This window comes from Lithobates pipiens, unplaced genomic scaffold (assembly GCF_037356315.1).
Source record: "Lithobates pipiens isolate NorthernLeopardFrog02 unplaced genomic scaffold, aLitPip1_a1.2 Scaffold_19, whole genome shotgun sequence".
Taxonomy (NCBI): domain Eukaryota; kingdom Metazoa; phylum Chordata; class Amphibia; order Anura; family Ranidae; genus Lithobates; species Lithobates pipiens.
This window is the reverse complement of record NW_027507764.1, coordinates 510,687,193-510,831,371: the sequence shown is the minus strand read 5'-3', so window position 1 is coordinate 510,831,371 and position 144,179 is coordinate 510,687,193. Positions and strand designations below refer to the sequence as shown.

At 44.8% G+C, this 144,179-nt stretch overlaps 1 protein-coding gene across 1 annotated transcript; it reads right to left on the bottom strand.

The window, feature by feature from the left end:
* Positions 1–37,448: 37,448 nt before the first annotated feature.
* On the bottom strand, positions 37,449–115,128 carry ATP6V1C1 (ATPase H+ transporting V1 subunit C1). Its single transcript, XM_077493139.1, has 13 exons — positions 114,971–115,128; positions 87,756–87,924; positions 84,742–84,809; positions 78,092–78,177; positions 69,927–70,021; positions 65,736–65,827; positions 62,634–62,732; positions 56,106–56,174; positions 50,513–50,605; positions 50,341–50,434; positions 40,739–40,836; positions 39,673–39,799; positions 37,449–38,273 (listed from the first exon to the last, which is right to left on the bottom strand). Exons 2-13 carry the CDS (start codon positions 87,885–87,887, stop codon positions 38,178–38,180), a joined length of 1,149 nt encoding a protein of 382 aa, XP_077349265.1. The 5' UTR covers positions 87,888–87,924; positions 114,971–115,128; the 3' UTR covers positions 37,449–38,177.
* Between the last annotated feature and the right edge of the window lie 29,051 nt (positions 115,129–144,179).

The following is a 144,179-nucleotide window of genomic DNA, read 5'->3' as shown; positions in this document are numbered from 1 at the left end:
GTAAGAATACCTGGGCAGTGCTAGCCTTAAGTATACTGTATGTACAAAAAAAAATATTTTTATAATTTTGGATTATCTGACATCGCTAGTGACACTAATACAATGATCAGTGATAATACTATACACTGACACTGCATAGCTCCCAACTGTCCCTGATTTGGAGCAATGTCCTTCTGTCCCTTTTTCCTCCTCATTTGTCCCTCATTTTGATTTCTAAATTGCTGCATTTGTAAATTCCAAAAGCCAATATAAAGGAATATTAGTGGTAAAAAAAAGCACGTGTGTGTTAAACCAATCTTGTTTTTTTGTACAATTCTCCTTTAGAAGGCTTTCACACCAAGCAACCCATAGCGTCGGCGGTAAAACACTGCTATTTTTAGCGGCGTTTTACTGTCAGGTTTGCAGTGCATTTCAGCCGCTAGCGGGGCGCTTTAACCCCCCGCTAGAGGCAGAGAAAGGGTTAAAACCGCCCGCAACGATGGCGTTTTGCCAGCGGTAATGCAGCGCTGCCCCATTGATTTCAATGGGAAGGAGCGGTGGAAGAACGTTAAACACACTGCTCCTTCACCGCTCCAAAGAAGCTGCTGGCAGGACTTTTCCTGACGTCCTGCCAGCGCACCGCTCCAGTGTGAAAGCCCGAGGGCTTTCACACTGTAGTGAATGGAGCAGCAGTTTGAGGGCGGATTACAGGCACTATTTCTAAATCTATAGCGCCTGCAAAACTCCCTCGGTGTGAAAGGGGTCTTAAGGGAGCGTGGCAAGGGGTGTGTCCTATGCCTTTATTCTTTTGCTGAGAAGATTCCATTCTAAAAAATTTGGGAAGTATGACACTGACTGTACTAATGACACTGGCTGGGGGACAGGGGTGATAAGGAGAGCATACTCAGCTCGAAACATTGAGCAAAATCAGGGAGGATAAAAACAGACAGATCTTTGTTGTGTTTACTAACACACACCGATCTGTGTTGTGATTGGCCACAGCAATCAGCAGGTTCACAGCCAAAACCATTGGCTGTGTGCCTGCTGACAAACTTGTGCTGTGTCCAACCACAACACGAGAGGCAGGGGGCGCGCATGCCAGTAAAACAGGAAGTTCGGCACAACATATGGGTATGTCGCGATGCCAAGGGGAGCCGCAAGCCAGTAGTAATATTACTACAGGCCAGTCAGCAATTGGTTAAACAAATAACATTTGTTTCATCAAGCAGTGTTTGCAAGACAACCTTGACGACAATTGGATAGTATTAGTATTATGTGTTTATGTACTGTAAACTGCTGGCACATACAGTATTAGCAATTGTTCCTATTATGTTAGAGAAATCAGAAGATCAAACTTTGCTAGAAGCTTGGCCTTGCTCTTCAATGGTTAGAGATGCCTCTTAAAATAATCGTTTGACCTTGTCATCTGTCTAAACCAAGAGACAAGATGGAGACGACATTTCACAAATATTATTTCGTAGTATAATTTCAAAATGATACTTCTTTTATGCTATGTAAAAGCTTGCAATGTGTTATCCCATTGGTAGAAGTACAAACATAATTGTGGTGGAAAATCACACAGCGTATAATCAGATACATCCTCTATATTGAAAAATTGAACAGGTTTTTATATAATTATTGTTATTTCTGTAAAGATTTTGTTCTTCACAAACTGGAATTTAAATCTGACATTTATCATTGGTAGAGGGAAGCAGGCAATGCATGTTACCTTGGAGATTGTGGTCATTACATCATGTGCAGTTGACCTTTAATAGTCTAATGCCGCATACACACGGTCGGATTTTCCGACAATAAAACCATGGATTTTTGTTCGAAGGATGTTGGCTCCAACTTGTCTTGCATACACACGGTCACACAAATGTTGGCCAAAAGTTCTGAAAGTGAGAACACGGTGACGTATAAGACGTACGACGAGCCGAGAAAAAGGAAGCTCAATAGCCAGTGCGGCTACTTCTGCTTGATTCAGAGCATGCGTGAACTTTTGTGTGACAGACTTGTGTACAGAGGAATTGGTCTTTCCAACAAGTTTTGTTGGTGGAAAATTTGAGAACCTGCTCTTAAACATTTGTTGGCGGAAATTCCGACAGCAAATGTTCGATGGAGCCTACACATGGTCAACAAGCTCACATCGAACATTTCCCATTGGAAAATCCGATCATGTGTACGCGGCATAAGAGTCCATAACATTTTAAAATGTGTGGGCACTTGTTTTTAAATGCTTGAATACAGTGCGTTGAAAAAGTTTTCCTGGTGCCTCCATGGCAGCATACCTGTGACAAGCTCCGCCTTGGCTCCTCCCTCAGGACTAGTGAATATTATAAAAGAAAAGGTTAGTACAGCCCCCGCATTCTCCTTTTTTTCCTCATACCTCATGGCAGTGAATTCTGGTCGGCGTCCTTACCTCCTGCAGTCGGCAGCTTCCGTCCGGGTTCAAGCCTCTCCCAGACGCAGTTCCTTCTCTTGGGCAGCTAAACGCGCTTATAAGGTTGGAAGTCCCTTCTGTAGGATCTTTTGGGACAAGCAGTTTGTCTCTTAAGTAAGAGCTTTATCTGCAAATTGATCAGGCACCAGCTCATTCATGGTAACGGAGGCAGCAGCTATTTCTACATTTCTTTTTTTTTTTCCCCCCCTTCTCTCTTTTCTTCCTTCCTTTCCTTTCCCTTTTAGGTTTTATATCTTTATCTTTTCCCTTTTCTCTTTCCTCTCTCTTTTGCTCTCTTCCCCTCCCCAACCTTCCATTTCTTTCTTTCTTTGTTTCTTTTCTTTTGACCTCCCATTTGTTTGTTTCTCTCAGAGAAAAAATCTCCCTCTTAGCCCCTGCCGCCATTCCCGGCTCCATAGGAGCCGCGCGCGCTCAGCGTCGGCGTTTTATTTAACTTTCGGCGTTCCCCGCCGTGCTCTGCGCATGCGCCGGCGGTGTGAGGCTTCTAGCTTACTGTTCCGCCGATCGGCGCATGTGTAGTGGATTCGGAGGCCGCGGCGGCCATCTTTGATAAGGGCACAGTGACGTCTGTGCCCTCAAAATGTCAAAGACAGGATAGAGGCGTGCCCTGCCTCTCCTGTTCTACTGTTTATCTCCCTGATGGCCTCAGTGGGACGCCTGTGGCTGCAGGGAGAACTGCTACTTTGAGCTTTAATATAATAAAAAAAAAAAAAAAAAAGAGAAGATGGATTAATTAATTAATTAAATAGTATAAAATTAAATAAACATATTAAAATATTTAAATAAAATTAATAAAAAATAATTAAATAAATTATTTTATTTACAAAAAAAAAATAATAATAATTAAATAAGTTATTTTATTTACAAAAAAAAAAAAAAAATATATATATATATAATTTAACCCCCCCCCCCCCCCAAAAAAAAAAAAAAAAAAAAAGGGACAAGAAGACAAAATGTAGATTTAGACGTATTTTAGATGTATTTATTGAAGTCCCTTTTTCCAGTCAAGGACACGGTTGGTTGATTTTTCTCCCCTAAAACTCTTTTCTTAGCTGCTGCTTCTGCTAATCCGTCTAGTATGAGCCATTCGCCACCCGCACAAGATCCTACTCTACACCTGAGGTAAGGACCTACGTCCAGGTAAGTTGATACACTTTAAAAAAAAAAAAAAAAAAGAGTGCACTCAGGCTGGTACTTTGTGTATTTCAGTCCTGTACGCCAGAAGATGTCTAAGAGGACCTCAAGGCGACATGAAGACGATGATGACTCTAGTCACAGCAGAGACAGGTCGTCCTGGCATGGGGATTATAGAAGTGGCAGAAAGCATCGGCCAAAAAGGCGCCATCACTCATGCTCCCCGAGACCTAGATCTCCAAGATGTCAGGCGTGTGGAGCTGCCCCACTTTCAGACAAACTGATCTGTTTGAGATTGCCTCAGGGACGATGCAGCTGAAGGTCTGCAAATGGCGGACCTACTTAAGAAAGCAGTAAAGGACTCCCTTGCGGAATTGGTAGCCACAATGACGACGCAACAACCAGCATCTCCTCCTCAGGAGCAAACGGCTGAGGCTGAGGCTTCCATCCCGGGGCTGTCCACAAGTGGAATTTTTCGTCTGACGCCGGCATCCTCCTCTAAACATCAGGAAGAGAATGCCATCTCAGAGGAATCATCTGATGACCTAGATGCCTCTGGCTTTGCTTTCGCCATGGTCCAGCCTTATGTACAGGCAGCTAAACAAGCGATCGGCTGGGAGAGACCAACACAAAGGTTTAAGAAGTCTAAATCGTACTTCCCCTTTCTCAAACGCCAGATCTCCGTTTTTCCTCTCATGGACGAGATCAGGGATGTGATTGAGGAAGAGTGGGAAAAGACAGAGAAAATGTTCTCTATTAATCGGTTGGGAAAGTTATTCCCTCTCTCATAGCCTGATTCCGCAATGCTGGAGGGTTCTCCAGTGGTCGATGCAGCAGTGGTAAGGTTGGCAAAGAATGTCACATTGCCCCTGGAAGACTCAACTTCTTTTAAGGCTCCAGATGGCAGACAACGCCTGTAAACCTGTCATAGCCCTGACATCAGTGTCCAATGCGCTACGCGTCTGGACAGATAATATAGAGTCAGCAATCCAACAGGACATCCCAGAGGAGGATATAATCAAGGCCTTGGATGAGCTGAAGTTCTCAGCAGACTTTATTGGTGAAGCCGCTATCGATTCAATTCGTTGCTCCGCAAGGGCAATGCTCCACACAGTTATGGCCAAATGGGCCTTGTGGCTGAAACCGTGGGCAGCAGATATCGCCTCCAAACAGAACTGGTGCAAGATACCATTTGATGGTGAAGCCTTGTTTGGGGGAAAAACTGGACAAGGACATCTCTCGAGTCATTGGTGGAAAATCAGGCCTGCTACCCCAAGACAGGTGATCTAGGCGCTCCAGGACAATCGCACCCATATTCCAATACTCCAAGAATAAGGATTACCGATAGTCCAGGCAGGGAAAAGGCTTCAGGCATAATTGGGAAAGCACACAGTCCACGTTCCTCAAAACCCGAAGACAGAGACCAATGCCTACCCCACAGGATTCTACTAAATCCTTTCGACGCCTGGCCAGCCCAAGCGAGTCCTGTGTGGGCCAAGCTAAAACACTTTTTACTCAACCCTGTTTCCAGTCCCCAAGAGAAATGGAGGGTGGAGACCCGTGATAGACCTAAAAAGTCTAAATCGTTATTTCTTCCTAGTAAGATTCAAAATGGAGTCACTACGAACGATTATTTGTGTAGACCAACCAGGGGGCTGGATGTTGTCAATAGACTTGCAGGACACTTACCTGCATATACCCATACTCCCTCCTTTCCAGAAGTATCTGAGATTGGCGGTGGGGCAGGTACATCTCTAATTCCAGAGTCTTCCATCGGGCCTCTGCACATCGCCAAGAGTCTTCACAAAGACCCCAATTGCCATCATAGCCCCTCTGAGAGAATTGGGGCTTCGGGTATGCCACTACTTGGACGACCTTCTACTGCTGGCAAAAGACTGTGGAACAGGTGGTATCTATCCCAACCCATACACTTGACGACCTTGATGCTCAGGAGTCTGCATTGGTGGATGAAGAAACAGACACTTCTGAAATCACGCCCGTTAGGGCATGTCGACTGGATCACAATTAATACCAATGCCAGTGCAGCAGGTTGGGGAGCACACTGCAACCGGATCTCAGTGCAGCGTAGATGGTCCTTCCATACAACAGGCCTGGTGTCGAATGTCCTGCAGGTCAGAGCGGCCTACCTTGCGTTACTAGCCCTAAGGTTCGAGATTACAGGGAAACCTATTCTCCTCCGAATGGACAACAGGACTGCGGTATCCTATGTACACCGGCAAGGGGGGACACGCAGCAGGTCCCTCCTGAAGGAGGTGGAACCCATAATACTCTGGGCAGAAAGGAATCTAAAGGACCTGAGGGCAGTTTATCTGCCCGGCCATCTCAACTTGAGGGCCGACCGCCTTTCCCGCAAGTTTGCGGATGCCAACGAATGGTCTCTACACCCGGAGATTTTCGACTGGATAGTGAACCAGTGGGGTCCCCTCGAGCTAGACCTATTTGTAACAGCATTCAATACCAAGCTTCCAAGGTGCATCTCAAGGCTTCCTCAACCCCAAGCAGAGGCATTAGATGCCCTCTCAGCCCCCTGGGCATGCAATCAGGCCTATGCCTTCCCTCCACGGCCTTTCATTCCAAGATTCCTGTCAAGGCTTATGATAGAAACCTCGACAGTGATAACGGTCCTACTGTACTGGCCAACACGTCCTTCGTTCCCCACAGCAATGTATCTAAGTACCCGACTTCCAGTCAAGGTTCCAATAATACCTCTTCGCCTCTCGCAAGGATGTCACACCCTTCCAGATCCCCGCAGGCTGGATCTTCACATCTGGCAGCTGAAAGGGAAAGGTTCCAATCTCTAGGGTGTTCCAACAAAGTGATCGCAACCCCGCTCAAGGCAAGAAAACCATCCACAAACAAAAGTTCAGGGCCTTCATGATTGGCAGAAGCTGTGATCCAGATTCCCCATCATCCTCTCAAATTCTTGAGTTTTTGTAGGCAGGCCTAGACCTAGGTCTTGCACTAGGTACACTAAAAGTACAGGTATCAGCAATTTCATTGGCAAACCAGTAGAAGATGGGCCGAGGACTCATTAATAATACAGTTCTTCAAAGCTGTCAAAAAGATCCGACCACCAACTAAACAATCTTTTCCCTCTTGGGACCTTGCTATTATCCTAGAGTCCTTAGCCAGTCCACCTTTTTGCCCCTTCGGAGTCAGCATCGCTTTGGAATCTAGCCTAGAAGCTAGCCTTCCTGATAGCTATAACCTCTGGCAGACGGGTTTCAGAGCTCCAAGCTTTAGGAGCAGATCATAATCATATCATATTCCATCCGGACAGAGTAGAACTCAGAACAGTGCGAGGATTTATTCTCAAAGTCGCATCATCCTTAAACATGTCAGAACCTTGGGCACTCCCAACATTTTCAGAACAGTACTCTGGTTCTCTTCATGAGCTAGACATTGCCTCCACTTTGAAATGCTATCTGCAGGCCACAGCATCATTCAGGGATTCCATCAGGCTGTTTATAATTCCCTGGGGCAAACACCAAGGCAAGGAGGCGTCAGCAAGAACGTTTGCCTCATGGTTCGTTAGACTCATTCACAAGGTGTACAGGACAAAGGGGCTGGAACCCCCTTTGGCGGTCAGGGCGCTCTCCACCAGAGCAGTTTCTGCCTTTTGGGCGGCAAGAGCGAATGTGTTAATTGAAACTATTTGTGGGGCAGCGACTTGGTCGTCCCGACATACGTTTCTGAAACATTGCAGGGTGGACCCAGGAGCTCTTGCATCGGTGGAGTTTGGCAGACAGGCAGTCACATCAGCCCTCGCTTCTTCTAAATAATAATTTCTTTAAAATAGACTTCTAAGCATCCCACCCATCTCAGCTAGTTATTTGTCACAGGTATGCTGCCATGGAGGCACCAGGAAAACAGAAAATTGTACCATACTTACCGTAATTTTCTTTTCCTGGTGCCTATCCATGGCAGCATACAATCCCACCCTCGGTATTCTATATTACGGAGAATGCGGGGGCTGTACTAACCTTTTCTTTTATAATATTCACTAGTCCTGAGGGAGGAGCCAAGGCGGAGCTTGTCACAGGTATGCTGCCATGGATAGGCACCAGGAAAAGAAAATTACGGTAAGTATGGTACAATTTTCTGTTTTCATACCCCATTGACATTTTCCACATTTTGTCATGTTACAATGAAAAACATAAATATATTTTATTGGGATATTATGTGAAAGACCAACACAAAGTGGCACATAATTGTGAAGTGGAAGGAAAATGATAAATGGTTTTCACAATTTTTTCCAAATAAATTTGTGAAAAGTGTGGTGTATATTTGTATTCAGCCCCCTTTACTCTGATACCCCTAGCTAAAATCTTGTGGAACCAATGGCCTTCAGAAGTCACCTAATTAGAAAATAGAGTCCGCCTGTGTGTAATTTAATCTCAGCATAAATACAGCTGTTCTGTAAAGGCCTCAAAGGTTAGAGAACCTTAGTGAACAAACAGCATCATGAAGGTCAAGGAACACACCAGAAAGGGGTCTGAATAATTTTTCAAGGCACTGTATTTGTGCTAATAAGGATACAATTGTTTTATGTTTCACTGGTAATCAGAACCTTACCAATATATTGGTACAGCTCACCAATATTAGTTGTGATGGTTGCATTAGTTTTCTTTTTCAGGCTTCTTTTCCACCTCTGTTTTCACTCAGTGATCTGGCCAGTAACATATAAATTAATAAGAATGCGGCGATACCTAAAAGTGCTAAACCTATAAGTGAATAATAATCCCAAAATAGATGTAAATCAAATAATATCCACTGAGTGTAACATAAGTACAATGAGAAATAGATCCATATAAAAAATCCAAATCAAATTACGCATGCAAACAATAAATGTGCAACAATTAGTGAATAAAAGTCTGTGAAAGAATTAATCAAATACTTAAATAATCTACATAGATAGTCCAAATATAAACAAGCGTATAAGTATCAAAATAAATATAGAAAATCTATAAGGTGAAAATACGTGGAAAAACAAATATAGTGATTATTTAAACAATCAATATACACACGTGATAGTCCATAAATAAAGTTCACTGATGACTGATGAAGTTGCAAAATATATAAATAAAGTTCATGCAAAAAAATGTGAAAAATCGATTCCCAAGAGTGGCAAATCACTGCAAACTTCAGTGCTTAATGGGTGCACCACCTGTTTCCCCCAGCCTCTCACCTCCAATATCTGGAAAATAGGCACTGTGTAAAGGGATAACTGCTGGCTTCTTATTCATTCACACTGCTCCACCGCTGTTTGTATTTCACTGTGAGGCTATATATTATATGCCCTCCCAATAGCTCCAGGATATCCAAGCCATATAGAGTGGAAAAACACAGAGGGCTTTCATGTGTAGTAACTTCGCTATTTTATTATAATAAAAGGTAAAATCCACACTTACATATAGCAAATACAGCAGAGTGTGCAGCAGACGCGGACTTCCGGTTTCGGCCGTAAACCGGTAGTGATAGGTCCGACACCAAATTCCTTCCCTGACGCGTTGCGTTACAGGACGTAACTTTTTCAAAGGGTCGGACCTATCACTTCCGGTTTACGGCCGAAACCGGAAGTCCGCGTCTGCTGCACACTCTGCTGTATTTGCTATATGTAAGTGTGGATTTTACCTTTTATTATAATAAAATAGCGAAGTTACTACACATGAAAGCCCTCTGTGTTTTTCCACTCTATATGGCTTGGATATCCTGGAGCTATTGGGAGGGCATATAATATATAGCCTCACAGTGAAATACAAACAGCGGTGGAGCAGTGTGAATGAATAAGAAGCCAGCAGTTATCCCTTTACACAGTGCCTATTTTCCAGATATTGGAGGTGAGAGGCTGGGGGAAACAGGTGGTGCACCCATTAAGCACTGAAGTTTGCAGTGATTTGCCACTCTTGGGAATCGATTTTTCACATTTTTTTGCATGAACTTTATTTATATATTTTGCAACTTCATCAGTCATCAGTGCACTTTATTTATGGACTATCACGTGTGTATATTGATTGTTTAAATAATCACTATATTTGTTTTTCCACGTATTTTCACCTTATAGATTTTCTATATTTATTTTGATACTTATACGCTTGTTTATATTTGGACTATCTATGTAGATTATTTAAGTATTTGATTAATTCTTTCACGGACTTTTATTCACTAATTGTTGCACATTTATTGTTTGCACACGTAATTTGATTTGGATTTTTTATATGGATCTATTTCTCATTGTACTTATGTTACACTCAGTGGATATTATTTGATTTACATCTATTTTGGGATTATTATTCACTTATAGGTTTAGCACTTTTAGGTAGCGCCGCATTCTTATTAATTTATATACTCAATTTTTGGTGCAGAGATCACTTTTTTTATGCTGGCTGCTTCCTATATACATTCATTTTATACATTTTCCTATGACATATTAGGTGGAGCGCACTAGTTTTCCCTTTACACATCTGGCCAGTAACATACCTGCTGTATTAAAGTGCCTCCACTCTGGATGAAGGAGAACAGGAGGTTTAGACAGCAGCATTCTCAGTCTGGGGGGAAGGGGAGTGTTATGAAGAAAAAATGAAGAAAGATTTGTAACAGGATGTTCACTTAGGGTTGCCACCTGTCCGGTTTTGACCCGGACAGTCCGGGTTTGGATACATGTGCCCGGTTTTCAAGCCACCTGAAACCCGGGCACATATAGCTGCAGTTCAAACTTGAGCAGCGCATCCCGATTCCCGCCATCAGTGTTACACATTTATTACTGCCTGTGCGCTCCGCTAACGAGCCAAGCTCAGCGATGGGCAGCAGGCGACATGTGTACCTATTCAGCCTGTGATTGGCTGAATAGGTCAGGTGCGGGCGGCGGACATGAGGATCTCCAATTGGCCCGGTGAACCTGGTCACATGTGGAGGCTGGACTGTGGATGATCGCGGCCGCCCGGAGTCCCGCCTCCTTGCCTGGCATGTGCTCTGCTGTGTCTCCTCAAGACCTCACTCAGGTATCTTTCTCATCTTCCCTCTCACCCCCCCTCTGTAAACCACTCCCCATCTGTCAGATCCCCTCCCCTCCTGTCAGCTACTCCCCCCTTGTCAGTTACCCCCCTCTGTCGGTTACCCCTTCTGTCAGTTACCCCCTGTCAGCTCCCCCCCTCTGTTAGCTCCCCTCCCCTGTCAGCTACCCCCCACTGTAAGCCACTCCCCATCTGTCAGCTCCCCCCCTCTGTCAGTTACCCACCTCTGTCAACTCCCCTCCCCTGTCAGCTCTCCTCCCGTCAGCTCCCTCCTCTGTCAGTTACCCCCGTCAGCTACTCCCCCCTTGTCAGCTACCTCCCCTGTCAGCTACCTCCCCTGTCAGCTACCCCCTGTCAGCTCCCCTCCCCTGTCAGTTACCCCCCCCCTGTCAGTTACCCCCCCACCTGTCTGCTCCCCCCTCATTCAGCTATTCTCACCTCTCTGTCAGCTACTCCTCCCCCTCTGTCAGCTACTCCTCCCCCTCTGTCAGCTACTCCTCCCCTCTGTCAGCTACCCCTCCCCCCTCTGTCAGCTACTTCCTCCCCCCTCTGTCAGCTACCCCCCCTGTCAACTACTCCCCACCCCCTCTGTCAGTTACCCCCCCTGTCAGCTCCCCTCCCCAGTCAATTACCCCCCCCCCCCGTCAGCTACCCCTCCTCATTCAGCTATTCTCTCCCCTCTGTTAGATACTCTCCCCCTCTGTCAGCTACCCCCCCATCAGCTATTCCCCCCTCTGTCCCTCTGTCAGCTACTCAGCTCCCCCATCAGCTACTCCCCCCTCTGTCAGCTACCCCCCCTCTGTCAGCTACTCCCCCCATTCAGCTATTCTCACCCCTCTGTCAGCTACCCTCCCCCTCTGTCAACTACTCCCCTCTCTGTCAGCTACCCTCCCCCTCTGTCAACTACTCCCCTCTCTGTCAGCTACTCCCCCCTCTGTCAGCTCCCCTCCTCAGTCAACTACCCCCCCTCATTCAGCTTTTCTCCCCCCTCTGTCAGCTCCTCTCCCCCCATCAGCTACTCCCCCCTCTGTCAGCTACTCCCCCCCTCTGTCAGTTACTCCCCCCCCCATTCAGCTACCCTCCCCCTCTGTCAGCTACCCTCCCTAATGGGGAGTCCTCTATGGGGGACCCCTACATTTTGGAGGGGGTAACACTGACCCATATTTTATGAAGGGGGTGACAATGACCCCTGGTTTATACGAGGTAACACTGTCCAATAAAGCGTGCCACATTATTGCTCTCCTTAGTGCACCCAAAGGTGTCCCAGGTCTTTACAATGTACATTTACAATATATACTACAAAAAAATTTGCCATGCACCGCTAAAGTGTTCGGGTTTGGCTTGATGAAAAGGTGGCAACCCTATGTGCACTTTTGAAATAATATATAAAGGGGAAGACAGCAGCTATACATGTAAAACGTATGTAGGGAGATTTGTTTCATCTCTGTGCATCATCTGAGGCTGTTCACTTCACTGGGTTTAGGACAGGGTTTACATCCACTTTAAATGACAGCTCTGAGTTTGCTGGGGTTGCTGACATCAAATCCATGATGGCAGCACCCCACATTAGTTTCAGGATTTTAGATGTCTACACAAAGAATGCTTCTACTGGTAAATAACACATGTAGCGCTCTCCCTGACCTCCAGAGGCCTGGTGGTGACCCCCCCGAGTAAGGGAGGGTTGACATTCCTCCTCAGGGTGCAGGTTATTAGGCATGGTGGGTGTAGTGCAAGATGGAAAGATGGGCACCAGTCACTTTTAAAAATGAACGAAGAGAGCAGGGGCGGACTGACAACTCATGGGGCCCCGTGCAATAGGAGATTATGGGGCCCCTAGGCAATCAGAGATTATGGGGCCACACAGTTTACACAAACATACAGTATACAATCACACAGTATACACAGACATGTTTCTATTGGCTGAGAAGGTACTGGAGAGGTGGGGCAACTATAATCTCTGGAATTTTAGACCAAAAGGATGTCGGTAAGGGAGATTTCAGAGACAGATGTAAAAAAAAAAAAACACAAATTTTTACATACTGTCCCTGGTTTTACTTAGGCTGACAACCCTGATGGGGCCCCCTAGTGGCATGGGGCCCTCGGGCAGTGCCCGAGTGGCCCAATGGTCAGTCCGCCCCTGGAAGAGAGTTTTATTTCTCTTAACAGGAATGCTGGGAGAGGGGGGTGGGGCATAGGACACCCTTAGGCAAATGCAATAGCAACTTGGCAGACTCCTTGGACAAAAATAGAACTAGGCAGACAGCGATACAGAAAAAGGGCCTTTAAGCTGGATGCAGTGATCTGTATTTCATAGCAACTGCTGTATTCTATAGCAACAACTTTACTTGCAGCATCACATTGTAGATCCTCAAGCTTCAATCACAGCTACCCACTGTATTCTTCAAGCATCACCCACAGCTACCTGCTGGATCCCTCAAACTTTACTCACAGATAACCGTTGTACTTCACTTCAAGCTTTACTTACTGTACTCCTTCAATCTTTAACTCCTTCAAATATAACCACAGCTACCCGCTGTACTTATTGGATGAGTTCCCTCCTGAAGCGTTCCAACTTACTTCACAGCCCCTGCCTGATGAAGCATCTTCTCTGGTACTCCTTCAGAACTCCATCCCTTTGCACTTGCCTCTGGCAACAAGAGTGGTTGTGCCTCTGGCAACATTCCCTCCATTGCTTCCTGGGAACAATCAGGCTCCCCTCTGGCCGAGCCTCTTTACACGTGGTTAGGACTCAGGCCTACACCTCTGCTGCTGCTCCACACACACACCCACCCAGGCCGCAGTCCCAGTGGAAAGAACCCAGATCACCTGAATCTCTCCAAATAAATAGATTACCCCAGCAGCCTCACCGGCCAAAGAAACTCCTGCTGATTGGCTGAGAAATCCATATTCACTCATAACCTGAATTCACTGTAATCTATCATTCTAATGCCAAAGGCAACAGTGCAACCTATTGAGGGAAGAGAGAAATCACAGTTAAACTCAAGCTTAGTTGAAAACCATTTGAACAAAGACTAGAGAAAATTGAGTACTGTCCATGATACTTTTTTATTTGCACTAACATACAATTTTTCAGGACAAGTTTTCGGGGGTATGTCCCCTTCTTCAAGGTCCAAGCAGTACTAATTTACACATTTTTAAGCAGAATGTAAAAAAAAAAAAAAAAACATCTCTGAGGGAAAGGAGAGAAAAAAATAAAAAACAAAAAACACATACAAATCAATGACAATAAAGATAACAGCAGAGTTAAGGAAACCTATATCTAAATTCAGGCCATTATTTTTTGTGCTAATTATCATTCTTAGTTCAAAGGTTTTCCTTTCCTGGATAGTTCTGAAATCCCCTTTAAGAACTAAAACATTGAGGTCTTCTATAGTGTGGTCCGGTTGTGAGAAGTCATGTCCCACAGGCATAAACTGTCTTCTTTATGTTCCTTGATGGTATGTCTGTGTAAATTCATCCTCGTTTGCAACTTCTGTCCTGTTTCACCAACATAAGATCCTTTGCTGCACCTTTTGCATTGGATGAGGTACACAAATTAGCCAGGCTTAGTTACCACCTAGCACAACTAAATTTACTAGCAGCCCTGTTTAGGACAAGTGCTACACACAAACAAATATGGCAAAGGCACATAAGATTTTTGTAAAGGAAAGAAGGTATAGGTGCAACACTCAATGCAAGGAACTTTCCATACTTGGTATAAGATCTACAAACAGGTACAGTGCCTTGAAAAAGTATTCATACCCCTTGGAATTTTTCAGATTTTGTCATGTTACAACCAAAAACTTAAATGTATTTTGTTAGGATTTTATGTGATAAACCAACACAAAGTGGCACATAATTGTGAAGTGGAAGGAAAATGATACATGGTTTTCAAAATATTTTACAAATAAATATGTGAAAAGTGTGGCATGCACTAGTATTCAATCCCCTTTACTCTGATACCCCTAACTAAAATCTAGTGGAACCAACTGCCTTCAGAAATCACCTAATTAGTAAAAAGACTAAACTTGTGTGTAATCTAATCTCAGTATAAATACAGCTGTTCTGTGAAGCCCTCTGAGGTTTGTTGGAGAACCTTAGTGAACAAACAGCATCATGAACACCAAGGAACACGCCAGACAGGTCAGGGATAAAGTTGTGGAGATGTTTAAAGCAGGCTTAGGTTAAGAACAAAATATCCCAAGCTTTGAACATCTCACGAAAGCACTGTTCAATCCATCATCCGAAAATGTATGGCACAACTGCAAACCTACCAAGACATGGCCAACCACCTAAACTGACAGGCCAGGGAAGGAGAGAAGCCGCCAAGAGGCCCATGGTAAATCTGGAGGAGCTGCAGAGATCCACAGCTCAGGTGAGAGAAACTGTCTACAGGACAACTATTAGTCGTGCACGCTGGCCTTTATGGAAGAGTGGCAAGACGAAATCCTCTGTTGAAAGAAAGCCATAAGAAGTCCTGTTTGCAATTTGTGAGAAGCCATGTGAAGAACAGAGGAAACATGTGGATGAAGGTGCTCTGGCCAGATGAGACCAAAATTGAACTTTTTGGCCTAAAAGCAAAATGCTATGCGTGGCGGAAAACTAACACTGCACATCACCCTGAACACACCATCCCCACTGTGAAACATGGTGGTTGAAGCAACATGTTGTGGGGATGCTTTTCTTCACCAGGGACAGTGAAGCTGGTCAGAGTTGATGGGAAGATGAATGGAGCCAAATACAGAGCAATCTTAGAAGAAAACCTGTTACAGTCTGCAAAAGACTTGAGACTGGGGCAGAGGTTCACCTTCCAGCAGGACCCTAAACATACAGCCAGAGCTACAATTGAATGGTTTAGATCAAAGCATATTCATGTGTTAGAATGGCCCATTCAAAGTCCAGACCTAAATCCAATTGAGAATCAGTGGCAAGACTTGAAAATTGCTGTTCACAGATGCTCTCCATCCAATCTGACAGAGCTTGAGCTATTTTGCAAAGAAGAATGGGTAAAAAGTCCACTCTCTAAATGTGCAAAGCTGGTAGAGACATCCCAAAAAGACTTGCAGCTGTAATTGCAGCGAAAGGTGGTTCTACAAAGTATTGACTCGGGGGCTGAATACAAATGCACACCACACTTTTCAGATATTTATTTGTAAAACATTTTGTAAACCTTTTATCATTTTCCTTCCACTCCACAATTATGTGCCATTTTGTGTTGGTCTATCACATAAAATACATTTACATTTTTGGTTGTAACATGACAAAATGTGGAAAATATGAATACTTTTTCAAGCCACTATTCCTAGGCTCAGTGTGTCCTCCCATACCGCAAACAAGGCAAACGAAGAAAGAGAAACGTAAATTCTATAATTCGTGCTGCAAGTTTATTGATTACAAAAGATTGGCAGTAAAAAGAGAAACGAACTGCGAGAGCCTTAGTCATAACATATTACAAACTGGAATGGTAAAACATTTTGTAATGGCCCAATTAACCAATTATACAATAAAATCAAGGAGGACATAGAGGTGGTAATCAGTGGCACTGGGTCCTAAAAATAGTGATCTATAGCAAAACATTGTATCAATAACGGAAAAAACATAAGGGCAAAATATATGCAAACAATGTTTACAAATATGGATTCAAGAAAGACTATAACAGTACTTAGTTCAGATGCTGAGAAATATAGGTGTAATTTAAGGCTGCATAACTCCAAAGCTGACATAATACAGGATGAAATATGGTCTAACATATTTTAAGGAAAAGGTCCACATCCCATTTATAATTCAAACCTGTGTGGATCCTTGTCCCCAAGGTGAAGATCCACCACACTTCCTGTTCAAGGAACCTGCGATTTACATCACCTCCATGTATAGCATCTGAACCAACTACTTTTATAATCTTTTTCTTGAATCCTTATTTATATACGTTGTTTGCATACATTTTGTCCTTATGTTTTTTCCATTATTAATACAACAATGTTGTGCTATATATCACTAGTTTCTAGGACCCAGGTAGTGCCACCGATTCCCACCTCTATTCCTCCTTGATTTTATTGTATAATTGGTTAATTGGGCCATTGCAATATGTTCATTTACTTCTAGGTGGAGTTTGTACATGTATAAATGTTTTACCATTCTAGTATGTAATATGCTATGACAAAGGCTCTTGCCAAATTGTGTTAGCTTCTCTTTTTAATGCAATCCTTTTGTAGTCAATAAACTTGTAACACAGGTTACAGAGTTGCCAGCTCTCTTTCTTCGTTTACCATGTAAGATTTTTGTTGAAATAAATGGTCTAGCAACAGGATTTTTTAAATTTAAAGTGGAATTCCAGTTAAATTCTAACTAACCCTAAACCTGCCCATTCTAAGACCCCCATACACACTATTAGATTTTCTGCAGATGTTTGTCTTCAGATTTACCAAAACCATATACTATGAGGTCAAACCTTAAGAGTTTCAATTTGTATGCAATCAGGCAGGCCCTTGCACTATATAGTTTTGGTAAATCTGAAGACAAAAATCTGCAGAAAATCTGGGGTCTTAAGCCTCATACACACGGTACGATTGTTGGCCAACCGAGCGTCTGATTTTTGTCAAAAGGGCGTGTGCCAGAATCTTGTCTTGCATACTAACGGTACACAATTGTCGTCCCACAAACATGAACATAGTGACGCAATACAAGGAATTTCAGCTCTTATGTGCCACCCTTTGGGCCCATTTCTGTTAATTTCCTGTTTGGTGAGCATTGATTCCAAGCATGCGTGTTTACACTTTCGACTTTTGTGTGACGGATTTGTGTACTGACTATACGGAAATCTGACATCAAGCCATTGTCAGCCAAAAATTTACTAGTCTGCCATCCATTTGTTGGGCAAAAATTGGACAATTGTCAAAAGGAGCGTACTAACAGTAAGATTTTAAGACAACAGTCTGTCAACAGTAAATCCCCTGCCAACAATCGTACCATGTTTACGAGGCTTAAGACAATTCTATCTACTCTGTAAAAGAAAAGTTCCATTTACATACCTATGCTTAACCACTTTCAGACCGGACCATTTTGCTGGTAAATGACCAGAGGTCTTTTTACACTTTGGCACTGCGCTGCTTTAACTGGTAATTGCGCGGTCATGCAATGTTGTACCCAAACGAAATTTGCGTCCTTTTCTTCCCACAAATAGAGCTTTTTTGTTTTAAAGGTATTTGACTGACTCTGCGATTTTTATTTTTTGCGATATAAATGTAAAAAGACCGCAAATTTTGAAAAAAAAATGATATTTTCTACTTTTTGTTATTAGAAAAATCCAATAAACTAAATTTTAGTCATACATTTAGGCCAAAATGTATTCAGCCACATGTCTTTGGTAAAAAAAAAAGTCAATAACTGTATATTTATTGGTTTGCGCAAAAGTTGTCACATCTACAAACTAAGGTACGTTTTCTGGAATTTACGCAGCTTTTAGTTTACGACTGCCTATCTCATTTCTTGAGGTGCTAAAATGGCAGGGCAGTACAAAACCCCCCCAAATGACCCCATTTTGGAAAGTAGACCCCCTAAGGAAATTGATAAGTGGCATGTTGAGCCCATTGAATATTTTTTTTTTTTGCCTCAAGCGATTGAATAATGACAAAAAAAAATTTTATTTTTTTTTTTTACACAAAGTTGTCACTAAATGATATATTGCTCGAGTTATTTTTTTAGGTATCTACAACTCTCCCATGCCTTCAGATGCCAGTTCTCCAGTTCTCCCCCCCTGGTTGTCCAATCCGCACTGGAAGGCCTCCTCAGGTCCAGCTGTGACAATAAGCCCACCTCAAAACTTTACTCCCATTTGGTAATGACCTCCCTCCCTACTTTGGGAAAACTTAGAGATAAGTGGGTGTGAGACATTCCCACCTTTGATAATGATGATTGGGATGACATGTGGGACTTCCCCTTCAGATCCCTGGTCTCCCTGAGAGATCGGCTGATACAGTTTAAGATGGCCCACCAAGCATATTTCACCCCATACAGATTGCACAAAATGAACCCCGCCTCCCCCCCGGGATGTTGGCGTTGTGGGACAATACCGGGGGACTTCATTCATATTTTTTGGACCTGCCCAGCCATTGTCGACTATTGGAAGGAGATACTAGGGGTCATTACACAGGTCACCTCCATATCGCTCCAACTCTCTATAGAAACTTGGATACTGGGCCTGCTAGACCATCTAATTCCCACTGTGGCGCGGCGCACCCTAGCTGGGCTTCTTCTCTTCTATGCCCGCAAGGCCATTGCACTCAGCTGGCGTAAGCCCACTCCTCCTCCTCTCTCCCTGTGGAAAAAATTGGTGAACGATAGCCTGCCTCTCTACAAAGACTGCTATGTTAATAGGGGTTGCCCGCAAAAATATAACAAGGTCTGGTCCAGCTGGCTGGCGGATGCCTCCACGGCCTCAGACCCACAGCCTACTTAACGCATTATCGTTTGTTGATAAATAGGAATATGCACTAGTGGAAATGTTGTATATCTGAGTAGCATGGTTTAGTTCCGAGTCGTCCTACTGCACATGGAGATGGCTCTTTGTGGCCGGTGTGATGCCTTGAATTCTCCGACATGTTTTGTATGTAACGCACTGTCTTATATTGCAACTCTATACACGTCACGCCTGTAACACTAATCGTGACCAATGTATGTGTTTTTGTTTGTTTTGTTTTGCTTTTGGTTGCTTGTTCACTGTTTAAACTCCAATAAACAGATTTGCAAAAAAAAAATGATATATTGCTCACACATGCTATGGGCATATGTGAAATGACACCCCAAAATAAATTCTGCTGCTTCTCCTGAGTACGGGGATACCACATATGTGGGACTTTTTGGGAGCCTAGCCGCGTACGGGGCCCCGAAAACCAAGCACCGCCTTCAGGCTTTCTAAGGGCGTAAATTTTTGATTTTACTTCTCACTACCTATTACAGTTTTGAAGGCCATAAAATGCCAAGATGGCACAAAATCCCCACAAATGACCCCATTTTATAAAGTAGACACCCCAAGCTACCGTATTTGCTGAGAGGCATGTTGAGTCCATGGAATATTTTATATTTTGCCACAAGTTGCGGGAAAATTACAAACTTTAATTTTTTTAAATTTTTTTTTCACAAAGTTGTCACTAAATGATATATTGCTCACGCATGCCATGGGGATATGTGAAATGACACCCCAAAATAAATTCTGCTGCTTCTCCTGAGTACGGGGATACCACATGTGTGGGATTTTTTGGGAGCCTAGCCGCGTACGGGGCCCCGAAAGCCAAGAACCGCCTTCAGGTTTTCTAAGGGCGTAAATATTTGACTTCACTCCTCACTACCTATTACAGTTTTGAAGGCCATAAAATGCCAAGATGGCACAAAACCCCCACAAATGACCCCATTTTAGAAAGTAGACACCCCAAGCTATTTGTTGAGAGGCATGTTGAGTCCATGGAATATTTTATATTTTGCCACAAGTTGCGGGAAAATTACAAACTTTAATTTTATTTATTTTTTTCCACAAAGTTGTCACTAAATGATATATCGCTCACGCATGCCATGGGCATATGTGAAATGACACCCCAAAATAAATTCTGCTGCTTCTCCTGAGTACGGGGATACCACATATGTGGGACTTTTTGGGAGCCTAGCCGCGTACGGGGCCCCGAAAACCAAGCACCGCCTTCAGGCTTTCTCAGGGCGTAAATTTTTGATTTCACTTCTCACTACCTATTACAGTTTTGAAGGCCATAAAATGCCAAGATGGCACAAAACCCCCACAAATGACCCCATTTTAGAAAGTAGACACCCCAAGCTATTTGCTGAGAGGCATTTTGAGTCCATGGAATATTTTATATTTTGCCACAAGTTGCGGGAAAATTACAAACTTTAATTTTTTTTAATTTTTTTTTCACAAAGTTGTCACTAAATGATATATTGCTCACACATGCTATGGGCATATTTGAAATGACACCCCAAAATAAATTCTGCTGCTTCTCCTGAGTACGGGGATAACACATATGTGGGACTTTTTGGGAGCCTAGCCGCGTACGGGGCCCCGAAAACCAAGCACCGCCTTCAGGCTTTCTAAGGGCGTTACAGTTTTGAAGGCCATAAAATGCCAAGATGGCACAAACCCCCCCCAAATGACCCCATTTTGGAAAGTAGACACCCCTAAATTTAGGGGTACACTAGTGAGACTAGGTAATAAATGGCGGGTGCCCTGAAACTATAAAAAAATAACTAACCAACCAGCGTCACCTGTAACAGTTATATGGTGATCACTGGTGAAAGGGTTAACTAGGGGGCAATCAGGGGGCTTTATGCGGTAGTATATGGGGGTCCCTGTCGCTATAAAAAGCTGCGGCGAACCTAAATACCTACCTGCCTAACTAGCGTCACCTGTGACACTAATACAGCGATCAGAAAAACGATCGCTTATTAGGCTAGGTTCACACTGGAGCGATGCGGGAACGCCACGAATCCGCGGCGGGTTCCCGCATCGCATGCCTCCCGGCGGCAGTTCACACTGCCCTATGCGAACTGCTGGGAGTGTCAGTGAAATGTTAATGACACCCCCAGATCAGTTCGCATATCGCAGTGCGATCTGCAAACTCGGATCGCATGGTGTGAACACCCATGCGATCCGATTCTGCTGCGGACCAAAAAAAGGGTCCCGTGCGAGTTTGCGGTGGGTGCGGCGGGTGCAACGCGAATTCAGCCATACTACCTGTATGGCTGAACTCGAATCGCACAGAGATCGGATGTGATTTGCACTGCAGTGCGGTGCGAATCACATCCGTTCTCATAAACCGCTGCAATGTGAACCCAGCCTTAGTGACACTGGCGACGGGGGGTGATCACGGGGTTAAACCTTTATTGGGGGGGTTAGGGGGGTACCTTAGAACTAAAGGGGGCTAACCCTAACTGCCCTAACAGTTATTACAGTCACAAATGACACCCGCCGGGTGATCAGGGGGTTAAACCTTTATTAGGTAATAAATGGCGGGTGCCCTGAAACTATAAAAAAATAACTAACCAACCAGCGTCACCTGTAACAGTTATATGGTGATCACTGGTGAAAGGGTTAACTAGGGGGCAATCAGGGGGCTTTATGCGGTAGTATATGGGGGTCCCTGTCGCTATAAAAAGCTGCGGCGAACCTAAATACCTACCTGCCTAACTAGCGTCACCTGTGACACTAATACAGCGATCAGAAAAACGATCGCTTATTAGGCTGGGTTCACACTGGAGCGATGCGGGAACGCCACAAATCCGCGGCGGGTTCCCGCATCGCATGCCTCCCGGCGGCAGTTCACACTGCGCTATGCGAACTGCTGGGAGTGTCAGTGAAATGTTAATGACACCCCCAGATCAGTTCGCATATCGCAGTGCGATCTGCAAACTCGGATCGCATGGTGTGAACACCCATGCGATCCGATTCTGCTGCGGACCAAAAAAAGGGTCCCGTGCGAATTTGCGGCGGGTGCGGCGAATGGCTGAACTCGAATCGCAGAGATCGGATGTGATTTGCACTGCAGTGCGGTGCGAATCACATCCGTTCTCATAAACCGCTGCAATGTGAACCCAGCCTTAGTGACACTGGCGACGGGGGGGTGATCACGGGGTTAAACCTTTATTGGGGGGGTTAGGGGGGTACATTAGAACTAAAGGGGGCTAACCCTAACTGCCCTAACAGTTATTACAGTCACAAATGACACCAATGCAAAAAAAAAAAAAAATGCATTGGTGTCACTGTGACTGGGGGGGCAGGGGTAATTGGGGGGTGATCGGGGGGTAAAGGGGGGGTGTGAGTGTGCCTGGCATGTTCTACTGTGAAGTGTCGTGTTGGTGCAACTCACCGATCCTCTCTCCTCAGTGTCGGAACGAAAAATACCGACACGGAGGAGAGATTACATCACTTCCTCTCCTGTGTTTACATTACAGGAGAGGAAGTGATGTCACGAAGGATTTCCATTCGTCGGGAGCGATCGCGAGGGGGTGGCCATGAATGAATGGCCGCCCCCTCATCCCGGTCCCGAACGAATACCGACCGCCGCAGGCACCGGGGGGGGCCCGATCGGGCCCCCCACCCGCGGGAAGGCAGGGACGTACAGGTATGCCCATATGCCTACCCGTGCCATTCTGTCGACGTACATCGTCGTGCGGCGGTCGGCAAGTGGTTAAGTTGCTCCGGTCCAGTCACATGATTGGGTCCCAGCGGTGGCTTCAGTGTAGAGGAAGGACATCTGAGAACAGATGCCCCATATTAAGTCTATGGGGAAGTCCTCACCCAGGCTCTACAGCTGTTGAGGCTGCCCCTCCTCTACACTGAAGCCGGAGCTGGGACCTGATCATGTGACCAGGCCGGAGTGGCTTTAGAATAGGTAAGTGTAGACATTGTTTATTTAACAGAGTAGAAAGAATAGGCTTAGAATGGGAGTAGGTTTAGGCTTAGTTAGAAATTGAATGACATTCAACTAGCCAAGCCATAATAGTCTGAAAAATTTCACATCCCACAACGGTCCTTTTCAAAATGACCAAAGAAATGTTTTTTCTCTTTCAACTCCCATCTGGTGCCCACACACTCTGTACCTTCCTAAAGAGAATTACGCTCACCCTCTGGAGGAAAATAAGGGATTAGCATATTTTTTTGGTTTAGTGTTAATTTTGCTGCTGGATGGAACATTTTGTCCTTGAATCCAGCACAAAAGAGCTTTGAAAAACAACACAGACTGTGCTGTGATATGCATCAGGTTTGCTAAAGAAAGGTCTGATAAATGAGCATTTCAAAAACAGTTTAAGGGCTATTTCCGCAGGATCACAAATTTTCAGCACATCTAATGTTAGGTAGAAAATAGATAACGTGCTGCTTTACAGCTTTGTCCTATGTCAGAAACCAGAGCCAGGAGAAAGAAATCTCTGCGTGCCAACACATCTGTATTCTAAGGCTGGGTTCACACTTTTCTGCTGCGTGGCATTGCAGTAAGGTCTTGTTTAGACATGTAGTTGGGGGGCCTTAAAAACACGCAGTTGAGATGATTTTTTTTAGCACCCCCCTCCCCTTATGTCGCGTACACACGGTCGGAATTCTTGTCGGAAAAAGCTCTGATGGTTTTCCCGACGGAATTCGGCTCAAGCTGTCTTGCCTACACACGGTACCATCAAATTCCGATCGTTTATAACTCGGTGACATACAACATGTACGACGGGACTAGAAAAAGGAAGTTTAATAGCCAGTAGCCAATAGCTTCTGCTTCGTAGTTGAATCTGAGCATGCATGATTTTTGGCGTGTCGGAATTGCATACACACGATCGGAATTACCGATAGAAAGTTTTTCCGTCTGGAAAATTGAGAACACGCTATCAATTTTTGGCTGGCGGAAATTCGGACAGCTAAATTCCGATGGAGCGTACACATGGTCGCATTTTCCGATGAAAAGCTCTCATCATTCTTTTTCTGGCCAGAATTCCGATCGTGTGTATTAGAGTTAGTCAGTTCGCCTTTTCAGAAAAAAAGATAAAAATGTGAACACTGTGCACCCTCCCCACTCCCTATTGGGGCCCGCTGTACTTACCTCCGGGGATACTGAGATGTCAGTGCCCACGTAGCCCATCCAGCAGGTCCCCACTCTGCTCTGTGCATCGCTTTCAGGATAGACCACAGTGACTCGCTCTGAGCCATCCCAGAAGCATTGCACAGAGAAGAGGAGGGTGAAGAGTGGTGATCTTAAATCTCCAGACTGGATAGCCAGAGACAGCTCATCACCCACGGTAAGTACAGCAGAGACCAGGGGGGGTGGGGAGCTTGTAGGGTGTTAGTTCACCTTTTCATTTTTTCTGAAGAAGTGAACACTTAAGATGCAAAGGCAGTGGGTGAGGGTGTTCACATGCCACAGTTATGATGCTTTGCTTCTCACCTGCAGCAAAAAATGTTGCTCCTATTGTATTCAGTGGGCAGTACCACTGCCAAAGGCAACGCATTTAGGTGTGCAATGCACACAGTTGAAGCACGTTGTTGCAGCATTTACGAGGTTAAAGCAGATACTAGCCATTCAATTACCTCTTCGCCTCTGAAAAGTTATCTGAAAGTGGATTGGTTTTCAGAGGCATGGCAATTTATCAGCACATCTAACCTACCACGTGCTACTGCAATGCAATTTATGTGCATTGTGGTGCCATTCATTTTGATTTGCACTCCAATGTACTGAGGTTTATTTACTAAAACTGGAGTGCAAAATCTGATGCAGCTGTGCATAAAACAATCAGCTTCCAGTTTGTTTGTTTTTTGTCAAAGCTTAATTGAACAAGCTGACGTTAGAAGCTGATTGGCTACCATGCACAACTGCACCATATTTTAAACTCTTCAGTTTTAGTAAATCAACCTCACTGAGTGTTGTGATGCATGCTGTCTTGCCTAAAAAAGGTACATGTCTGATTTATCGCACCTTGTGGTGAATTACCAGTACATTCATTTAAAAGGACTGCCTTAACACACCAAATAGGCCCCTAAAACTGTCTGGGAATATTTAGAAATCACTAAAATGCTGCGTATAATGAGCATAATGTGGATACGGGAGACCACAATAAACTATGGTGGTGCACCGTTGTGCCGGTTCTACAGGATTGCATCACTGGTGGTTTAGAAAACTCATTTATAAACCCCAAGAAAAAGGGCTGTGCACAACTGACCGCTTTCAAAGACTTTTCTTCCTTTTTTCCCCCCTCAATTAAATGGAATAGTGGTCAATAATGTATTTCCTTCAAGACACAGGTAGTCTTTAATCTTATATTGTCATCTACACAGGATTGGACACTGACAAAGATAAAAAAAAAAAAAAAAAACAACAACCTGTAGGCCAGCACACGATAATCCCTCTATTACCAGATTTGTGGCAAAGCAGTACAGAGATAAAGCTGCCAGTTCAGACACTTGCCCTGCAGAGACGATGGATTCAAGAAAAACTACCTTGTGCTCTAATGGGTTCAAACATCAGTTTCTGAAATGCAGACAAAAACAGATTTAGATCCCATAAAGCCACGGGAGGAGGGCTACGTGGGATATACCCTGTACAAAGGTCTTAGGCTGGGTTCACACTGGTGCGACACGACACTCATCCTACTTTGGATCCGACCTTGCCCTGCGACTTCAGAGACGCGTCCGACTTAGATCCTTGCCAAATACCAAGCACTGTGTTTGGTATGAATCTTGAGGGGGAACTCCACGCCAAATTTTAAATAAAAACCCGGCATGGGTTCCCCCTTCAAGAGCATACCAAGTCCTTCAGTCTGGTATGGATTTTAAGGGGAACCCCCTACGGTGCCCTGCGCCCCCCCCCACCCCAAAGCACCTTGTCCCCATGTTGATGAGGACAAGGGCTTCTTCACAACAACCTTGGCTGTTGGTTGTCAGGGGGCTGTGGGCGGGTGACTTATCGGAATCTGGAAGCCCCGTTAATAAGATCCCGGTCCCTACCCTATGTGAATGAATATGGGCTACATCGTACCTCTACCCATTCACATGGGGGGAAAAAAAAGTGTCAATTAAAAAAAACCCACTAGACAGGTTTTTAAAGTAATTTATTAGGCAGCTCCGGGGGTCTCTTCTGACTTCTCTGCTCTCTCCGGCCTCTTCTCCCGCTCTTGCGGTATCTTCTGCCAGGCTCCTCCGCTATGTTCTGCTCTTTTGCCGCTCTTTTGCTAGCATTGGCCCAATCTTCTACACTCTCTTCTCTTCTTCCGATGTTGACACAATGCTCTCTCCCACTGTAATGCCATGTGCGTGGTGTGCAATGACTTATATAGACATGGGGTGTGGTCACCGGGTGATGATGGGGCGGTGACATAAGGGGCGGGGTCACTGGATGACATAACCTGGTGACCATGCCCCATGCCTATATAAGTTGTTGCGCGTCCTGTTAACATCAGAAGAGAAGGCATGCGGCCTGGAACGGTTTGGGGGTGGGGCATTTGCTCGGATAAGGGTCTGGTATGGATTTTGGGGGGGACCCCCATGCCGTTTTTTTTTTTCGGCCTAGGGGGTTCCCCTTAAAATCCATATCAGAGCGTAGGGCCTGGTATGCTCTTGGAGGGGGAACTCATGCCGTTTTTTTATTTAAAATTTGGCGTGGAGTTCCCCCTCAAGATCATCAGAGCACAAGTCACATGCCAAAGTCAGATCAGGCAAGACGGTGATCAACCTTTGATCCGACTGCAATGAGATTTTAATGGGCTGAAGTAGGATCAAAGTCGGACCAAAGTAGTGCAGGGAGCATTTTCAAAATTTGCAAAAAAAATCCCCACCAAATGGATGCAATGGATATGGCCTCTGCAATCAAAGTAAGCAAATAACTGGGTGATTTGGGTAAAAGTCTTAAAGCGGGAGTCCACCGGGACTCCGCGTTTTTTTTTTTTTTTTAAAAGCCAGCAGCTACAAATACTGCAGCTGCTGACTTTTAAATAGTGACACTTACCTGTCCAGCGCACCCGCGATGTCGGCACCCGAAGCCGATCGCTCGCTCGTCTGTCGGGTCCTGCCGCCGCCATCTTGGGTATGGGAATCAGGAAATGGAGCCTTTCGGCTTCATTTCCCGGTTCCCTACTGCGCATGTGCGAGCCGCGCGGCGCAATCCGGACGGTCCCCGCTGCCTCTGGGAGCTGTGTGTTTCCCAACAGGCAGCGGGGCACTTGCTGAAGGGGGCGGGCGCTTGCGGAAAGGGGCGTAACGTACGCCCCTTTCCGCAGAGAGCTAGCCCGGAAGTGGGTGCAGTTACCTGGATTATCCAGGTAACTGCACCCCCCTCCCCCCTGAAAGGTGCCGATTGTGGCGCCGGAGGGGGGGGGGATTCCGATGAGCGGAGGTCCATTTTAGGGTGGACCTCCGCTTTAAGCCTGGTACACACTACTAGTTTTTTATTTTTTATTTATTAAACAAAAGAAGATAAAACTGACAGCTTAGGTCGGAGACGCTGTACTAACAATCTGATGTTAATATAGCAATCTCCCCTGCTGTGCTATTGTGTTCTTACTGCGGGACAGCCTCCTGCCAAAACACCCCAGTCAGCGCTCTAGAGCACTTCATGTTTCCCTCTGCTGACCAGCTTTATGGAGATGCCGATTTAATTTTCCAGCAGGACTCGTCACCTGCCCACACTGCCCAAAAGTACCAATACCTGGTTTAATGATCATGGTATCACTGTGCTTGATTGGCCAGCAAACTCGCCTGGCCTAAACCCCATAGAGAATCTGTGGGGTATTGTCAAGAGGAAGATGAGAGACACCAGACTCAACAATGCAGATGAGCTGAAGGCCGCTTTCATAGCAACCCGGGCTTCCATAACGCCTCAGCAGTGCTACAGGCTGATCGCCACCATGCCACGCAGTGTTGATGCAGTAATTCTTGCAAAAAGAGCCCTGACCAAGTATTGAGCACATACTATATACTGTGCATACTTTTTAGTGAGCCAACATTTTTGTATTAAAAATCCTTTTTTTTTATTTTTTTATTGGTCTTATGTAATATTCTAGATTTCTGAGATACTGAATTTTGGGTTTTCACTAGCTGTAAGCCATAATCATAACAAAATTTAAAGAAAGAATTGCTTGAAATACATCACTCTGTGTGTAACACATCTATATAAAATATACGTGTTTCACTTTTTAAATAGAATTACTAAAATAAACTTTTTGATGATATTCTAATTTTATGAGATGCACCTGTATATCATGACACTGTATTTTGTCTTTGTTTTAAATCCTCCAAGTACCGTACCTTATTCCTTCAGCTCTGTTGTGTGGTCACGTGATCTCTTCTTCTTCTTTGGCATCTGCAGGGAAAGGTATTTGGAAGGAGCTTCTATTACTCTGCTGATGTATGTTCTCTACAGTGTGTCTCTCTGTCTGGCCAGCCTTGATTGGTGCTGTGCCTGTCACATGACAAACTGTTTTTGAAGAAATTAAAATTAAATTATAAAAATATCAAATATCTGTTTTACAGCTCCCTTTAATTTTTCATTGAACATCAAAGGAATATTTTTTGCGCATTAATAAGTCAGCGTTGACTCACACTAGCTTTCATTTTATTTAGACGGCATCTGCATTCTTAATGAATGCAATAAATTATTATACTATATCCTGCTCCCATAGTGCTTAGCAATAGGAGGATATGGAGGAGGAGGGAGTGAGAGAAGTGTCACTTACCACTGCGTATACGCCAAACATGTATAACTCTATACTCCTGTGGGCTGCACAGATAAGAAAAAGGAGGACATGAACAGCTTAGAAAGGAATTGAAGGGGGCGCATGCGCGAAGCCTAATATGGAGGACGCTTCCAGCTAGAGCTCCGCTCTCCCTGTCGCATTTTCAGGAGCTTAATACTCGACCAAACTGCTCACTCTCTACTTCGGGGATCCATCCACAAACCTTCTTTGCTTCTCCCGGGATGGTGCTGCAAGCTGAAGCCCATTAACCTTCCTAGCGGTAACCCCGAGCCAGACTCGGGATCGCATCGCTGGATGCAGGGAGGACACAGGCAGAGTTACTTACCTTGTCCCCTGGATCCAGCGATGTCCTCCGCGCTGTGTGATCGAGCTGTCCTCCGCTCAATTCACACAGTGCCGAATGCCGCTGAGTTCCGTTCCCTGCGACGTTACGGCGCACGGGAGCGGAGATCGCCGCCAAATTAAAAAAAGTAAAAAGACACAAAACACATACAGTACTGCAATCTTACAGATTACAGTACTGTATTAAAAAATTACACACTCCTTTGTCCCTAGTGGTCTGTGCAGTGCCCTGCATGCACTTTTATATTATAAATATTGTTTTTTCTGCCTGAAATTTGGAGATTGTCCATAGCAACCAAAAAGTGTCCCTTTTTCAGTGTTTTAGGATTTGATTACATTATTGAATAATTTTTATTATTCTTTATTATATTATAAACTTTATCATACCCGGGATGTCTGCTAGACTCTGGTTTGAACAGATTTAAGAGAGTTATTCCTAAGAATTACAGGACTACAATATAAAACGCCAGATTTCCATGCAAAATAATTGTACCACTTTCAGCACCTAAAACCAGAATGAATCCTACCGCCAGGGAGGTTAAGGAAGCTCTCGCTCGTGCTTCATCTAAGATGGCAGCAAAGGCCCTCTCCAAGCAGCCGGGGACCTCCCCACTCAGACCGGAGCTCACTGATAGCGGTGCGGAGGAGGAAGACTCAGAGTACCACATCGGAGGATCGCCCTGACTCCCACCCTCAGGTATGTCAAAAAAATACTTTTTAAGTCACATGGAGGCAATGCTGCAGAGGGCTTTGAAAGCCACTTCAGAGCAAATCACTAACAGACTGTCCCGCAAAATAAGAGAGATAGGCCAGCGCACCGCGGACCTTGAGACTAGGGAGGATGATATAGAGCTTACCCTGCAGGAATATGCCCAAGAGCAAGCCACCCTCCATGAGGAGAATGCCACCCTGCTTTCTCACCTCGAGGATATGGAAAACTGGTCACGTAGGGTCGAACCTGTGGTTTAGAGGGATGCCTGAGGCCATAGATGATATTCAGTCTTTCTCTCCGGCACTTTCAAGAGCTCTCGCCCTCCATCCCTATAAAGCGGCTAGAATTCATAGAGCCCTCACACGCAGGCAAAATGACGGCCCACCACGGGACATTATCATTCAACTGCACTTTTCTCGTACAAAGGAGCAACTATTAGCAGCGGACCGCAACAAAGACCTGTTGTCATTCCAAGGACATCCTTACCAGCTTTTCTCAGACCTGGCACCCCTAACTATTCCCAAACGCAGGGCGATGAAACCTCAGCTCCAAGTCTTGCTGCAACACCAGATTAAATATACCTGGCGGTTCCCTTTTGCTCTGCAATCCTCTTACCATGGTCAGCAGCATTCTTGTACTACCCCGGAATCACTTCAACATTTTCTTGAGACTCTCCATCTGACACCGCCGGCACAGCAGCCTGAGACTACCTTGCCACATACTGCGGCCCAGTCTGCCGCACACCCATATATGCTGCTACCCCCAAGCGTAACCAGCTGGGCCCGTTGTCGGTCCGCAAGGGAACCCCCATCGCGGATCTCTGAGGACGCCTTCTCCAGCCCTAAATCTCGTCCACCACGCTGACAACTTACCGTACCCCCTTTTGTTTCTATCTTCGCTCCTTGCAAAGTGAACCTGATTGCAACCTACAAGCACGCTGTTTGAATGCTGGTTACTGTGTTAGGTTCTGTCCCTCTCCGAGTACTTACAATCCTGATCCCTGCAGACTTAGAACCTCCATTAGGGGTTCAAATCGTTTGGTTGAACTATATAACTTGATGTATACTTGCCTTTAACACGCTAACGTACTCCAACCTGAGTACAAATATTCCCTGACTTAAAGATGAACATTTATTGCTCTCACCCAATGCTCTCTTAATGCCTTAATGTCATTATATTTCCACCCCCCTCCTCTCTTCCTTTTCTTCCTCTTCCTGGGCTCCTTTAATTCTCCTCTCATCCTTTTCCCTTTCCCTCCTTTTATGTTAATTTTTTCTGCCCCCAATTCCCCCCCCCCCCCACACACACCTTCCCTTACTCCTTCTCTGCCCTTTTCCCCACCCCCCTCCAACCTATCCTCCCCCAGACCCCTCTTTACGATATTTGGATAATTTTTGATGTTGTGAGTTGTTTGTAATGTTTACTAATTATCCTATCTTTTTGGTAATGAGTTCTTATTGCTCTTAAAGGCACTGATAGATTTATCTAGAGTTTTTTTGATTTTTGCATCCTCCTGTTCAGCAGCGTGGAGCTATCACTGCTCCCCCACTCTACAGTCCACCCACCTCTCGCCTAGCTTGCTGGTCAGGAAGCTGGTGCACTACCTAGTTGGGCATTCATGAATAGCCCCGGTGGGCTTTCAGCTTAGAATGGTTTGCCCTACACGCTACATCCTGGACCCTCTCTCTCTTCTTCTTACCTTTAATATTTTCTGCTACTCTTTTTCTCTTTCTTGGTCGGTTCAAAAGGTTCCTGTCTTTGACCATAATTATCCCTTTTATCCCTACCCATGGTCCCTTTGAACATATTAACACTCAATGTTAAAGGACTCAATTCCCCAAATAAAAGAGTCAATGCCTTCCAAACATGTGCCTCCCTGAAAGCCGGTATTGTGGACCTTCAGGAAACCCATTTCTCCAACAAGAGCACCCCAAAGTTCTTCAGTTCCCGGTACCCACAGGTATTTACTGCATCTGCCCCTACAAAACAAAGAGGTGTCTTGTTAGCTTTCCATCACACCATACCATTTACATAAGTCAAGAACCCAGAGATACAAAATCTTGATAGGTATGCTGCAAGAAGTAGAAGTCACCATTGTGTCGTACTACGTTCCAAATAATAATCCCAACCCATTTTACTCACACTTCTTACAAGTTACCAAATCACATTGCAAAGGCACACTAATAATGTGCGGTGACTCCAAGTTAACACTCTATCCCCACCTAGACAAGTCGCCCTACTCATCAGAATATACCCCTTCAATTCAATTTCGCAAACAACTTCAAAAAGCGGCCCTCCTGGATTCCTGGAGAGAATGTAACCCTTTGAAAAAGAACTACACATTTTACTCTTTCCCCCACAAATCGTTCTCTAGAATATACCATATATTGATCCCAGTTGCTTCTGCCCCCATCCTTCTCCATTCAAATATAAATCCTATCACCTGGTCGGATCACTGTGCAGTGATCACAACTGTAGCTTCCTTAATCCCCCAGGCTAGAGATAAAACTTGGTGCATGAATGAATCACATTTAACAAATTAGTCCTATTGCTTTGATATACAACAAGCCCTAAATTACTATTTGAAACATAATACCTCCCCCGATATATCCCCAATCCTCCTCTGGGAAGCCCACAAACCTGTAATCAGGGGTACTTGCATTTCTGTAGCCACTCACCTCAAGAAAGATAAAAAACAGCAACTCCAACAGCTGGAAGCAGATTACCATCACAGCTTTATCCAATTCCAAGCCTCTCCCACCGAATCCCATAGATTAACCTTAGAAAAGACTAGAAGTGAACTAGGTCTCCATTTGGCCGATGAGGCAGATAAATCTATTCCTAGATCCAACTACATGGTTTATACCAAAGCGAACAAACCAGATACATTCCTAGCATTACGACTTTGGCGACCCATGGGAACCTATAAGCCTATCAGACTTAAACAGGCCAATGGCACCCAAACAAGTAATCCGATTAAAATTTTTTCCGTATTCCGTAAAGGTTTTGCATCTCTATACGAAGCTAAATCTTCTTTCCCAAGGTCCCAAGCAGAGGCACTTTTCCAAAACCTAGCAATCCCAAAATTGACTAAAGGCTAACCGAGAAATTATAGACAGTCCAATTACAGTGGAAGAGGTTCTGCAAGCAATAAAGTCCCTTAAACCCTGCAAGCGCCCTGGCCCGGAAGGCCTCCCTAGTAACTAATACAGGAAGTTTGCAAACACACTTAACCCTCTCTTAGTTAAATCATTTAATGCTCTGTTAAATCAACACTCTTTTGGCCCAGGTATAAGGTATAAGGTATTCTGGATTTAGATCAGAACGTTTCCTGATACAGAGGGGGACCAGGCAGCGCTGCCCCCTGTCCCTGTTAGTTTTTGCCCTTGCTATTGAGCCCCTCACTGCACTGATTCGTACCAACCCTAACATCCGAGGTCTGGAGATAGCCTCCACATCCCATAAGTTATGTCTCTTTGCAGATGACGCACTCTTATTTATCACTTCCCCTCCCACCACACTCCCAAATCGAATGCAACTCTTGCACGAGTTGCAGGTCTAGAAGTATGTAACTCCAAAAAGTACAGCGCTATTCTTCAATAAAATATTGATAAATAAAAATATGTGAAAAAAAGAGAAAAAGAGAAATTTATACAATGGGTGTAGCAGCAACTTATTATGTGAGATACCCACAAACCAAATCTTAGTTAATTTTCAAAAAAGCTGCGCTAAGAATGATCCAAAAGTTATTTGTGAAAAATAAAGTGCTAAAAAACAATATTATACCAACTCTAATTAAAAGAATGTGTATATTTAAAAAAAAAAGTGTTCAAAAAAATTAATTAATTATATTAATTTTCCATATCACCATCTGCACACAAAAAAGAGTTCATTTCATATAGAAAAATAGATTCTCTTTGATTGTAGTTCCCACCGTGAAACACACCACACCGGTAAAGGAAAAAGGTGTCCTCAAAGATGCAGAAAACAGAACTCCACCACCAATATCACTGCCGCTTACCAGCTAGACTGGTCCCATCACAGAGACCAGATATGGCCACAAATAAGAAAGCACTCCTTCTGCACATGGACCACCAGGAGGATACAGCTCTGTTCAGACGTTTGGACTGGTCCTACGGCCACACCACTCATTGCCCGGTACATACAGAAACAAGAAGGGTCGCCATAGTGTAGTAAATTCTTACGTTTAATAAATAAATAAAAGGTTGCACTTACATCCAATTAGGAAAAAAGTTCGCTGTGTTACAAATAACAATATTGCCGGCCGGCTTCGTGAACGCTGCCCGTTGCTTCCGGGTTCAGCGTGGAACGCGATGACGTCAATACGCCACTCCTCCCTACGCCGTTTCGTCACAACTGACGTCTTCCAGTGCCCCTGGAAGACGTCAGTTGTGACGAAACGGTGTAGGGAGGAGTGGCGTATTGACGTCATCGCGTTCCACGCTGAACCCGGAAGCAACGGGCAGCGTTCACGAAGCCGGCCGGCAATATTGTTATTTGTAACACAGCGAACTTTTTTCCTAATTGGATGTAAGTGCAACCTTTTATTTATTTATTAAACGTAAGAATTTACTACACTATGGCGACCCTTCTTGTTTCTGTATGTACCGGGCAATGAGTGGTGTGGCCGTAGGACCAGTCCAAACGTCTGAACAGAGCTGTATCCTCCTGGTGGTCCATGTGCAGAAGGAGTGCTTTCTTATTTGTGGCCATATCTGGTCTCTGTGATGGGACCAGTCTAGCTGGTAAGCGGCAGTGATATTGGTGGTGGAGTTCTGTTTTCTGCATCTTTGAGGACACCTTTTTCCTTTACCGGTGTGGTGTGTTTCACGGTGGGAACTACAATCAAAGAGAATCTATTTTTCTATATGAAATGAACTCTTTTTTGTGTGCAGATGGTGATATGGAAAATTAATATAATTAATTTTTTTGAACACTTTTTTTTTAAATATACACATTCTTTTAATTAGAGTTGGTATAATATTGTTTTTTAGCACTTTATTTTTCACAAATAACTTTTGGATCATTCTTAGCGCAGCTTTTTTGAAAATTAACTAAGGTCTAGAAGTATAACTAAATCTAGGGCCCTCAATGTGTCTATCCCACAGGGGGATCTCAAACTCTTGCAAGAGAATTTTCCGTTTGTATGGTCCAATTCAACGATCCCTTACTTAGGTATTAAACTGTCCAGTAACCCATCAGATTTATTCCATAACAATTTTCTCCCGACGCTGAATCACCTCTCCTCACTTCTTAACATCTGGCAACCCCTAAACATTTCATGGCTTGGCCCACGTAACAGCAGTAAAAATGACTCTCCTGTCCAAACTTTTATACTTATACAGAGTCCTCCCAATTGTGATTCCCTCTTACTTCCACCACGCAGTCCAGAGTCGAGTCTTTAAATTTATCTGGGGCTCCACAAGGCCCAGGGCACCTAGGTCTGTACTTTTACGAAGTAAATCTGTGGGAGGCCTAGGTGTGCCCAATTTCAAGCACTACTACCACGCAGCCCAGCTTGTATTATACCATGCAAAATCTGAAATACCCATCTGGGTCAGTCTAGAGGCAATTGATCAGCATCCCATCACTGTTTGTGATGCTGTGGTTACCTCTCGCAGCGCGTGGCCACATCACAAACCCAATAACACAGCACGCGTTGAAACTCTGGGATAAATTGAAAATAATATTCAAACTTCAATCCCTTTACTCTCCGCTATTGTCCTTTATTGGCCACCCGCACTTCTATCCAGCTTTTGCACAACCCGCGTTGTTTGGGACCTGGGTACGGTTGGGTCTGGGTTGCATATGGGATTTAGTTGCTGGTGATGCAGTTAAAACATTTCCAGCTCTTCAGTCCCAAGCTCAACTTCCCCATCAGGAATTTTTTGATACCTTCAAATTTCTCACTTTGTACGAGCCGTAATAGGCTCAAATACAGAGCTCGACACCCTCACACCATTTGAGGGCATTTGTGACTCAGACCTGCACGCCCCAGGCATCATCTGTTTTTATTCATATCTCACCTCAATTTCTACCACCCTCCCACCGTATGCCCAGCAATGGTCCAAAGACCTGGGGGTAGATTTGGATGCAGAAGATTGGACAGACATATGGGCAAATACCAAAATAGCATCCCAGAATATTGTCGCTTTGGAAGCCAGCTATAAAGTCTTAATGAGGTGGTACTTAGTCCCAGACAGAATTGCTAAATTCTTGCCCACATACTCTCCAAACTGCTTTCGCAACTGTGGCGGGAAGGGTACCCATCTGCATATTTGGTGGGCATGCCCGATAGCTCAAAGCTACTGGGTGACAGTATTTCGAATGGCCTCTACCCTTTTTAAAGAACCTCTCGACCCAGAATCTGCTCTAGCGTTACTGAACCTTCTAACCAACGACTTCACTAGAGCGCAGAAACAGTTGCTCCTCCAACTCATGACTGCGGCAAAGCAAACAATAGCCAAAGCTTGGAAGACACCCATATTAAATATTGCCAAAGTGAAGAATAGAGTCACTCAAGCATTGATACATAGTAAAATCAAAGCCATTATCCTTAATAGAATCCGGTGACACCTGAAAATCTGGCGGCCATGGGTAGACCCGCTTCTTGCCACAACATTTTGATAAGCATTATCTGGAACCATTATCCATTAGGAGGTCCAAATGAAATGCATGGGGCCAGGGACGGAGCCGCCTGACTACATCTCTTTTTTTTTTCTCTTCTCCCTTCTCTATTCTTCCCTCTGCTCTTGGTTCTTTTTCTAGTTTTCTGCCCTTCCCCCCTCCCTGGACTTGAACTGTATGGAATGCAGCAAAATGATGTGAACTAAATGCTTAGAACAATGCTTCTCATAACGTAGAGTACCACCTTATTACAGCACCAAACGAGTTAAGGGCCCAGGCCCACTTGGTTGTAGTTAACATAGATGTCCTTTTTCTACACGGTGTTCATTGTATCCACACTTGCCCTTAGTTCAGTGATGAATATTCCTTTGATATTACAAGGAGCAATTTTGTGGTATAGTACTCTGTAGTTGGTGATCATAATACGTACAAAATGTAAAATGTTCACTACTGTACCTTGATTTTTGTTTAATAAAAAAGAAAAAAAAAAAAAAAAAAGAAAGGAATTGAAATATGACCATGCTCAGAAGAGGACAGCAGATGGTCTCCACAATCTCAGCCTGCAGCGACGACATACAGAAGATGGGAGGGACAGCTGAAGACAGGATCAACCAGGTATATTTCACTCTACACAAAACGAATGCTTTGAGTATGAACACTCTGTTATATAGCATGCAATGAGAGTTTCTCATAGTCTGGGTTTAATGACACTTTAAGCTTTAAACACAGGGATAGGAATCTTTATTTTAGCCATGTGTCCGTAAATTGCAAATCCCATTGGACTCAACAGAAAGGAATGGTTTCTTTATCCCAGTAGGTTTGTAATTTGAGCCTCATGTGTATTCACCATTTCATCTGGAGTTTCATTGAAAATGCCTAAACTGTTCAATGAAAGAATAAAACTCAAGCCTCGTTTTTACAGGTCTGTTTATTATTCCTGTTTGTGATGACAGTGCTCTAGAGATCTTTAACAAATATACAGAAAGCACATACATTAAATATTACATACACTTTACATCACGACTCCACATTTAAACACCATGATATGAACTAAATGCAGTGAATGGAATGGTATAAACAATTACACCAAAGTCCCTTGTAAACAGGATCTACGTACGAGCAGTGAGAGGGATGAAGGCTGACCACCATACGAATGAGGAATGATATTTTATAGAACCCTTTTATGTTTTGTGGCATCTCAGCAACTTCAGGTTTAAATAAATCTCTTTATAAATAGACTCTTATTTGCTCAGTGGACATTTAAATATCTCATTGATTAAAAGCAACAATATCTACCGAACATTTGATTTTAAAAAGAAAAAAAGGGATCAGGTTGACTAAGGGAGAGAGGAGGGGGTCACCTTGGTTAGAGACATGAGAATAGGGTTGCCACCTCATCCCTTTAAAACCGAACACATATAAATTACACAGGTTCTGTGGCTGATTAAGGTGGTATTTAAACTCACGTGGTGCCTTACTGCATTAAATTAGCCTATGAACCTGTGTAACTCATATGTGCTCAGGTTTAAAGGGATGAGGTGGCAACCCTACATGAGAAGCAAGCACAGGGTTAAGGAGGAAGTGTATCACTGTACTTCAAACTCAATTCTGCTCCAAGAACACAATCACACGGTTTGTTCTACTTAAATTCCAGCAAATTGCAGTCAATCTTGTAGTAAACATAGGGGTAGTATTCTTGCTGGCTCAGGTTTAATCCAGGGATGTCCATGGGAGCCTACAAAGGAAGAAGACCTGTTATTAGAATCGGCTATAGCAAGCTGGCAGATGACGCTGGCCATCAATCAACCTGAAAAAAGAGCGAAGGCTGAAACTGGAAGCAATGGGTTTCACAGGACAGTACTGGAAAGGAGGCATGTTTAGCAGAGAAATGGATTTCAGCCTTAAGATTGCTTTAATTTACAATTGCTTTTACCTAAAATTTAATAGCTCCATTATTGTAGAACTGATTCGGTATTGCGTGGCCTGCCTGCAATGATGGGGCAGTTGTTTTAGAAGGCTTTAAGCAAGGGAATGTACATAATTCCCCACCATTAGTTGCGATTTCAAATCTATAATATGAAATGTCATGTATATAATAGCTCATTGCACACTGAGCTCCAAAAACAAATTTCGCACAAATCAAGAAAATCTCAACTGAACGGAAAAAAACTATTCACTATCTGCATTTCTGTGAAAAAAAAAAGAAGGAAAAAACAATAAGGGGGCAGTATTTGGCAAAAGAACAGGTCCAGGATAGTTAAAAACAGGTCCTGTAAGACCCCTTTCACTCTGGAGCATTTTGCAGTGCTAAACTATTAAAAATAGCACCTGCAAAATGCCCTAAAACATCTGCTCCATTCACTCCAGTGTGAAAGCCCTTGGGCTTTCACACTGAAGCGGTGCGCTGGCAGGGGATCAGAAAAAGTCCTGCCAGCAGCTTCTTTGGAGCGGTGAACTCACTGGTGAACTCACTCACAAATCAATGGGGCATCGCTGTGATACTGGCGGAGTTCTGGGGGCGGATTTAACCCCTTTTCAGGGTTAAAACCACCTCGCTAGTGGCCGAATAGCGCAGCTAAAACGACGGTAAAGCAGCGCTTTTCCACTGATGGCTCAGTGTGAAAGGGTTCTAACCCTCAGGAATTGACGCCTTAACGACTGCCAAAAACATGCAGTATGTGCGGCAGCAAAAGGGCGGGCTTTAATGCCCGCACATGCATCCCCCGGACGGCCAGTGTTTACATACTGAGGGCATGCTCATTGCACGCTCTCAGCACAAAGACTAAGCTGTAACAGGGAGCTCTTGGTCAGGGTTACAGATCAGTAGAAAACTGGACTGGCTTACGATCATGTGACCACTGTGACAGTGGTCACATGGTCATCAATTGTTCTAGACCCTAGGAGTTCCAAACTATCTTAAGGGATGCCGGGGTGGGTAGGAAGGTGTTAAGGGCCCATGCGCTGTTAAAAAACACCTTGGTTCCACCTTTCCCCAGTGCATTTTTCAAAAATGGTAACTTTGCTGATTGATCACTCTCAATCACTCATTCCTACCAGTAACTCAGGGGTCCTGTATGTGACATTCAGAATGGCAGTTGGGAAAGCCCCAAGTAGCAAAAAATGTTTTTACTCACGTCAATGATGGATGCTGCACTGCTGTCAAGGTGCTTGTACAAGTCATACAAGACTTCCCTCAGCTTCTTCATAGTCTTCTTATTGGGCTGGAGGAGCATGGCTTGGAAGTTTACAGGTAATCCATATCTGGAAGCAGAAGAATCGTTAAGGGCATATAATTGTTCACATCAACATAAACCATGTTATACCCAAAATATGGGTGTGACATTTAATATGGTATAAAAGGTGAAGGTGTCTTTAAAACAAGCTTTTCTCTTAGTAGGAATGCTGCTTCCTGCAGTGTCTGTTTTGGTGTCATGCTCCACCCACCTGCTGAGGTCAGCTGTCAGTTAAGGCTATAGGGAATTAAACAAGAGAAAAGGAAATTCTGTGACAGGGAGGATACAACATATTCTGGCTAGGGAGGGATTCATTAAAAAAAGCCTTCCAGCATTTACTCATCTGAAAATATCAAATTTTTATGAACGTCGGTGAATGATTTCCAAGAAGTCATTTGGCTCCTTATGAATCTCCAACTTAAAGTGTTACTAAACCAACAACAGTAAGATCAGTCTGTATATGCTGTAAAGTATGCTTGTTATACTCACTGTTGAATATAAGGGGTTAACCCTCTGCATTGTGTAAAAAGGCTGTTTGACCCGCCTTTTCTGATCCTCCCCTTCTTCCACTGTCCCCTAACCATCTCCTGATAAGACAGAGCCTTTGGAGTCACTCTGTACATGCTCAGTTTGGTGTGTATTGGTAGAGTTTTTTTTTCTTAGGAGGGTGCCACAGGGCCAATCTGTCCAAACAGAGGGTCAGGGGTCACGCAGCCTCATAAAACAGTCAGTAGAATGAAAACTCCTCCTCCAAGTTTTAACCAGACACTGATAGAAGTCATAAGACTGCTACATACTGCTGATAAGAGGTATTTAGCAGTTTATATTTACTAAAATATTTCCATGTTCTGTGATATAGTGAATGCAGGTTCTGGGTTTAGTAACTCTTTAAGGAAAGCTTTCTGCACTGAGGAAACCTTACCCACTACAGCTGCTGTAAGAAATACCAGTGACATGGTCTTATTACCTTAACACAGACTCCACAAAGACCCGGAGAGCCTTCACATGAATCCATGCAATGAAAGCTTCACTAAAATTCACTTTGAGCCATCGTACCAGAGGACCCTGGGAAGAAAAAAACAGATAAAAACGTAATTTATAAGCACAGTGACTTATAGCTGGCATTAAAGTGCAAGAACTGGGGCAACAGAAAACAGCAATATAAAAACTCACAGAGGGGTTTATTTACTAAAACTGGAGAGTGCAAAATATGGTGCAGCTCTGCATAGAAACCAATCAGCTTCTAGGTTGTTTTTTTTTGTCAAAGAACTGAACAAGCTGAAGTTAGAAGCTGATTGGCCACCATACACAGCTGCACCACATTTTGCATTCTTAAAGCGGGATTCCGCTGCCGAATATTTTTTTATTTTTTATTTTTCTGTGTCTTTGTTATGCATTTACTAATGTGTTTTTGTACTCACTACTTGTGGCTTTTTACTCCCCAGGCTTGCCGATTTCTTGCGGAAGAAACAGTTTTAAAAATTCATGCCGGCTGTTTCCATATTGCTTGTGGGCATTTGAAGCCTACAAGCATTTCCTTCCGGGATGCGGTGATGCTGTGCTCCCAGCATTCACCGATCGATCCCACGCATGCTCATTGATAGCAGCGAGCAGCGCCGTAAAACTTCGGGTTGCCATCACAACGGGCGGCGTCCTCGGAAGTTCCTGCCCTGTTGTGATGGCAACGAAATAAACAATGGTGCCTTCTGACACGCCCTCGTCACATGACCGGCGCCATGTGACACCCAAATCTCACGAGATTTCGGCAGGACAGCGTCCCCACTGATTCATGGGAACAATGTGAGAAACCTCCCAGGGGACTTTGCGGAGCCGGGGAAAGGCGATAACCAGGCCTACTCCCACGGTAGGAGAGCCTGGAAGTCACCTTTGAAATGTAAATTAAAAGTTAATTACGGTGATTGGATTTTTATAAAGGTTCGTTTTGGCATCTATGGGAGAAACACCATGGCTTGTGAGCTTTTTAAATGCGAGTACAACACCGCTTTAAGTTTTAGGAGCTCTGCCCCAGTGGGTGTTATAGTTTTAATGTATGACACACCACTACCAACCCGAAAAATTATCAAATTTTCTTTACCTTTTACAAGGGCTGAAACAACGAATTGATTAATCGACAACTAATCGATTATGAAAATAGTTATCAATTATTTTCATAATCAATTAATCGGCCAGCAGATTAGCTGGCCTGCATACAGAATGCATTTACAGTGCAACACGTACAGCTCAGATCATCCATACATGTCAGTAAGTGCCTGAGAACTTGTGAATGTGTGAGGAGCAATGTCTCATAGGACATGTAGTCCTAGGCAGGAAGTGAGTGGTTCTAAAGGCAGACGATGCAGGGATGCACCGCAATTTCGGCCGCCGAAACATATCACCCGAAAATGGCCTTTTTGGTAATTTGCTGAAAGAGACAAAAGGCGATAATGTAGCCGAAAATGGGTCAGGAACTTGATGGGGTCGGGGCTCCATCCCCCACCCCTGGTGCCGCCCATCATGGGGGGTGCCTATAGCGCAGAAGAGAGGAGAGCCACCGCCTGGTTGATTAGAGCACCGGGAACATCACAGCTTTCACTTCAATAGCTGTGTATTTCCCGCTGCGCGCCGTCACATACAGCACACCCCCCCGTCCAGGGAACTTTGATAGACAGATCACCCATCCCAGGATTGGATGGGTGATCTGCCTATCAAAGTTCCCCTGGCTGCAATGGGGACACTGGCAGGTTGCATCTGATGGGCACTGATGAGACTGCTTTGTTCTCCTGTACCATGTGCCCAGTCTCTGACCATCTCCTGTACCATTTCCCCAGTCTCTGGCCATCTCCTGTATAAAAATATTTTTTTTTAAATAAGTTTTGGTATCAGTCATTTTCGGTATCGGTTTTCAGCCTAGTGTATTTTTTCATTTTCGGTATCTGTATCGGCACCAAAAAAATAATTCGGTGCACCCCTAGATTTTTTACCTTGCTATAGGGACACTCTATATACTCTACTTTGCAGCTTGCTATTGGGGCACTCTGAAGGCAAGAGGAGACAGAAGCATCGGTGGGGGACCCCAGAAGAGGAGAATCAGGGCTGCTCTGTGCAAAACCATAACACAGAGCAGGAAAGTATAACATATTTGTTGTTTAAAAAAAAAAAAAAATCACTTTAAAAACTGTGCAGGGAAGATCAGCATCTGAACCCAGAGAAGGTGGGGGCTGATAGACTAGAGGTGATAGAAGGCATTACAGTTACAAGTAAACTTTTACCATTATTGTGTCTTATATTTAACAAAGCATGCTGCTGCTACTAAATGTCCTAGGCCTGGCTCACATCTATGCATTATTTGGTGCTTTTTGCAGAAATGCACTACAGCTTTTTTTCAGCTGCTGTGTGTATTTGGAAAGGGTCAAGGACTTTTTCCAATGCAAAACTGTGCTTTTTTGATTCAATAGACTTCAATGCAGAAGCTGCAGAAAAGCATGTAGTGCGTTTTTGCAGCGATTTGTGTTCTTTAATCTGCCCAACAACAAATTGGCCAAAAAAAAACATAAAAAATGCATTTAATTAATTGAAACCATATAATTGGCCAACTATTCGATTATGGAAATAATAGGCAGTTGCAGCCCTACCTTTTACAAATTTGGAGCAATATGAGCTCAACAAAGAAACATTTCCAGTAAAAAAAATACAAAATTACATTCTCTAGGGCACATGTATAGTTGAAGACAGATGCAGATTTAGTGAAAAAAAATAATCAATACTTCCTAGAAGTGTCGCAACCTTATTCTTCCCTATGTAGTTGTGTGTTAAGGATTCTAAGAATTAGAATAAGGCTACAAACAAGGTGTACCAGTTAACTAAGCAAGCAAAGGAAAAAAAAAAAAAGAAAAGTAGAAACTAAAAATTACTCCTCATCTTAATTAGTAGTACTCGTCTCACCATTTGTTTTGTTAAAGATCTTTTTACACACCTGCTCCCCATTCACACCTGATACCTTGTAACACTAACAAGTGACATGAAACCGGACATTCTCACTTAAGAGTGTACTCACTTTTGTTGCGAGCGGTTTGGACATTAATGGCTACGTGTTGAGTTATTTTGAGGGGACAACAAATTTACACTGTTATACAAGCTGTACACTCACTACTTTACATTGCAGCAAAGTGTCATTTCATCAGTGTTGTCACATGAAACGACAAAAATATAAAAATATGAGGGGTGTATTCACTTTTGTGAGATAATATCTCTCTCTCTCTCTATATATCTATATCTATATATCTTGATATATCTATATATATCTCTCTATCAAGGCCCTTAAATTTAAGCAAGGTCATCCATAAGTCTAAGCCCCCGTACACATGGTTGGACATACCGACCACAAAATCCGTCGGATTTTTTCAGACGGATTTTGTCCTAAACTGGTGTTGCATACACACGGTCGGACAAAGTTGTCGGAAAATCTGATCGTTCGGACCATGACGACGTTCATTCGCTGCGCAAGGACTATGTTGAGGCTACTAGCCAATAGCTTTGGTCTCGTAATTTGATCTGAGCATGCGTGGCACTTTGTCCGATAGGAATTCTCTACAAACGATCGGAAAAAGTCTGATCGGATTTTTTTGTCTGAAAATTTGAGACCCTGCCCTCAAATTTTTTCTGTCATAATTTCCGACGGAAAAAGTCCAATAGAGCCCACACACGAGTGGATTTTCCGACAATATAATCCGCTCTGACTTTTTCAGTCTGAATTTCCAACCGTGTGTACAAGGCATTAGAGGTAGCTAAGAGGTAACTTTTTGCTACAGGTAAGCCTATAATAAACCTGCAGTTTAGGAGATTACCCGTCCCCTGCATGTGTGGATGTCATTGGCACATGCGCACTGGGGCAAACTGAAGCAATGGGATGTATGTGCTGTTGCTTCAGTCTGTGTGCAACGTTACCGGTGGCACAAACGCGCATGTGCGGGAGTGATGTCATTGCGGCTCTGGCCAATCACAGCGCCAGGGCCGAGATACCTGGAAGTATCCCCCGGGAGAGAGGTGGTCGGCCGGAGGGGGAGACGAGGACGGCTGCGGGGGCTTTGATCTCAGATAAGCAATTCATAATGAGCTAGTATGCTATGCATACAAAGCTCAATATGCCTTTGTCTTCAGGGTTTGTTTGTTTTTTTAACCAAGGTTTACAACCACTTTAATACCTTGAATGCCAACGGCATGGCACTATGGTGGTGTGTCACACAGCCAATCGCACTCAATCATGTGCTCGCATGTTCTAACTTGCAGTCGTCTGGATCACAGGCTAGTTGACTCGTTCTTTACAGAATAGTAGAGAAAATAACACGTGTGTGCATTGGGCTGTAAGCAATAAATGAATGAAAAGAATCTGGAGCAGCGGATTAACATCAAATTTTGTGTGAAAATTGGCAAGTGGCAAATTGGCAAATGAGAGAGTGAAACTTTAGCTCTTTTACAAAAGGCTTATGGTGAATATTCCATGAAGAAATAAAAAAAAAAAACCCAGAAAAGTTAGCCCAATTTTTTTATAATGTGATGACTGATGTTACGCAGAGTAAATAAATACCCAATATGTAACGCTTTGAAATTGCGTGCACTCGTGGAATGGTACCAAACATCGGTACTTAAAAATCTCCATAGTCTATGCTTTAATTCTTTTTTACAGGTTACCAGTTTAGTGTTGCCTTATGAATTTATGTGAAATCTCGATTAATAGCTGTAAAATATTTTAATTTGGAATATATATCATTTAGCTTTTTATCTATGCAGGCCAGAAGATAGCATTTCACACTTGAATCTGTGAGAAGGCAAGACAAGATGAGGCCCAGGCTTTTGTGTACAAACAATGGGACTCAAACCTTATTGTTTTACACAAACTAACTTCAAAGGATCCGGTGCGGGATATGCAATGAAGGGAGGCCAATACTTAATTTCCCAGGAAAATTCAAGTCAATCTCTGCCTAAGTCAGCCCCCTTTAATGCAAATCCTTGTGAGCCAAAGTATAGGGAAGCTAACCAATCAGAAGTCACGCTATGACAACCAATGAGGCATCAGCCTGTATTGATATACACAGACTAGATGGGAGGAAACTTGCACTTTATGGTAGAGCAGCCATCAGAATGGGACCTTGGTGAGAAATGGGTAATTATGGGAAAGGTCTGCCCTTTTACTTGTAACTAAATATGTTTGTAGATTCATGTTTTAAGGAATATATTCTGTATTCATTCATGTAATTCTCTTATTTTAACCTAATATTTTCTTCCTTGGTGTAGACCAGGGGTGTCCAAACTTTTTTCAAAGAGGGCCAGATTTGATGAAGTGAACATGCGCGAGGGCCGACCATTTTGCCTGACATTCTTTGAACCATTAAAATTCGTGTGTCGTTCGAACACTAATACACGGCCCAACAAGAATTCTCTTGCCTTTGTGGCTGTGTGTGTTGAAGAGATGAGCTCGGGCGTGTGATTTGGATATACCGTATTTATTGGCGCATAGCACGCACCTTCACTTTAAGAGGGAAGTTTCAGGAAAAAAAAATATCAATTTTAAATAAAAGACTGTGAAGCAAAATAAGGGTCAGTGCCCATCTGCACGTCCACCATTGCCGGGAATGCAGCCCCCACCATTGCCAGGAATGCACCAACCATTGCCAGGATTTCAATCACCATTAGCCAGGAATGCACCCACCATTAGCCAGGATTTCAGCCACCATTAGCCAGGATTTTACTCACTATTAGCCAGGAAAGCACCGACGATTGCCAGGAATTCAGCCACCATTGCCAGGAATGCAGCGACCATTAGCCAGGATTTCACTCACTATTAGCCAGGAATGCAGCCACCATTAGCAGGGATTTCACTCACTATTAGCCAGGAATGTACTCACCATTGCTATCAGTGCAGCATTGGAGGGGACATGGAGGGGGCAGGACGAACGCCAAAGAACAGGAGAATCTCCTGTTTAGACAGTGGCCTCTTTAAGAGAAAGTCCCGCCACCTTTGATGGACAGAACAGTCGTCCAATGGCGGAGACGGGACTTCCTATTACAGAGGCTGCCGTGTAAACAGGAAATACTCCTGTGTGCATGGCGCTCGTACCTCGCGGGCCGGACTTTGGACATGCCTGGTGTAGACTATAGATAGATTTGTGTATTAGATAGACTTTCAACTACTTATATATTGTTATTGTGTTAAAGCGTTCACTCTTGGTCAAAGAACTCTCAATTAACCCACAACATATGTTCGAGATATTAAATCTTAAATATAATAAAATGGGTAGCATTCACGGTAATACCTCACATGTGTGGTTTGAACATCATTTACATATGCATTCGCTTCTGCATGCAAGCACAAGAACATGGGCGCGTTTATTATTTTTTTTGTTTATTTTATTTTTACACTTTCCTTTTACATTTTTTTTTTTTTATTATCGCTTTTACTCCTATTACACAGAATATAAACATCCCTTGTCATAGGAATAGGGCATGACAGGTCCCCTTGATGGAGAGATGTGGGGTCTGTCCCCACAGCTCTTCTCTAGGCTGGTAAGCCCGAGATTAAAGAAAATAAAAAATGATCTCAGGCTTTTCAGCTGAACACACTGCAGTGTTTACAACTGCAGGGGCCAGACGTGATGTCATAACGTTGCACCTGGCCTCCGAGAGTTAGATGAGAGGGGACCATCTGGTCCTCGGTCAGCTCTATGGTAAACTTCAGTAAGCTAGAGAAGGAAGATGACAGCGGCAGATCGCACGGGCGAGCTGGTAGAAGCACCGGAGGGCAGCGGGAGTGGGGTTCCCCTCCCGCCACCTGTAAAAACAATCAAGCAGCTGAACTGTGGCTATGATTGTTTTTACTGTGCAGGGAATCGCCGGCAGACAAAAAAAGATATCTGAATGATGTCTGTAGCTGCACCTATCATTCAGATATCTCCATTGAAAGCCTAGGACTTCATATGACGTTCAGTGTTATATGGAGCATACGGATGCATATGGATGAGGTCACCAAGATGAGCCTGACATTTTGGACATATGGAAGTTTCTCGTCTACCCCATTTATGTAGCTGTACAGGTGTACGGTATACTTGGTTCAATATAAACAGGTGTGACAGCCTCTGTGCTGCAGACACCGACACCAATGGTCCCACTCCAAGAATCTGATCCCCATGCTCACCGCCAATTGGGCCAACATATAGCTCTCACCCCTCCCTGCAGGGTAAAAGGTCAGGGGCTTATACATGTGATAGTAGATGGGTATAAATTCTAGAGAGGATACCTTTTTTTTTTTCTCAGGGTCAGTATATATGGATTCCAAGAAACGCGGAGTCCTCAAATTCAAGTTAGATTGTCTACACGGGCAACGCATGGCATGCTGTAGCTGTATATATTGGTAATGATGACCTTTCAGCCCTGGGAATTCCCGCAGAAGTTGAAGATACGGTTTTAGGACAGAGTCTTAGCATTTGATTGAGGAATTTGAATTCGATGTTAGGGGAGCTCCAACGTCACAGTTCAACTCCGATTCAAAGGGACTTGCGAATCCAAGTCATTAGTGAAATGTAGAACAAATTACTTATGTCTTCCTCTCTGCCTGAAAGGAAGGATTGAGAAAAAAAAAAAAAGGGCAATGTGCTCAAATCTACTCCTATGGTATCCACATTCAGCAGTAGCAGGTAGTAAAAGGTAAAACACAATTAAGCCATGGGTGCTGGTGCTCTGTTCCACACGATCCAGCCAGTTGGACGCATTAGCAGGGGTATCAAAAAAGTACGTCTCGCCGTTTGCTGCGATTCTAAGCTTGGCAGGATACAACATAGCATATGCGACATCATATTTCTGGAGAAGCTTCTTAACTTCAGTAAACTTGGCCCTGCAGCATTGTAATTCAGCAGAGAGATCAGGTTAGAATGATATGCAAACGTTATCCATCTTCATAAGGGCTCCTCTGGTTCTGAACTGATACAATATGGCATCCCGGTCATCCTTGAAATTAAGATATTTAAATAGGAACGGTCTAGGAGGCTCTCCAGGTTCAGGCGGCCTGGGTGGCACTCTGTGAGCCCTTTCCACGGCAAACATGGGGGAGAAGGGCGACTTTGCCAAATGTGTTAAGCAGCCAGTTTTCCATAAATGCCACAGGGTTTTTCCCCCCTTGCTTTCTCCGGTATGCCCACCGCACAGACATTATTGTGTCTCTGCCTGTCATCCATGTCTTCTAAGTGGGCTGAGTGGCCTGTGATAATCAACTGCATATGACTTCTCTCTGCAATGACACATCATCTTCCACATTGCTATCCCCGTCCTCCAGGGCTGCGGTGCGGTCACACAGTTTCTGCATATCCTGCCTAACTAGATTCATAGATTCTAGTTTCACACCTTTAATCTCAGTTGTCAGGGTAGTAATAGACATGTTAAAGGAGGTGACTGCTGCAAAAATGTCTCTAAGGGTCGGTTCAGGGGCATGCAGCTCCTGGCTGAACATCCCCTCATGGCCGCCTCCTTAGCTGAGTGCTGGGACTGGGCGCCCTCTTGCCTGCCATGCTCTGCTGCAGACAGAGTCCTTGCCTCCTTTGCGGGACATGTCCGACGCCAGATTGTAGATAATACAGCACAACTGGAGTGGGGGTGATGAAGGGATCCCTTCAGATCAGAGTAGGAGTAAATCGGGTGTATCAGGATAGCAGTATCAGGAAAAAAGCTTGGATTCTTGGCAGAACTAACACACCACGCTACCTACTCCATCAGCCGCAAGCAATGCCCCCCACCTCCGTCCTTTGTGGACCATCTAGAAAGGGTGATCTCTTGGGAGACAGATAACATTTTTGAGTACACCTTGACCTGGTCAGTCTGGAATAATTTTCAACATTCCTCTAAATTTGCCTCCTATCTGATCTCCATGGCACAATATTTGTTATCCTCCTTAGATGCCTGGTTTTGTTTCCCTTCATAGTGTCCTCCCTTTTTTTTCCCCTTCTCCTTCTCTTTTCTCCCCTCTTTCGTGCTCCTCTACCCACGGTTATTGTGTTTTTATTATGTTACCTGGTCTTATATATGCTCGTCTAGTTAGAACCAAAAAGTTCTTATGTAAATACCCTTATACCCTTGTGAAGGATTCACTGTTGTCCATGATGTTGACAACCCTCACCCTGCTGATATAATAATTCTGCTAAAACTTCACGCCATGCAACTGTTGGATGATCACTTACGTCCCCTTATTAGGGTGGATATGCTCCCTAGTTTACTACCTATCAGGAAATCACCAAATTGTATATTTGCCTTATGTACTAGAATACATGATTTACTGTTATATATACTGTACTGAATACAGATCCTATCTTGAACCTCTTGACCCTTCTGTTTTTTCATATGTATTTGTGAGCAAACAAAAATCAATAAACAAAGATTAAGCATAAATTAAATTTCAACAACATGCCCATCAGGTGGTATCGCCATACAGTTAACAGAATACAGTAGTTTTCACTATACTGAACCCTTTACATGTTTTGCGCCCAATACAACCCTTCGTCCCTAAAATACAGAATATATTATTCTTACAAACTGCTTCTTCTTATCAGTGGATAGTCTATTCATTTCTTCCTTATCGGCCTTCATCTCCTCTTCATTGTACTGGAAATCACGGACAACAAACCTGAGACAAAAAGTAATGTTAGATTCTAGCCATTTAACACTGGACTCCCTTGGCTTTAATCACTCCGAAGGATCTTACTTATTCTCCCTGGCTTTGTGTCGGAAGTCGTCTACTGCTTTCCTGAACAGAGTGACATTACACAGGTAGCTGTCCTGATCTTCTGATAACACGCTGTGACAATAAAGGTACAGGTACTGAGAACAAGGTTTACAGAGGAGAATTACTTACAGATCAGAGATATGGTAACAAACTGGTAATACTTATCCAGAAAACTCAGTAACTGCGCTAAAATCAGAAACTTCTTTTTGCCATAAAGCTGAACTCCAAGCAGATATAAAGGGCACAAATGATTGTAGTTCAGTAATAATACATCAATAAACATATATTTGTTAAATGCAAGCAGTATAAGTACTTACAGTCAAGCATGGTGGTGGGAGTGTCATGGTCTGGGGATTTATGAGTGCTGCCGGCACTGGGGAGCTACAATTCATTGAGGGAACCATGAATGCCAACATGTACTGTGACATACTGAAGCAGAGCATGATCCCCTGCCTTCAGAGATTGGGCCACAGGGCAGTATTCCAACATAACAACCCCAAACACACCTCCAAGGCAACCACTGCCTTGATAAAGAAGCTGTGGCTAAAGGTGATGGACTGGCCAAGCATGTCTCTAGACCTAAATCCTATTGAGCATCTGTGGGGCATCCTCAAGCAGAAGGTGGAGGAGTGCAAGGTCTCTAACATCCACCAGCTCCGTGATGCCATCATGGAGGAGTGGAAGTGGACTCCAGTGGCCACCTGCACAAGAGGGTTAAGGCAGTGCTGGAAAATAATGGTGGCCACGCAAGATATTGACACTTTGGGCCCAATTTGGACATTTTCACTTAGGGTTGTACTCACTTTTGTTGCCAGCGGTTTAGACAATAAAAGGAAAAGAAAGGCGCCTCTAAGTGAGTTATGCAAAATTTCATAAAGTGCACAAAGGGTTAAAAGCACTTACAAGATTGTTGAGTGTTAAAAGACATGATAAAATCAAGAGTCCTCATCTGTGGCATGTGTCCATCCTCAGCATGGTGGTAGAGAGCAGTGTAGAGCCGTCCAGCAGCTGTAAAGCGTTCTCATATGCATTGGAGAGAGGAGGCAGCAGGGAAGCCTGTATTCACAGCGGGACACACAAGGCTGATGGTGTCAGTGGAGAGAAGGGGGGCGGCAACGCGCTTTGGAGCATGTGCGACTCCTTTGTCAAACCATTTTATCATGTCTTTACACTCAGCAATATTGTAAGTGCTTTTAACCCTTTGTGCACTTTATAAAATTTTGCATACTGCACTTGGAGGCGCCTTTCTTTTCCATTTTTATATCTTCAGAGTTGCTTCTCCTCTAACCAAAGTGCTGCCAGACGTGCCGCCTCATGTCACTGTGCTGAGTTATTTTGAGGGGACAGCAAATTTACACTGTTATACAAGCTGTACACTCACTACTTTACATTGTAGCAAAGTGTCATTTCTTCATTGTTGTCACATGAAAAGATAAAATAAAATATTTACAAAAATGTGAGGGGTGTACCCACTTGTTTGAGATACTGTGTGTGCGTGTGTATGTATGTATGTATATTATAAAGGTGCAGCGTGCAAAACAGAAAGGATCTGATAGGCTCAGAATGCCATCTCTCTCTTTACCAGTGTAGGTGGTGTTGTGCAAAGGATTACATGAGGCCAATTCTAAATGTTTAAAAAAAAATAATGTATATTTTAAAGAATATGTGCATTAAATAGTGTTTTCTGTATCTGCCTGAAGTTGCGCTTTAAGCTCCATGCATACTATAGTTTTTCTTTTTAAGCTCCTAGAAGCTATCGACATCTTTTTCTTCTCCCAGAAGCTAAAAAGTGTTATCCTGTCTCCATGTACACTACGTTAGGCTATTAGACAGGTATTTACACCCACTTAAGGACATAGACTCCCGTGGGAGTCTACGCCTCTTCCTGTCCCACCTCGCAGCCTGCTGGGACACACACGGGTCCCAGAGACAGCAGGGACCATTCAGATTGTGCTGCGTGACTGGCGCATGCGCAGTAGGGAACAGGGAAGAGAATCCGCAAGGCTTCATTTCCTGATTCCCTTACCGAAGATGACGGCGGCAGCACCCGAGGACCGAGGGATGGTTCAGCCTCGGGTTCCGACACTGCTTACTTAAAAAAAAAAAAAAAATTTTGCGGGACTCCCGCTTTAAGATTTTTTTTTTTTTTTTTGAGCTTCAGCGTCCAAGAGCAAAAAAAAAAAAAAAATAGTTTCTGTAGAGTTTTTCCAGCCGAAAAAACGCTTGTAAGAGCTTTTTTTTTATTATTATTTCTTTATGTAGTGTAAAAATGCTAATAAAAATGGTAATGATCCTAAAAAGCTACTACAAGTTGGCACAAAAAAGGTATTATGAGCATTTTTCATCCAGCATTTTTTTGCCAACATTTCTTTGAGCTTATAAAAACAGTAATGTGCATGTAGCCTTAACCAGTTGCAGACCGTCTGCTGTACATTTACTGCGGCAGGGTGGCTGCTCTGTGCCAGGTCACATACCTAGTAAATGATCCAACACTTCTGGGTCTGAAGCGCGTGCCCCACCAGTGACCCACTCCTGCTGTGATCACATACACAGCAGGAGCCCAGCAGCGAGCAACACAGACTAGATGTTCGCCGCCACCCACTGATTACACAGGACACAAGCAGAACCACAATATGTAAACAAGGCAGATTGTCGCTCCGTGAGAAGGGAAGGCACTGATCCTGTTTTTAAGCCAAGCAGTAGCACAGATCTTTGCCTTCCCTTAGTCAAAGCACCTCCTCCACAGTGAGTAAGCACAACCTTGGCACACATTTAACCCTTTAATCGATTCTGATGTTAACCCCTTCCCTGCCAGTGTCATTAGTACAGTGATAGTGCATATTTTTAATACTGATCACTGTATTAGGGTCACTGGTCCCAACAAAAATGTCAGTTAGGTGTTCCGTTTGCCTGCTGCAATATCGTAGTCCCGCTATAAATCGCCCATCGCCACCATTACTAGTAAAAAAAAAAAAAAAGTATAAATAAAAATATATCCCATAGTTTGGAGACGCTATAACTTTTGAGGCAAACCAATCAATATACACTTATTAGGATTTTTTTTTAACATAAAAATGTAGCCGAATACAAATTGGCCTAAAGTTATGAAGAAAATTGATTTTTTAAAACATTTTTTATGTACCTGCTTTTGGTGCGCTTTCAGCGGGACATGATAGAACTCGATGGGAAAGAGCAGCTAACCCGCATTAAGTCAAACCAAACTACAGTGGGGAAAATTATTTGATCCCCTACAGATTCTGTAAGTTTGCCAACTTACAAAGAAATTAAGGGTCTATCATATGTGTATTTTAAATGACACAGACAGAATAGTACCCAAAAATAACACAATACAAATGTTATAAGTGGAGTTGCAGTTCAGTGAGTAATATAAGCATTTGAAATTGATCCAAGCAAAACATGACTTAGTACTTGGTGGAGAAACCCTTGTTGGCAAGCACAGAGGTAAGGTGTAGTTGGTGACCAGGTTTGCACACATCTCAGGAGGGATTTTGGTCCACTCTCTTTTACAGATCTTCTCTAAATCCTTAAGGTTTCTTGGCTGTCGCTTGGCAACTCGAAGTTTCAGCTCTGTAAATTAATTTTCTATAGGATTAATGTCTGCACACTGGCTAGGCTACTCCATGACCTTAAAGAGGGAGTCCACCTAAAACAAAATTATTAAAAGCCAGCAGCTACAAATACTGCAGCTGCTGACTTTTAATAAATGGACACTTACCTTTCCTGGAGTCCAGCGATGACAGCAGCCGAAGCCGAGAATTGCTCGTCTCTCGGCTGTTGCCGGCGCCATTCTTGGTGAGGGAATTAGGAAGTGAAACATTGCGGCTTCACTTCCCAGTTCCCTACTGTGCATACGCAAGTCAATGAGAATGGTCCGCGCTGTCTCTGGGACCAGTGTGTGTCCCGGCAGACAGCGTGGCAGGACAGGAAGAGGCATAGACTCCCGTGGGAAGTGGGTGCAAATAACTTTCTTAGGGAGGGTTCCGAAAAGCAGGAGGTTCAATTTTTGTGTGAACCTCCGCTTTAATGTGCTTTTTCTTGAGCCACTCCTTTGTTACCTTGGTGGTATGTTTTGGGTCATTGTCATGCTGAAAGACGCATCCATGACCCATCTTCAGTGTTCTGGCTGAAAGAAGAAGGTTCTCATCCCAGATTTTACAATACATGGCCCGGTCCATTGGCCCCTCAATGTGGCAAAGACGACCTGTACCTTGAGCAGAGGTAAAGGAAAACATAAGGTTTCCACTTCCGTGCTTGACTGTAGGGATGATATTGTTAGGGTCATAGTCAGAATTTTTCTTCCTCCAAACACAGCAGATCCCCCTCCTCAAGAAGGCACATGTACAGTCATGCCAATGAACATCTAAATGATTCAGAGGAGGATTGGGAGGAAGCGCTGTGGTCAGATGAGACCAAAATGCAGCTCTTTGGCATTAATTCGACTCGCCGTGTTTGGAGGAAGAAAAATGCTGACTTTGACCCTATGCACAGAGGTGGAAACATGATGCTTTTGGGACCGTTTCTCTGCTAAAGGTACAGGCCGATTTTGCCGTATTGAGGGTCCAATGGAATGGTCCACAAATTGTAAAATCTTGAGAACCTTCTTCCTTCAGCCAGAACACTGAAGATGGGTCATGGATGGGTCTTTCAGCATGACAATGACCCAAAAACATATCACCAAGGCAACAAAGGAGTGGCACAAGAAGAAGCACATTAACCACTTCAATACCAGGCACTTAGACACCTTCCTGCCCAAGCCAATTTTCAGCGGTGTCGCAATTTGAACGACAATTGCATGGTCATACAACACCGTACCCAAACAAATTTTTTATCATTTTGTTCCCACAAATAGAGGTTTCTTTTAGTGGTATTTGATCGCCTCTGCAGAATGAATAATCAGCGCAGACCGCAACGACTTTCAGGAGAGCCGCCGATCGGCATCTGTCACACGAGTGAGGAAAAGCTGATCAACGGCTTTACCTGTTGATATCGTGATCAGCCATGATTGGACACGGCTGATCACATGGTAAAGGGCCTCCGTCGGAGGCTCTTTACCAAGATCGGTGACAGACTGACACACCGCTCCACCGATCGCCACGATGCGTGCCCCCACGGGCACGCAGCGGCTGTTATCCTGAAGGACGTAATATGACGCCCAGTCAGGATAACTGGGCGGGAAGTGATTAAGGTCATGGAGTGGCCTAGTTCATCTGCAGACCTGGTAGGTAGCTGAAACTTCAAGTTGCCAAGTGACAGCCAAGAAACATTAAGGAATTAAAGAAGATCTGTAAAGAAGAGTGGACCAAAATCCCTCCTGAGATGTGTGAAAACCAACTACAAGAAAAGTCTTATCTGTGTGATTGCCAACAAGGGTTTCTCCACCAAGTACTAAGTCATGTTTTGCTTGGGGATCAAATAATTATTTTTCTCACTGAACCCTTAATTTATGTGCAAGTGGGTAAACTTACAAAATCTGCAGGGGATCAAATAATTATTTTCCCCACTGTACATTAGCGTGAAAGGGGCTTTATTAATAAATATGTATTTCACTCACCTGCTGGAACGAGGGACGACCATCTCAGCTAAAGTTTCATACTGCTTAACCCAGTCAGTGTAACTAAGTCTGGAAAAGATAATTCATACACATTACAAGACCATCACACAACATATCTTCGGCTTGTATAGGGGTAGTGATGTGGGCTGTGAGCCAAGTTCTAATGTATCAATTTACAGCTGCCCTTTGATCATGATAATCAGTTGAGCTCTGGTACCTGTATACCCCTAATGGACCCCAATGGAGCAATGTTTACCTTTTTGCTATGAGTCTATTGATTCAGTGATAACTGATATTACCTGACATAAGAGAAAAATGATAAATATATTAGTATGTACATTAATCCCTCCCTGGCATCTCTTTACCATGGTCTGTACACCCGAGGAGCAGGAAGGATCAGGAAGGCTGGTCACATGACTGCTGTGATTGGCTGTTGCCATGGTCAAATTATAAAGGAACCTCTCTGGCCAGCTCCTGATCATTAATCCAGGCCAAGAGCTATCTTCGACAGGTCAGTCACTGTGCTGGGAGCGTACAAAGCTCTGCCGCCCATGGACATATTGTGTGCATTAAAGCTCACCTTTTCCACCACACATATGCATTGTGAGTGGAGAATGAGTGGCAAGAGATTAAGAAACAACTAGCCAAGGATAGAAGAGTGGGAGTTAAAGGCTAAGTTCACCAATCATTGCGCAACCTAAGGTTACAAAACATAGTATAACTTCCAAAATTGTAGCTTTGTTTTAATGTCATTCCACAATGTCTGAAAAACACCTATTGCTGCATTGCCTAATATTGGCTATGTTGCTGCAGTGAGAGCACACGCACTTATTTCAAATAAGGATGAACACTTATTCCCTGGTGTGCTGGCTCAATGTATGATATGGAGTCAAAGATTAGCTTAAAGCGATTGTAAAGTGGTATTTTTTCAAAAATATCAAACGCGTTATACTTACCTGCTCTGTGTACTGGTTTTGCACAGAGCAACCCAGATCCTCCTCTTCTCGGGTTCCCCACCAGCACACCTGTCTCCTCCCTCCTGCCAAATGCCCCCACACAGCAAGTAGTTTGTTATAGGGGCACCCAAGCAGACTCACTCCTGAGCCACTGCTCTGTGTGTCCATTCACACACAGCCACAGCTCGGCACCGCCCCCCACTCTCTCCACACTGGCTGTGATTGACAGTAGCGGGAGACGATGGCGCTCACTGCTGTTTCAGCCAATGAGGAGGGAGATAACTGGGATATCTGAGGCTCTCGTGTAAATCGATGGATCGAGATGGAGCTCAGGTAGGTATTGGGGGGGCTGCTGCTGCACACAGAAGGTTTTTTACCTTCATGCATAGAATGCATAAAGGTAAAAAGTCTCGAGTCTTTACAACCACTAGAATGTATTATACCCTTGCTTGCAAGACACCGAATCGCAGGCAGTGATAATTTTTCTGATATGCTGTGAAATGGTGCAAAAGGCCTACAAGAAGGGTTGCACCAATATATCGGCCTCTGAAAATTGTTGGGCAAAAATAGGGTCACCGGCAGCAAAAGGTGCTGATAATGGCATACTTTGTCCTGTTGACCTCAATGCAAATATGTCCCCTACTGACCTCAAAGCAAAACACCTCTCCTTAGTAACCTTAAATCAAAAACGACCCCTACTGACCTCAAAGCAAAAACGCACCCTTCTAACCTCAATTCAAAAATACCCCCTACTGACGTCAATGCAAAAGCGCATCCCATTGACTTCAATGCAGAATTGTGTGCCATTGACTGCAATGCAAAAACTGAAATTTTCATTTCAGTGCACCACTACCTACAGGTACAAAGCTACAGTTTTAGAAGGTGAACAGTATTTTGTAATGTACTGGGCACTCTGGACTGCATAGCGATTGGTTTTCAAACGGTGAACTTGGAGCCAAACAGTTGAGTATGCAGCCCACAGTTAAAGCAAGCCTTTCCTTTATCAGTGTTGACAGAGGCTGCTAAATATAAACTATTCAGCTAATAAAGTAATTGGTGCAAAATCAGTGAACATAAACCCTGTTACCCAAGACCCAGTAACTCTGCATTAGGCATGGCCATCCTGCCTCTTGTACATAGAAGGTGAAGTTAAGCTGTCAATTGTTGCCCACATACCAGACATCTCAGCACTTCCTATGACAGCCCTGTGCCACTGCTGCCAGCATACATCAGTGGCTGGGGAAGTGTTTAGAGATGGCGATAAGGGCACAGCAGTTGACTCTTGCATATTAGTGTTCAGTGTGCTTAGGCTGCACCTTTTGAGGAAAGGAGGTGTACTGTATGAAAAAAAAAAAAAAGTTGACAGAAAGGAATAGGAGAATGCCACCATGTTTTTATACTCAGGGGATGGAAAGGTTCACATTAAAGAAGCAGAGAAATCCTGCTCCGAGGTACTGAACTATTGACAGTTCAGCAGTGCAGTCCCTCTGCCGGATAATAACATGGCTTTATTTCTTTTGTTTGACTGGTGGACTTTATTTAAAATTATTATGTAATTATATAACCAGACAGTTTATGGTGAGGTGGGCTAAAAAGACCCAAAACGTTGTCTACTAAATGATACCAGGTCCTCTTCAAAGTGCTCAACTTTTGTTGCTGCATGGGTTACCTGCCTCGGGTCTAATTCTGAAAGAGCCCCAATGGCTCTTCCTGTTCTCTCTTCTATTCGCAACACTCTTTGTACTGTTTCCAAATAATGCAAATTATTTTCTGATTGGAGGAGAGAGGGATGGACAACAGGATCCTCTCCCCTATTCAAAGAAGGAATTGGATTCTGTGAAAACACAAAGGAATGTTGTGAATGAAGGAGAGGACAGCTGTTGGGACTCCTTCAATGTTGGACCCAAGGCAGTTAACCCATGCAGCACTAGAAGTTGAGCGCTGACGTGGAACATTGAAGTTTTAAGGACAGTGGGTTGTAAATATGCAAATCATGCTTTTGTGCCCACTGTACATTTAGAACTGCTGGTATGTGGTACAGATACTGCCTAGAAATACAGTTGTGCTCATAAGATTACATACATATCCTGGCAGAAGTTATGATTTCTTGATCACATCAAAAACTTTTCTTTCACTCATCATGGTTAGCGTTTGGCTGAAGCCATTTATTATCAATCAACTGTGTTTACTCTTTTTAAATCATAATGACAACAGAAACTACCCAAATTATCTTGATCAAAAGTTTACGTACCCCAGTTCTTAATACTGTGTATTGCCCCCTTTAACATCAATGACAGCTTGAAGTCTTTTGTGGTATTTCTGGATGAGGCTCTTTATCTTCTCAGATGGTAACGCTGTCCATTCCTCTTGGCAAAAAGCCTCCAGTTCCTGTAAATTATTGGGCTGTCTTCCATGAACTACATGTTTGAGATCTCCCCAGAGTGGCTCAAAGATATTGAGGTCAGGAGACTCAGATAGCCACTCAGGAATCTTCAATTTATTCTGCTGTATCCAATGGCAGGTCGACTTGGCCTTGTGTTTTGGATCATTGTCATGTTGGAATGTCCAAGTACGTCCCATGCGTAGCTTCCTGGCTGATGAATGCAAATGTTCCTCCAGTATTTTTTGATAACATACTGCATTCATCTTGCATCAATTTTGACCAAATTTCCTGTGCCTTTGTAGCTCACACATCCCCAAAACATCAGCGAATGGTGTACCTTTCATCATAGGCCTTGTTGACTCCTCGCCAAATGTAGCGTTTATGGTAGTGACCAAAAAGCTCAATTTTGGTTTCATCACTCCAAATGACTTTGAGCCAGAAGGTTTAAGGCTTGTCTCTGTGCTGTTTGGCTTATTGTAAGCGGGATACTTTGTGACATGCATAGTAATGGCTTTCTTCTGGCTACTCGACCATGCAGCCCATCTTTCTTCAAGTGCCTCCATATTGTGCATCTTGAAGCCACACCACATGTTTTCAGACGGTCCTGTATGTCCCCTGAAGTTATTTGTGGGTTTTTGTTTGCATCCCAAAAAAATTTCCTGGCAGTTTTGGTTGAAATTTTAGTTGGTCAACATGACCGTGATTTAGCTTAAACAGAACCCGTAATTTTTCACCTCTTGATTAGAGTTTGAACACTGCTGATTGGCATTCTCAATTTCTTGGATATCTTTTTATATCACTTTCCTGTTTTATACAGGTCAACTACCTTTTCCCGCAGATCCTTTGACAATTCTTTTGTTTTTCCCATGACTCAGAATCCAGAAATGTCAGTGCAGCACTGGATGAAAGATGCAAGGATCTGTCAGGAGTCCAGAAACTCATTGACCTTTTATACATACACTAATTACAAGCAAACAGATCACAGGTGAGGATGGTTACCTTTAATAGCCATTCAAACCCCTTTGTGTCCATGTTATCAGCCAAAATCACCAGGGTATGTAAACTTTTGATCAGGGTCATTTGGGTAGCTTCTGTCGTCATTATGATTTTAAAAAAGTAAACACAGTTGATTGATAATAAATGGCTTCAGCCAAACACTAACCACGAGTGAAAGAAAGGGTTTTGTGTTATCATTCACATTCTCTGAAAAATGTCCAAGAAATCAAATTCTGCCAGGGTATGTAAAGTTATGAGCACAACTGTATATACTGTATACAGGTGGATCTCAGACAATTAAAAAATATATTTGAGTAATTCAATTCAAAAAGTTAAACTCATTTTATATAGATGCATTACACACAGAGATATATTTCAAGCACTTATTTTAGTTTTGATGATTATGTCTTACAGCTAGTGAAAACCCAACATTCAGTATCTCAGAAAATTAAAAAATATATATATATATTTTTTTTAAATACAGAAATGTTGGCTTACTGAAAAGTATTTCCATGTACAGCATAGTATGCACTCAATACTTGGTCAGGGCTCCTTTTGCATGAATTACTGCATCAATGCGGTGTGGCATGGAGGCGATCAGCCTGTGCAACTGCTGAGGTGTAATGGAAGCCCAGGTTGCTTTGATAGAGGCCTTTAGCTCATCTGCATTGTTGGGTCTGGGGTCTCTTAAAGCGGGATTCCACCCTAAAGTGGAACCTCCGCTGATCGGATCCCTCCCCCCCTCCGGTGTCACAATTGACACCTTTCAGGGGGGAGGGGGGTGGAGATACCTGTCAAAGACAGGTATTTTCACCCACTTCCGGGCATAGACTCCTGTGGGAGTCTACGCCATTTCCTGCCCTGCCGCGCTGTCTGCTGGGACACACACGGGTCCCAGTGACAGCGCGGAGATTTCCTATTGCGCGGCGCGGCTCGCGCATGCGCAGTAGGGAACCGGGAAGTGAAGCCAATTCGCTTCACTTCCTGATTCCCTCACCTAGAATGGTGGCGACAGCAGCCGAGAGCCGAGCGAACGATCGGCCTCGGCATCGCTGGACCCTGGGACAGGTGAGTGTCCATTTATTAAAAGTCAGCAGCTGTAGTATTTATAGCTGCTGGCTTTTAATATTTTTTTTTTTTTTTGGTGGAATCCCTCTTTAACTTACTTTTGACAATACCCCACAGATTCTCTATGAGGTTTAGGTCAGGCAAGTTTGCTGGCTAATAAAGCACAGTGATACTATGATCATTAAACCTGGTTTGGTACTTTTGGGCATTGTGGGCAGGTGCCAAGTCCTGCTGGAAAATGAAATCAGCCCGGTCAGCAGAGGCAAGCATGAAGTGCTCTAGAATTTTTTGCTAGAGGGCTGCGCTGTCTTTGTACTTGATAAAGCACAGTGAACCAACACCAGCAGATGACATGGCTCCCTAAATCATCATGGACTATAAATATAAGAGTTTCACTTTTTTTTTTAAACTGAATTAAACTGAATTACTGAAATAAATGAACTTTTTGAGATGCACACAAACACACACATATATATATTATACACACCCACATACACACATTTATTCCAAACTACATACAGTACAACTGTTTCAGGCTTGTTAGTCATCATTGGCACAGAACATACCAATAATGGCTACTACAAAGTAGGCCATGGGGAGCAAGAACAAATATAACCAGACACATTATGATGCAGTGAGTTAATGATCCAACAAATCCTCCACGTAGAAAGTGTAAGCGTATTACATGTCTTGTATCAAATCCTGACCACGACACCATCTGCCTGGAGTTTACATGTTCTCCCTGTGCCTGCGTGGGTTTCCTCCGGGTCCTCTGGTTTCCTCCCACACTCCAAAGACATGCCGGTAGGTTAATTAGATCCTGTCTAAAAAGAATTGGCCCGTGTACATGCTTGTAAGCGTGTCGGGACCCTACGGGGGTAAAGGACCCCTCTATACCGCAGATGACACCAGCGGCAAAAAAGCGCCCTGAGGCGATTGAGTTCGCATATGTAGCGCTATACAAGTCACTTATTCATTCATTCTCCATCCAGGCCCTTGTGTATCAACATACGAGCAGCCTAAGGACAATTTCTTCCCTTTCAGCGCTTCTACCTCGCTATGGAAATAAATGTGCCCATCCTGGCCCCCCACCTACATGTCAGCTATAAAATCTCTTGCACTTACTTGGGTACGACCACCAGAAGTGTGATCAGGTATTCGGAATCCAGCACAAAGTCATCTTTCTTCACAATCTCTGCCAGGCTTCTGGTGATTAAACTTCCACTAAATGAGGAGAAATGAAGTACAGAAAATGTATTTTATTGGAACTGTAATCGCCAACAAGACCTTTTCATATATGTAGCAATTTTGGCTCAGGTACATGTGCATAAATATAAGGACAACTCCAGAATGCTTCAAACCATTGTCGGATATAGGAAAATCAGGGTAAAATGCATTCTGCCTGAGAAAGAAACCAAGACAGTTACATTGCAAAGGTCAACTTCACACAAAACCGATGCCTTGGTTTTGTGTGGACAGCAGTTTGGATAGTCAGTTATGAGGATTGGCATATTTTGAGACGCAGCAGTCTGTAGATTGTGGCTCAGTCCTTTCCAAAAATGTCACAATTAAGGTGGCAGCTGGAGAGAGAGACTTTTTTTGGGTTGACTTGCCCTTAATATCTGCCAAGTTTACTGATAAAATGGAATCACAAATTTACTTTTATAAATAAAATGAAGAATTTTTTGGGGGTCTTTTTAGTTATAATGCATTGACCGAAATACTGTAGGTAAAGGTTTCAGGCTGCCATCAAACTTTAGAAGGTGGTTGGGGAACGAATCAGGATGTGACTGATTAAGTCTATTGAACGCTGCCAAGCATTTCCTAAATCTGAATCTTGAATTTCAGATACTGCCAGTGCTACTTATGTCAGGGAAAAACAATGGAGGTTGCAAAAGGTTTTCTAAGCTGAGGGACCAATGTTCCACCTAAGAGCAATAATCTAATATAAATGGGCTACTATTAAAAGAAAAAGTTACTCTTTTCCATTATCCAGTTGGCGAGCTAAGCCCCTACAAGCTACAGACTGTGCATCCCCTAGATACCCTATTTTCCTTTACCTTCACTCCCCAAATTTTTCCCAGATCTCTTTTTTTCTGTTTCCAGATTGAAAAAATATATAATATACCTATAGGTAATGTACATGCAGCCAGTGTGACATCACTGGCGCATGCACTCTGAAGGAACGCCCACCCAGGCTGCTCCTTCAAAGTCCTGCCAAGTGGTTAAATGATGGCAGGTGTGTACTGACTCCTACTTAACATGGGTTTGAATGTGATTGCTTAGTAGTGGTGTATCAGACTGACACAACGCACCACCGATCGCCGCGAAGCGCGCCCCCACAGTGACTGTTATCCTGCAGGACATCATATGACGCCCAGTCAGGATAACCAACCACCGCCTGGCCATCATTTTGCTATAGGCCGGGTGGGAAGTGATTAACCGCTTTACAACCATCCGCCGTCGTCATACTACGGCAGATCGGCACCATCCCGTGAACTGGCGTAGCTATACATCGGTCCCTTTAAGCGGAATAGTAGACACATACACGCACCCGCTGCGCGGGGGGGGCTGATGCTCATGACTACTGACCACGAGCGGTCGTAAACATACACACATCCCAGTTCAGTGAGGAGAGAGGGAGATTGTGAGTTCCTACGAGCCGGGAACCACAATCTCTCATCTCTTATAGTGAGTCCCATCCCCCACAGTTAGAACAAACACATAGGGAACACAGTTAACCCCTTGATCGCCGCCTGTTAACCCATTCCCTGCCAGTGGCATTTATACAGTAATCAGTGCATTTTTATAGCAATGATCTCTGTATAATTGTCAATCAACCCAAAAATGTGTCACGTGTCCAATGTGTCCGCCATAATGTTGCAGTGTCGATACAAATCTCAGATCGCCGCCATTACTAGTAAAAAGATAATAATAAAAAAAAAAAATCTATCCCCTATTTTGTAGACACTATAACTTTTGCGAAAACCAATCAATATACGCTTTTTGCCATTTTTATTACTAAAAATATGTAGAAGAATACATATCGGCCTAAACTGAGGAAAAAATTTGCTTTTTAAAAAAACATTAAAAATTGGGGCTATTTATTACAGCAAAAAGTACAAAACTTTGGGGGTTTTTTTGCAAAATGTACGCTTTTTTTTTTGTTTATAGCGCAAAAAATAAAAAAAAATAGCAGAGATGATCAAATACCACCAAAAGAAAGCTCTAATTGTGGGAAGGGCGTCAATTTTGTTCACAGAAACCTGACATTTTAACAGGGGTGTGTAGACTTTTTATATCCACTATATATCAAGCTTCAAGGATGTGACTTTGATCATGTAGTCTGATTCTCTAACCATTCTACAGATCTTTAGGTGTAACTCTGACACAGCTGAGCTCAGTATATTCTCCAGTAGAGAATCTATCATGGAAGAATGATACCCCGTCAGTTGGCTCTATAATGGCTGCAGCAGCTGGATAATAATGGGGTGGGATATCTTTCAGCTGGCCTCCCCAAAACACATAGCAAGACTGCTTGCCAGCAAGCACACAACACTGAAAAAAAAATCATTTTCAGTTGAAGGTGACCTTTAAAGACATTTACCCTTCAAACTGCATAGGACATTGTCCACCACTGGAATAAATGCAGTCATTACACATCCTGAAAACCATCAATATAAATAGAATAGAGGAAGTCAGGATTTCACATCAGAAAAGATCTTTGGGTCTTGGTGATTCACCTGCTCCAATGTCCTAGTTTCTGGAAAATGACGTCATGACGGATGGTCTCATTGTACAGAACATACACATCGCTTTGTTTTAACTCGATATCTAATTGGGGTTGTCCACTGCATTTTACAAGGGCAGAGATGTACTGGGACAATCTCAGGACACGCCTGATGAATACGGTGAATAAGAGAATGCATCACTCCACCTGCAATAGTCACAAAGTTGGAGTAAAACTGCACTTTTCTTTACATTCAGGGAACATTCCTTTGGACTGAACACTGCTTTTACAAAATTGCTCCACACACATTCACCAAGTCATCTGTAAGCATTTCCTGGGGCTGTCCTGTTCCAGATCCAGCTGTTGGTCAGATACATTCCTTGTCTGTGAATTATAAGCAGCTACTTCCAAAGTACTGATATCCATTTATTTGTAGATGAACAGTAACCCACAGCAACCACCCAGATGCAGATGGTAAAAGAAAGGATAGATCTTACGCGTTTTTTCGTTCCAGATTTTGGAGATTGCCTTTCAGATTGTTATAAGCAGAAGCCCGTGATTTCAGATCATTGTCAATCTGTGTAACACCCTGTGTGTAAAAAAAAAAAAAAAAAAAAAAAAAGAAGGAAAAAACATTATGTTTTATAACTATAAGCTCTCTGTGTGTATACTTCTGCATAGAAACCAATGAGCTTCTAACCCCAGCTTGTTCAATTAAAGCGGAGGTCCACCCTAAAATGGACCTCCGCTCATCGGAATCCCCCCCCCCCTCCGGCGCCACAATCGGCACCTTTCAGGGGGGAGGGGGGTGCAGTTACCTGGATAATCCAGGTAACTGCACCCACTTCCGGGCTAGCTCTCTGCGGAAAGGGGCGTACGTTACGCCCCTTTCCGCAAGCGCCCGCCCCCTTCAGCAAGTGCCCCGCTGCCTGCTGGGAAACACACAGCTCCCAGAGGCAGCGGGGACCGTCCGGATTGCGCCGCGCGGCTCGCGCATGCGCAGTAGGGAACCGGGAAATGAAGCCGAAAGGCTCCATTTCCTGATTCCCATACCCAAGATGGCGGCGGCACGAGCGAGCGATCGGCTTCGGGTGCCGACATCGCGGGCGCGCTGGACAGGTAAGTGTCACTATTTAAAAGTCAGCAGCTGCAGTATTTGTAGCTGCTGGCTTTAAAAAAAAAAAAAAAAAAAACGCGGAGTCCCGGTGGACTCCCGCTTTAAGCTTTGGTAATAAAACCTGGAAGCTGATTGGTTTCTATACAGAAGTGGGTCTGATTTTGCACTTTCCAGCTTTAGTAAATAAACCCCATTGTGTACTTAAAAGTGGGGTATGTATATATATATATATATATATATATATATATATATATATATATATATATACATACATATATATATATATATACATACACACACACACACACACTATAATCAAGGATTTGTAGACACTCGAGGACAAAAGACAAGAATATATAAAAACAAGGCATCAAGAAAAGCATTGAACCTTACACATTGCAATCCCCTAAGAGAAGCACATACTGGAACAGAATTCTCCATGTAAACTCCCCTTACCCTTTCCCAATGGCACCATTCCACATTTGTAAGTTTGATAATAGAGTAGGAAGGGTAAAACTGGAGCACTAAGAATTTGCTAGCATCTACCAGGAAACCATTAGGCCCCTTTCACACAGGTTCGCTTCAAAACTGCAAGGCGTTTGCAGTGTGGGTCTTAAAGGACATGCGACTGACGCTGTAGGGCGATGGTTTTTGAAGCTTTCTTTTAGGTACTTCCCATTCATTTCAATGAAGAGGGGCATTTTTGGGGCGCTTTTTTAGCTCTTCAAAACATACTCCAAAAAACACTGAATGCAGGATTTTATTTCACCGCACTGCCAGCGCACCGCCCAACTGTAAAAGCATTTATATATTTGAATGGGAATAATTTTTCTTGAACTTTTCATGCGCTTTTTTTTTTTTTTCCTTTTTAAACACAAAGCGCTTGAAAAACTCCTGTGTGAAGGGGCTCTTAGAAGGAACTCTGCAAAGGATAAATGCACTGTTAAAAAAATTTAAAAAATAAAAAAATGTTGCAAAAATGTGCAAATCATTTTTTGTATTGGAGCTTGCAAAGCACTACTACCATGATCAGTCAGTTGTGGGTGCAATGCTCCGAATCCTGCAGACTCTTCCTCCAGCTCAGTCCATATGACTGTATGAGGCTGGAAGCCGTATCAAAGGACTAAAAGTGTGGCAACGTCACCACACTTGTGCGCCATTGAGAACCAAGTCTCTGTGCCGCAGTGCTCAATGTTCACAGGGCATAGTGAATATGTGTAACAGAATTCAAGGAAGTGTGAGATTCTTCACAAACCTCAAGATTAAATTAGAGAAGGCTAGAAATAATTGAAACACAATGTGGAAATTAATGAATCATTTAAAATTTTGAACTTAGAGATACACTTCGATAAATACCTCCCCACCCTTCAAAAAGCTGCACTGCGAGAAAGCAGTAAGGCAAGAAGCAAAGAGAATGTGTAATGAGAAAATATGGCTGCGCATGCATATTTGTATATATATATATATATATACACACACACACACACACACACACACACACACACACACACACACATACATATATATATATATATATATATATATATATAGAAACACACACACTTCAAATCGATCCTTTCGATATATTGTGCAGTACCGCTTAGGAGGATAGTGGGCAATTTGTTTAGGTTACCTAGATTTCTCCCCTGCACATGGCGAGTGTGCCCCATGGTTTATATTACAGTCCAGGATTGGTGCCCAGAAGGGCTCTAGGTTTAGGTTTATGTGTATTGAGTGCTTTTGTGACAACCTTTGGCACCCCCTACTTCCTTTGATGGGTGGGCTTGAAGGCTTATTGCATTTAGTGCACCACCATATATAGATTGTGAACAAGGGGTACTGATCAGCACTGAGGAAGAGGGTGCTGCCCTTGAAAGGTGCTAGCTGTGCCCCTGTGGATGGACATGTTTCCTGTGCTGCGAATGAATCATTCACTATGTTCTGTAACTTTGTAAGTTCATTGGCACGTGATTTAATTTATTTAACTGTTTTTGTGATATTGCAAAAGGCCGGCGAGTCTTCTTCCTTTGCTTTTATCTCAGTATTGGTTTACCCGAACTAAGGTGGGCAGCAAGGCTGATTTAGTGTGTGGTGTGGATGATTCCATCGGTGTTAAGAGGTGCTTATTTAAGCCTGCCTATGGATTTGCTCTCCTGAGGGCCTTTCCCATCTGTAGTGCTGACCAGAGAGTGTGTGATCAGCCCAATGGTTTATGTCTGTCTTAAAGAGAAAATAAACTTTTTTTGTTTTCTCTGAAATTGTCATACGTTCTGTACTGGGTCCTATAACCAAAGAAGTTGAGTGCACGTGCTCAGCGTCATATCCAGAGGCTACCTTGGGAAATAGATGAAGGAGTGCTGCCAGCATTGCTGCAGAGGTTAAAGGGGTGATGGGTTAGCCTGTCAGTGCTCAGACCATGCGCCGCACACTGCATCAAACTGGTCTGCATGGCTATCGTCCCAGAAGGAAGCCTCTTCTAAAGATGATGCGCAAGAAAGCCCGCAGTTAGTTTGCTGAAGACAAGCAGACTAAGGACATGGATTAGTGGAACCGTGTCCTGTGGTAGACAAAGATAAACTTATTTAGTTCAGATGATGTCAAGCGTGTGTGGTGGTAACCAGGTGAGTACAAAGACAAGTGTGTCTTGCCTACAGTCAAGCATGGTGGTGGGAGTGTCATGGTCTGGGGCTGCACGAGTGCTGCCAGCACTGGGGAGCTACAGTTCATTGAGGGAACCATGAATGCCAACATGTACTGTGGCATACTGAAGCAGAGCACGAACCCCTCCCTTCAGAGACTGGGACCCAGGGCAGTAGTCCAACATGATAATGACCTCAAACACACCTCCAAGAAGACCACTGCCTTGCTAAAGAAGCTGAGGGTAAATGTGATGGACTGGCCAAGCATGTCTCCAGACTTAAACCCCATTGAGCATCTGTGGAGCATCCTCAAAGGGAAGGTGGAGGAGCATAAGGTCTCTAACATCCACCAGCTCCATGATGCCATCATGGAGGAGTGGAAGAGGACTCCAGTGGCAACCGGTGAAGCTCTGGTGATCTCCATGCCCAAGGGGGTTAAGGTAGTTCTGGAAAATAATGGTGGCCAAACAAAATATTGAAACTTTGGGCCAAATTTGGACATTTTCACTTAGAGGTGTACTCACTTTTGTTGCCAGCGGTTTAGACATTAATGGCTGTGTGTTGAGTTATTTTGAGGGGACAGCAAATTTACACTGTTATACAAGCTGTACACTCACTACTTTACATTGTAGCAAAGTGTAATTTCTTCAGTGTTGTCACATGAAAAGATAGAATAAAATATTTACAAAAATGTGAGCGGTGTACTTACTTTTGTGAGATACTGTATATAAAAAGTCCCCACACACATATCACGTGCAGATCCATACAATAGGCTTAATTATGTAACTGAAAAGAGCAGCATTTAACCAGTCACCCTATGTGACCCTCATAGGACTGAAATACATACAGCTCCCCAACAAGCTCCTTTTCTATAGTAGCATGTATTCTCACCCTGGGCTACAGACAATTATATTTAAGTCATTGAATCTTACTTTAGCGATTATTTCAGAAATGTTCTTCAGCGACTGCTTAATTGGGTACTTTGCCATGTCCCACTGGAACCTTGTGACGTATGTGACTAGGTCCACTGAAAGACAGAGAGGAGACAGCAGTGAGGGATAGTGTGACATAGACATGTGCTGCTACAAATGGGTCACAAGGGTTACATTTCTTCCTAGTTTATACACTTAAAGGGTAGCGATTCTATCAAGGAACATCTGATAACTTCTGTTCCCTCTACAAGTAGAGCTACTATGCCGAGAGAGGTCTTTACTGTACAAATCACAGTTATTTGACTGCTCTTTCCAGAACTAGGTAGCATAACCTATCATTTCAGACATTTCTTCGGGTCCATTGTAATCAACCATTGTACCGTGCATGCATATTAACCATTCTTTCTTCAACATCTGAAGGATCATGAAACACAAGCTGGCTTCAAATAATAAATATACATTAAAACCTTTCAGAAATGAATAAAACAGAGGTTTTGTGGGAAGGTAATGACTGAAGGTTTGGTTGGCCGGGTATGGCTTTTTGCTAAAAACACAGAGGTGTTGATATTTATGAAGGTGTCTGTAACATTGAACATGATCTGCCGTTGCTGGAAGATTGATCAAATCAGTGGGGGTTGCACTTCAAATGCACCTAGGGCAAATCCTCTGATAGAGTACAATATTGGGGGCACAATGTTGGCCAGAACTAAAAGGAAAAATTATCGGAAGAGCTTATTTTAGATGATTGAAAAATGAGAAAACAGTGTGGAAAACAAAATTCTGGGGTGTATCACTGGAGATATCACCAGCAGGAGGGAAAAGGGTTCTGGTACCCCTATATAGATCTTTAGTTAACACTAGCGATATCACCAGGAGGAAGGGGGTTCTGGTTCCCCTTAGAGTCCATTCACACAGGGGCAACACGACTTTGAGCGAGACTTTGGGAGGCAACTTGGACACGACTTAAGTATGAATCACAGCGCGACTTGAGGCAACTTACAAGGCAACTTGAAGTTGCCTCCAGGAAAGGGGACTTTGCCAGTGGCCAATCACATAATAATCAGCTCTGTGGGAGGGAGGGGTTTGCCTAGAAAACTATTTTTACTTCCTGGAAAGTTGCTTCAGTTAAGACAGGGGATCCGACTTGGAGGCATCTTCTATTTTTTTTTTTTTCATTAAAGAGTTTGAGGCAAATAATAATACAATAGGAGCAAGAAACACAATGAGATACATGGTTATGCAATCAGATAAGCTAAAGATTATCTTCAGAACCATAATACAACATACCAGGAGCTGGCACCAAAGTAGCAAAATATGATAACTATCAACTTAGCCAAATAGTTCCACTTCAGGCGAGAATCCAAAATACTATAACAATGCTACTGAATAGAGTTAGCAAGCAGAATTTGAATACCTCGGGCAGATTTAACCAGAAAACAAGTTTCCATTGTGTTTGACAGAGATTAGGAGAGTCAGAGAGCCTCAGAAGAGAATTACAGAAAGAATAGTTGGCAGAGAAAAGCTTGGGAAGGGGGGAGGGTAGGGGCCTTGGGGGAGGGGGGGGGGGGAGGGGGAGATAGAGAAAAACATTAAAAAAAAAAAAAAAATAAGACAGGGCGAATGGGTCGAGGAGGGGTGAAAAGAATAGAAGGGGAAAGGGGAAAATCAGAAATGAGAAATTAAGGGTCAACCCCTAGAACCAGAGGGTTCGCCGCCATGTAACTTCGAGAGGTGTGGATTGATCCTTTAGGGCAGAGTACTGCCCCGATTCAGCCTGAGACAATCTCTGTGAATGTCGCAGAGTGCCTGAAGACAATCCATGGTTGCCAAGTTCCCAGGAAACTCTCCACTTTTTCATCTGCTTGCGCCCTTGTGTTTTCCATTTCGTAAATGTCTACAACTTTGTGGAGCCAATCCTTTACGGAAGGGACCAAGGAGGACTTCCAGTGCACTGGAATTAGGGACTTTGCTGCATTCAGTAGATGTATGGTGAGGGAGTGCTTGTACTTCTTCAGAGACCAGCTGGAAATGTGCAACAAGCAGCCAGTGGCATCCAGGGTCAAAGTGGTTTCTGTCATTGCTCTGATGTGCTTCCTCACTACATCCCAAAAGGGAATAATCAGCGGACAGTGCCACCAGATGTGCAGTAGAGAACCAACTTCTCTCTGACACCTCCAGCAAATTTCGGGAACCTGCGGATTCCATTTATGCAACTTTTGGGGTGTCAGGTACCATTGTGTCAGTAGTTTAAAGGCCGATTCCTGAATCTTAGTGCTGATTGAGCACTTATGAGCTAAAATACAAGCACTCCTCCACTGCTTCACACTGATTGTTACCTGTAGATCCTTAGACCATCGCCTCCTGGGCCCGTCGCCTGCTGGCTGTTTAGCCTCCTGCAACCACTCATAGGCTATCGAAGTAGCCTTGTTAATTTGTGTACCAGAGAGACACACCGACTCAAAGCCTGTCAAGCGCCAAGTGAACGTGCCTAGCTTCCCGTGTTTCTGGAGATAGCTCCGTACTTGGAGATAAGTCCAGAAAGTTAGCCCGGGCCGTCCTAATTTCCTTTTCATTTCGGGGAGATCTTTCAACTCGTTGTGTGTGTAACAGTCCTTGGCTAGTAAGGGTCTATCTCCGTTGGTGGTCTGGAGCTGTGGATTACCTAACCCCGGTAAGAAGTCCGGGTTGTCGTGAAGTGGTGTCAAGGGTCCTCTGCCTGAAGTAATCTCGGTCTTTTGGGGGAGGTCCTGTATCAGTTTAAGTGTCGTCCCGGTTAGCGGGTGTCGTTTCAAGTCATCCGGATATGCCGCCCAGGGGATCCAGAGTGTGAAAGTCACTGCCATGCCGCCCATGGCAGTGCCAATCTATGATTCTTGCTACATGTGTGGCCACATAGCAGTTGTGAAAGTCAGGTATTCCCAATCCTCCAAGTTCCTTTGACCTAATTAAAGATTCGTACTTAATTCTTGTTTTTTTATGCGCCCAGATGAACTTCATGATCATTGAGCGGAGAGCATGAGGAGGCAAATTCTATTGAAATCAATGGGTACAAGTTGCCTAGAAGTCGGATTGAAGTAGTACAGGAACCTTTTCTGAAGTCGGAGCGACTTCAGTAGTGTACATTAAGACGGCTCTTATTCACTTACATTGATTTTATCATGTTGAGGCAACTTGGGACAACTTCAAGTCGGATCCAAAGTTGCTCTTGTGTGAATGGACTCTTACAGTGAGGGAAAAAAGTATTTGATCCCCTGCTGATTTTGTACGTTTGCCCACTGATAAAAAAAATTATCAGTCAAGAATTTTAATGGTAGGTTTATTTTAACAGTGAGACAGAAAAACAAAAATTTCCTGAAAAACACATTTCAAAAAAGTTATAAATGGATTTGCAGTTTAATGAGTGAATTACCCCCTTTGCAAAACATAACTTAGTACTTGGTGGCAAAACCCTTGTTGGCAATGACAGAAGTCAGATGTTTCTTGTAATTGGCCACCAGGTTTGCACACATCTCAGGGGAGATTTTGTCCCACTCCTCTTTGCAGATCCTCTCTAAAGCCTCATACACAAATTTTCCCGTGGAATTCTGTACAAAGGGCATTGGCAGTGAACCTGTTAAGCATACACACGATCGAACTCTTTCAGCCAACTTTCACCAAAAAACTTGTTTTTTCTGCTCTTTACTGACACCATTTGGTCAACTTCTGTATTGTTGTCTGACCTTTTGCATTTGTTCTGAGCATGCGTGTTTGTAAAGATCGATGGTTTTCTGTACACACGATCAGACTTTGCTCCATCGGACTTATGTTGTCAAAAAGTTTCTGTTCGCACAGCCAACATTTGTCCGATGAAAATTGAAAAAGTTTGTCTGATGGAGCGTACACACGGATGTTGCCTTAAAACAGCTAATTTGCATGTTTGTTGTCAAAAAGTCTGATTGTGTGTACAGGCCTTAAGTCATTAAGATTTTGAGGCGCATGTATGGTAACTCGAACATTCAGCTCCCTACACATATTTGCTATGGGATTAAGGTCTAGAGAGACTGGCTAGGCCACTGCAGGACCTTAATGTGCTTCTTCTTAAGCCACTCCTTTGTTGCTTTGGCCGTGTGTTTTGGGTCATTGTCATGCTGGAATACCCATCCACGACCTATTTTCAATGCCCTGGCAGAAGGGAAGGAGGTTCTCACCCTTTGAAGGTAAATGGCCACATCCATCATCCGTTTAAAACTGTGAAGTTGTCCTGTCCCCTTAGCAAAAACACTCCCAAAGCATAATGTTTGCACCTCCATGTTTGACGGTGGGGATGGTGTTCTTGGGGTCATAGGCAGCATTCCTTCTCCAAACACGGTGAGTTGAGTTGATGCCAAAAGAGCAAGATTTTGGTCTCCTCTGACCACAATACTTTCACCAAGTTCTCCTCTGAATCATTCAGAAGTTCATTAGCAAACTTCAGACGGGTCTGTGCATGTGTTTTCTTGAGCAGGGGGACCATGCAGGCACTGCAGGATTTCAATCCTTCACGACGTAGTGTTGTTACCAATTGTTTTCTTGGAGAATATGGCCCCAGCTGCCTTAAGATCATTGACAAGATTCTCTTGTGTAGTTCTGGGCCAATTCCTCACTGTTGTCATGATCATTAAAACTCTACAAGGTGAGATCTCGCATGGAGCCCCAGACCGAGGAAGATTGACAGTTATTCTGCGTTTCTTCCATTTGTGAATAATCGCACCAACTGTTGTCACCCTGTCACCAAGCTGCTTGGCGATGGTCTTGTAGCCCAATTCTAGCCTTGTTTAGATCTATAATCTTGTCCCTGACATCCTTGGACAGCTCTTTGGTCTTTGCCATGGTGGAGAAATTAGAATCTGATTGATTGCTTCTGTGGACAGGTGTCTTTTACACAGGTAACAAGCTGAGATCAGGAGCACTCCCTTTAAGAGAGTACTCCTAATCTCAGTTCATTACCTGTATAGAAGACACCTTGGAGCCAGAAATCTTGCTGAATGACAGCAAATACTTATTTCACTCATTAAAATGCATATCAATATATAACTTTTTGGAAATGCGTTTTTCTGGACATTTTTGTTATTCTGTCTCTGTTAAAAGAAACCTACAATTGAAATGATGATCTTTTGTCAGTGGGGAAATGTTATAAAAGCAGCAGGGGATCAAATACTTTTTTCCCCTACTGTGTAGATCTTTAGTTATCACTAGTGATATCACCAGCAGGTGGAAGGGGGTTCTGGTTCCCCTGTAAAGATCTTGAGTTATCACTAGAGGGGTCCCCAGCATGAGGAATGAGGTCCCCGATTCCTCTATATAGATCTTTAGTTGTCACTAAAGGGGTCACCAGCATGGAGGTCCTCACTCCCTTATAGTAGATCTAGAGTTATCACAAGAAGAATCATTAGCAGGGGGAAAGGAGTTCCCGATTCCCCTATGAATATTTAGTTATCACTAGAGATATCACCAGTGGGGGGGGGGGGGGGTTTGGAAGGAGACCTGATTCTTCTAAATAGATCTTTAGTGGTCACTAGAAGGGTCACCAGCAGGAGGAAGAAGATCCCGATTCCCCTAACTAGATCTTTAGTTGTCAATAGAGCGGTCACCAGCAGGAGGTCCACATTATCCTATATAACTTAGATCTTGAGTTATCAATAGAGGAATCATTAGCAGGAGGAGAGAAGTCCTTATTCCTGTATATAGATTTTTAGACCTCATTTTGAATACAGTGTTCAGTTCTGGAGACCTCGCTTACTACACAATAGCGTTAAGATAGGAGTCCAGATATGGGCAACAAAAATGGTTAAAGGTCTGAGGGGGAAAAAAATATATATATATCAAGATAGACTACAGGAACTTATTATGTACAGTTTGGAAGAAAGAAGGAGAGGGGGAGGGAGAGAACGTTAATATATTAAGAGCGTGAATAAGGTTCAGGAGGGCAGTATGTGACGGTAAGATGAAAAAGACGAGGACAAGACCTTAAACAAGGAGAAAAATTCAAAAGCAACTAAAAATTAAACATTGCGGTATATAGATAAAATAATAATTTCAACCTTCCAATCATATTTTTCAACTGGACAGCAAATCGATTGGCAATTCAATTCTATATAAAAATCGTATGGTCATCATTAGAACTACTTTCTTTTGAAGTTGTTGACTGGATGCATCTGGCTGCCATAGACTTGTGGATTGGCCAGACTGAGCATTAGTTACCACTCGCAACCAGAGAATTTCATGTACACTACTGCTGGTAAACGGACGTCTAGGCCCCATGTACACAGGATGTTTTTACAACCTCTCCTGATCGATTTAACTTGCCAGATAGTAACTCACATTTAAAACGTTGGTTTTGCCGCGTTTACATGCCGCATTTAGTAGAGTTTGTGTTTAGAAGCTTTCAAAAAACAAAAACATTTTATTTTATTTTTTTTAAATGAAAAAACCGCCTATAAGCGAAACATGGGTTACCGAGTTTAGACACATTTGGCGCCTGATCCCTTTTTTTTTAGCTTTTGAAGAAACGCTAATAAACACAACTGCCTAAAAACAGCAATAAACGAGACTGTGTACATGGTCACATAGGATAACACTGAAGGAGTTCAGGGGCAGGTGAAAAAAGTGTCCAACAACCTCTGAACGTCCATTTAGCAGCGTCCCGTGTACATGGGGCCTTAGGCCTCATGTACACTGCTGCTGGTAAACGGACATTCAGAGGCAGTTGGATGCTTTTTTCAGCTGCCCCTGTCCAATGTTATCTTATGTGTACATGTACACAGGTTTGTTTAATGTGGTTAATAGGCAGTTGCGTTTAGAGGCTTTTCTTTGGAGGCAAAATAATTAGTTCAGACGCCAAAGTTTCCGACGTTTCAGACGCCAATCGGGTTTAGCCACATTTTAGTTTAGAAGCGTTTTTAAAAGTGCCCTATTTTTTTTTACATTACAAACATTTTAAAATGACAGCAAATGATGAAAAAACACTAAAAAGTTTTTTTGAAAAACTTGAAATTGCTTGCAATGCTTCATAGACCATTTATATTCCCCTAATGAGCCCATGATCCAATCCAATACACTACTAGCATTGCTGTTAGCCAAAGTAGAATTGGAATTTGACCTATATGCTGTTAGATTTGAACCAGATGAACTCTGGTCCTTGCACGCAATTTCCGACATCTTTCCAGCCTCATCAACAGCAACGTCAGGAGCATTTCCTCACATATGTTCATTATGAGATCTATAGTGAAATCACAGAGGTAGATACAAGTCCACTACTGCTCTCTCAGCTACTCACTCTGGTCTCACAGAATGGCTGAAATAGTTAAGTACCAGTACAGGTATCTGCACCCACTTCCGGCGTAGATTCTGCAGAAAGTACGCCCCTTTCCACAGAATCTACGCCCCTTTCCGAAAGTCCCCCGCTGCCTGCTGGGAAACACATGGATCCCAGAGACAGCGGGGACCATCCTTATTGCGCAGCGCGACTCGCGCATGCGCAGTAGGGAACCGGGAAATGAAGCCGAAGGGCTCCACTTCCTGATTCCCATACCCAAGATGGCGGCGGCAGCACCCGAGAGACGATCGAGAGATCGGCTTCGGGTGCCGATATCGCGGGCGCGCTGGGTGGGTAAGTGTCATTATTTTAAATGTCAGCAGCTGCAGTATTTGTAGCTGCTGGCTTTTAAAAAAAAAAAAAAAAAAAAAAAAACACAGCGGAACTCCCGCTTTAAAAAATATTTTTTTGTGCTTTGCGAAGGTCTTACGATGTTATCCTAAATAAACGCTCCTAGACGCGAAAGCGGCATGCAAACCCGGCTAAAGGGATGTTTTTGAATGCCAGTTTCAAGCTGTCAAAAAAATTGTTCTGAAGAGGTTGCCTCAGCGTCCCGTGTACATTAGGCCTTAGTCATTATTATTCTCCGGAGATGCTCATGTAAGTAGGTTCCTATCTATGCTTATGAAGTACAGTATCAAATGTTTTAGCATAAATCGGGATAAACTACATCCACCTACCATCCAATTTCTCCAACTCCCTCATAGAACAATGAATAAGGCCAGTGTGAGTAGAGCAATGTAATATGTAACTGTTCGAGGCACAACTAGCCTTTTCTAATGTGTAAATATGATATTTTGTAAGGAAGAGTTAGATTAGAACGATACAATACCTCCACTGGCCAGCAGGTTTTCTTGCACCTTGTCTCTGCTGTCCTCTAACACATCAGCCATGTACTGTGCCACCTTCTTCACCGTTCTAAGTGACAAAAACAAAGCATGCGATTGGTTAGAGCACCTGGAGCTGGATGTGAATTTGTATTTTCAGAATCCTGTGTTCAGTGAAATATGTAGGCTGCCACTGATCGCCTTCTGAAAATGCTAGCTGTCTGGTTATCAGGACTTTCTGAGCCCCTAACCTATAAACGAATATTCATTTCAGGAGTAAAGCCCCTGTAACACTGGGGCGGTTTTCAGGCGCTACAGAGCTAAAAATAGAGCCTGTGTAGCGCCTGAAAAAAAAAACCGGAGGGCTTTTACACTGGAGCGGTGCGCTGGCAGGACGGTGAAAAAAGTCCTGCTAGCTGCATCTTTGGAGCAGTGTATTCACCGCTCCTACCCATTGAAATCAATGAGGCAGCATGGCTATACCGCTGGCGGTTTTAACCCTTTTTCGGCTGCTAGCAGGGGTTAAAAGCGTCCCACTAGTGGCCGCATACTGCCGATAAAACGACAGTAAAGCGCCGCTAAAAATAGCACCGATTTACCGCCGTCGCCCGCACCGCCCCGGTGTGAAAGGGGCCTTAAGAATTATGAGCTCACTGGCTGCCTAGGTATTCCAGATCTGGGACTCAAATTATGCAAGAAAGACAGTATGTCAGAAAAAAATTTTAAAAATTTGCAGCGCTCCAAAAGTCAATTATTTAGACTTTTAGAATTGACTTTTGGAGCGCTACAAATTTTGTATTTTAATTTTGGGGGGGGAGGGGGTGGTTGTAAATTCCTCTTTTTTTTTGCTAGCAGCTTTATATGTATGTTTTGTATCTTGATTTGAAAGTAGCGCTGATATTTTTATACAAGACAGTAAGGCAATTGCCGCCCCATATTTTGCTTAGTACAGATTTCCTTTGAAAGGTTTCTCTGCAGGTGATCCACATACAGAGAATGGGGTGTTGCTCCCTATAACTAATAGGATGAAATTTCCTTTTCTAATCAGAAATACAGCAGCTGAAAGGTGACTGGTAGTCAAGTTTATTTATGGGCAGCAATGAACATTGCCCATTCTGTGACTCTGGGGATCCTGGCAAACAGTCCCTAGCTAAGGGCTAAAGCTGGTTCGGTGGGTTATAACAAAGTCATGCATGTAACAGAGGGTTGGCTCTAAATTAGTAGGTTGAAGTGATTGATATGAAATCCCTATTCCAATACTCATTTGCAGCACAGCCATACAGAACTTTGATTCCAAAAGTAACAGCAGAATGTAACAGAAGGGCACTTCAAAATGAACCTGTGCATTACCGAGGCAGGGCAAATTACTAGGTTTGGTTAAAGGTTGAGCCCAACCTCCTCTACATACAGGTGAATCTCAAAAAAATTGAATATCATCAAAAAGTTAATTTTAGTAAATACATTTAAAAAGTGAAACCCGTATTATATAGATTCATTACACACAGAGTGATATATTTCAAGCTTTTCTCTTTTATTTTTGACATTTATGACTCAAGATTCAGTATCTCAGAAAATTAGAATATTGTGAAAAAGTTTAATATTGAAAACTCATGGTGTCACACTCTAATCAGCTAATTTACAGGTGTTTGCAGTTAATTAGCTAATTAGAGTGTGACACCATGAGTCTTCAATATTCAACTGTTTCACAATATTCAAATTTTCTGAGATAAAGAATTTGGGGTTTTTCATTAGCTGAAAGTCATAATCATCAAAATTAAAAGAAAGAAAAGCATGAAATATATCACTCTATGTTTAATATATGGGTTTCACTTTTTAAATTGAATTGCTAAAATAAATTAACTTTCATGATATTCAAATTTTCTGACATGCACTGTACTGTATATATGTACCTACCTTTCATTCTCCCTCTCCACCATACACAAGGATAAGTTGTCTCATATAAGCTCCAAGCTGAACTCTTAGGACCCTTTCATACGGGCCGGTCTATGTACGAACTCCGCTTTGCTCAGCAGTCAAAGCCCCGCTGTCCTCTATGGAGATTGGATGAAAACAGACCGCCTGTCCGATTCAGCTGGATTTCACAGTCAGGAACGGATATCGTTGGATGTCAACCGATATGTCACCACCGACATCCGCCGGTCCATAGGGCTGAATGAAGTGCCTGATCAGGTCCGCCTGAAAAACTGACAGGCGGACCTGATCAGCAAGCCCGTGTGATAGGGCCCCTAGGGTCAGAGCTTATACAGAGTTGGTGCCTCAACGGTTAAGATGTACTTCTTTATTACAGGTATATATTAGGGATGCACCGAAATTTCGGCCGCCGAAACATATCGGCCGAAAATGGCCCTTTCGGCATTGCCGAAAGGAAAAAACGACCAGAAAATGGGGCGGGGCCCCGCCCCCGGTGCCGCCCATCATGGGAGGTGTATAGCGCAGGAGAGCCGCCTCCGCCGTCTGGTTCAATAGAGCGCCGGGAACATCACAGCTCCAATCTGGACGGGTGATCTGTCTATCAAAGTTCCCCGGACAAGGGGGAGGGGCTGTATGCGACAGCGCGCGACGGGGGAAACACACAGCTATTGAAATTAAAGCTGTGATGTTCCCCGTGCTCTAATGAACCAGACGGCGGAGGCGGCTCTCCTGTCTCTTTGCTGCATCACTGGCTGCACGGGGGCATCACTGACTACACTGGGGACAACACCACACTGGCTGCACTGGGGACAACACCACACTGGGGACGCCGCTGCACTGGGGACAACACACTGGCTGCACTGGGGACAACACACTTTTGTCATGTCGCCAGTCTCTGACCACCTCCTGAACCATGTCGCCAGTCTCTGACCACCTCCTGAACCATGTCGCCAGTCTCTGACCACCTCCTGAACCATGTCGCCAGTCTCTGACCACCTCCTGAACCATGTCGCCAGTCTCTGACCACCTCCTGAACCATGTCGCCAGTCTCTGACCACCTCCTGAACCATGTCGCCAGTCTCTGACCACCTCCTGAACCATGTCGCCAGTCTCTGACCACCTCCTGAACCATGTCGCCAGTCTCTGACCACCTCCTGAACCATGTCGCCAGTCTCTGACCACCTCCTGAACCATGTCGCCAGTCTCTGACCACCTCCTGAACCATGTCGCCAGTCTCTGACCACCTCCTGAACCATGTCGCCAGTCTCTGACCACCTCCTGAACCATGTCGCCAGTCTCTGACCACCTCCTGAACCATGTCGCCAGTCTCTGACCACCTCCTGAACCATGTCGCCAGTCTCTGACCACCTCCTGAACCATGTCGCCAGTCTCTGACCACCTCCTGAACCATGTCGCCAGTCTCTGACCACCTCCTGAACCATGTCGCCAGTCTCTGACCACCTCCTGAACCATGTCGCCAGTCTCTGACCACCTCCTGAACCATGTCGCCAGTCTCTGACCACCTCCTGAACCATGTCGCCAGTCTCTGACCACCTCCTGAACCATGTCGCCAGTCTCTGACCACCTCCTGAACCATGTCGCCAGTCTCTGACCACCTCCTGAACCATGTCGCCAGTCTCTGACCACCTCCTGAACCATGTCGCCAGTCTCTGACCACCTCCTGAACCATGTCGCCAGTCTCTGACCACCTCCTGTACCATGTCCCCAGTCTCTGACCACCTCCTGTACCATGTCCCCAGTCTCTGACCACCTCCTGTACCATGTCCCCAGTCTCTGACCACCTCCTGTACCATGTCCCCAGTCTCTGACCACCTCCTGTACCATGTCCCCAGTCTCTGACCACCTCCTGTACCATGTCCCCAGTCTCTAACCACCTCCTGTACCATGTCCCCAGTCTCTGACCACCTCCTGAACCATGTCCCCAGTCTCTGACCACCTCCTGTATAAAAATATTTTTTTTAAAAACAGTCATTTTCGGTATCGGTGCTGTTTCGGTATCGGTTTCGGTTTTCGGCCTAGTGTATTTTTCATTTTCGGTATCGGTTTCGGCACCAAAAAAACCCACTCGGTGCATCCCTAGTATATATAGCGCCATCAATTTACACAGCGCTTTACATATACTGTAAATTGTACATTTACATCAGTCTCCGCGCTCAAGGAGCTTACAATCTAAGGTATAACTCATTCATACATACCAGGGCCAATTTAAACGGGAGTCAATTAACCTACCAGCATGTCTTTGGTGTGTGGGAGGAAACCGGAGTACCCAAAGAGAAGGAAACCCACGCAGGCACAGGGAGAACATGCAAACTCCATATAGGTAGTGTCATAGTTGGGATTCAAACAGACGAATGCTAGGTGGAAGTGCTAACATTTGGAACTGCTAACCTCCCAGCCTCTTCTCCTGTAAGAATTTTGTAAGCCTGGTGATGTTGTGACAGGGAGTAATAAAAGCTTTTGCTCACTAAAGGAACCAGGTAAAGGGTAACAATGCTGAGAAATGCAGTAGATGGGAAGAGGAAAGTTTGGGGATACATTTGGGTCATGCCTTTACAAATCCTTTAACAAAATGACTGAAAGCACCACAGTGAATATAGCGCCCGCTTGTAATAGCGGAGGTAGCTGGACCCAAGGAGTGACACACTACTCGTGCCAAAAAAAGGCTGACAGGGATTCCTTTTGCCCCCATCTATCACAATAATAATTTTTCAGCATCTTGTGCTCTCCATATCCCATCTGTGCCCCAGTTATTCTTACCTCTAGTCTCACACAAACACCACATTCCCATCTTGTATGTTAAATAGTCTTCTGCAAAGGCATGTCAGTATAATGACAAACTGCCAGAACACTCAGGCTAACTGCTGGCACTATGACAACTCTGACAGAATCAGCCAAAAAATTGTGGCTTTGTGCTGATGTGCCATCCTAATCTTTGGGATCATATCAAACCGCAAGTCAACATTCGTTGTAACGTGACGTTGTTAGGCTCATTGATAGGCAATGTAAAGTGCATCGTGACGCAAGTCCATTCATTTCAATTGGAAAAAAGTAAGCAGAAAAGGATGAGAGTGGTTCTGGTCCAAGACTCCCAAATAGACGACTTCTGCACATGCACACAATTTCAAAGGAACTGAAAAATGTCAACTCCAGCAAAAACTGGCTTAAATAGGAGTCAGACAGAACAGGAAGGGAGGAAACATTCTCCAAATTAGAACAAACAGAAATTAAACATTTTCCAGTAGAGTGATGAGGGTTTAGAACCAGTGTCAGGTTTTCATTTCTGTGTCCCTGTGATGAAATTTTGGAAAAAGTGAGTACAAGGCCGGGTTCACACTAGTGTGCCTTCTGATGAGATGAGACTTCAGTCGCACAGAACCGCATGTTCACATTTTTCTGTCTATTCTATTCTTTCTACGCGCTCCATCATGGCCCATACAGTGAGCTCTCGCCCCCGACTCAAATTCTGAGAATACAACTTAAATGGTCTCAATATTGCCTCCAAACGGGGACAAAATTCTCTATCAGATGCATAAACATCAGGTAAATGCGCTTTTATTGCAAGAGACTCACTTTAAATCTGATTCCACCCCTTCCTGCTCCAACAGATATTTCAACAGGTGGATTCATAATATGCATCCCTCACAGAAGGCCACAGGGGTCTCTATTGCCTTCCACAAAACACTCCCTATAGAAATACTAGATCATATGTCCGATCAACAGGGAAGGTATATTTATGTGAAATTCTCATTGTGGGGGACTAAATTTACGGTAGCTAACATTTACCTACCATATGTTAACCATAGCCCATCAGCTTTGCGGTACCTTAACAGCTTAGCCGGTTTCATGGAGGGTAAGCTCATTCTGGGTGGGGACTTCAATACCTCACTTGACCCACGCTTGAACTCTTCAACGTCACAATCTTCATAATCTTTCCCTTAATTATGGGCACTGAAGCATGCCATCTATAATTTACATCTCATTGATGTGCGGAGGGTATTATATCCTACATCTCGCGACTATACTAATTTCTCTCACGCATATCAGTCCTATAGTTGTACAGACTACTTTCTAGTGGATCATAGTTGCTTACACTGGTCCCCTAGATGTGAGACTCTGGTCTGACCACTCCCCCATTTATCTGACCTTTCTGGACCCCTCCAACCCGGTGTCCTATCATATAAGGTCCTCCAACCGATAAAGATTACCGCTGACTTTGGGTGCAGGATCTGCCTAGCAGTTTCCAGACACCGTAAACCCAAACGACCTCTACCCTATTTGGCGTTCGTAAAAAAAAAAAAAAAAAAAAAAATCACTGTCTCTGGTCTTCTTCTAAAAGACTTACAGAGTACACAGAGCTACTTTGAGTAGTACAGAGAGAAATATGTAGGCCAACATTGCTGCTTGCTCTTGAAAATGCATTTTACACGGCTGTATCCGCCTTCAATTTTTCCAAGTCTCTGAGCTGGAAAAAAACTGCATCGAGTAAGGTCAGAGTAAGGCCAGAATTTCCAAACTGCATTCTTGTTTTTGGTGTGTAAATTGTTTCATCGGATCAGCATGACAGCCAGGAAACTAGCATTTTCTGAAAGTATTGGCTTTCTTTCCATGTGTAGACTACCACACACACCAAGATTGTCCACCATCCAATCTGTGTGTAGAAGTCATGTCATTCCAGCTGAAGAAAAATAATACCAACACTCACCCTTCCACAAATGTGTCAAGCTTAGCCAGCTCATCGGATAATCCTACTAGAACATCAAGGGTGCCAACCTGGAGTTAAAAGAAAGTAGACATTCATGTCAGGATGTAACCTGTCACTAAAAATAAACGCCAAACATCCAAGCTCACAACAGAAACATATACAGTGCCTTGAAAACATTTTTTATACCCCTTGAAATTGTCCACATTTTGTCATGTTACAACCAAAAACAAATTTATTTTATTGGGAATTTATGTGATAGACCAACGCAAAGTGGCACATAATTGGAAGGACAATGAAAAATGGTTTTCAAAACGTTTTACAAATAAATATGTGAAAAGTGTGCCGTGCATTTGTATTCAGCCCCCCTGAGTCAATAGTTTGTAGAACCGCCTTTCGCTGCATTTACAGCTGCAAGTCTTTTTGGGGATGTCTCTACCAGGTTTACACATCTAGAGAGGGACATTTTTGCCCATTCTTCTTTGTAAAATAGCTCAAGCTCTGTCAGATTGGTTGGAGAGCATCTGCGAACAACAATTTTCAAGTCTTTCCACAGATTCTTCTCAATTGGCTTTAGGTCTGTACTCTGACTTGGCCATTCTAACACATGAATATGCTTTGATCTAAACCATTCCATTGTAGCTCTGGCTGTATGTTTAGGGTAGCGGTCCTGCTGAAAGGTGAACCTCCACCCCAATCTCAAGTCTTCTGCAGACTCCAACAGGTTTTCTTCTAAAATTGCCCTGTATTTGGCTCCATCCATCTTCCTATCAACTCTGACCAGCTTCCCTGTCCCTGCTGAAGAAAAACATCCCCACAACATGATGCTGCCACCACCATGTTTTACTGTGGGGATTATGTGTTCAGGGTGATATGCAGTGTTAGTCTTCTGCCACACACAGCATTTTGCTTTTAGGCGAAAAAGTTAAATTTTGGTCTCAACTGACCAGAGCACCTTCTTCCACATGTTTCTCGCAAACTGCAAACAGGACTTCTTATGGTTTTCTTTCCACAATGGCTTTCTTCTTGCCACTCTTCCATAAAGACCACATTTGTGGAGTGCACGACTAATAGTTGTCCTGTGGACAGATCCTCCCACCTGAGCTGTGGATTTCTGCTTCTCCGATTAATGCTCTCCTTACCCGGCCTGTCAGTTTAGGTGGACGGCCATGTCTTGGTAGGTTTGCAGTTGTGCCATACTCTTTCTATTTTTGGATGATGGATTGAACAGTGCTAATCGTTCAAAAGCTTATTTTTTTATTTATAACCCAACTCTGCTTTAAACGTCTCCACAACTTTATCCCTGACCTGTCTGGTGTGTACCTTGGCCTTACTGATGCTGTTAATTCACCAAGGTTCTCTAACAAACTTCTGAGGGTTTCACAGAACAGCTTGAAATGAGAATAAATAAGATGGACTATTTACTAATTAAGTGACTTCTGAAGGCAATTGATTCCACTGGATTTTAGTTAGGGGTATCAGAGTAAAGGGGGATGAATACAGATGCACGCCACACTTAAGATATTTGTAAAAAAAACTGAAACCATGTTATTTTCCTTCGACTTCACAATTATGTGCCATTTTGTGTTGGTCATCACATAAAATACATTTACATTTTGGTTGTAACATGACAAAATGTGGAAAATTTCAAGGGGTATGAATACTTTTTCAAGGCACAGTATTTGGAAATCTGTCCAGCCACACATGTGATTCATAGACCACTGCTATACGTTACATCTAGAGTGCCATCAACACTATTCAGTACTGCAACTTCACGGAAGATAAGAGAATTACACTGCTGAACTCTTCTCCAAGTTTTGCTCCTGTCCGTTCTCTCCAGCTCACAGAGCCTGAAAACATGGCAGCACTGGGTAATGCAATGGAACACAACTGGCTCATAGCATGCAATCTTCCACTATCAGTCTGATGGTGTGACATTCTGTAGGTGATAGTGGAAAGATAACTGGCCTAATGGATACCATTTTATATTTGCCTAGAAATAAAGTACAAGGATTTCGTGTTCGGTTGTAACACTTGTTTTAAGTAAGGGGACACTCTAGAAAATAAGCGCAAGCTTTTCTGACCTCTTCTCAAAGACAAGAACCCGACACATACCACCCAGGTCAGAATGTAACATTTTGGTGCCGATGAGCAGAGGAAAAAAATAATGAATTTTACTGTAAGCATCAACTGCCCAACACTTAACACCATCACTCACCCCAACCTTAAAGAGGGAGTCAACCCGAAAAAAAAAAATATTAAAAGCCAGCAGCTACAAATACTACAGCTGCTGACTTTTAAATAAATGGACACTTGCCTTTCCTGGAGTCCAGCGATGTCGGCAGCCGAGGCCGATCAATCGCTCGACTTTTGGCTGCTGCCGCCGCCATTCTCGGTGAGGGAATCAGGAAGCATTGCGGCTTCACTTCCCTGTTCCCTACTACGCATGCACGAGTCGCGCAGCGCAATGAGAATGCTCCGCGCTGTCTCTGGGATCCGTGTGTGTCCCAGCAGACAGCGCGGCGGGACAGGAAGAGGCATAGACTCCCGTGGGAGTCTATGCCCGGAAGTGGGTGCAGATACCTGTCTTAGACAGGTATCTGCACCCCCCTCCCCCCTGAAAGGTGCCAACTGTGGCACCGGAGGGGGGGGAGGGTTCCGATGAGTGGAAGTTCCACTTTAGGGTGGAACTCCGCTTTAAAAAGTGTTACTAAACCCTGGACCCTGCATTAAGTATATCTGGTCTCCCACAGTAAACAGAACATGGGAATGTAATAATTTTTGTAAATATAAACTGCTAAATACCTTTTCTCAGTCGCACCCAGAAAATTGTGCCTGACGATAGGGATTTCAGTGCGACAGAGGCATTGTATTTGTGGCTTTAATAGTAGAAATGACACTCCAAACTTGACTCTTTCCCTGTACCTCCAGCTCCCATCAGACGCACAAACAAGCGTGAGTCCCTGCTCAGCTGTGCCGAAATGAATAGGCTTTTGGACTGTCAGACAATTACTTACCTTGAGGTCGGGTATGTTAAATTTGGAGTTGGTCGACAAGTTATTGTTCTTGGTTGTAGCTGCCATCAGTTTCTCCCAGGTCTGCTGGCAGGTTTTTTCCCCCGGGGCGGAGATCAACCAGAACTCGGTCATGATTGCTGGTTAAATGCTGATCTCACTCAGATCTTCACTGTAAAAAAAATAATAATATGATTTAACATTTTAAAGGAGATGCAAGGTGGTATTTTTACTTTGTATAGATGATACTAACAATTCTATTCCTTAATATAAATAAAACATATTAAAGGTAAATATGAAATGTTATATATTCTAATTTTTATCCAGCCAATAACGATTTGAGCTCCTTTACATCTGTTCACCAGGTTGTTCTTAACTGCTCTGCTGAAAAAGCCTGTGTACAGAGCTCAGTGGCTCAAGCTGAACACACACACATGCAAGAGAATGAGTCTGAACAGGGACTCAGGGACTCCTTCCTCTGCTTTGCTGTTCACATGGCTCTAAAAGAGATTCATTCAATTGGCTACCTAAAGCACAAATCACAGACTTAAAACTTCACCATTTGATTTTTGTTTTTCCATAGCAGCGCATTTTAACAAACAGAATTCCCCTACAATAGTGGCGTAACATGAAAAGGTTTTAAGTAGTACAGCAGCACAACTACACAAGTAACATGCAATACGGCTTTTTACCACAGCAGAGTGGTGTGAATGTGCTGCAAAAAGTATTAGACCCCTTTCACACGGGCGCCTCCATCTTGCAGATTCCGCTTACTCAGCGGAGGATTGCTGCGCTGATCCCCGCTGAGCAGGCTGATGACAGAGTCCGGCTCTCCTCTATGGGGGAAGACAGATGGAAACAGACCGCCTGTCCATTTTCATCTGATCGGATAGACAAATGGAAAACCACCATCCGTCTGGATTTTGCTGACAGGATCGGGTGGTGGCGGGTGTCAGCGGACATGTCACCCCTAAAATGCACCGCTCCATAGGAGAGACTGAAGGGTCCAATTCTGACAGGTAGACCTGATCGGAAAGCCCATGTGAAAGGACCCTTAGAGAGAATCTAAAAAGAAATGGGTCATGCTGTAGTTTCTCTTTAAAAATAGCAGCCTCATTCTGTGTATAATCCAAGTCACCTATGTACCCAGTATTATGTGTTTATTAGCAAAACATCAGTTTAATCCAATAGTCTTCAAATTGTAGCACACGAGCTGGATGCTGCCCCATGTTTGCCTTTATCAAACCCTTGGGGCACCATTCCTTCCACTGACACCAACGATGGGGCTCAATTCCTTCCAATGACACCAGAGATGGGGGCAATATTCCTCCCACTGATATAAATGATGGAACACTATTCCTTCCATGGACACCAAAAATGGGGCACCATTCCACCCACCAATACCAATGAAGGGCACAGTTTCCTCTCCTATTGACCACGGATGCTTTGCATTTTTTATTTTATTTTTTGGTTCCACTGACCACCAAGCCTGAGGCATTGTTTACTTCCAATGACACTGGGTCATCTTCTACTCTCACTAGTCACAATCTGGCCCCATGAAGTACAGTAAACTTGTCCTTTGTTTAGCAAGTTTGGAGACCCTTTGTTTAATCTGAAGAGGACCTGGGATAGCCATAGACAGACATCTTCCCAAGAATCGGCATCTCTGATACAACTCACCAAATGGACTGAAATGGCAATGGACAAAAGGGACGAATTTGTGGGATCCCAGAATTTTAAACAATTTCCTAAATATTCTTTAGCAATAGGGTGCTTCCAACGCCAGAAATATGTTGTGGCGCCTACTAGGAGTGCCACTAAATGGCCCAATCTTTGTCTAGATCAGATTATCAGGCTGTTTATAAATACTAAAAAAGCGCCCGTGCTTTCTCCTGCTAGACCCAGCTTTACTGCGTCCCACTGACAGTGTGCCGGATGTGAAGACTCTTCGTGTGGCTTTGATTGGCGACAGAGCAATGTTTATACAAGTGGCCATTGGGATAGGTAAAGCCGGGTATACACTGAGTTTTTTTTTCTGCGAAAAAAAATGGCAGTGACGGTCGATGCCACTGTACTAACAATCCGACGTTAGTATAGCAATCTCCCCCTGCTGAGCTGTTATGTTCTCACAGGGAGATGGACTCCCACCAGGACACTCCAGTTAGCGCTCTCAGTCATTGGCTGAGAGCGCTCATCGGGAGACGGTCAGCTGCTGGTTTTCCAGCATGCTCGTCTGACAGATAGCCAAATGGCCAGCTTTCATCAGACCCGCTGCCCTGCACACAGGCCGAATGTCGGGCAGCTAATATTGAGTCGGCCAATGTCAACCAACATTCTGCCCATGTGTACGGGGCTTAAGTGTAAAAGGGGGCAATTCAATAAAGCATTTGCAACACTTTTCTGGTGTTTTGGCCATATTATTATATAGTACTGCACCAAATTCATAAAAGCCATGTTTTTGTGCTACTTCCAATCCGGGTGACAAATTCAGGGAAGTTCTTATGTGCAACACTTTTACACTCCGCTATTGGCTTTGTGTACACTGGATTGTTACCCCTGCCTATATTTTATTACATGGACTTTTATGCTGTGAAGATACCAAGCTGCCAATGACGTTGTGTTAAATTGTGGTAACCACTTCAGCCCCGGAGCATTTGGCTGGCCTAAGAGCAAAGCACTTTTTGCGATTTGGCACTGCGTCGCTTTAACAATTGCGCAGTCGTGCGATGTGGCTCCCAAACAAAATTGATGTCCCTTTTCCCCTACAAATGGAGCTTTCTTTTGGTGGTATTTGATCACCTCTGCGGCTTTTATATTTTGCGCAATAAAAGAAAAAAAAAAAAAAAAAAAAAAAAGAGCGTCAATTTTGAAAAAAAAGGCATTTTTTTTTACTTTTTGCTATAATAAATATCCCCAAAAAATATCTAAAAAACATGTTTTCCCTCAATTTAGGCCGATACGTATTCTTCTACATATTTTTGGTTAAAAAAAAAAATTGTCTACAAAATAGGGGATAGTTTTATGGCCTTTTTAAATTATTATTATTATTTTTTTTTTTACTAGTAATGGCGGCGATCAGTGATTTTTTATCGTGACTGCGACATTATGGTGGACACATCTGACACTTTTGGTGCTATTTTGGGACCATTCACATTTATAAAGCGATCAGTGAGATTAAAAATGCATTGATTACTGTGTAAATGTGACTGGCAGTGAAGGGGTTAACACTAGGTGGCGCTGTAGGTGTTAAGTGTGTCCTAGGGAGTGATTCTAACTGTGGGGGGGAGGGGCTGTGCGTGACACTACGCTGATCACCGATCCCGATTACAGGGAGCTACAATTAGTGACAGTGTCACTAGGCAGAATGGGGGGGGGGATGCTTGTTTACACCAGCATCTCCCCGTTCTTCCTCTCTGTGAGGCGATCGCGGTTATCCCGTGGTCGGAATCACGTAGCTCGCGGCCAAGCCTCGTGAGATCACGTACAATAACGTGATTTCGAGCAGCAGAGCCAACCTGCTGCCGTAAAACTGCGCGGCTGGTCTGCAAGCGGTAAAAAGATCCCATATTGGTGATAAAAAGGGACCTTGTCTATGTAAATTGCGTTATAGAAATCTGTCAAAAGTTGCGCTATTTGTTACACAGACAGGTTAAGAACGAGCGTCTACATCACTCTATAAATTCAAGGGAAACTTCTTATTTACACGTACAATTTATTTCACAGAGCTGTATTAGGACACAGGTCCTCCTGCAATTGATTTAATCTCAGCAGCCATTCAACTACAACATGGACACACAGAAACCACTACAAGGGGATCCTACCCACCTATACAGGCAATAACACCTTGGCAGAGCAATGTTGCATCAGAAATTACTTTCAGACCAAACGTAAAAACTGAAATATTGTAAGCAATGGACTAACACTATAGAGCAGGGATATGCAATTAGCGGACCTCCACCTGTTGCAAAACTACAAGTCCCACCATGCCTCTGCCTCTGGGTGTCATGCTTGTGGCTGTCAGTCTTGCTATGCTTCATGGGACTTGTAGTTCTGCAATAGCTGGAGGTCCACTAATTGCATATACCTGCTGTAGCATTTCCATTTGAGCTCCACTCATCTACATTAACACTCCCTGTAAAGTCAGCACATATTGTATGGTTTACAATATGGTCCTCCTTCCACTAATGTGCCCTGCAAGGACTGGCCGAGATTCAATTTATCTATAGGCAGGCTGATTGTAGCCAAAGTTGATCCATCAATTGACTTGGGTACAACCAGCCTATCACATTTTTTACATGAGCATACTGCTGGCGCTAAAGCTTCTACCAGTAATCACACAATGCTGCCAGCCAAGAAGGCTCCCTGCAACCCCCTCCCCCGCAGAATGCAAAAGCATCGCCCATCGACTCAGCTGGCCAATTGAACGATTTTCTTTCCTTCCACCCATGGTGGGCTGCTTAACTGACAGAATAATCCAGGGGTCTCCAAACTTTCTAAACTTCAGTTTTTAGGTGGGGCAGACTGTGGTCAAAGTGGGCAAACAATGCCTTAGGCTTGGTGGTCAGTAGGATTAAAAAGATGACATAGTACATGTAGTCAGTAGGGAGAATAATAGAGCCCCATCACTGGTATTAATGGGAGGAATAACGTCACATTGTTATCAGTGGCAGGAATTATGTCCCATCATTGGTGTCAGTGGGAGGAATAGTGACCAGTCATTTATATCGGTGAGAGAAATTATACCCCATCATTGATATCAATGGAAGGAATGCTGCCCCAATGTTGGTGTCAGTGGGAGGAACAGTGGCCCAAGGGCCAGAAAAAGGCAAGCTGTTTTAAAACCTCATCACTCTAATGGTCAGAAATGTAGTTTGGGGACAGTCTAAAGATCAGCTGACCAGGGCACATGGAGCCCCATATACCCCCCCCCCCCCAAAAGAAACAAGCAATATTCCAATCGCACTCATTTCTGCGTTGGGCTATGAATTAGCTCAGCCCTTCTCAACCTTCTCGACACAAAGGAACCCTTGAAATAATTCTCTGGTCTCAGGGATGACCTGTTAATTTTTTTATTTTTAAAAAAGGTACCCCTGCTAATAATTACTACTGTATATCTGCAACTCACAATACATTAGTGTGATGGTCAGTGGGAAGAATGATCCTTACACTTGTGGTCATTGGAAAGAGTTACCCCTTTACAGATAACTAAAAAGATCAATGGTGTAAATGGAAACTTATCTGAGAAACAAAGATTGCTCATTGCTTAGGAACCCCTAGCAACCTCTGAGGAACCCTAAGGTTCCATGGAACCCTAGTTGAGAAACCATGAGTTAGATGGTTGCTGAACCAACTGCCAACTGGAAACTGGTGACATCACAGAGGAACGTAGACATTGCCAGCACACCAAGGATCTTCAATTAACATCCAAATCATTGTATTCAAGATGATCGCATTACAGCAAAATAATGCAATGTTTCAGGGACACGCAGGACCCCTTTGACACGTGAATGGTCCTGCGTGGGCCCAAAACGTTGCACTCTTCCGCTGTGATTACTTTGAATAAAATCCTATGGACTTTATTTTTCAGACCCTTGCTGTGCTGGCAATATAAATGTTAACCCCCAAAAAAATAAAAACCCCTTGTTCACACTAATGCGTGTGTCACACAACTGATTGCACAACACATATTTATGCATAACATACATAACTATTATGCAACAGCCAAATACCACACTTTTTTTTTGCTTTAAAACATTTCACCGAGTAAAAAATGTAACAAAATATATTGTACGCTTTAAAGAGAGAAACAACCTGGTTTTATATAAAATGTGAAATATCCATGAAGCGTTTGTGGAACTAGAGAATTACCAGAGATTAGGAAGCAGTTGTTATCGGTTTGGTATTTACTTAAAAAAAAATAAAAATAAAAAAAATAAAAAAAAGGAACTACGGTATGTTATACCAATAAAAGCCTCTATGTTTAGAAACGTAAAAAAAAAAAGAAAAGAAAAAAAGTTTACCAAGAACACTATCGGCTTTGCATACGGCCATTTCACGTCTTCCCTACTCTGACACCATATTTATAAGGAAGACATAACTACGTTTTTTTGTCAGTTTTCTGGCCGGTTAACATGCGTGTTGCATTTCAGGTGCGTTTCCATTGGACTATATATAATGTGAATTTTCATGAAATTCAATCATTCATTCTTAATAGCATTAAATTAAAAAAAAAATCATGTACACAAATTAATTGTGCTACGTTAATAATGAAATTAAGGTCACCATTAAGGGGTAGAAAGGAAATAAACTAAGAGGTGCACCAAATGGAAATTTAGGTCCCAAAACTGAAAATGCAATGATGCACTTGGCCAAAATCCGAAAACAGTTTGTAACCGGTTCCCGACCAGCCATCGCAGTTATTCTGCAGCAGAATGGCTGCCCTGTGCGAGCCGTCATAGCTGTGCATAGGTCCTTTAAGAAGTTGTAGGAGGCGCAAGCTCCCTCAGCGATGACCGACGGGCACACCCAATCGCTTGCGACAGTGCAAGAAGCGGGATCTTGCTTACTGCATTTTTAGTTCATTTTAAAAAATGCACAAAACCGCATCTCCCCATCTGACCTATGAAAAACGCACCACAATAAAATGGTGATAAAAATCAGCAAAATCTCATAGGTTTTCAGCTCCATTTTTGGCCAATATGTTTCTGTTGACGAAATTTCGGGGCATCTCTCAAATAAACACTTAAAACCAGCCATACATGGATCAAAATTTGTCCAGTTCAGCAGGGACTTTTGTACAACGGCCCTGTCAGGTTTTTCCCCAATCATGCAGTGCCGCCGGCAGCACTAATCAGTGTATTCTGACAGTGGAGAAATCTTCCGCTGTCAGAATACAATCGAGTGTGTGGATGGGGGAATCGTTTTTTTTTCATTCAACTCGTAGACTGAACGAATAAAAAAGGACTAAATATGTGGGCTACCTAACTGGGTCTTAAAGGGATTGTAAAGTTATTGGTTTTGTTTTTTACCTCCTCTGTTGCAGTGGTTTTGCACAGAGCAGCACGGTTCCTTCTCTTCTCAGGCCCCTCTTCTGTGCTTCTGTCCTCTCCCTTCTGTTGAGTGCCCCCACAGCAAGTAGATTGCTATGGGGCACCCCAGCCAAGCCACAGCTCCCTGTGTCCATTCAGACATGGAGCCCCAACCTGGCCCCTCTCTCCGATAACTGGCTAACTGACTATGACAGCAGTGGGAGCCAATGGTGCAGCTGCTGCATCTCTGCCTATCAGGAAGGAGAATCTCTAGGCTGAGACACTCATGGACATCGCAGGACAGAGATAGATCTCTGGTAAGTGTTAAAGGGGCTGCTGCACACAGAGGGCTTCTTATCTTAATGCATTAGGATAAAAAAAAATCTTCTGCCTTTACAACCCCTTTAACCACTTGACCACTGGGCACATAAACCCCCTTCCTAACCAGACCAATTTTCAGCTTTCAGTGCTCTCACATTTAGTCAGGCAACATGCTACCTACATTCATTTTTTGTCCTTTTTTCACACAAATAGTTTTCTCTTTTAATGGTATTTGATCACCACTGGATTTTTTTTATTTAGTAAGAGGCATGGTAAGTTTTTTGTAGTTGTCATTTTTTCCCATAATTCTTTGCAAAATATTTTTTTTTTCATAGAATTGTCATATTAACAGGTTAGTTCTAGAGGTCGACCGATATGGGTTTTTCTCTGGCCGATGCCGATATTTAGAAATCATGGCGGCCGATAGCCGATATATGATGCCGATTTTTTTGGGCCGATATGTTAGGCCGATTTTATTTTATTTATTTATTTATTTTTAATCCCCCTTGATCTAACACACCTTTCCCATTGGGGCGTTTTAAGGCGCTTTTGGGCTAAAAATAGCGCCTGTAAAGTGCCTGTAAAATGGCTCCCCTGCAGTCTGTGTCAAAGACAGAGTGCTTTCACACTGAGGCGATGCGCTGGCAGGATCTTAAAAAAAAGTCCTGCAAGCAGCACGTTTGGAGTGGTGTATACCGCTCCTCCACCACTCCTGCCCATTGATATGAATAGGCACCACTGCCGAAGCGCATGCAATGCGATTTGGCAGCGGTGCTTCATGGGCGCATTTAACCTCTTCCTTGGCCGCTAGCTGGGTTATATGTGCCCCACTAGCAGCCAAATAGCACCGCTAAAATGATGGTAAAGAGCCGCTAAAACTTGCGTTTTACCATCAACGCCTGTCCGCTCCAGTGTGAAAGCGGCCTTCATACGTGATACAGAAAATTTCTTACACTTAAACATAACAAACCTCCAATCAGTTTACTTGTATGTATGATTTAGATAAAAAAAAAATATATATAAATATATATATATATATATATATATATATATATATATATATATATATATATATATATATTTATTAAATAAAAACAGGTAGTCAAAACTTTTGGACAAAAAAAAAAAAATGGGCTAACTTTACTGTTTTTATTTTATTTTTATTTTTTAAATGGTGTATTTTTTTCCCAAAAAAATGCATTTGAAAGACCTCTGTGCAAATGCCGTGTGACATAAAATATTGCAACAACCGCTATTTTATTCCCTAGGATCTCTGCTAAAAAAATATATATCCTTTTTGGGGGGGTCTAAGTGATTTTCTGGCAGAAAATACAGGATTTTTTACTTGTAAGCAACAAGTGTCAGAAAAGATTTAGTCTTTAAATGGTTAAACTGAGAACTTCTACACACAGAGATGACTTAATTCATTCAAGTGTAAACATTGTATCTTTCTGTTCTTTTCTTGGCAGCCTGCCCAGAGTGGAGGAAAGGGTTGCTATGACGACTCAGTCAACTCTTAGACCATTCTATACAGAAGTCATTTCAAAGTCCCACTGTAGTTCTAAATCGGCTTTTTATCAGCACAAATCGGCCGATGCCGATTATTTAAAAAACGGCAAATATCGGCCGATATATCGGTCGACCTCTAGTTAGTTCTCTCACACGGCATATGCATACCACAAATTACACCCCAAAACATATTCTACTACTCCTCCTGAGTATGGCGATACCACACATGAGACTTTTAGACAGCCTGGCCACATACAGAGGCCCAACATGCAGGGAGCACCATCAAGCATTTTAGGGACATAAATTACACATTTAATTTTTTGACTACCTCTTACACTTTTGAAGGCCCTGGAGCACCAGGAAAATGGAAACATCCACAAAATGACCACATTTTGGAAATTAAACACCCCAACGTATATTCTAGAAGGCATAATGAGTCTTTTCAACTTTTTTTTCACAAGTTTTTGGAAAACGTGGAAAGAAAATGAAAAACGCATTTTTTTTTCCAGAAAGTTGTCCATTAATAAGATATTTCTAATAGATAGGCGAGCCAGCCATGGGGGTGGAGCACAGGCGAGCCAGCCATGGGGGTGGAGCACAGGCGAGCCAGCCATGGGGGTGGAGCACAGGCGAGCCAGCCATGGGGGTGGAGCACAGGCGAGCCAGCCATGGGGGTGGAGCACAGGCGAGCCAGCCATGGGGGTGGAGCACAGGCGAGCCAGCCATGGGGGTGGAGCACAGGCGAGTCAGAAGCGATCACGTGGTAAAGAGCCGCTGTCATTGGCACTTTACTCTATTCCATGCCAGGACCAGAGGACCCGACAGTCACAGACATTCCCAGGTGCACGCCCACGCGATTCTGTGAGGACGTCCATGGATGCCCTCCCGAAAAAAAGCTAACTGCGCTGTAGCAATCTTTCGGCTATGGCCCAGTCGGCATGTGGTTAAAGTGGAGTTCCACCCTAAAAAAAAAAAAAAAAAAAAAAAAAAAAAACACGTTGAGAAAAATTTTTTTTACTCACCTCTAAACGCCTGTTGCTAGGGGGTCCCTCGTAGTCTGCCTCCTTCAGTGCCTGGGCTCTTGACGTCACTTCCCTTGGCGCAGGAAGGGAGATCAGCGCTGCCCCCTCCCTCTTGTCAATCATCCGGGGCACGTCACAGGTCCCAGATGATTGCGCGGCCAATGACACAATCGCATGCGCAGTGGGTGCCGGGCTGTGAAATTACACATCGAGCGGGGCTTCGATCCCCCGAATCGCTGGACTCTGGGACAGGTAAGTGTCCGATTATTAAAAGTCAGCAGCTGCAGTATTTGTAGCTGCTGACTTAAGTGGAACACCGCTTTAAACCTAAAATCAAATTCTGGAAAAAAAAATTAAAAATGGAAAAAAAATGTCAAGTGCCCCTGCAAGTTTCTGCCATATTGTGCTAGTATGCACCGCATAATAAAAGATAGGACATGGGGATATATGCAGTCCATGCAGGGAATCCAGGAAGATGTGGAAAGTGACGGCCAGCAGACACGCAGCACTCACAGCATGAAAGGAGATTTTTCAAGTAACGTTACATTGAATTGTCAATAATAACTACTGTTTGTATTGTTATTACAATGCTGGTGTTATAAAATGAATGTGTATGCTGTGACCAAAGGACTCCATAAAATATCATGCCTGCCTTGAGTTTATGTACGCCATGGTAAAACATAAAAAAAATACAGTTAAACCCTTTACAATTAAAGAATGTAATACAGAGAATGCTTTAGGGTTTAAATCACTGTAAGATGGGAATGATCGGAGCATTGCACAAAGGAGAAAGAACAGGGACAGATGAAAAAAAAAAGCAAAATGAGACATTTACTTGCAAAGTAATGCTTTCATTAATGGTAAATGTATTCCAATAGACGGAGATTTTCTTAAATGAAGAATTTAATACTACTTTAATGAATGATCATTTCCACTTGGAATCCTTAGTATGACTACACCATATATAACCACTTCCGTCTGATTAGCTGCTATGTCGAGGGTTTTCCTATATGTTAAGCAAGCCAGAAGTGGCTGCAGAAGCTCTTCATAAAAGGCTTTATTAGGAGCCTCGTAATTGCTTAATGCTATGCCTTGAAGAACAAGCATCAATAAAATGAAGAAAGCCTTTGCTGATCGCTTGTTTTCTTCCATAGTCGAGTCAATTCCCGAATGTTAATTTACCAATTCATTTAAAAATCATAGCTGGAATTCAAGAGATAAAGGAGTATATATTGCCAGACAGAACATGAGTCCGGATTACATTACAGAATGAACTTGCTTCTCTAAACAACCATTTTAAACAGGCAAGTCCAGGGTAATGGCCCGTACACACGATCCAAAAATCGGACGAAAAATACCGCTTTCAGATCGATCGTATGATAATCAGATCTTTAGTACAGAGCTTTCGAGAGCCATCACTGCAGTTCGTCCGATATTATCCAATCAGACAAACACAAAAAATCTTCTCATATGATACTAGATCGTATGATTTTCGTTTAATCAGTACAGTTGTCGTCTGAAAATACAATAGAAATACAACACATGACGTCACTTCCAGTTTTTTATTCTGTCGTAGGAGAATTTTCGTAACTTTAGTAAACTCTCCATTTTTGATATGCGACTAGCATGCAAAAAAAATAAAAAAAATAAAGACAATCTGTCCGATTTACGGATCGTGTGTGTACGGGCCATTAGGCTGGCTGTAGACTGCCCAATACAAGCACACAATATCCAGATATTGATCGATTGAGATTATTAGGCCATATTCCAAGCGCTAGAGCAGGGGTCTCAAACTGGCGGCCCTCCAGCTGCTGCAAAACTACAAGCCCCATCATGCCTTTGCCTGTGGGAGTCATGCTTGTAACTGTCACCCTTGCAATGCCTCATGGGACTTGTAGTTTCACAACAGCTAGAGGGCCGTCAGTTTGAGACCCCTGCGCTAGAGCCTTCACATGGTAAAACGCGCTAATTTTCACACATGGAGATATTCCAACGAATGTAGATGAGAAAATAATAAAAAGTACTGCGTGTGTGCCATTGTTTGGGTCTCACTGTGCCGGTTGTGCAAGAATAAGCAGGCAAGTTGTCACTTAGGAGATTAACCACTTCAGCCCCGGAAGGTTTCACCCCCTTCCTGACCAGAGAATTTTTTGCGATACGGCACTGCGCTACTCTAACTGACAATGGCGCGGTCATGCAACATTGTACCCAAATAAAATTTATGCCTTTCTTTTGGTGGTATTTGAGTACCTGTGGTTTTTATTTTTTGTGCTATAAATAAAAAAAGGCCAACAATTTTGAAAAAAAAGAAAAAACATTTTTTTTTTTTTACTTTCTGCCATAAAACATACATACATACACATATATATATATATATATATATATATATATATATATATATATATATATATATATATATATATAAAATTGTTCATCAATTTAGACTAATATGCATTCTGCTATATGTTTTTGGTAAAAAAAAAAAAAAATCCCAATAAGCGTATATATTGGTTTATGCAAACGTTATAGCGAGAGATTTATGCATTTTTTTTTTTTTTTACTCTAGTAATGTAATCAGCGATTCTTAACAGGACTGCGACATTCTGATGGACAAATCTGACACTAGTGATACTAATCAGTGCTAAAAAAAATGCACGGTCAATGTATAAATGACACTGGCAGGAAAGGGGTTAACATCAGGGGCAATCAAAGGGTTAAATGTGGGCCTAGGGGGTACTTACTAACTGTGTGGGGGATGGTTTGACTGGAGGAAAAGAGCGATACGGGTTACTGCTTAGCAGGAACACAAGATCTCCTTCTTCCTCACTGACAGAACGGCGAGCTGCCTTATTTAAATAGGCAGACCGCCGCTCTCCCTCTATGTGAACGATCACCGATTGGTTCCCGCTGTCCAATCACCACCGCTCTTGACCTGCGTGTCTATGAAGACCGTGCTACATAGACTTACTCAGCAGGACTGAGGCCGCCCCCCCACTTCCTTTTCACTGCATTTGATAGACAGCAGCAAGAGCCAATGATTCGGATAAGATCACAAGAATGGATTCAGGATCCGCCCACATGCCTGAACAGGCACCTGGCTTAGCAAGCCACTGAGAGTCTAAGCCCCCCGCTCGTGCCTCCTCCACATTCCAGCGCTCCAGCCAGGGCATTGAAATGGGGTCGTGGATGGGGATTTCAGCATGACAATGACCCAAAAGGCAACAAAGGAGTAGCTCAAGAAGAAGCATATTAAGGTCCTGGAGTGGTCTAGCCAGTCTCCAGACCTTAATCCTATAGAAAACATGTGGAGGGAGCTGAAGGTTCAACTTACCAAACGTCAGCCTTGAAACCTTAAAGGGGTTGTAAACCCTCGTTTTTTTTCACCTTAATGCATCCAATGCATTAAGGTGAAAAAACACCTGGCAGTTACGGCCCCCCATTTTACTTACCTGAGCCCCTTCTCCTCAACGGGGATGCGCTGTACCTCTCTCCACGGGGTCCCGACTCTTGATTAGATGGATAGCAGCGCAGCCATTGGCTCCTGCTGCTGTCAATCAAATCAAATGATGCGGGCGCCAGGGGGCGGAGCCGAGCCCAGCCCAGCCCAGCATTTGTGTCTGTGGACGCAAATGCTGGATGCCCGCAAGGTAACCCCCTCGGGAGAGCACTTCTCCTAGGGGGTTTATCTGATGCGGGGAGGTGCTGGGAGAGCCACCGGGGGACCCCAGAAGAGGATGTTCAGGGCCACTCTGTGCAAAATGAGCTGCACAGTGGAGGTAAGTATGATATGTTTGTTATTTTTTAAAATAAAAAACGATAGTTTACAATCGCTTTAATGACTTGGAGAGGATCTGCAAAGAGGAGTGGGACAAAATCCCTCCTGAGATGTTGGCAAACCTGGTGGCCAACTACAAGAAACGTCTGACCTCTGATTGCCAACAAGGGTTTTGCCACCAAGTACCAAGTCATGTTTCGTGAAGGGGTTAAATACTTATTTCACTCAAAATGCAAATCAATTTATAACTTTTTTGTTTTGTTTTTCCGGATATTTTTGTTATTCTGTCTCTCACTGTTAAAATAAACCTACCATTAAAATTATAGACTGATCATTTCTTTGTCAGTTCGTTTGGCTGTACTTTTCCTATGGTTCACAGGACTGCAGTTTGTTCTGCACTTCTGTGACCTGTTTCCAGCATAGGAGTGGGATGAAGTCTGCTGACGTCACAGAGCCGGTCCAGGCTCGGGCAAGATCACGACAATAGAGTCGGGATCCATCCACGTGCCTGGGCTGGCACCCGTCTCAGCCTCTCAGTGAGCCGCCGAGAGTCTGAGCTGCCCGCTCCCGCCCCCTCCGCAGCTCAGCACTCCAGTAAGTGCGCGCGGGTGGGAGCAGAGAGCTGCTGACTGACAGTAACCAGCTCTCTGCTCAGGGAGCTCTGAGAACTGAGCGATCGGCAGTGTTAGATCGCTCAGTTCTCAGTGTTAGGGGCAAGGGGGGACAGATGCAATATCGGACTGATGCTGCATCTACCCAGGTAAGTAAGATTATTAAGTAAAAAGAAAACCTACACTTCTCTTTTAAGGCAGTTCTGAAGGCAAAAGGGGGTCCCACCGGTACTAGCAATGTGTACCTAATAAAGTGGCCGGTGAGTGTATATATGAAATGTTAATTCCTCTAAACTTCATAATGTCCCTCTAAGATACAGTTTGCTGCAAACCCTAAGGCTCCGCCACACGGGGCGGATCCATGTTGCAGAGCCCACCAGCTCAGCAGGAGATCGCTCCGTTGGTCTCCGAAGGGCTGGCAGATGACAGGTCCATTTCTGCTCACTGAGCAGGGAGCGAACTGTCAGAGCCCCACTGATTCCTATGGGGAAATCTGACAAAAACAGACAGCATGTCCGTTTTCAACAGATCTCATCCGATCCGCCAGACGGATGGCTGAACGTATCACCATACGTCTGGTTTTAGCGGATTGGATGGCAGATGGATGTCAGTGGACACATCTCCGCTGACATCCGCCTGCCCATAGGAGTCAATGGATGACCTGTCGTGTGAAAGGGGCCTAAAGCAAAAGAATTAGTCCCTACAAAAGCAATCCATGGGGCTCACTAATTCCACCAAAATATTGCACAGGGACCTAGTGCAGTCCAAATCTTGGTCAGACTTTAAAATAGGTATGAATACAAAGGTCACAACGCTTGTCCATCGTGGAACATAAACAGTCCTAACTTGGTTCTCTGCTGGTACCTTTCATTCAGTGTAAGCTTAACTATAGAGTCTCTATGAATAAGCTCACACAGAGTGAAATGCGTCAGTGGGAACCCCCCCCCCCCTAGGTGGACTGTCCATGTATTAGGAATTTGTTTTATATATTACATTAGGAAAAGTGCAGCGTAAAAAAAAAAGTCAATTCCAAGTTATAGGAGGATCCAATAACTCAAAATAAAAACCGGTACGGTATTTCTACGAACCTTCCAGGACGGCACACCTGAGAGATGAGGGCTCCTCCCTGCAGGAAACACAATCCCCTCACAGCTTTGTTATAAGTCCCCACCTTTCCCCTTGATCCTCAGTATGTAATAAAGTAATCCTGAACTGGTTCACAAAGAGCATTGCTCTACATAGGTACTTACCACCTAGCGTTTAACTTATCTTTCCCTCCCACCAAAGGACGTGGACCCACACAGGTATATACCTGATGAGTCTAGCAGGCTTTAAAAGATGATCCCATGGGTCCAAAATTCTCTTATAAAGATGAAACCTCCAGGCAATCGTTCTCATAAGTATAAGGTACGCCAAATTATAGAGGGATCAACCCCACCAGGAAGATAAAGGATGGTGGGGTTGATCCCTCTATAATTTGGCGTACCTTATACTTATGAGAACGATTGCCTGGAGGTTTCATCTTTATAAGAGAATTTTGGACCCCATAGGATCATCTTTTAAAGCATGCTAGACTCATCAGGTATATACCTGTGTGGGTCCACGTCCTTGGGTAAGCGATTAGTGCTGTCGGTGGTGGATCACTTTTGTCACTTACTTAATTGGACACTCACGGAAATACGTTCCTGTTTGATAGTCACCTATCAATGTGATGTCACGTATTTATTTGGACACTCACGGAATCATTTTGTTATCTGATAACCACGTATCCATTTGATGTCACTATTTGGACTTTTCTTCATCACCATTATAGAAAATTCCTTTTTCTTGTTTATGGTTCATACTAGATTGTATGATTTATATTATGTGACTACACATGTATATTTTATTTTGAGCTATTGGATCCTTCAACTTTTTGTGCTGGGTGCTAACATTGGGATAGCGCAGTATATACATACATTTTATATATTACATTCACTTACATCTGTTTAATGAACATGTAGGTAGAACACATTACACATACCTTCCACAGTCCTTTCCAATGATACACCATGATGTTCTTTAACGTGCAACTTTTTCATCTATAAGACTCTGCAGGACACGCCTGGAGAAGGAAAGGGGGTCTAAACCCTGAGACCACGATGGATATTTTAACAAAAATCTCAGATCTACTAATCAGTCTCTTGTTTGTAATGTCTGGTTGGCCCATGTATATTTGGCTCTCTTGGGACATGCCGTGCAACCATTTACCTTCCCTTTACAGTTTGAGAATGTTTCTCCTTACAGGACCGATCACCAAGGCCTACTATGGGTGCAAATACTTTGCAAAAGGACAAGAACACTGGAAAGGCATTTGATTCTGTAATCCACATACTAGCCACGGCTCAATCTGTCTGTACTTCTTTATTTCTGACACCGTAGCCTCAAGTCATATCATTTTTGCATGTGCAATCAAAATATGTAGCAAACGCACAACAAACACAAAACAGCTTGTGAGAAAGTAATTGCTGCTTAGGCTACTGCTATGTGTACAGCAATAACACTGAGCGGTCAAATCGAACAGCCGACACTAAAGTCTATATGTGCAATTACTGTTTATACTGTAAGCACACCAAGTGGCTAAAGTAGCCTGAGGCGCATCGTTCACAATAAAACAAAGTAACAAATAGTGATGTGCTGACATAATACCGAGGTCACATGCCAAACTGTCCCTAACTGACCAGTCTGTGACCGCAATACACCTTTCTGAGTCATGGCGCAGAGTACTCCGTGTAGAGAGAATGCCAACAGCAGGGAAGGAGGAGGGGGTCCTAGATGTCAGAACTTGCTGACAACTTAGTTATGGAGTTATAGCCAAGTTAACTGACGCACACCGATGATGCTAAACTTGGTCTGGGCATCAAAGCTTCAATGACCTCTGGGCACAAAAGAGACTAATGCCGCGTACACACGATCGGACTTTCCAGCAGACTTGGTCCGGTGGACTGGAATCCGTCAGATAATTCGATCATGTGTGGGCTCCAGCAAACTTTTTTTTTCAGAAAGTCCGTCATGAAGACCGTTGGACCTAGACCGTCAAAAAAGTCTGGTCGTGTGTACGCGCCATTAAAGTGATTCCATTCTATAGGTTGTCATTTTTTTTTTTATATAATAGGTTATATTTTCCTGCTCTGTACAATGGTTTTGCACAGAGCAGCACCTATCCTCTTCTTTTTTGGTACCCCATCATTGCTCCTGGCTCCACTGAGTGCCATCAATAGCAAGCCTCTTGCTATGGGGGCACTCAAGCAGGCGTTCTCCCGAGCCACGCGCCTGTGAAGGAACATTGTTCACCCCCTCTCTCTCCTAATTGGATGACTGCAATTGACAGCAGCTGGACCCAATAAAAAACTCTTAGGCCGAAACACGTCAGTATTTTGGATGATGTTACTGCTTTGATGCTATAATACAGTTTTCTATGAAGAAGCTGTTGAGTTGCCGGCTTGTTATGGATCCAAAAGAGAGAGAGAAAAAGAGAGAGAGAGGAAAAAGAGAGAGAGAGAGAAAGAGAGAGAGAGAGAGAGAGAGAGAGAGAGAGAGAGAGAGAGAAAGAGAGAGAGAGAGAGAAAAAGAGAGAGAGAGAGAGAAAAGAGAGAGAGAGAGAGAGAGAGAGAGAGAGAGAGAGAGAGAGAGAGAGAGAGAGAGAGAGAGAGAGAGAGAGAGAGAGAGAGAGAAAGAGAGAGAGAGAGAGAGAGAGAAAGAGAGAGAGAGAGAGAGAGAGAGAGAGAGAGAGAGAGAGAGAGAGAGAGAGAGAGAGAGAGAGAGAAAGAGAGAGAGAGAGAGAGAGAGAGAGAGAGAGAGAGAGAGAGAGAGAGAGAGAGAGAGAGAGAGAGAGAGAAGAGAGAGAGAGAGAGAGAGAGAGAGAGAGAGAGAGAGAGAGAGAGAGAGAGAGAGAGAGAGAGAGAGAGAGAGAGAGAGAGAGAGAGAGAGAGAGAGAGAGAGAGGAGAGAGAGAGAGAGAGAGAGAGAGAGAGAGAGAGAGGAGAAAAGAGAGAGAGAAAAAGAGAGAGAGAGAGAGAAAGAGAGAGAGAGAAGAGCACTGCTCTCATGCACATCGCTGGATCGAGATGGGGCTCAGGTGAGTATAAGGTGGGGCTGGGGGACCACAGAAGGTTTTTTTTTGTCCGTAAAGAGTTGCGCTCATTTTTGACATTTCCCCCTTGCATTGCTGATCACCTATTGCCATCAATCATCGCAATGTTTTTTTTTTCAAAGCTGCGGGCAGGTGTTTTTTAGGCGAGGCCACGGCTTCAGCCTATTCCGCGGCGTCCAGCCTCTCAGACTAGGCTGAAGCTGCAGCCACGGTCTCGCAGCTCCTCAGGACCGGCGCGGTGTCAGCGCCATCCTGGTGAAAAAAAAAAATCGATTTGCTGAAATTTTGAATCTTTTTGACCTCTCAACTCGATTCAAGATTTAAATCGATTTTTGCCCTAGCCCCTACATATGTGCCATTCCCTGAATCAATCAGAACCTCCATCGCCAATATAGAATCAGAAGATCTTCAAGACATCAATGGCCTAAAGACTACTGGATCTAAGGTAGGTAGTGAAGGGAAAAATAAGAATGCTTCATGAATCAAAGGAACATATCCTAACTAGAGGTCGACCGATATGGGTTTTTCTCTGGCCGAGCCGATATTTAGAAATCATGGCGGCAGATAGCCGATATATGATGCCGATTTTTTTTTGGGCCGATATGTTAGGCCGATTTTATTTTATTTATTTATTTTTTTCCTTTTTATTTTTATTTTTTAATCCCCCTTGATCTAACACACCTTCCCACTGGGGCGTTTTTCAGGCGCTTTTGGGCTAAAAATAGCGCCTGTAAAATGGCTCCCCTGCAGTCTGTGTGAAAGACAGAGTGCTTTCACACTGAGGCGATGCGCTGGCAGGATCTTAAAAAAAAAGTCCTGCAAGCAGCACGTTTGGAGTGGTGTATACCGCTCCTCCACCACTCCTGCCCATTGATATGAATGGGCACCACTGCCGAAGCGCATGCAATGCGATTTGGAAGCGGTGCTTCATGGGCGCATTTAACCTCTTCCTTGGCCGCTAGCTGGGTTATATGTGCCCCACTAGCAGCCAAATAGCACCGCTAAAATGATGGTAAAGAGCCGCTAAAACTTGCGTTTTACCATCAACGCCTGTCCGCTCCAGTGTGAAAGCAACTTCATAAGTGATACAGAAAATTTCTTACATTTAAACATTTATTAAACAAAACAAAACCCCCAATCAGTTTACTTGTATGTAAGATTTAGATAAAAAAATAAAAATAAAAAACCTATATATTAAATAAAAACAGGTAGTCAAAACTTTTGGACGAAAAAAAAAATGGGCTAACTTTACTGTTTTTATTTTATTTTTATTTTTAAATAGTGTATTTTTTTCCTAAAAAAATGCATTTGAAAGACCTCTGTGCAAATGCCGTGTGACATAAAATATTGCAACAACCGCTATTTTATTCCCTAGGATCTCTGCTAAAAAATATATATAATTTTTGGGGGGTCTAAGTGATTTTCTGGCAGAAAATACAAGATTTTTACTTGTAAGCAACAAGTGTCAGAAAAGATTTAGTCTTTAAATGGTTAAACTGGGAACTTCTACACACAGAGATGACTTCATTCATTCAAGTGTAAACATTGTATCATTTTGTTCTTTTCTTGGCAGCCTGCCCAGAGAGGAGGAAAGGGTTGCTATGACGACTCAGGCAACTTACACTTACTGAAATGACTTCTGTAATAGAAAAGTCCCGCTGTAGTTCTAAATCGGCTTTTTATCAGCTCAAATCGGCCGATGCCGATTATTAAAAAAACGGCAAATATCGGCCGATATATCGGTCGACCTCTAATCCTAACCACGATCTGGTCCTGTGTACAACTCATGAGAGAAAGACAACAGACATTCCGAGAACACAAAGTGCAATCATGCAGTATGTAAGAAATGTGACCAGTTTTGCTGGTAGAGTGGAGAGCCTTGGTTTACTTCTCTTTTCTTTTTGATCGGTTTTACTTCCTGTAGGACTATTCCTTCAACAGCTTGTCTATGCTGGCCTGTTGCAACATTGATACGATGGATACGGCTCTACAACTACAAGTAATGTTTTTGGCTACGGTCTACCAAATTCTTGTAAAATCCTATGTAACATGTATAGCCACTAGGGATGAGCTCGAACATCGGGTGTTCGCCGAACAATGAAGATTAGGCAGTGTGCGCGGCAAATTCGAAAGCCGCGGAACCCCGTTAAAGTTTGGGACACGAACATGAAAAACCAAAAGTGCTCATTTTAAAGGCTTATCTGCAAGTTATTGTCATAAATAATGTTTGGGGACCCAGGTCCAGCCCCAGGGGACATGAATCAATGCATAAAAAAAGTTTTTAAAACGTGCAGTGATTTTATTAATGCTTAAAGTGAAATAATAAAAATGAAATATTCCTTTAACCACTTGTTTACTGGGCACCTAAACCCCCCTCCTGCCCAGAACAATTGTCAGCTTTCAATGACAATTGCACAGTCATACAATCATTATTGATATTCTGTTTACATCATGTGATCAGCTGTCGTTGGTTGACAGCTGATCACGTGGTAAGGGGTCGGGATCCACTGCAATCTGTGATCACCCGAGTCTCACTGACTTGGGTGATCACAGTGCACGCCGCGCTTCAGGGGGGGGGGGGTGGCGAGCATGCAAAGGGAAAGACATCTATTGACGGCCTCCTGGCAAATCAGATCCACGCTGTAGCTGTTATTTGGCTATAGCGCAGATCTAAAGGGGTTAAATATCGTAACCTGGGTGGTGACTATAGTATGCCTGTAAAGTGGCACATTCTTCCCGTGTTTAGGACAATACCCCAGAAAAATTACATTTCAGCAAAATAGATAAAACTCATTGAAAAAAACAGCATGCCCTACCGCCCAGTCCATTACCAGGCCCTTTGGGTCTGGTATGATTATTAAAAGGGAACCCCCGAACCAAAATTAAAAAAGAAAATGGCGTGGGGGTTCCCCCAAAGTCCATAGCCCTTCAGGTCTGGTATGGATTTTAAGGGGAACCCTCTGCCAATGTGTTTAAAAAAATGGCGTATGGGTCCCCCTAAATTCCATACCAGACCCTTATCCAAGCAGGCAACCTGGCAAGCTGCAGGAAAAGAGGGGGGCAAAAGATCGCTTCCCCCCTGAACCGTACCAGGCCACATGCCCCCAACATCGGGAGGGTGCTTTGGAGTGGCCCCCCCAAAGCACCTTGTCCCCATGTTGATGCCCGGTGGTTGTGGGGGCCTGCAGGTGGCTAACCGGAATCTGGAAGCCCCCTTTAACAAGGGGGCCGCCAGATCCCGCCCCTCCCATGTGAATAGGTAATGGGTACATTGTACCCCTACCAAGTCACAAAAATAAGTGTCAAAAATAGTAAAAATGACAAGAGACACTTTGGGACAAGTCCTTTATTAAAAAAAAAAAAAAAATGTCCCGGGATGTAAATCCATCTCACGCCGCACGATGGACCGAAAAAAAAATATATAAATAAGTAAAAGCTGCAACAGCTCCGCCTCCATGGGAGGCTCCCGCCGAGTGGAGCTTCTTCTCATATGACAGCTGTTATAAAGCTCAGGGCGGGGCCACTCGCTAAAGTAAACGGGTGACCCCGCCTTCCTCTGACATCACGTGGCTTCTCAGCAGAGACCAAATGATCAAACGCATAGGTTTCCCTTGACTGGTGCTTAAGACAGCTTAAAGGAGCATTCCCCAGGAAGGTTTTTCAGGCCATCTATTACACCTCATGTACCCATAAGCAGCAAGTCTGGTACACAGAGCTTCTAGTTAACATTGAAGCATGTCCTTTCCTAAAATCACTGGACTACTTCCCTTCTTTAGGTTTAGCAATCGCAAAACACAGAACTGAAGTGAGTAGTCAGGTCATTTCCTGTCACGAGTTAAGACATTTCTTCCACAATGTCAGAATGAATGGGGTGGGGGAGATGGGGCATTCTTTTACCAGTACAATGATCCTACTGGTATAAATCACACATTGCTCTGCATACGAATCACAGACTACAAGACTTACCTTCTAATGTCTTTTAGCCCAGCTTTAGCCATAAAAATGACCCCTCAGGTCTTACAAGGATAATAGGGATGAGTGGATTTCTAATTTGACTATTATTTGATCATTAGGCTGCTTAGATTAAAAAATGTTTTTAAAAAAATTGAAATCTAGTTTTTTATTTTAGGGTGTTTTTTTGTGAAAGCAAAAAAAAAAAAAAAAAGTTAACCAGCGAGCATTTTTTTTTCTTTTGGCACAAGAATAGATTAAATTGTGTTTGTGTCTTCTTATGAAGCCAAATGAGATTTTGTGTATCATAAAAAATTGGTGCAATAATGATTGGAGGGAAAAAAAAAAAAAAAAAAAAAAAAAAAGGAAGGACTATTCAGAGATGGAAACAATGTTAAATGGACTGTAATGCAAATCTGCAAAATGCAAAAAGCACTGAAACTGCATAGGTGTGAATCTAGTCTAAAGGAGAAGTTCAGCCGGAGATCGTTTGGCTGGGCTTCTCCTATGGGTAAAAGGAGTGCAATTTGTTTTGCACTCCTGTGATCCGTTTTCAGCAGACAGCGGACTGAAGTCTACTCACTGCTGAAGTCACTGGAATCATTCCAGTCACCGTGACAATAAAGTCTGTGTCCGCCAGGTGCCTGGACTGATACCTGTCTCAGTGAGCTACTGAGAGCCTGAGACGGCCGCGCCCCGCCCCTCCACAGCTCAGTGCTCCAGTGAGCGTGCAGGAGCAGAGAGGAGAGATGCTGATTGACAGTCAGCAGCTCTCCGCTCTGGGATCTGTGAGAACCGAGCCATCGGCGATGTTCGATGGCCCAGTTCTCAGTGCAGAAGCGGCGGGGGATAGATGGAGCATCCACCTAGGTCAGCGGTGCCCAACCAGTGGCCGGGGGCCACATGTAGCCCGCGGAGCCCTTTGATGTGGCCCGCAAACCTCCTGCTCTGGGATGGCTGGTTCGCAAGCCCAGATCGTGGGTTCCCAACCCGGCATCCCAGAGCATCAGTGTTGTGAATGAAGCCGGCAATAGAAGAAGCAAGTGGCTGCATAGCAGAGCCACATAAGATGACAGGGCGGCACAGTGGTGTAGTGGTTAGCCCCCTCGCCTAGCAGTAAGAAAGGTCGTTCAAATCCCAACTGCGACACTACCTGCCTAGAGTTTGCATGTTCTTCCTGTGCCTGCGTGGGTTTCCTCCGGGTACTCCGGTTTCCTCCCACACTCCAAAGACATGCAGGTAGGTTAATTGGCTTCTGTCCAAAAATTGGCCCTAGTATATGAATGGGGACCTTGGGCTATGGGCTCCTTGAGGGTTGGGACTGATGTGAGTGTGCAATGTACAGGGATAGGGACAATTGTAGACACTCACTCAGGTTGAACTGGATGGACTGGTGTCTTTATTTAACCTTACTAACTGTAACTATGATGCTTCCTGTATAGCGTCCCCTCCTGTCACAGGTGTAGTGATACCAAATGCACTCTGCCTGAAAAAGCAACAGCTGGCGATACCTGAACTGAAGACTGTTTATTAAAAGGTATGTTTAATACAATAATAACAGTGTATATATAGGCATATCTGTTCTGCAGTGGTTACCGGGCTGCTTTCAAACTGATCCGCAGGTGCAGTGCACCTGCAAGTTACCTGCACTGAGCCATAGACCTCTGTTATTACCTACAGGTTTGGTGCACCACACCTGCAGGATATAATAGAATTCTATGGCAAAGTGCAGCTAACTCACAGGAAAGCCAGAGGTGCACTGCTATGGGTAAACCACAGCACATCAATGTGAAAGCAGCCTTAGGCCCTTTTCACACGATCAGTCCGACCCAATCAAACCCTCCATTCACCTCTATGGAGCAGCAAATTTAAACAGACTTGTGTCCATTTACACCTGCCTACCTTCAATCCGATCTGCTTAAAGAAAAAAAAACAGAAGGGGATCTGTCCCCTTCCATCTGGGCGGATCAGAGGGCCCATAGAGTAGAGTGGGCTGTGTCTGTGTCCACTCAGTATATGCGGAGTGTACACGGACCTGTCATCCGCCTACTCCGCTCATTGTTGCCCGCGACCGGTTACCAAGCTGCTTAAGCGGCCCTTGCTCTTCAAAAGGTACCCCTGACCTAGGCAATTATAAATGGGCAAAAAAAAAAAAAATCCTTTAAAGGGATTGTAAAGAGATTTTTTTTTTAAAATAACAAACATGTTATACTTACCTCCACTGTGCAGCTCGTTTTTCACAGAGTGGCCCCGAACCTGCTCTTCTGGGGTCCCTCGGCAGCTGTCTCTGCTTCCTCCCGCAGATGCTTCTCACGTTCATGCGAGCTCCCTCGCATGGTGAGAAGCATCTGCGGGCGCGCTCCCGTGATACAGCATATATAGCCGCTCGCTGTATCACACGGCCCCGCCCCCGGTGCTCCGCGTCAGTGGATGTGATTGACAGCAGCGCGAGCCAATAGCTGCGCTGCTTTCCATCCATCCACTCCAGCCAATCAGCGTCCAGGCTGAACGGTGGAAAGGACGTCGGGGGACGAGCGCGGGACTTTCGAGGGGTGAGGTAAGTAAAACGGGGGGCTGGGGGCGCAGGCACTGTCAGATGTTTTTTCACCTTAATGCATAGAATGCATTAAGGTGAAAAAACATTTACCTTTACAACCCCTTTAATTCTCTTTTAAATTTTGGGGACGTGAAATATCTTGATTACTCTCAGCCCCAGAGAAGACACGTGCCCACACAGATGATCCTTGCTTAACATGGAGGTGACATCAGCTACCAGACAAGCTTTTTCTACAGGTACCTATGGACAATCAGTGTATGGATGCCAACAAATCTAACAAAACATTGTGGTGCAAACATCTACTTTCAATTGATGCAAATGTGAGTGTTTGAGTTGAAATCAGGTTATGCTGACCCTCAGCCCTTGTCCTGCCTAATTTTAGGTTCATTCTTTCCTGATTCCAGTATAGATCATTGTTGAAGCTCTGAAGAAGGGGAGTCCCGCCAAAAAGGTGTTGGCTGTATCAGACATCACTGTTTAAACAATTTAAATGAACTTGCAAAAGTAAGACATTCCATACTAGGTGGTCCTAACCACTTACTGGATGATTCAATCTTCTAAAATGCGATTTTCCTATTGAGATCAGACCTATGCACACCTACCATTATCATGGGTCTACGTCCTCCCAGGAGTACTTCCATCTACCACCTGCCTTTGGCAACCACAGCATAAACAATTCTCAAATGCATGGGTTCAGTCCTGCTGGAAACCTATGAGGTCTTTCATATGAACAGCTGCAGAGATTACCATGGTCCCACTGCTGAAAATTTTACATGGTATGTCACATTTCGCATGTGGTACTGCCTGCTAAATGCGCCCACTGAAGTCAATGGGACTATACCATAACCACGTGTCAACTACTTGGCATTAAGGATGAGCTCAGGCGTGTTCGCATGGTCCATGTGCAGAGCCCGCCAGGAAGTTGGCGCAGCACTGCGCTAGTTACAGGCAGTGAGACATTGCCCCGATGTGCGGCTGCAGAGATCAGGCAATGTCTCACTGCCTGTGATTAGTGCAGCGCTGCGCTGACTTCCTGGCAAGCTCTGCACATGGACCATGCAAACACGCCTAAGCTCATCCCTACGTGGCATGTGGTTGCAGCACAGGATCTCCCCCCCCCCCCAAAAATCAAAATTGCTTTTCAGAAGCAACAACACTGCTGCCTCCTGTGACCCACCACTGTTCTCTTTTCGGGGTGGTAAAATCTGCCCCTAGCGTGAACAAGGCCCAGCACAGTCATTCCATGACTCATCCTAAATACATGAGCTCAGGTATTCTCTGAACTCATCTCTAACCCAAAATTCCACTTTTCCTGTACTCCAGTGAGCTCCGTAGTGGCAGGGAATACCTCGGCCACAAATGATTGGCCCATTACAAATGAGAGGTTCCTGACGGGCTCAGCCATGTGGGTCCTGAAGTGCATCTGAACATGCCCAAGCTGATCTCTAATTGGCAACATTCAAACCTGAACTTTTTGTAGCTCAAAGCTGCTCAACAAGCAAAATTCCATTCATTTCATCATCTGAGCGTGAACAGGGGCCACTGAAATAAATGGGATTCTGCTTGTAGAGCTGCTACAAGATGTTCAGACGTGAATGCAGCCTTAAAGAGTGTAAGCTCCTCGGGGGGAAAGACCCCTTTTACGCGGGCGCCTCCATTTTGTGGAATCTGCTTGCTCGGCGGGGGGGGGGGGGGGGTCACAGGTCTGTCGCCGCTCACTGTGCCCAGAGGACATGGACACAGTCCCGCTCTCCTTTATTGGGAAATCTGTGGGAAACGGACCGTCAGTCCGCTTTCATCCGATCCGCTAGACAAATCTGGATTTTGCAGACAGGATCGGATAGCGGCGGAGGTCAGCGGACTTCCGCCGCTCCATATAGGAGAGACTGCAAGGTCCGATCAGGGACACCTGAAAAACTGATAGGCGGATCTGATGGGAAAGCCCGTGTGAAAGGGCCCCAAGTGATGTAAACAGCCTGCGCTATATATATATATATATATATATATATATATATATATATAAAAATCTCCCAAACTGGTGGGAAAATCTAGCGATGTCACTGCAAAAAAACTGCAGACATCTGGAATTTTTAGGCCAGCTGCAGGTCAAAATAAATGCACTGTGCATGCTGGGAGTTGTAGTCCCACCAGCAGATGGGAGGGGTAGTGTCACCTCTGTCAATGGTGTCAATGGTCAGATGGGTGAAGCAGTCATATGATCTCCCCACCCACTGATGACACCAGCAGATTCCCCCCTCCATGTATGAGCTGATTGCTGGCTGCCGTGTGTACATGGTACTGTCAGATTCATACCTGGGTGGACGAGGAACGAAGACTGGGATCGCTACACACAGGCGACAGCTCCGCTCAGCACCTCTCCGCCATCCTCTCACTCACAAACCACCGCACAGCTCTCATTACAAGGAAGAAGGACGAAATACGAACACATAGATTCCAATGTGTCCGCGGTATACGGCTTGGGACAGCCATTTTGTAGAAGCCACAACGATCAACAAAATAAGGAATGGACTATAACAAGATGGCCGCTTAGTGTGGAGACACATATTATAAAGTAGATGGCGCTCTGCTGTTCGTTGCGCCGGTCACACATCGTATCACATGATTGTGTCAGCTGACACCCATACCAAGGGATGAGCGCAGCCAGCTGTTCTGCCTCTAGGGGGAACATCAGTGCAGCCGTGCGCCGCAGCGCCACACAGCGGTAAATAGCGGAACACACACAATAAGCTCAATTCATAACACAGAACGGTTACAAGCATGAGCTGGAAGTGCTGACCAGCCATTTTCTGTTTACAAATTTAAATCATTATTTTTTGCTAGAAAATGAATTAGAAATCCAAAACTTTTTTTTTTTTGAGGAGACCCTAGAGAATAAAATGGTGATCGTTGCAGTTTTTTATGTCACACAGCCTTCGTGCAGTGGTTTTTCAAACGTAATTAAAAATAAATACATTTTAATCCAAAAAAACACAATATAAAACCCATTTTTTTGGAAAAATATAAAAGACGATGTTACACCAAGTAAACATATACCTAAAATGTCACGCTTTAAAATTGAACATGCTCATCGAATGGCAACAAACTACAATACTTAAAAATCTTCATAGGCGATGCTTTCAATTTTTTTACAAGTTACCTGTTTAGAGTTACAGAGGAGGTTTTGCGCTAGAATTATTGCTTGCTCAAACATCCATAGTGATACCCCACATGTGTGGTGCAAACATCGTTTACATATGTGTGCACGACTTAGGTATGCGTTCACTTCCGTATGTGAGGACAGGGACGCTTTAATTTTTTTCCCGTTTATTTATTTATTTTTACACTGCCCCTTTAATTTTTTCAACCACTTCCTTACCAGGCCATAGTCATAGTCATATGACGCCGGCAGGAACATCTCCTCCCTCTGGGTGGACATCATATGACATCCTCCAGTTCTTGCAGCTCCTGCAGACCCCAGGGGCCCTCGGCAATCAGGGATGAGGTGTGTCCCTTGGGACACAGCCCATCCCAGATCAGTGTAAAGAGCCAATGAAAATAGCTCTTTACCATGTGACCGATAACCCGATAACCCGAGTACCCATTTCCAACCCATCAGAGTACCTGAGTACCTGTCTCCAGCTCATCAGAGTACCCGAGTACCTGTCTCCAGCCAAGAGTACCCAAGTACCTATCTGCAGGCCATCAGAGTATCCAAGTATCTGTCTCCAGTCCAGAGTACCTAAGTACCTATCTCCAGCCCAGAGTACCCAAGTACCTATTTTCAGACCATCAGAGTATCCAATTACCTGTCTCCAGCCCAGAGTATCCAAGTACCTATCTCCAGCCCAGAGTACCCAAGTACCTATTTTCAGACCATCAGAGTATCCAAGTACCTGTCTCCAGCCCAGAGTACCCAAGTACCTATCTCCAGCCCAAAGTACCCAAGTAATTATCTGCAGACCATCAGAGTACTCGAGTACCTGTCTACAGCCCATTAGAGTACCTAAGTACTGGTCTCCAGCCCATTAGAGTAGACAAATACCTCTCTGCAGTGCATCAGAGTACCCGAGTGCCTGTCTCCAGCCCATTGGAGTACCCGAGTACCGATCTCCAGCCCATTAGAGTAGCCGAATACCTATCTGCGGACCATTAGAGTACCCAAGTAACTATCTGCAGCCCATCAGATTACCTGAGTACATGTCTCCAGCCCATCAGAGTACCCGAGTACCTATCTGCAGCCCATCAGAGTACCCGAGCACCTGTCTCCAGCCCATCAGAGTACTCGAGTACCTATCTGCAGCCCATGCCTCCTAGAATATACCTTGGGGTGTTTGCTTTCCAAAATGGGGTAATTTTATGGGTAATTCCTCTGTCCTAGTGCTCCAGGGCCTTCAGACTACCTAATAGGCCCTGGATAAGTGTGATAGGTAGGGTAGGTGACTACCGAGGAGTCAGCCATCTTTGCTCCTTCAGTGAGGCCTTCTACAGCAGTGATGCCTGATGCCACTAACATCCTCGAGAGGGATGTCACCACTTCCACCACCGCGACTGCCGGAGAGACCACTCTGGAACAGATGGACACTGCTTCTTCTACCATTACCAAAGCCACCATGCCCGCTTTGGAGAAAGTGGGGCGTACAAGACCTTCCCAGAATTGCAGCGGAAGATCACTACCAAGTCCGGCTTGACCTAATCGGTGGAAGAAAGTTGGTTTGGGGAAAGCTACGCAAACAGTGAGTAAGACTGTGGTTAAAGTGGTTGTAAACCCTTACAAACCACTTTGACCTACAGGTAAGCCTAGATTAAGGCTTACCTGTAGGTCCAAGAAATATCTCCTAAACCTATACGGTTTAGGAGATATTTGCCCGAAGACAGGCACTGCTATCTACGGCGCATGCGCCGCAGACAGCGGCGCGCAGGCGCACTGAGCGCGGCATTTCCAACAATGGAGCTGCCGCGCGTGTCGGCTCCCATGCGCATGCGCGGGAATGACGTCATCGCGGCTCCGCCGAATGACAGCGGCGGAGCTGCGAGACCCCACCGAAAAGATGGATGCGCCGGACTACAGGGGACAGCGGTGACATCGCTGGCTCCTGTGTCAGGTAAGTGACACATAATGGGCTACTATGCGATGCATAGTAGTCCATTATGCTTTGCCTTTGCAGGGAATAAAAGAGGAAGTAAACCCATCAGGGTTTACTTCCTCTTTAACTATTTGCCGGCAGAAGAATACCGGGACTCGGAGTTAGAGTCCTTATCAGACACAGGGGATGATGAACATTTTGAGACACTGCCCCAAGAGTTGTTGTGGGCCGGAGGGGATGTTGTGGCCGCCACTTGTACAGATATTTCGGGCTGGCTATCGCTTACTTCAGGGTGTGAAACACCAAATGTGGAAAACCTCATCACTGTGAATGTGACTTTGCCTAAACCGGTGAACTTACCCACACTTCAGAAAGACTCTGCCGCGCTGGTGCAAAGGTCCCCAAACTCATGCATACCTCTCGAGGAGAGAAGTGCCCACGTGCTACCTAGGCTTGCAAGGCCGCAGCAGCTCCTAAACAAAAGAGTAGCCACTGAATATGGACTAGAATTCCCATATGTGCCTAGGGAGATTATGGATGTAATCGAGGAGAACCGTGAGGCATGGTACGAAGATGACGTTTGGAACTATTTAAAGGTACCAAAGCTGCTCTGAAAGAAAGCCTTTTCACCCGAGCTGTATGAACGGTTTGTCGGTTGTCTACAGCATTGGAGCTATGGTCAGCACATTTATGGGGACAAAGTCGTTATTTGCAGACCGGACAAATGGCTTGCTTTTGCATGCCATTTACTTTGTGACCACTGTTGATGCACAGGAGAAAAACCTAACTTTACCAGATCCACGATTCTATTGGTCGAAGAGAGGCTACCTGAACTGTGTTCTCTGGACTTAAAAGAGTTTTTCCCTTTTTCCTGGTTTTCCTAAAAATAAAAGAAAAAAGCAAGGACTGTGGGGTAGTTAGATAGGGTCAGCTCATAAGAAGCGCCGTGTCAAGACCACCTTATGGGTCGCAGTATCTGCTTTTAGGGAAAGACTTGCACTTCAGTGACTCTGACCACTAGGTGGCATGAGTCGGCACAAATGTTTTTTTCTTTAGCATGTTTGAATAAAAAAAGGTTTTAAAAGTTTAGAAGATAAGTTCTGTGTGTATTCTGTTTTTTTTGTGTGTTTTCTCTTTTAGGGTTCACCAAGATCTTCTATCAAGACTGCCGGAGCAGGGGTGGTGGAGATAGATAGGAATTGGGTGTTGTGTGTGTATTTCACTTGTGTTAATGGTTTTATACACTGTGATGTTGCAATATGTTTTCCCATTCCTTCCCTTTCCCCATTCCTACCCTAAAGTTCAGGTACTTGATTTTTTCTAGTTTTAGAAATAGTTTTTTTTTTGCTAAGACGGTGGGGACATCGTCTAAATTGCCAGGGGGAGTGTGTAGCGCCGGCTCCTGAAGAGCACGCGCTATGTGTTTTTGAAATGTAATGTTTAATCTAAGCCGCAGTTTGGTTTGGGTGCTTTAAGATTACTTTCTCTCTGAACCAGCCCAGTGGGAGTGTTACTCTTGCTGTACTTTCTGGGAGAGGGTACTTAAGATGCGGATGTCACGTGTTTCGGGGTTCCGGTCCAGAAGTATGTTCTGACTACATGGTCATGGTCCTCTGACCAGCCTCCAGGGCGGATCCACCTGACTTTATGTCTCAGGGCTAGCTAGCCCGAGGCAAGGAAACTAATGGAAGGATTTGGAGGTGGTCCGATGCAGTCTCAAGTTGTGGAGAGGCCCAGCAACTTCGAAGTTATCCAGGGGAGGACTCTTCGGGAGAAGGCCACGCAAGGGTTGGCTTCTCAAAAAGAGCCTGGTAAAGCTGAAGGACCTAAGTGAATCCAATCTCGTGGGTATAGCCGGACCGGCTGCAAGATACTGGTACCACACGAGTGTTCTGCAAGTATTCAAGTTTCTAATGACTTGAAGACAAAGTCCTTTCTGACACTTTTTCTTCACATGAAAATTATTGCTAGAAAATTACTTTGAACCCCCAAACATTATATATATATAACCAGACCAACCTTGCGCGTGATCACGGGGGACAGGGGTGTTTTTTTTATTTATTATTTAATTTTGCTTTTTTATTTTGTTTTTAAACTGTTCCTTTCATTTTTTTTAAATCATTTTTATTGTTATCGCAGGGAATGTAAATATCCCCATGATAGCAATAGGTAGTGACAGGTACTCTTTTTTGAAAAATGGGGAATATTAGACCCTATATCTCTCCTCTGCCCTCAAAGTATCTGTGTGATAAACAAGATCTGTGTGATAAAATGCTTTCCCAATTTCCCAATGGCGCTGTTTATATCCGGTGAAACCTAAGTCATGAAATGCTTGTAGCTTCCAGTTTCTTAGGCCATAAAGATAACTGGAGCTATTCTGGTCTCCTATCAACTCTATGGTCAGCTGACGGACCCACCGGCTGCATTCTCGGGTTCCCTGTTGGGACATGAGAGCCAGAGAAAACCATGGAAAATGGTGGGGGGGGGGCATTCCCTCGCATTCCCTCCCACTGCTTGTAAAAGCAGTCCAGAGGCTATTTAGCTGCTAGCATTGCTTTTGCATGAAAGCCGACCGCTGGCTGAAAAGAATGATACCAAGATGATACCTAAACATGCAGGCATCATTCTGGTATAGCCACTCAAAGTCCAGCAACATACCAGTACGTTGCTGGCACTTGTTGGGCATATATTGTAATGTTCATTTTTTCATGCAGCCTGTGGGCTGAACGGAAAAAAGAGATTGATCTGTGGGTATGCCTACCATTCGAATACCGACCTTCATCCACACCGTACTTCTAATGATGGGCATACATACACCATTTTTTTTTGAACTGTGGTGGTGAAATCACCTTCTACAGTGCTGGAGTCGCTGATTTACGTATCATGAGAGCAAATGCTGTTGCTGTCAAGATAAATAAATCAGTGCTGCAGGTGAATGATGTACCTGCTAAGAAAATGAGGGTTAACAATAAAACAAAGTAACATTACAGTTTAACAGTAAGCCCTTGTACACACGGTCGGAGAATCCGTCGGAATGTGTCCTATCGGACCGTGTTGTTGGATAATCCGACTGTGTGTGGTATGCATCGGACTGATTCCGTCCGAATATCCGTCGGACCCAATTTTCCAACATGTTGGAAATATTTCCCGACCAACTGGGCCGGTCGAACCTAATCCGATCATGTGTAGAGAATTTTGATCGGACCAAGTGCCACGCATGCTCACATTCAAATTCCGACACGGAAGTGCTCGTTCAGGTAAAACTACTGCTCGTAAGCGATATAGCACATTCGCCACGCTGCAATGTTAAAAATTCTTTCATCAAGCGCATTCTCTTGTTCTTTACAATGCTGCAAGAACGAACTTCTTTTGATGCTCATAGTCACACACACTTCTCCCGAATGGATTTCATTACTCTTTTTTAACCATTTCAGCAATACAATTTTAGTTTGCGTCACATCTACACAATTTTAGATTAGGTTTTTTATTTTTTGGATGTTTTGGGGATTTTTTCTAAAAATCTCCTTTAAAGCGGAGGTCCACCCTAAAGTGGACCTTCCACTCATTGGAATCCTCCCCCCCTCCGGGGCCACAATTGGCACCTTTCAGGGGGGAGGGGGGTGCAGGTACCTGTACAGTACAGGTATCTGCACCCACTTCCGGGATAGCTCTCTGCGGAAAGGGGCGTAGATTACGCCCCTTTCCGAAAGTCCCCCGCTGCCTGCTGGGAAACACACAGATCCCAGAGGCAGCGGGTCCATCCTTATTGCGCAGCGCGACTCGCGCATGCGCAGTAGGGAACCAGGAAATGAAGCCGAAAGGCTTCCTGATTCCCATACCCAAGATGGCGGCGGCAGCACCTGAGAGACGATCGAGAGATCGGCTTCGGGTGCCGACATCGTGGGCGCGCTGGGCAGGTAAGTGTCCTTATTTTAAAAGTCAGCAGCTGTAGTATTTGTAGCTGCTGGCTTTTAAAAAAAAAAACGGCTGAACTCCCGGCGGACTCCCGCTTTAAAGACAGTTTGCTCATTTCTCAATTTTTTTTTTTTTTTTGTGTGTAAACTTACAACAACAACATTATTCTATTTTTTAGATTTTGTTTTTCTTTTTTAATCTACAGGAGGTTGTTTAGTGTTGGCACCCCCTGTTATTTATTTCATTTTGCTTTTTGGAAATGCACCTGCCTGCTCACAAATAAACTGTCCTTTTGGAAGGAAAACACATACGCAAGTATTTCATCCAAACAAAAAATACCTTTATTTTGGTGTCAGTAACAGATAAAGAGGGAGGCAGCAATGTCGAAACTGGGGAGATTTGTGAAGCCTTGGGCCCCCAGGGCACACATCAGCTATTTAAACGCAAAAATTGGTGGCCTGAGGAGTACATATCTGAGGGAGAGAAGTCTGGTCCTGAAGTCCATGAAACCTGGAACAGCAGCAGATGACATCTATGTTCCTAGGCTGTGGTACTACAACAGGCTGCATCTTCTGTCAGACCAGACTGAACCCAGGTCATCACTCTCTGGTCTTCCTTCCACGCTTCCTTCCAGGCTGTGGCTGTGGTGCTGGAGGTGTGGCAGAAGGAGGAGGAGGAGCAGGGGCATGGGCCAAACGTGTCGTGTGTTTCTGGTGTCATTTGGCCCAACAGACCCGTGTTAAGGGTTTGGAGAATAACCTGCTCACACAAGATCAAGATCTGTTGCCCCTGCTCCATTTTATCAAGCTTGCACGCAACCATGGCGGCAAAGGCCTCTTGGTAGGTGGGTTTGGCTTGGAGTGCCGCAGAAGCCTCACCAATCAGCCTCAGGGCCGACTCCTCAACATTCCCCCCCTTTCTCGACCTTCTGCTTTAAAGGCGGAGGGGAGGGACCTGGCATTCGGTGAGGCTCCTTTGACTGCCCACCGCCTGGCTGCCGCTTACAACCGCCTCCTCCTCTTGGCTGCCACTTTCTACAGCCACCTCCTGGCTGCTGCATTCCACACCCTCCTGGTCCTGGCTGAGTTCTTCCTGTGTATGAAAAAGGGACATAGTTTGAGTTTTTGGTTCATCAAACACATAGATTGGCACTATGACCCGCATGCTTTGGCCAATCACAGCGCCGTCAGCAAAGAGAGCCATAATTGGCCAAAGGTAGGGTGCCTTTGGCCAATTATGGCTCAGGGGGTTAAGTCCACGCCCCACACTATATAGGGCCATCTGCACGTCGGCCTTGTGTAGTGTATTGCTGGCGGAGAGAGAGAGAGAGTGTCATTTCACTTACTTTGACAGGCAGTTTATTCAATTAGCTAGATCTCACTGCAGACCGTTCCTGCTGTACTGTTTATAATATACTTCAGGCAGGCAGTTGATTCAGTTAGCTGCAGTGTATTTAGTATAGATATACATACCGGCTTTGTGTATATATATATATATATATATATATATATACATATATATATATACACACTGTTAGTTTAGCTAGCGCTTTAGCTAGAGCTCGCTGCAGATCGTTCCTGGTGTACATATTCCAATACACAGGTGAGTGATTCAGTGATCTGCAGTGCATTAAATATATATACAGTCTCCAACATATATATATCCACTACATTCTAGTCTAGCCAATCCTATATCTGACTGCAGGTAGTTCCTGGTGTATGTTTTCAAATACACTTTTAGGCAGGCAGGCGATTCAGTGATCTGCAGTGCATAAAGATATATATACAATCTCCTACATATATATCCACTGTATTCCAGTCTAGCCAAGCCTATACCTGACTACAAGCCATTCCTGATGTACATTTTCAACATAACTTTCTGGCAGGCAGGCAGCCAATTCAGTGATCTGCAGTGCATAAAGATATATATACATATATATACCCGTATATACTCGAGTATAGGCCGACCCGAATATAAGCCGAGGCCCCCAATTTACCCCCAAAAAAACTGGCAAACTTATTGACTCGTGTATAAGCCGAGGGTGAGACATGCCTGTCCATCCCTGTGTGTGTGTCCGTCCATCCCTGTGTGTCCGTCCATCCCTGTGTGTCCGTCCATCCCTGTGTGTCCGTCCATCCATCCCTGTGTGTGTGTGTGTCCATCCATCCATCCATCCCTGTGTGTGTGTGTCTCCATCCATCCATCCATCCATCCCTGTGTGTGTGTGTCTCCATCCATCCATCCCTGTGTGTGTGTGTCTCCATCCATCCATCCATCCCTGTGTGTGTGTGTATCCATCCATCCCTGTGTGTGTGTGTGTCTCCATCCATGTGTGTGTGTGTGTGTATGTGTGTGTGTGTGTGTGTGTGTGTGTGTGTGTGTGTGTGTGTCCAGCCTACCTGTGTCCCGAGCCTTTGTCCCTAGCCTCCGTCCCGTGCCTTGCCTCCTTGCCTCCGTCCCGTGCCGTGCCTTGCCTCCGTCCCGTGTCGTGCCTTGCCTTGCCTTGCCTCCGTCCCGTCCCGTGCCGTGCCTTGCCTTGCCTCCGTCCCGTGCCCTCTTCGTCGGCGCCTCGGCGGCCATTGTAAAATTCAAAAGCCGCGCCTCCGCCTTCGCCTGTGATAGGCGGAACACTGAATTTCCCAGCAGCCTGTGTTCCGCCTATCACGGACATCGTATCATCCTCGTCCGTAGTACGAGGATGATACGATGTCCGTGATAGGCGGAACACAGGCTGCTGGGAAATTCAGTGTTCCGCCTATCACAGGCGAAGGCGGAGCCGGAGGCGCGGCTTTTGAATTATAGAATGGCCGCTGTCTGTCTGCTCGACACGCTGATCGAGCGGGCAGACAGCGATGACTCGAGTATAAGCCGAGGGGGGCACTTTCAGCCTCAAAAAAGAGGCTGAAAATCTCGGCTTATACTCGAGTATATACGGTATATATATATATATATATATATATATATATATATATATATATATACAGTCTCCTACATATATATCCATTGCATTCTAGTCTAGACAAGCCTATACCTGAGTGCAGGCCATTCCTGGTGTAATTTTTCTAGTAAACTTCAGGTGGTGTTTTGCTAATCCAATTTTACAGCATGTCTGGAAGGCCACCAAGAAAAGGCAGACGCTCACAGGCCACTAAAAGAGGACAAGCAGGCCCTGGGTTTACAGCCAACAGTGCTGATCGTGGACACGGTGCATCCTCAGCACATGGCCATGGGGCACGCTTGTCCTTTTTTTTCGACAGCTGGTTGTGTTGAGCCACAACAGGCAGAAGAGTTGGTAAGTGGAACACAGAGCCGTCCTCATCCTCCCCATCCTCTGTCACTCAGGCTAAGACAACTTTGGCTGCCAATGCAGCTGCCAAAGCAGTCTATTCCATCGGCTCAATGGCATCAGTCAATCCTTCCCTAGCTCCACCATCATGTCATGAGGAGTCCCCCGAACTGTTCGACCACAGTGTCGGGTACATGCTGCAGGCATTCTTGGGGATACGCAAGCACTCAGGCAAAAAGGTGCCATGCGGTGCTTGAGTTGGTCTGCTTAGGGGACAGGAGCCAAAAGGCCAGAGATTCTGGCAGCTATGCAGAGGCAGGTTCAAATGTGGTTGACACCACGCCAGCTTCAGGCAGGAATGGAGGTTTGCGACAATGACACCAACCTCCTCTCCGCCCTCTGAGAGGGACACTTGACCCATGTTCCCTGTTTGCCTCATATCCTTAATTTGGTGGTGCAGCAGTCCTTGTGCAGGTACCTGAGCTTACAGGATCTCCTGAGGCAGGCCAGGAAAGTCTGTGGGCATTTCCGCTGGTCATATAATGCCAGTGCTCAGCTGGCTAACCTTCAAAAGGAATGCAATCTGCCCAAGAACCGTCTCATGTGTGACATGCCCACCAGGTGGAACTCAACATTGGCAATGCTGCAGCGGCTGCACATGCAGCCGAGGGCCATCTATGAGTACCTGTGCGAGTATGGCACCAGGACAGGGTCAGGGGAGCTTGGCTTTTTTTCTCCACACCAGTGGCTAATGATCAAGGATGCATTCACTGTCCTGTCACCATTTGAGGAGGCCACAAGGATGGTGAGCAGTGGCAGTGCATGCATCAGGGATACTATCCCTCTTATCTTCCTGTTGGAGCACACGCTGCATGGAATAATGGACAAGGCACTTGAGGCAGAACAGAGGCCCCCTTTTTCCAGACAGTATTCCTGCAGGCCCGCCTATCACACAGGAAGAGGAGGAGGATGAGGATTGTGTCAGCATGGAGGTGGAGCCTAGCACTCAGCATCAGCAGCAGTCATCAAAGGATAGTTTTCAGTCCTCGGAAACCCATGGACTTGTATGTGGCTGGGAGGAGGTGGCTGCGGATCATGTCGTTCTTAGTGACCCAGAGGACTCCGGACCGAATGCCTCAGCAAACCTATGCTGCATGGTCTCCCCCTGCAAAGCCTGCGAAAGGACCCCCGGATTCGTGGTATCAAGGAGAGGGATCAGTACTGGCTGGCAACCCTTCTTGATCCACGTTACAAGGGTAAGGTTGCGGAACTTATCCAGCCTTCGCAGAGGGAGCAAAGGATGAAACATCTTTGGGAGGCCTTGCAAAAAAGTTTATGCAATGTGTTTCCAGAGCCTGGTAGGCTGCAATTTCCTGGTCCTCCTGGACAACGTGTTGCTGAGGCTTCGGTCAGTCACAGAAGGAGCGGTGGAGAAGGTGGCCATCTGACCAATGCGTTCAGATAATTTTTTAGTCCGCAGACCCAAGAATGCAAGAATACCTTGGGGCAAGATCAGGCTTGGAGACCTTTCCAACCGAAAATCGGGTTACTGGGTCTTGAGGATGGATCACTGGTCAGAGCTTGAACAGTATGTCCTGCATCCAGTGTTCTATCTGAATGGATGTTCGGTGCTGCTGGAGGCTTTGTAACCGATCACAGAGTGCGCCTGTCCACAGACTCGTTTGATCGGCTCACCTTCATAAAAATGTATCAGTTTTGGATCACCAGCTACCTGATGCAGATGTAACTGATTAATTTTTTTATGAATGTGAGATCCCTTGAAGACTGCCTATGTTGATGCTGAGTGACTATCCTGTTATGCTGAGTGACTATCCTATTCCTCCTCAATGTTCATGTTGATAGCTTCTAAGAACATTTTTGGTTCTGGGCACCAGCACCAACTATAGTATCTGTGAGGGGTTGAAGTTTTGTGGTACCAGCATCAGTGCCTAAGGCCCAATTTTTCTGCCCCTGTTTAACAGGGGGGTGTAATTACAATATTTGCTGTAATATTTTGCAGCAGGGCTTGTTCCTGCGCTCAACTAGAGTATCTGCAAGAAGTTGTAGTGTTGTGGCACCAGCACCAGTGCCTGAGGCCCAATTTTTCTGCCCCTGTTTAACAAGGGCGTGTAATTACAATTTTTGCTGTAATATTTCACAGCAGGGCCTGTTCCTGCGCCCATCAAGAGTAACTGTGACACCGACACCACAACCACCACCAAAAGCCCCATTTTTCTGCCCCTGTTCAACAGGGGCATGTAATTACAATTGTTGATATAATATTTCGCAGCAGGGCCCGTTCCAGCGCCCACCAAGAGTAACTGTTAGGGCTTACAGTGTTCTGGTACCATCAACACCTAAGGCCTAAGAGTTAATATGGGAAAAAGGTGTCTCCACTGATGCTTTATCACCAATTCTTGTTTCCCTAAAAACCCCAAATTTTCAAAATCCAATTGTCATTGGGACATAAAGTGAGGTGAAAACTTCTGTACAGGGGCACAGACAGCAAAACAAATGTTACAGGGGTGATGATAACCCTTCCCTATGTTATCGAAAAAGCTTCAAAATAGATTTTTTTGCCTAGAGCTACACTTAAAAAATGTACCTGTTCCAAATTACAAACAGATTCAACTTAAGAACAAACCTAGAGTCCCTATCTTGTTTGTAACCTGGGGACCACCTATATACTGCTGTTCAGAGTATATAGGGCCTGGGGGCCCAATACCTTTTCTTTTTTTAATTTGGGTTCCCCTTAATATTCATACAAGACCCAAATGGCATGGTAATGGACTGGGAGGGGTTACCCATGCCGTTTTTCTCAATAATTTTCATCCATATTGCCGGGACCCGACATTACATTATAGTCGCAAGCAGTTTTTAATGACTTTTATTCCTTTAGAAATGTCATTTTGTGCAGGGACTGTTCTAAACACAGGAAAGACCATTTTACAGGCATACTATAGACACCCCCCGGGTACGATATTTAAAGGAATATTTCACTTTTATTTTTTCACTTTAAGCATCATTAAAATCACTTCTCCCGAAAAAACTTCAGTTTTTAAAACTTTCTTTTGCATTGATACATGTCCCCTGGGGCAGGACCCGGGTCCCCAAACCCTTTTTAGGACAATAACTTGCATATCAGCCTTTAAAATTTGCACTTTTGATTTCTCACGTTCGAGTCCCATAGGCTTTAACGGTGTTCAAATGTTCACGCAAACTTTCGGTCCGTTCGCATTTTCTGGATGTGAACCAAACTGGGGGGGGTTCGGCTCATGCCTAGTCCTGAAGCTTTGTATAGTACAAAACATTCAGCAGAGCCAACTGGAATAAATATACAGACACCTTTTTATACTAGCGTCTGGCCTTATGGGCAATTAGGTACGGTGTCAACAACTGATCGTTGAGGTCCACCCCTCCCATATTAAGGTTATATTCGTGGACAGAGAGGTTTCTCCACAACACCAGTCGCCATAGGAATTTGGACCATAGTGTCTACGTGAAGGGAGGACAGAACGAAAATATTCAGTGAATCCCTCCACTTCACTGCTAACAAGTTATTACATTTCAAGCAGGCTTTCTCCCCCGTCTAAGTTGGGAAGCTACAAGCCATTGGGGGAAGCCCCGGCGAATAGATCGCACTGTGCCACATGCGCCAATTCCACAATCAAAAAGGTGACTAAAAAGTGGCATACTAGTGTAATAATTGTCCATGTATAAGTGGTACCCCTTTCCAAATAAGGGTGACACCATTCCCATACAACCTTACCAGACCCCCCCTATGTAGTCTGGGCAGTTCTCTGGCTCCACATGACTATCTCTTCCCTCGTAAACCATAAAACTATATGTGTCATATATATATATATATATATATATGTGTATAGCCTCTTGCCCTGTCACAGAGCTTATACATCTTGACCCCACATCTGTCACGCTTGCTGGGAAGATACTGTTTGAGGCTGTGTGCAGGAGACCAGCTCCATATCACAGCCTGAGCACATTTGCTGAGGTAGCAGTTCTCCTAAACACAGCCTTGACTTTCAATAATATGTGAGATAATAAATGTTTCAAAGAAGCAGAGGGCTAAAAGAAAGGAATTGACACACCTGGAAATGTCAGAATTTCCCCCCTGCCTCTAACTGCTAAATAGGCTAATAAAATACAAATGATTACCTATAGGGGTCAATGCTTCAAGGCACACATAAAGCACTTTTCAAAGTACTATTTTCATTAAAAAAATATACTGTTGTTCTGGTGACAGGGTCTCTTTTATATCCAGATTCTTATCAGGACCAGTACTTATTTATTAGGGGCTGTTCAAGCTTTTTTCTTATTTTCTTACAACTCTTATGCCAAGTTTATTATTACACTCACCAATGTCTATTATTCTTGTTTGCCCACTGCCGTTAACCCATCCCAAAAATATAATTTGTTGTAATAATTGGCTAAGCACTCTCCCTTCCAGATTTGTTTAACAATTACAAAACTGGGGCTGATCATAAGATTTTAGAAGGCCAATCCTCCCACATAGCAATCAAAAAGCAGGAAGTGATTGGAATGGCCTGAGTCAGTATAGGCGAAAAAAAGTCAAGACTATGCAGTGAATCAATTTGTAGCTTTGAACAAAGGGCCTTTCAGTAACTTTACAAATCATGTAATATCATTCCAGACATACCACAATATATAGCAATTTTTTTTAAAAAACCCTATCTTTTATCATTATTAAGCAGTCCTTGTTCTCCAGTCAAGTGACTTTGCCTAGGCTGGAATAATGTTATCAGTCGGCTGCAGGTAGGAGGAAGGATTTCCATAGTCCCCCCCTCAGTGATGAGACTGCATCATTGTGATTAGAGTTGGGTGAGCGGTTCGGACAGAGCATACGTTTGTGAAGTGATCGTGATATCACAAGGGGTCTTGCCACCAGGTGACATCACCAGGTGGCCCGCCCCTTACCTTTTTAACAACTGTCAAATAGAGGAGCAGGCATTTGGCAGTTAATCTTCATCACGGGTGCAGCAGGATTTTTCCAGGTGCGGCGGGTGTCGTGATTGATGTTGGATCTACATCAGAGGACATTGTTTTTTTGTTTGTTTTTTATGTTTTTAATAAAGGAATTGTCAAAACTGCGTCCTGTCTTTAATCATTTTTGACACTTTTTTTGGTGAATGAGTAGGGGTACAATGTACCCCTACTCATACACATAGGGAGGGGGCTGGGATCTGGGGGATCCCTTGTTAAAGAGGGCTTCCAGATTCTGATAAGCCCCCTGTCCTCAGACCCCCACAACCACTGCCCAGGGTTGTCGGAAGAGGCCCTTGTTCCCATCAACATAGGTACAAGGGGCTTTGGGGTGGTGGGGGCATGTGGCCTGGTATGGTTCAGGGAGGGCACATGCGAGAGTTCACTCACCCCCCCCCCCCCCATTTCCTGACCTACTGAGATGCATGTTCGGATAAGGGTCTGGTATAGAATTTGTGAGGACCCCACGCCATTTAAAAAATAATAATTGGTGTGATGTTCCCCTTAAAATCTATATCAGACCCAAATGACCTGCGTTGGATTGGGGGGGACCCCCACGCTGTTTTTTTTTGTGTTGCCGACAATGGTATAGTGAGGCCCGGAACGAACAAAAGAGAAACAAAATAGTGGAGGGCCGGGCATGACTATGTGGAATAGTGAGACAACAAAGGGTTAAAAAGTGTGAGAAGTCTTAAGGGGGAGGATTTAAGAAATAAAGGAATCTGAGGGGGAGGAGAGTTTATTTAAAGGGGAGGCGGGGACTTCCGGGCACAGTCAGTGAGAGAGACAGAAGGAGGCCGTTTTACACGTGCTGCTCCTCTGTCAGTGCTACCAGGAGGTCGCTTTTATCACGGCGCGATGGCGGGCTGCAGCGTCCAGCGGGGGGACAGAGTGGCGTCTAGGCGGTGGTGCGGTATGGGGATTGTGCGGAGGGGTCAGCGCCATGGAGGGAGGGTCGTTTCTGCGCTCGGAGGCCCGGTACACTAGGCGTTTCTCGCCCCTGCTCCTCTCCCCAGCGGCGAGCAGCGCCACATCGGTGCCCCCCCCCTTTTTTAGCGGTCCGCTGACCCCACCGGCGGGGAGCACACGGGGGTTTAGCCCCCATGAGGTGCAGAACGATCCTTGTCACTGGGGGAGCGAGGGGGGTGGGGCTGTGGGCTGTAATGGCGCCCGTTCCCTGGCAGCATGCGCAGGCCGGTGGAGATTGCGTCCCCCCCCCTTCAACAGTGCCAGCCAGGGGGGAGAGCCAGCGGGGGAGGTGCTGGGTTACCCTGCGGCTCCACGGGGCCTGTGGGAAGCGCGGAATGGAGGAGGACAGCGGGGCGGCCCACCTGGCGATAGGCAAGCGTGGGGCTGGTGCTGCGGTGGACGGATCCGCCGAAGGGGTGAGGCCCACTGTGCAGCTGGGAATCTACGGCCCCCAGGCCTGCTGCACCTGGGAGGCTGCTTCCACCTATGGGCCCAGCTCATGAGGTGAGGTCGGGGGAGGAACGGTCCAGTTTGGAGGAAGAGGAGCAGCCTTGGGATCTCGCATCGTTGGAGTGGCAGGAGCAGCGGCTGTGGGGCCCTACCCGTCAGCTAGGTAAGATGGTTCATTGTCTCACGTCGAGTTTATTGATGCTCTTTGTCTGTTGCTGGAAGTGGGGAAATGGGGGTGCTATGCTGCGGGCACGTACGGATGCGGCAGTTGTCCCCGGGGCGTCGGGCATTTTCGCCTGGCACTTGTGGGACGGTGGGGAAACTGGGCAGTTGTTGGGGGGTTGGGAGGACCTGTTTGGGGGCCCCCGCGGGTAACCCCAGGGGTTGCCGGGGGGAAAAAGAGCAGATAGGCCACCCCCCCCCTCGGCCTTGACAGGGCCCCCTGCCCAGCGTCCGGGTGGGCAGGCTGGTGCAACGTGCGGGGTGCAGGGGGGGCCCGGGCGGGTTGTGTTTGCAGAGGCCACGTAGGGGGTTTTCCATGTGCTCCGAGGGGCTGTTGGGAGCCCATTTACGGCGGGGATTCGGATCCAGCACGGCGGGGTGAGTATGGGGAGTTCTTCTCTTGCTGCACCTTGGAGATTGTGGGTCGTTGTGCCTTGGCTGCAGGCGTTGGCTTTGTTGCCGAGCGAGCGGTCAAGGGACAACAGGCACGTTGCTCGGCTCTTGCCAGTTACACTGCGGCCAATGGGGGGGGCACATTAGGTTTCGGAGGGGGTCCGCTGGGCTGCAGTATGGTACTTCCTTTAAACAGGGAGGGGGTGGTTCGTCGATCTCTCTGGTGGGATGGCGGGATATCGGCCTATGTGGGCGCTTGGGGTTTTAGACGTGGGGCCCCCCGAGGCAGTTTTTTCTTCAAGGGGGTGGGGGGCTGGGGAGACACCCGCCTCGGTGTTTATATGGGAGCTACGGTGGACTGGGGGGTTACGGCTGTCCTGGGCAGGAGGGCATCTGCTGTGGGGGGTTCTTATCCCCTGTCCCTGTGTTTTCAGGGAAGTTGCCTGTGTCGAGGAGTTTGCGAACAAGGGGGATGGTGACGGTGGGGAGAGGGGGAAGTATGCAACCTTTTCCAAAATAGGTACCCTGATTGGGGGGGCGGCTAGGCTGTTGGCTGATGGGTGTGTAGAAGATTTCTTGGGCTGCCGTGTTCCCTGGCGGGGGTGCCGTTTATGGTGCAGTATTTACGGTCTGCTCCGAAACAAAATCTGGGGGGGGGGTTTTCGGTATAAATGGAGAGGGTGGGGCATGGGGGAGGGCCCTGGTTATGATAATAAAAAAAAAAAAAAAAAAAGGAAATAATATGGTGGGAGTTGGTTTGTTCACCAATGGGAGTGGTCCCTGAGGAGGAATCAAAGGAGGTTCGTCTTATGCCCCAATTCTCGTTTCCCAGCTGGGATTCGGTTGCTGTGGGGAGGGACCCCGAAGCTGGTACGGCGTCTGATTCTTCCTTGACGTTGCTGACAGATAGGTTAGCGCTATGTGAAAGGAACATTCGGGGCTTAGCCTGACATCGAGGTAGCTTTTCATTGTTCTTCGGGGATGCTGGGGCAAGGGACCGTTGCAGGAATGGAGGTCTGGCCAGGGGTTGCTCCAGGCCTTGCAAGCAGTTTCATATGTTAGTCACGGTGGAGTGGGTGGTTGAGAATATGTTGGGCCTGTTTCCGTCGTCCGCTATTGGATGCCTTTCTGGGTGTGGGGATACCGACCTCGAAAGGGGGGTGCGATTCTCCTGTCTATGTTACGGCACTTTGCAGGTGGGTTCGGCATGCCATGGGTGGCGGTTATATATACTGAGGGCTCGTGGGCGGATATTAATTTTCTGGGGCATCAGGGTTGCCCCGGATCCTCGAGTGTAGGTGGTCGGGATTGAGATTCGGGTATGTCGGGTCAGCGGGGTTTGATTGGGGTTATTAGTCTTTACTGGGCGTGTTTTACTTTTGCAGGTCGCAGCAGTCCGCGTGCAGGGATTTCTGCCGACGGCTGTCGGTGGCAACAGCTAGGGTGCAGACCAGGCCCGATTTATAAGGTTTTCTACGGAATACGAAGGGGACCGGACTGTTGGGCGCGCGTGTTGGAGGAGTATCAGGGGTGGTCGATTTGGGCTGGACCGGGGAGTAAGCTGATATTGATTGGTTGGCAGGGGCCTGGCTATGGAGTTGTGGGGGAGCCGTGTAGGAACTTGAAGAGTGGGTGGCAGTTTGACACTGTGTGCGGTACGGGTTGTCTACCGCATACCCACGTCCTAACAGATGGTGGTATGGTTGCTGCACCATTTTCGTATGGGCATTGCATACAGTTGACCACTGTTATGTATGCTGCACGCCTCCTAGGAAGTGTCCATACTCTGTTGGATTTCCTGTCTCGGTTTTCGTGGGCCGAGTTCGGGAGGTAGCTCCATCTGCAGAGAAGGAGGGGTCCCCGGGGGTGAGTGGGTCGGCCGGGTGGCTTGCAACACGGTAAGGAGTGAATGGATGGTTTTTTGTATGGCTTGCTGGGGGCTGTGTTGGTTGGGTCGGAGGTCAGAAGGTGGGTGCGGTATTTCCTTCCATGCACATGTGGGTATGGGGGGGCGGTGTCCGCCGTTAGGCGGCAAATGGCTGGTTTGGCTTTGTTCATCCACTCTCGGGGGCCAGATGGACGTCGCGGAGGGAGTGTTGGGAGCCACACGCGTTTACAGGGCTTCGGAGGGGTCACATGCATGCGGACCCTTGATTGCCAATTGTTTTGCGTTCTTTGGGACATGGGGGCCATTGGGGTTCCATGTGTTCCTTGACTTAAGGGATACATTTTATACAGCTGTTTTACATAGCGTTTTTGGCGCCATTCGAGTGGGGGGGGGGTGTTGGTGGGCCCCTACAGGCGGAATAAAGGGGGGTTTTTTACGGCTCTAGATGTGGATTTCAGGGGAGGGTAGTGTGGTTACGTTTGTGCGGGTCTAGGTCAGACCGGAGGGAAAAGGGGAGTGTGCAGCTGTGTACATTGCCTGGTTCCCAGGTTTGCCCTGGGAGGGTGGTGATGGACTCTTTGAGTGTTCAGTTTTTAGGGGGGCGGGCCATTCTAGTTGCACAAGGGGGGTTCCGGAGTATCCACGTTCCAGTCGTGGTGGTTTATCGGAAAAGCCTTAGGGCAGTGGGGTTGGACTGTATGGGCGACCACAGGGGTGCCAGGGGTGGGGCTGACTGAGGTGGCGGTAATGAGGATTGCACGGTGAGAAGGTAGGTATTTTCGCACTGGCGTTTGCCTACATATGGTTACACACTTGGGAGTGGGCATGGTACGGGGTTGGAGGTAGCTATCTAATAGTTGGCTTTGCTTTAGTTGTGGAATGTGTTCTAGGTTGGTGTTACCCTGGTTTTGTCCATTCTGTCCTTTCAGGTGAAGTGCAAATCTGCCTTGTCTGGATATAGGGGCATCTCTATGTCTGTGGGTGTTACCTTTGTTTGTCGTGCTGTCCTTTCAGATGAAGTGCACATACGCCTTGTCTGGATGTGGGGGCATCCCTATGTCTGTTGGTACTACCCTTGTTTGTCATACTGCCCTTTCAGATGCAGTGCACATACGCCTGGTCTGGTTATGGCGGCGTCCCTATGTCTGTTGGTGCTTCCCCTTTGTGTGTCGCTCTGTCCTTTCAGATGAAGTGCGCATACGCCTTGTCTGGATATGGCGGCATCCCTATGTCTGTTGGTACTACCCTTGTTTGTCATACTGCCCTTTCAGATGCAGTGCACATACGCCTGGTCTGGTTATGGCGGCGTCCCTATGTCTGTTGGTGCTACCCCTTTGTGTGTCATACTGCCCTTTTCAGATGAAGTGCGCATACGCCTTGTCTGGATATGGCGGCATCCCTAGGTCTGTTGGGGCTACCCCTTTGTTTGTCGTTCTGTCCTTTCAGATGAAGTGCACATACGCCTTGTCTGGTCATGGGGGCATCCCTGTGTCTTTGGTGATACCCTTGTTTGTTGTTCTGTCCTTTCGGATGAAGTGCGCATACGCCTTGTCTGGATATTGAGGCATCCCTAGGTTGTTGGGGGGCCAGGTAGGCGGAGGATAGATCAGATAACAGGCGGCTGGGCGTTTCTCGGGAGGAGGTGTGTATCCACTGGATGGGGACCCCTGGGACGGTGTGGAACAGGGTGGTACCGGAGGTGCAACATTAAGCTTGGCTCGGTCAGGCAACTGGACGTTCTGGTTCTCCGGGTGGGAGAGGATGTTTAGGGGTCAGTCTCATCGGGGGGGTACGCTCGGCTGTTTAAGTCAGAAGGTGGCACTCCGCTCAACCTTTCCCTGCCGGGTTCATGGGTGGTCCGACATTGTTGCCCGGACTACAAGATTTGGGCATTATCAGTGGCAAAGTATAATAAAGCCTGTATGTGGTGTAAAAGGTTGTGGGTGAGTGGTTTCATGTAAGGGGGTTTGGGCTGTTATACACATGGAGTTGGAGCCTAAGGTGGGTATGTTTTCCGGGGGGCGAGGGGATTCACCTCTCGGCTGGGGGTATTGACCGGTGGGCGCTGGGTCTTTAGGAGGAGATTCAGCGGGCCCTGCGGGTGTGGAGGGGCCCTCAAGGGTAAGGGGTTATCCTTGCGGGCTGTGGCGGTGTCTTTGGTCTTTGATGGTGGCAAAATCATACGTGATGGAAGTGGTGGGGGGCTCATCGGTAGTATGTGCCCCTCTGGTTTATTCCAGTGGAACGGTGTCTGCTGGAATACGGTAATGGTTGCACTGCGGGAAGGGGGTTGTCTCCAAACTGATCATTCGGCTGGAGGCCTGTTATGGTGAAAAAGGTCCCGCAGTGTAGTGGTGGAAAGTGTTAAGTTTCGGGTACCATCATAGACCAATAGACTGTGATTTAAAAAGTTGTCGTTACAAAGGTTATATGATAAAATTGGAAAATATTTAATAGTTGGTTAATAATAAAAAGGCTGCTATGGCCATTTTTATACTCCAAACTCCTGTGTGGTCTCATTATTTTATGGGGGTAAAAGAAAAGGGGTTGGGGTAGTATGTGTGGTCCAAGGACAGTAAAAGAAGGTTGGGGATATCTAGACTACACTAGTCAAGTGAGGCCCGGAACGAACAAAAGAGAAACAAAATAGTGGAGGGCCGGGCATGACTATGTGGAATAGTGAGACAACAAAGGGTTAAAAAGTGTGAGAAGTCTTAAGGGGGAGGATTTAAGAAATAAAGGAATCTGAGGGGGAGGAGAGTTTATTTAAAGGGGAGGCAGGGACTTCCGGGCACAGTCAGTGAGAGAGACAGAAGGAGGCCGTTTTCCCACCCACCCTCCCTGTGTTTCTGTTGTGTGTTGTCTGTTTGTTTCCTTTTATTTCAGGAACCATGGACTTGGGTCGTCATAGCAGCTGTGTAACGGCGGTGTCTTTGGTCTTTGATGGTGGCAAAATCATACGTGATGGAAGTGGTGGGGGGCTCATCGGTAGTATGTGCCCCTCTGGTTTATTCCAGTGTAACGGTGTCTGCTGGAATACGGTAATGGTTGCACTGCGGGAAGGGGGTTGTCTCCAAACTGATCATTCGGCTGGAGGCCTGTTATGGTGAAAAAGGTCCCGCAGTGTAGTGGTGGAAAGTGTTAAGTTTCGGGTACCATCATAGACCAATAGACTGTGATTTAAAAAGTTGTCGTTACAAAGGTTATATGATAAAATTGGAAAATATTTAATAGTTGGTTAATAATAAAAAGGCTGCTATGGCCATTTTTATACTCCAAACTCCTGTGTGGTCTCATTATTTTATGGGGGTAAAAGAAAAGGGGTTGGGGTAGTATGTGTGGTCCAAGGACAGTAAAAGAAGGTTGGGGATATCTAGACTACACTAGTCATGTATTGCCAGCAATTTGAATGTCATTTTTTTTCTTTATAAATGTCAGTTTTGCTGCAGTATGTTCTATGCATGCTACAGATGTGCCACTTTACAGGCAGACAAAGGGGACCCCCCAGGCACCATATTTAAAATAATTTTTAATTTTTATTGTTTTACTTTAAAAATCATTAAAATCACTGCCCCTGTAAAAACTTTTCATTTTATTTTTTTATTTTACATTGATACATGTCCCTCAGCGTAGTATCCAGGCCCCCAAACCCTTTATGCCAATAACGTGCATATAAGCCTTCAAAATGGGTACTTTTGATTTTTCAAGTTCAGGTCCCATAGATTTCAATAGGGTTCGTCTTTCGGTTCTGAACTTTTGCAATGTTTGAGAGTTTTGGTGTGAGCAGGGGGGTGTTCGGCCCAACTGTAATTGTGATTTTTACTTTAGCAATTCACAAAGTTAAAGGCTGAAGCAGGAGCTGATATCTATTGGACATTTATGACCACTACCAAGAACTGCACAGATGCCAGAATCAACATGATTGTGTCATTATCAATCCAGAATCTCAGTCCAGAGAGTAGATAGTGACCCTGGATAATTCTATGACAGAGATAGTGCTGACTTTTTAGAAAGAAAAAGATGCTGGAAATTGATATCAGTGTTACACTTATACAACATTTAGCATGCATGCAAAAATATATCTAGGCTGGGTCCGGATTTAAATCTCTTGATGCAGTTCTTAATAAATGCAGACATTTTTGAAAGGTATTCAAATATTAATATATAACATGGGAAGTTTTGTTCCAGGATACAAAGTTCTTCTCAAGGACATTCATACTCCAAAAAGTCACTGCTTCCCCACCTAGTCTACCCGTTTCCTTATCAGATTAAAAATCAGTTTGCTAGTGACATTTGACATTCCTTTGTATTTGTGATGGATTTCTGTCCATCCTGAGACTTATTTCATCCCCTGTGTGTATTAAGGTGACTTCCTTTGTTGAAGCCCACAACCTATTTTATGTATAGCTCCTTATCCTATTAGACCAAAGCATTTTAATTATTGGGTGACCTTGAGTCGCAGATCATGTTATCATGATGTGGGATCGCTTCCCTTCCTGCTGTTTCTCATGGGCCTTAGGAAGAATCATTTTTAGAAATATTATTATTGGGCGTATGCATGAGAAATATAGAGCACACAGTTATCTTAAACAGAAATTAAAGTGGAACTACACTGCATCTGAGCACTACAAACCAAAAACACTATTTCATTCATTTTAATATTCTAAGCAAACTCTCCCATCCATCCATGCTTTATTTGGAAATAATTTTGAAAAACACCCCTCTGGCATTTATAGCCATGGCCATCTTGAGTAAGGTGACTCATTTAGCATTTAATTCCATCTGCCCTTAGCTCAGGCATGCAGACAGGAGGGTGTGCTTAGCTAAGAAAACCTCTCCTCCCCTTCTGAAGACTCCTGGGATGTATGACATCATTTGCCTAGGCCTGGAAACCAGGAAGTAACTGAAAAAAGTTAAAATAAAAGTTTAAAACAAGTAAATATGATATACTTTCCTATTTACCAATGCCAGCAGCAGTGGCGTCGGGAAGGGGCTGGAGCCACGAATGGGTCCCCAAAAAAGCCCCGGGTCTCGGGCATTCACAAATCTATTATTAGCCCCGAGCCCGAGTCACTCGGAGCACGGCCGAGTGACATAGCAGGTCCTACCTTCTGGAGCCCGCAGCACCTATGATGGACGTCCCACTGGTCCAATGTCGGGACCGCGTTATGTGTGACATCCATCATAGGCACTGCAGGCTCCAGGAGGCAGGAATTACAATGAGGCTGCGCCAAGCACTATGAGATCCCCGCTCAGCGCTTGGGAGGGCGGCTCTCCTCTTCTGTCCTTTTCTGTCTCTGCCTGCCTATCTACTGGGGTGAGCTCGCTGCACACTACGTCTGAGCTGCAGGAGGAGGTCACAGTCACCTGAAGTCTGACGCGTAATGGTCAAGTAGGAGCCACGCACACTACATAATTTATGAGAACCACAGCCGTTGGGTGGGTCGCAGCTGGAGCGCACACTTCGAATCCCCGGCTCAGTTATCTGTTGCTATCCACCAGCTAGTGGTTTGTTTCATGCTGAGAACATCCATGCTGTATGGATGTGATTTTATATTGTTCTTAAACTTTTAATAAATGTAACTTTTTTAGTACTACACCATAGGAGCCATTATCTCTTTCTCGTGAGGAACACACCTGTGTATTCGCAATTGCCTGGAGATCAAGGGACACCCCAGAGCCTGCAGACACTGAGACCTGGAAAATTTGTTTAAGATTGTGGATCTACATGCGTATTACCCCTGCAGGGGTTAAAGCAGCTGGTGAGTGGGGACCTATGAGGGGGAGCACGCAAGTCAGCTGCAAAGAACTAAAGTCACCTGAAATAATCTGATAAGCACAAATAATAATCACATTGGAACTGCTGCTTTTTTGTTTTTTTGTTTTTTTGCGTATATATACAAAAAATTTCTTTGTGCAATTTTTGGTGCACCTTTATATACCACTTATTGGAATTTGGACATTTTTAACATTATCATGTGGACTGCTCACTGCATATATACAGTATATCTTTTTTAACATATGATTAAGATTTGGACTTATGATTTAAGATTTGGATTTACTATTATATTATATTTATTTGCTTTTATTTTATATCTTTTTCACTGTTTAAATATATATATTTGTCCTAAAGGAGGAGACCTCCCGATATCACTTATTTGATTGGTTTATGTTCACCTTATTAGTTTAAGCACTGCGGACTTGTCTTCTTGTATATTAATATGAGAAGACCTGTCCTCACACAGGTGGATTTTATACTATCCTACCCTTATACATAGGTCACAGCAACGGAATTAGTGGATAATCCTACCACTGTGAATTTTCATTACTACCTTTCCCATCTAACACATCTGCCTTACATAGCCATATAATTAGAGACCCAAAAGATCACTCTTCAGCAGGGGCGTAACTATAGGGGGTGCAGCAGTCGCGACCGCAACTGGGCTCTGTGATACAGGGGGCCCATGCAGCCCCCTCTACATATGGCCGGCAGCAGCATAGGCAGCTGGGGTACCAGTGCACCATGCACACGGGTGGCTGGAGGTGGAGGGTAACTAGCAGAGCTCCATACTCGACTATCACCCTGGCTGCTCTTTAGTTGTGCATTCCCCGCATGACCTGTGTCCTCGGCCGGCTCCTCAGAGTACCCCTCTCCTGCTTCATGCATTGTCGCTCAGTCTGATGTCTGTTCTCCCAGCCAGAGTCCCCCCCCCCCCCGAGTCCGGCCCATACTGCACTGCATACTTCTCCCGGGTAAACAAACTTTAAGCACACAGATGCAGTGCAGCCCTATGAGAGCCCCCCGGAGGACACTGCAGGCTTGTCTGCCAGCCCCCCTCCTCCCCCGTCATACACAGATGATGAAAGGTCTTTCTGGGAGATATGCTGATTGCCCGTCCAGCCCACTGGATGGAGCCCAGGCCAACATGGATGAGTGCACGGCCTACAGCTTGGTCATGGTGAGTGAGAGGACCCCATCCCCCACACACATACCCTCTCCATCTCCCCCTGGGGACAGGGACCCCTTCTCAGGTGGGGACAGGGACCCCCACCTCCCCTGGGGACAGGGACCCCTTCTCACCTGGGGGCAGTAACTTAATCTGCCCTGGAGAAAAGGACCACATCTCTTCTGGGGACGGGGGACCCCATCCTGCCTAGGGACAGTCCTCCAATGGGGCGCCTAAAAATAAAAAATAAATAATAAAAAAAACTACTGATACCAGTGGTGGAACTACAGGGCTCACAAAGGTCATACCTGTGACCACACCCTGGAGTTCCACCACCAGACTCGGAGGGAAGGGCCCTGGCTGGGGTTCAGTGGGGCCTGTCATGGTTTCTTGCATCGGGGCCCTGAAGGTTCTAGTTACGCCACTGCTCTTCAGGATATAAGTAGCGCCACTGACCCCATTTTGGGTTTTCTTTTTAGGCAGCACTGATAGGTGGCACTGATGGATGCTGATAGGCGGCACGGATGGACGCGGATAGGCAGCATTGATGGGCATTGATGGGCACTGATAGGCAGCCCTGATGGGCATGGATAGGCAGCATTGATGGGCACTGTTAGGTGGCACTGATAGGCAGAATTGATGGGTGCTGATGGACGGCATTGATGGGCACTGTAGGCGGCATTGATGAGCACTGATAGGCAGCATTGATGAGCACTAATAGTCAGCATTGAAGAGCATTGATAGATGGAACTGAAATGCAGCACTGATAAGGGGCACTGATAGACAGCATTGATGGACACTAATAGGCGCCATTGATGAGCATTGATAGGTGGCACTGATAGGCAGCACTGATTATCAGTGTAAACAATTTACTATCATTCTTGACAGTTAACGGCTCTCCTTTCCTCACACGTACACAGCGAAGGAGGAAAGGGCTGCCAATACCCAGAAAGTCTGTTTACATGCACATCCCAGGAGGCATACGGGAGGCAGAGTTCTGGGAGGATGTCCATGGACACTCTCCCAAAATTGGAAGCCGGGGGCTCAGATGGCGGGAGAGGGGGATTAAGGGGGCCCATAATGGTTTCTTTCATTGGTGCCCTGAAGGTTCTAGTTACGCCACTGCCCCAATACACATAAGAGTGCCCAAGGATCCCATCAATCAGGCCCCGTCTGGAAAACAGGAAGCATCAAGCATCACAGTGGACCGCTGGTCAAAGGTGACGCAGCACATAAAACCCAGCAAGGCAATGCACACAGCAGCAACCATTCAGCAACAATTCATCCTAAACAAACGAAAACCTAAGCGTGTTAACACACATACATATGATACTAGAGTAGTGTTTTTGTGTGTACTGCCAGTGCAGGTAAATTTAGGCAGCCCTAGCCGTGAGCTAGGCCTGTTTGTTTTTGATCTAGGGGCAGGGGAGTGGTTTAGTGTAGTGGCGCCTCCTTTGTTTCTAGTGAGAAGGTTCTGTAAAAGAGGCAGGGCAGAGGGCTGGAGTGACATGAGGTGTATTTGGGAGCCCTGACTGAACCCCAATTGGCAGGGGGCTGGCCTCCTATATATACCCATGGTCAGCCTTCTGGGGGAGGAGTTGTTGGATGGAAGAACAGAGGGGCCTGGAGCGAGGGGAATGGAAAGAGCTAGCAGAGGGCAGGAGTAATAAGGGCAACAGCAAGGGTTAAGAAAATAGTGCAGAGGTGGGGGGAGTAGTGATTGGATGAAAGGTAGGGATAGGAGGGATTTCGTTTATTTAAGGAGTTTGGGGGGTGACCCGGGCAACACTGCAGGGGATCCTTAAAGGCAGGAGCAGTTCAGGAGAGCAACATCACCTTATTTTTACAGCGATCTGATGTACAATTGAAAGCATTACTGGAGGGATTGCAGGACTTGGTGCAGCAGTTTGCTGCAGGAAATAGCGGGTGGGCGGGTGGTCTCCGCAGGTGTCAGTGTGGGTACCGCTGGGTGGTGCAACACTCTCGGTTGGCTTGGGGTAAGGGTCTGGCAGGTTGGCTCCCTCCCCCATATCGGTGGCCGCTGAGCCCGATAGTGCCATGGGGCTGACAGAGTCTTCCCCGACTCCCGGTTTGGCAATAGCATTGGATAAGGAGAAAGCGGGTATGTCACAGGAACGTGGTGGTAAGACAGGTGTGGTTCGCATTGCAGACGCGGTAAAATGTGAGGTGTACGTCTGTTTTGAAGGGCCGCTGGGGGCACATCTAAAGCCAGAAGTCAGGGAAAAGATTGTGAAAGGTGAGTATGTGGACATTTTTTCTCTATTGCCCCTGGAAAAGTTTAACCTGGATAGGGTTAAGCCTGATGATAGCAAGAAGGAAGATGAGGAAAAATTATGATACAGGTTAATCCCGCGCACATTCTCTAACTGGCTGCAGGCATTCGCCATTATGCCAAGCGTGATAGGGGAAAAGAACCCTGAATAATGTTCGGTGCTTTTCTGCTACATGGACGCCGTAGGTACGGTATACAGAGTCTACGGAGGATATGATGAACAGTTCAGGCAGTGCAGGCCGTCCATTCGTCCTTGAGCTTGGATCACAAGGACATTAGCCTCTGGATGAAGGTTATGTCATCAGCGAGGGCCCTGAACCAGTTTTTTTCCAGGGGGGCCAGTGGTGCGACATCCCCCAGACAGCCAGCTGCCAAAAAATGGGGTATCTGCTGGCAATACAATGAGGGAACCTGCAAATTGGGGGGATCATGCCACTTTAAACATGAGTGCTCCGGGGGCTTGGCCTGAGGTGCAATGGAGTAGGACGTCTGCAGTGTGAGCTGTGCTCGTCCATACTCCCGTTCTTACCATCCTGCACCATCCTTCCTCTGCATACCACCTGGATGACCCTGCCTTACCCCTCGCTCTACCCCTGGAGCCATCTGCCCGTTTTGGATGCTGCGTGGAACCACACCGGTAAGCTCTACATACCTGGGGGCTGCCTGTAGGACAGACCGCGGCTTTGGCCTAGTCGCCGGAGTGGCGGCCATCTTGCTCCACCCGGCGGCAGCTTTCTTGGGCCTCCTCAGCCCTCCGAGCCACTCCGGAACCGCTGCACAATACCCCCGGCTACCGGATCGCCCCCGGCCGCAGGTGTGGTGACTGAAATACTGATAGCCGCCGGTGGGATAGTCCGCGGCGCCGGCCTGGTCCCCGAGCCGGCGGCCATCTTGCTCCACCCGCGGCAGCCCCTATAGGCCTCATTAACAGTTCACATCGATATATCCGCCTGCCTGTGGCCGCCAATTCGCCCCTTGCCACTTGTGAAGTGCCCCACTACCCTGCAGCAGCCGGTTGGATAGCCTGCGGGGCCGGCCTGGGCCCAGTGGCCATAC

What these genes read in the sequence shown, in the direction of transcription:
- ATP6V1C1 (XM_077493139.1), bottom strand. Translation starts at nt 87,887, where the DNA reads ATGACCGAGTTCTGGTTGATCTCCGCCCCGGGGGAAAAAACCTGCCAG. An exon ending in TTAACATACCCGACCTCAAG is followed by an intron (nt 84,810 to 87,755) that starts GTAAGTAATTGT and finishes TTTTAACTCCAG; the next exon opens with GTTGGCACCCTTGATGTTCT. An exon ending in CACAAAGCCAGGGAGAATAA is followed by an intron (nt 50,435 to 50,512) that starts GTAAGATCCTTC and finishes TTTTTGTCTCAG; the next exon opens with GTTTGTTGTCCGTGATTTCC.